General features: G+C 37.9%; 1 long non-coding RNA gene across 2 annotated transcripts; it reads left to right on the top strand.

The window, feature by feature from the left end:
- The first annotated feature begins 8,523 nt into the window (after positions 1-8,523).
- LOC118520730 (uncharacterized) lies at positions 8,524-84,109 on the top strand. Of its 2 annotated transcripts, XR_004909815.2 has the most exons (4): positions 8,524-9,096; positions 68,040-68,158; positions 73,419-73,553; positions 80,008-84,109. It is a non-coding gene; the product is annotated as an uncharacterized LOC118520730 (long non-coding RNA). The 2 variants fall into 2 exon arrangements; XR_004909814.2 differs by lacking the exon at positions 68,040-68,158.
- The last annotated feature ends 41,951 nt before the right edge of the window (positions 84,110-126,060 follow it).

Raw genomic sequence — 126,060 nt, 5'->3', positions numbered from 1 at the left:
AGAGGCAGAGATCAGAGTTCTGCTGCCACAAGCCAAGAACACCAAGAATCCCCCGCAACCGCTAGGAACTGGAAGAGGCAGAGAAGGATTCTTCCTAGAGCCTTCGGAGGAGGTCAGCTGCAACAACACCTTGATATCACACTACCCGATTTCAGGAGTCCTGGACTTCTGAACTCTGAGAGCATTCATTTCTGCTGTTTTAATCCGTCCAGTTTGTAATGACAGCTCTAGGAATCTAATACAACCACTTTAGAAAACTTGGGAAGTTTCTTATAACCTTAAACATATACACTTACCTTATGACCCAGAAATTCTACTCCTAGGTATTTACCCAAAAGAAATGAAAGCACACATAAAACACACAAACACACAAGTGCACACGCACGCGCGGGCGTACACACACACTTGGATAAGCATGTTCATATCAGCGTTGGTTATAACAGCCCAAACTAGAAACAAATCAAATGTCCAAGAAGGGAATGAATAAAAAATTGTCTTATACAGCCAAACACTATTCAGCAACAAAAAAGAATAAACTGCTGATATACTCTAAAGCATGGATGAACATCAAGAAACAAAATAAAAACAGCAAAAGAAGCCAGACACAAAAAAGAGTATGTGTGCTGTATGAGTCCATTTATATGAAGACCAAGGTCAAGTAAAAGGATTCTCAGGTAATAAAAATGGGATCGGGGAAGCAAGGGATTGACTTGAGAGGGCCTGAAGGAATGATTGCAGACATTGGGAATGTTCTGTGTCTTGATTTAGGTGGTGGAGACATTAGCAGATATATATTTGTCAAAACTCACTGGACTATTTACCTAAGTGGATGCACTTTATTAAACGTAAATTATTATCTCAATGAAATTGCTCATAAAGAAAGGTGAATCTTGGAGCATTTCACCATTTACAATATTTGCCTCAATCAAAATAGAAAAGAAAATCTTAGTTTGCTTTAATGAAAATCTTTATCCTTTTTTTTTGTTTTTGAAAACCACATTAATTATCTGCTTTCTAAACTTATTTTTAATTCTTAGCAAGTAGGTGATTTCCAAGTAATTTATTTTCGTTCTCTGTTTTTCCGGTCTACTTTGAATGTAGGCATCCATATGCCATGCACAGTCTCTGTAAGAGTCTACTTCTTTTGTATATGTTGTCAAAGCCTTAAGTCTCAATCTCCATCTCCTTAGTTGGGAGGATTCTAGTAACTCATCAGGACATATTTTACTCTGTTAGCTATATTGTTTAGGAAGAAGAGGTCACTTGCAAGGGCCAATCAAGTGCAAAATAAAAATACCTATATCTCAAACTAAGAATGCACAGCTTTAAATAGCATTCAAAATGTTTCTAGATTTTTTTTTTTTTAAGATGGTAGGAATTTACAGAATTTGGCTTGTCAGAGAACAAAGAACATACTAGCTTCAGGTGGGCAGTACCCAGTTCCGGTTTGACAGCTTCTTGGCGAGTATTATATGTATCAGGCGTGACTGGATGGAAAGGAGGACCTGAGGGGAAATACAGCAAAAGACTGGGGGCAGAAAGAAGAGAGGGAGGGACAGGGTAGGGCCCAGGGAATCCACACGAACAGGCTGCGTTTGTACTTACAGTGCAGCGCCAGCGCCATCATGTGGTTGTAGGTGGAACTTCAGAGGAAGAAAGCGTTCTTTCCCCACTCTTGTTTAAAGAATGGACTAATCGACCAAAATCGTCCAAAGGGCCTGAAAAACCTCGAGAAGGACATCACCCTATAATTCTTTTTCATCTAAAATCAGAAGGGATTCTTGGCCTTTCAGTTAGTATATGTGCTGCCGAAGCGAGCACGGCCTTTCAGTTAGTAATGCAGCTGGTATTGTGTTTGTTATTCAGGTAACTACGATTTGTCCTTTCTTTCTTGTAGTATTTATTGAATATATATTGAATAATGTGCCAGACACTATACAAAGCAGGAGAAAAGCAGGTATCATGGTCTAGTAAGAAAGACAGACCTATGAACAAAATATTAGCGCAATCTCATCAATACTCTAACGCAGCAATGAAAGAGCCCCTACCTACCACCATAGAAGACAAATGGGCACTTTTTTTTTTTTTTAAGATTTTATTTATTTATTTGACAGAGAGAGACACAGCGAGAGAGGGAACACAAGCAAGGGGAGTGGGAGAGGGAGAAGCAGGCTTCCTGCTGAGCAGGGAGCCCGATGTGGGACTCGATCCCAGAACGCTGGGATCATGACCTGAGCGGAAGGCAGATACTTAACGACTGAGCCCCCCAGGCGCCCCACAAATGGGCGCATTTAAAATTTGCCAGATGCCCTCACGCCCCTCCTTCTGACTTGGTGCTATGATACCATTGTTGCCTTGAAAGCCTGTGTTGATCCTATTGTATCACTCGCCATACCCTCTTTAAAATCTGGCCATAATTATTGATAATTCCAATAATTATTTACAGACAGCCTACTGTGTTTTAGGAGTGGTGTAAGAGCTGGGGGATACAGGTACAATGGGGAAAGACAGAAAATCTTTCTGCTTTCATTCAGCTTACGCTTGGGAAGTGAACCATCAAGACAAATGTGTCCTATATGTATATACACAAGCTATTTTCTTACTTTTTGCCCATTTAGGTTTGTTGTTTTTATTTTCTATTTCCCACCCGGGTAGTCCATTCCCCACTTATTCAATTGGAAACAATCACTCTGAACTATTTTAAGTTAGTTTGAGATTTTAAATCAGCATGGCCTCCGCAAGCGTTCTGGGAAATTTGCTTAACTTCCTGTTGCTCAGAACTCACTGGGGTTTCATGAGTGTGTTAGTCATGCAGTGGGAATTTGGGATGAGATTTCTAATCTTCGCTCTCTTAATGTTTCATTTGTCAGGCTTACCTCCCAACGCAATCTTTCATGGTCGTTTTTGGGTCCCGCATGTAATAAACGTGAATGATCTCAGAATTTTCTAATCAAAATAGCACAGACTAGGAAGTTGGCAGCAGCCTTGTGTCCACACCCAGCCCCCGGGCCTCAGCAGCCGCCCCTGTCAGGGGGAGGACTGTAGCCTCAGGCCTTCTGCCCCAACACTGGGGAGCCAGCGCAAGAAGGAGGGACTGTTCCAGTGACCTAAAATAAGAGACGATTTGAAGAACCAGACTGAGCTTACTACCAACTTGGAAAAAGATGTGATGTCAGTGAACGGCATATATTTATTAACAATTATTGGGGAAAAAAACTGATTTTATGATTATGCTTTCAAGGAGTTGAGACTCTTCACTCAATCATGAACGCATCTCATTCTGTGTCAGATTTATTCACTCAGGCCTTTGCTCCTGTATGTGCAGCCCAGTACAAATACCAAATAGTTGGTATTTAGAATGAGGTCATCTCCCCTACAAAGAAAATTTAGAAAGTGTTCCTACAATCCTGCTTGTGCTCAATCACTATAGACTTTATATTACGCGGGAGGCGCCAGGAAGCCCAGAGTTTCCCCTTCAGACTCAATTACTTTCCCCACCAAACTAATCAGCCCAGTGCCCCGTACTTGTAAGCATAGCTTAGGAAGATTCTGAAAAGATTCTGAAAATTAACTCAAATGTACCGAGATGTTTCTAAAACTAAAGCTAAATGGAGATTGTGAGCTATTTCATATAAAATAGAACTGTAAATTCTGTGTTGTGGCAACTTTCTTTTAGTTCCAGGTGTTTTACACATTAAACACCAAACCGTCGTTATGCTCATTGTGAATTTAAAGAAAAATATCTTTCCATTCATAGTACCATTTGAGAGGAAAGAAACAGAATCTTTGCAAAAACCAAAACCAAAAACTTGTGCTCAACAAAGAAAAACATCTTCTGCCTCACTTTCTCTCTGTTTCCATGGCCTGGTTGCAGTTGTTAAAAAATATAAGTCCACATACTTTTGTTACCAAAATTGAAATATTAAAAATTTCGTCTGTGTCTCTCTCACTCAAACCTGTAAAGACATAAATCTAATCTATACGTGCTTCCTTCCATGTAGAATACAAGTCGTGGTTCATCAGAATTTTAAACAGATGTTATTGGTCACTATTAGGACAGGCTTAATTAAAATAAATGAAATCCTCATTCAAAATACATGCTAAAAATATTACCATGCCTTGCAATTTTATTTTTAAGGCTTTTGCATTTAAGACATGTGAACCGACCATTTTCCCTTTGTGAAGAGAAACTGCTCTCATCTGAGCCTGCCTCTTCAGGGTATAAGCGGCTTCCCGAAAACCATCATCAGTTGAACCGGTGAAGCATCCTCACTGCGCAACGGAACAGGATGTACTGGCAAGATAATCCTTTCCTTTGTGAAGGGCCACTTTGAGAGATAGGCTGGATTAAGTAGCAGTTTACAACCAGCTTCATTAAATTGCATTAATGATCTTTGCAGTTTTAATGCAACCAGTAACTGGTGAACATTCTGATGTAAAATAAATAGGCATTTCTACTAAAACTGGTTAATAGTCTCATAGTCATATATTTTTGGAGAACTTCTGTCTCTAACATTTTCCTAACCCTAACCCTAATTGTGTCCAAGCTGAATCTGATGAAGAGCATCAATAATGTAAACAGTTCAGGTAGAATCTTCAGGAATAAAGTGACTTTTTTTTTTTTTCTGCTCAAGTCTATCCCAATTTAACAGTCTTGAACTGTCTTAAAAATTACTTCAAAATCTAGGTCAGGTCTATATGTTACTAAAGTGGCCTGATGATCAACTATTGCAAAGAAAATAACACTGTTTTGTACGTAAAGCAACGATACAGGGCACTGGTGCTTTACTATGACATTTTCCTCAGCTTGGATTTGAAAATCAAAATATAAAGTCCATAGCAATATGCATTATTTATTCATTCTCATGAAGAATAAGATGGTTTGTATAAAATTCTGAGAGTAGAAAAAGTTATTTGAAGATTATTGATCCAGTTCATTGCTTAAAAAAATCTCTCATCTGGGGCGCCTGGGTGCCTCAGTTGGTTAAGCTTCTGCCTTGGGCTCAGGTCATGATCCCAGGGTCCTGGGATCGAGTCCCGCATCAGGCTCCCTGCTCAGTAGGGAGGCTGCTTCTCTCTCTGCCTGCCACTCCCCCTGCTTGTGCTCTCTCTCTTTCTCTCTGACAAATAAACAAATAAAATCTTAAAAAAAAAGCGCCCCTCATCTATGTCATTTAAAAACAGTAACAGCAACAATTAACATAACTGTGGTCCTAGAAAACACTGTGTGCCAGATGCTGTTTTAAGAACTTCACTAACTTGTATACTAATTAGGATACTAATAAGTATCCTAACTCATGCAACCCTTGCAACGACGCTACGAGGTTGGTATTTATGATCACCGTTTTATAGAGGAGGACGCTAAGTCATAGAAAGGAGAAGAATCTTTCAGAGTCCCATGGAGAGTAGAGGGAGGACAGAGTCAGGGCAGGTACTCTTAATTAACATGTATGCTACCCTAATTCTCTCTACAATCTTTCTGTTTAGGCCAGAAATCTCCCTTCAACTTCAGATTGGGCTGCAGAACATATCTTCCTGAATAACCCACCAGAGAGTCAAGCTCAGCATATTCTATACTGAGTGCAGAATCTGCTTCCAGATAGCTGCTGCCTCCACCCTTACTTAAGTCGTGTAACCTATCTTCCCCGTATCAGTAAAGATTCCGTCGTGCTCCACTCTTGGCCACAAGCTTGGTTCCTCCCGGCTCCCCTACCCCACCTGTGAAACAGGGTTAGCCTCTCTCTCCTCTCCTGTTCCCACTGTTCCATCCTCTCTTGGGCACTACTTCCCTTTCACCTGGACTTTTGAAGTTGACCTTGAATGGCTCTTCCTATCTTCATTCTCTCTCTTCTCCAATTCATCCTACACACTAGCACCCAACGAAACCTACTAAAACATACTTCAAATCATTTCTACTAAGAAGACCCCGGTAGCTTGCCAATAAGATGAATGATAAATTCCTCAAGTTTCCACTCTGGGCCATATGTAGCATAACCTCAGCTTCATTTCAATCCTTTTTGCTGGTCCATCTTTCCATCTTTGCCCGTCTTTTGTTTGCTTGTAGAACATTATTTAATTTTCTTTTGCTATATCCACCAACTCGCTGCCTCTAACACACTCTGTACTGTCTCTCCCATGTTCCAGATGAGACTCCCACTTGTGTGGCAAAATCTTCTTTCCCAGTTTTCCATCTCTCCCTCTTAGTCTTCATTCCCGGTGCAGTTTCCTGGCTCCGGCGCTCTTGCTTAGGCTAGGATCGTAGTCTGCTGATGAGGCTCCCAAGTTCTATATCCTTCTTCAGTAAGCCCACCCGGCGTTCTCACTGTCAGGGTGACTATATCAAAACACGTCTACCTTGCAAATTTTCTGCTCAAAAATTAAAAGGGTTTCCTGTTTACTACACAACAGACTTCAAACAGGCTGCCATATGGCACAACTTCAGGGAGCCCCATTCAGGTTTTATTTTATTGGAGTCTTCAAACTTCTTGCTTTGGAATTAAGCAGTATATTGAGAACCAACAGTAGAACTGTTATTATATTACAATCTGCCCCCCTACTCCTCCACCTCCCACCTCCCCAGATACATACCACACCAAAAACATGACCTTTATGTTCAGGCATGCTATGGAAAGACTGAAATAGGTTCTCTTTAGGGTAAGACTTTCAAGCATCTTTAATATGCTTGTGTGCATTATGAATCTCCATGAAGAATCGTGATGGAAAAGGGTTTGTCTTTTCTTCCCCCTTCTCAAGCACTCTTAGAGATTTCCCAGGACACCGGAATTCTACAGCCTTGACCTGGGGAAATCCTGCCCTATACATTCTCTGCTCCAGTCCTTGTCACAGGTCAAATGCCACCTCAGAAGGTCTTCTCTGACTATCTTGGTTAAAGTTGCATCCCTCGCCTCTACCATCATCTTGTTTTATTTTCTTCACAACACTTAAACCGCAGTTGAGTGGGATGCTTATTGTTTATTCGTTTCTCTTTGTTTTTCCTCTAGGGTGTTAGATCCAGGAAAACTGGTCTCCCTATCTTGTTTGTTCCTTTCTCCACCCAGACAGGTGGCTGATACATTTAATACAGTTTGGCTATTTTTTTTTTTTAAGAATATATGTCCCCACCCAGAGCCTTGCTTGTCTCTCAACCTACAGAAATGAATTTAGGTGTATGTGATAAGGCTGAAATAAAAGTTTCCTCATCTCTGAAATTTTCTCTGGTGCCCTGACTCATCCCCCAAAGTAATTGCTCTTACTCTACTGAACTTCTATAATGTTAGTATCTGAGCAACTCAGTTTATTTTGAACAGTTAATAGTTTTTACATAGAAATGCTACCTTATCTCCCCCCCACCCCCCCACCCCGCCAACCATACTGTATTTGCCTTGTGGCCAGGATTGTTGCCATACTTTGAGTATTTTTGAGGATCTGGCAGACTGGGCTTCTCAGGAAGCAATAAATATCTACAACTTGATTAAATATGATACACATAGTAGATTCTGTTTGGGTGGAGATGCTATACATTCTTACCTTTAAAATTCTTTCTTACTCTCTGAGGAAGTAGCTGTAACTGGAAGGAGTGGGGTGAAAAGGTATAATGAAGCAATTAAGGGAAGAAGAGGGAAGTTTAGTATCAAATAATACAATGTGATTGAAAATCCTTGTCTCATGTTTACGTGGTTTAAATTCAACAGAAACAGCAAAGTCTGCCTGGTACCAGGGATCTTGGATTGAGTTGATACTTCCTGTAACAATTCAATATCCACGTGCATTTTTGTGTAAGTCACTTAAATGTTAATCCATCTTTAAAATCATCACAGCAATTCCATTTCTTCCTTTTATTTAGAAATGAGATGTACTTTGCTGAGACAAGTTCAAGTATTGGCTCTCCATCCAAATGATGTGGATTAGGAACATCTGGAGAACCTACCCTTGTTTTTTATTAATGGAAAGCTTGGAAGGCTTAGTGATTTATAACTTCTTTGTATTTTAACACACTGACTTTTTTTTCTTGGTAGAATTTTATTTCATTTGGAACATTTATGTGATCACGTAATATGCCACATGTGAAACTTTTCGTATGAAAAAAACCAATGTGTCTGCTCTATGTCAAATTTCATAGCTGGGAAAGGCGTGATTTGGAGCAGACTCCACCTGAATGCCTGGGCTTTCTGGAATGTTGTCAGGGTGCTAGTTTTAGCCCGTCTCAGAGACCATTCTATCTCAGCCTCTCCTGGGACCTGAAGATTAAATCCACCCACAGGTGGGTTCTGCAGAGCCTTAATGCTTTGAGGTACTCTGAAAAAAAAAAAAAGAAAGGTGTTGGATTATCAAATATATTTCAGGCATTGTGGAATTCTAAATCTCCTTTTTGGACAGTCACAAGGCTTATTAGCATGTGAAGGCTTTGAGAATTTTTAGAGCTCTACAAAATTGGATCTCTCCTGCTCCCTTTGCTTTCCTGACGTCATTTCCCACATCTCCCACATTTCTCACATCACTCTCCTGTCTCTGACCATACTGGCCTTCTTGTGATTCCTCAGACACACCACCAGCATTCTCTTTACATACTTTGTTTCCTCAGCCTGAAAGTCTCCCTCTCTCCTCCTGGATACCTGCAAGTGTCCGTCTTGCCTCCTTGAAGTCTTTTCTGAAATATCATCCTTTTAGTGAGGCCTTCCTTGATTACTTTATTTTAAACTTACAAACTATCCCTTCCTGGCACTCCCTATTGACCTTTCCAGCTTTATATTTCTCGATCACACTCATTGCCATAACCACAATAATGCTGCATTAACCAACAAACTCAAATCCTCATGGTATGCAACTATAAACATTTATCTAGTGTCAGATGTGTGGTGCTTATCTGGCACGTCCTGAATTTACTCTCTGGCTAACTGTGGGTCATTCTTGTAACTGTACTGATATGGACTAAGCTCGTTCACGTGTCTGTGGCTCTCCTGGATACTGGCTTACCTAGGAGGGCCCCAAGGAGTCGACTGTGGTGTCTTGACTCTGCTGCACGTGTCTCTCATCCTTCAGCAAGCTGGCAGAGGCTCTGTCTCCCGGCAGCCACAGAGGAGAGTCAGCAAGCTTTCGGTGAGTTTGAATCAATTTGCTAATGTCCTATTAGCCACTAGAGCAGGTCACATGGCCACGCACAGCATTCAGAGTGAGTGGTCTCTACAATGTTACACGGCAAAAGGTGTGGATACACGAAGAGGTGAACAATTTGGACCATTTTTGCGAACCATATATATTAGAGCTTCTACTTCAAATGTTTGTTTGTTTATTTCCCTCGACTAGAATATAAGTTCCATGAGGGCAGGGATTTTAATATCTATTTTGTTAACTACTTTATCTTTATTTTACTTTATCTAGAACTGTGCCCAGCACATAGGAGGTACTCAATAAATGTTTGTTGGATGAATAAATACATAAAAATAAACACATTAAACTTTAACTCAACATTTTCAAATGTATTTTTTAATTGGTCTCATTTTTAGGGGAAAGCCAAAGAGAATCTCATTTGGAATCAGACACTCTTCAGATATCTCATGCCTTCCTTACTGAGAATGTAAACTCCAGTAATTAATTTTAATTTTCAGTATTTATTTCACCTTCTTTCATTTATCTAACTAAAGCTTAATCAATGACTTAGATTATGTACTAGATGCTAATGGTAAGAGAGAGCAAGAATATAGTCCCAGCTTCTGAGAAGTCTCGGTTGAGTTGAACAAAACTATAAAGCAGAATTAAGCAATATGATATGCTCCATTATAATGTTATTAAAACAGTCCCTAAGAACACAAAGGAAGAAATGTTCAAATGTGCTATTAGATACTGGATAGAGACCCTACCTGTTTAAACTGATAAAGTCACTCTTCTAATACACTCTTCTAATATTTGCAACACTTCTGTTTATACCATTTAATCTCTTCACCCATCCCTACATTTACCCTCATCTTCTTTTCTTTCTGAATCCTACCCATCCTTCAAATCTGACCAGCCATGAAACATTCTCAGACCAAGTTTGCTTACAGACCCCCAGCCCCCGAATTTATCTGAATTCTCTAGCCTTTATTGTCTATATCATTATTAATGTGTAATGGTTAGAGACATCGATTCTACTACTTTAAAATAGACTATTTAACTCTCATATTGTTCACCTTTTCACTTCTGGATGTCTCATCTTCTCAAAGAGTTAATAACCATGTTGAGAGCAGAGATTTTTTTCTTTTCTGGAATTGCTGAAAAGAATACTTGCCATGATAGGTACTCAAATAATTAATTGGAAGGCTATACTGAAAACCAAAAATTTTAACCTTCATTCATCACCTAGTTATGGTCAGTTCTGAGAATGCATATGTGGGCTGTTGGCTGGCAGTGTAGAAAATGGTGTTTATGTACTCCCTTTATCTGTGTTGGCAACCAGTTTCTAATTTATATAAAGCTGCAAATACAGAGTAATCTTTTTAACAGGTTAAAAATAAACTGACACATTTTAAGAGGGCTTGGAAATGAATGAGAGAAAAATTTTAAAATTCCAACCTACAAATGTACAGAAAATAAAGAGATTTCTTGTTGGCAAAGAAATGTTAAAAAAAGGAATAAAGAGAAAGCAAAGATGTGTTACCTGCTGTTCTCTGGCTCCAGGGCAGAGCAGAGGCTCATTTATCTTTCAATTAGTTTTGCATTTCTACACACTTGCATATCCTATTCACCAGCCTAATAAAACTGTCCTCCAGGGGTAAATTCTGCTTCACATGGCACTTGACGTGAGGGAAACCCCCCACATAAACTACAAAAGTAACAGGTAATTTCACTTAGTTCAAGAAGAATCCACATCTTACATTTGTCTGGATGCCTTTGAAAAAGATAAAAAAGCAGCTCAACAAGTATTGTAATTATTTACTGAAAAAACTATGCTACAAGTCATAGAAATGATGATAAGAGAAAGGATAATATTAGTTTACTCAGACTTATAAGAATGAAATGACAATAATCAATTCAGATCCTATTAAAGTCTGTGTCTCACTCAATACCTTTCTGGGCAGATATAAGGCTAGGCCATTACTAACTCCTTTTCATTTAGTTCTACGAAGTTCAAGGAACTTCTGACTCCTCCTATTAAGGAGCAGACTACATAGCTGACGACTAAATGATTGCTTATTAGCCTCTTTCCTGCTTTAAATGAAGACATTCATTTGGAGGTCTCTGGAATTTGCATGGTGTGAGTCATTTATCTTTAGGTCTTATCCTTTTGCAGTGGACTGATTAAGGATGCCATCCACCTGCACAGTTGAGAAAACTGCTGATCGACTCAGAGAGATCTCTCAAAGGTCAGAATCTTGACCTGAAATGATTTCTTTGCTTCAAAGAACTGATGTCAGCTACAAACATAATCAAACACACATATATATGATAGAACACATATAATATTTTTTAAAAAGATGTTATTTTTGCCATATTCTGTCAAACTTGAGCCTCTTTCAGTCTCACATTTTCCCCTTCCTTTGTCTTGTATGTAGGTAAGGAAAAAGATTAAGCTATTTGATTACATTAAAACCAGTTTAGTCTTAACTAATGCAATATGACAAGACAAGAAAAGAAAAGGAAAGAAAAAGAAAGGTGTACAGTTTGAGAAAGATGTAAAATTGTCTTCATTCTCAGATGACATGGTCATCAATGTAAAAAATCTGGAAGAGGGGCGCCTGGTGGCTCAGTCTGTTAAGCACCCAACTCTTGGTTTCAGCTCAGGTCATGATCTCAGGGTTGTAAGATCAAGCCCCGTGTCAGGCTCCCTGCTGGGCGTGGAGCCTGCTTAAGATTCTCTCTCTTTTTCTCCCTCTGCCACTCCCCACCTCCCTCTCTAAATAAAAAAATAAATAAAAAAAAATCCAAAAGAACTGACAAAATAACCTCTTGAACTAACAAGCAATTATAACAAGGTTGCAAGATACAAGGGTAATGTGCAAAAGTGAATCACTTTCCTGTGTACTAGCAATGAACAAGTGGAATTTGAAAATAAAAACACAGTACCAGCCCAATAAATTTACATTAGTGTCCCCTCAAAATGAACTACTTAGGTTATAAACTGAACAAAATATTTAGGCATCTATATGAGGAAAAGTATAAAACTTTGATGAAAGATTAGAGAACAAAATAAATGAAGAGATATTCTGTTCTCATGGAGAGGAAGACTCAATATCATCAAGATGTCAGTTCTTCCAAATTTGATCTATAGATTAAATGCAATCCAAATCAAAATCCTAACAAGTTATTTTATAGATACTGACAAACTAATCTTAAAGTTTATATGGAGAGGTAAAAGACCCAGAATAGCCAACACCATATTGAAGGAGAAGAACACAGTTGGAGGACTGACCCTACCTGATTTTAAGATAAGTAAGTTAGAAAAGCTACAGTAATCAAGACAGCATGGTATTGGTATCTTTGATGAAGGAACAAAAGGAATACAATGGAGAAAAGATAATCTTTTCAACAAACGATCCTTTTAGAAACAGCTAGACAATCACATGAGAAAAATGAATCTAGATACAGATGTTACACTCTTCACAAAAATTAAATCAGAATTGTTCATGGACTTAGGAGTGTAAATGTAAAACCCAAAACTGCAAAACTTGTAGAAGATAATACAAAACTTAAATGACCTTGGGTGTGATGATAACTTTTTAGATACAGCACCAAAGATATGACACATGAAAGAAATAATTGATAAGCTGGACATCATTAAGATTAAAAACTTCTGACCTGTGAAAGTCTATGTTAAAAGAATGAGAAGATAAGCGACAGACTGGGAGAAAATATTTGTAAAAGGCACATCTGATAAAGGACCGTTATCCAAAATAGACAAAGAAGTTTTAAAACTCAACAATAAGAACACAAACAACCCAATTTAAAAAGGGCTGAAGACCTTAACAGACACCTCACCAAAGAAGACTTACAGATGGCAGATAAGCCTATGAGAAGATGCACCATCTATATCAGGGAAGTACGAATGAAAGCAACCACGAGATACCACTAAACACCTACTAGAACAGCCAAAATCTGGAACACTAACAACATGAAATGCTGGGGAGGACACGCAGCAACAGAACTTTTGTTCATTCTTGGTGGGAATGCAATGGAATACCCACTTTGGGAGATACTTTGGTGACTTCTTACAAAACTAAACATACTCTTACCATATGATACAGTGATTTCGTTCCTTGGTATTTACCCAAAGAGTTGAAAACTTATGTCCGTACAAAAACCTGCACATTGATGTTTATAGCAACTTTATTCTAATTGCCAAACATGGAAGCAGCTAAGACTTCAGTAGATGAATGGATAAATAAACTGTGGTACATGTAGACAATGAAATATTATCCAGTGCTAAAAGGAAATGAGCTATTATGTCGTGTCAGAAAAAGACACGGAGGACACTGAAATGCCTATTCCAAAGTGAAAGAATCCAATCTGAAAAGGCTCTAGACTGTATGATTTCAATTATATTCGATTACATATTCAATTATATCATATAGAGAGACGGTACAAAGATCAGCAGTTGCCAGGGGACAGGGAAGCATGAATCGTAGGATTTTTAGGGCTCTAAAAATATGTAGGATGCTATAATGATGAAGACATGTCATACATTTGTCCGGACGCATAGAATGTATAACACAAGACTGGACCCTAAGGTAAACTATGGACTTTGGCTGATTACGATGTGTCAATTGTAACAAAGGTACCACTCTGGTTAGGGATGTTGATAATGGGAGAAGCTATGGATGTCTGGGGGCAGGGAGTATATGGTATATCTCTGTACCTTAAATCCTCTCAATTTTGCTGTGAACCTATAACTACTCTAAAAAACCCCCAAACAAACCCGTCTTAAAAAAAAAAAACAAACCCAAAAGACAGTTCATTTTAAGAAACTGTAAATAAAACAAAGACCAGTATTAGAAAGACATGTTCAACATAAAGAGCTGACATGGGTGTGTAAGAAAAAGAATACTTTCCTCCCTTCTGAGGGCAAAAAACATGAGTTGGTAAAGTTCGAAATGCAAATTTTCAAGTGTTACGCCAGCTTTTACCTACCAAACTGACAAAGGCTCTTTTGTGGTTTTTGTTGTCATTGTTAAGGCTAAAACAGAATTTTCTTTTCTTTTTTTTTTTTTTAATATTTTATTTATTTATTTATTTGACAGAGAGAAAGTGAGAGCACAAGCCAGGAGACAGAGGGAGAAGCAGGTTCCTCGCTGAGCGGGGAGCCTGACATGGGACTCGATCCCAGGACTCTGGGATCATGACCTGAGCCGAAGGCAGCCGCTTAACCAACTGAGCCACTCAGGCGCCCCTAAAACAGAATTTTCAATGGTGACAAGAAACAGGGACTTTCATTTAGTGCTGGAACAATTGTAAATTGGACAGATTCTTGTGCCATGTTTTCATTACTTTCTGCAAAAACTTATTCTCAAACATTTAGAGATTTTAAGGACAGAGTGGAGGAGGACAAGTACAACTCAATGCTGTGGTCTTTCCCACCTTCTGTTGAGTGATAGGAAGTATCTAGTCAATGAAGACTGACAGAGAAGTTCATCTACCTCTTCTCTAATACAAAATTTAGATAATATGGAATTTCTTTTCCAGATGATTTTATCTTGTCAAGTGGCAAGGAGTTCCTCGAGGACACTCTAAAATCTTCCTGCCTCTGTGCTCTTGGTTCATCATACTTCCAAGTTTCTGGCATAAACCACTGACAGCAATTAAAAGAAAATATGTTTCAATAATTTGATAGGAACATTTGCATTTTATAGGAAGAAGACTCACACATGGTATATTTGACTTGGAATTTTTATAAACTCCTTTTAGTTTTTCACTAATACTACAGGGCAGAAACTGGCAACTTAAGAACCATTGGGTGACTGGCTAGTCAGAAAAACGGGGGACTCCTAGGGAGAGGGAATGTTCTCGTGGGACAGAGAGCTGTGTGGGTGTGGTGTGGACTATTAGAATATGCCAGCCTGATGTGAACTAACAGTGAGGCGGCCCTAATGACACTTGCCCAAAGGCACATTTTAAATGCCATGGATTATTATTCATTAAACATAAGATCTCCTCACAGCAATAATACCCAGCTCTGACAAGGAAGAAATTTAGGAACTTGGACTTTTCAGAACAGAAAAAAAGGATATCTGTTGCCTACTCCAGATTTTCTTTTCCTTAGAATTCTTAAACTATGATCTTTCGTTGTCTTGTTCTTATTCAGTCTTTGATGGTGAAATTTCTAAATCAGAGAGAAAGGTGAAAATCTTGTCAGGAAAAATTTCTCTCCTCAAAGAATTTATGGTGCTTTCCTCATAAAGTATATTTATAACTAACATATAAATGCCATAGTTTGATCTTAAGTACTATCTTTCCTGTGAGGATATGAATGTGCTTAATTAACAATAATTAAGCTTCATGTGACGTATATTTTATGCTCACTTGAGAGGTAGGCAAGCAGACATTAAAGTAAAGCAGACCTCAGCCTGGCCAGCGTCTAAACTAGATGGCAGATACTCTGCGCTGAGTGCCCAGGACCACTCACTCTCACACGGAGGAAGCTAACCAGGTTCCTTTAAATTAATGTCTTTACTTTCAGGGAGCAAAAGAATGTCCTGGGAAAATTTGACAGGAATTAAACAAAAAGGATAGAAGCATTTTAGGAAGAGGCTTATGAGTCTCTTGGGAAAACAAAGTTTTTAAAAGCTCAAGCCGTAAAATAGCAGACAAAAGCATGTGTTAAATATTAAGAGGAAATTCCGTAAACATTTTTCTGGTTCAATATCTGTGAGATTAACACCCTTCCATGTCCCGCCTACAGCCCTCTGAAAGGAGTGATGGGGCTGGGGGGGGGGGGGGGGCGGAGAAGAGGCACGATTCAGAGATATTTTCTTGAATATTCAGAAGAAAAAGGCTAGTCTGGAGTCTAGTATCTAATAATCTCTGCTTTGCTTAGGCATAAGAAAGCAATTTTTCCAAAAACCGCCTAGCTGATAAACCCACTCTTTGTTTCTTTTTAAAATTCATGATTAAAAATCTTCCTTCAATGACAGTCTATCAGGAATGCTGAAGTATTTTGGAATCTAAACGCTTCCAGCTGCTATCTTAATTTTAAAATATTTCTTCAAGGGGATTTCCAGCCTGTTGGCAGCGACCAAATAGAATTTCTGTTTTGTTTTTTTTTTCTTGTGTCTGTTTCTATGATTGGATTTCAAAGTGCATCATATGATTTACTTTGGCGTGACAAGAAAATGCATCATTTCGAAATTTATATAACTTCTCAATTACTCACTCAAAGTATATTTTTACATTGCAGTTGTTCAAGTGAGTGGAGAATGCTATGTTAAGTACAGTGTTCCCCTACCGAAGCTAGGAGATTATAATGAGAAGGAATACATTTTGTCAAAAGTTGTCATATGTGGAAATTTTTAACTGGGGTTAAAAATCATATGTCTTGGCCTAAGCCCAGAGGATCTCCAAGGTTTAATTCCTGTGGTGCCCAGCAAAGTGTGTCCAGAAAAAAAAAAATTCCCACATTTCTGGAAGTACTATGTAGAAACAAAGGAAAGGAATGTGATTCAATAAATTTCCTCTAATCGTGGTTCTAAAACTTTGATTAGCAAACCTGTAGACTGATGTTAGTATTACATACTGAAGATTAGAGAAGTGTCTATTGTATGTCTCTACCATATTAGAGGTACTAGTTGTATCTCTTCCCAGCCCCACTTCCTTAAGAGAGAATCTGCAAAATCCATAATTCTGAACTCTTCCTACTGGGCTAAGCTGCCTGCACAAGGAGTGAATACCAGACACAAAGAACAGGTTAGATAGTCTCTCTCATAAATTTTGGAGTAAGGCCATTGAGAGAATGAACAGATTGGTAATCTGTGGAGAACCAAGGTGGAACATTATGAGTCCCTATTATGAAGGCTGCCATTTTGGATTGGTTTTGATGATAAGCCAAGAAGTCAGTCCACAGAAGAGAAAATATCCCAGGAGAAGTAGAAATAAGAGAACTTGCAACCAGAGGGATAAAGAAACAGACAGATACTGCTCTCAAGATGTTCCTGAGTGTGTATTTTGTTCTAATGATGGTGCTCCAAGCTGGGCAAGACTTGGATATGTGGTAAGCTAATGAAGCTCCCAAAGATATGTCCATAACCAAATTCCTGGAACATGTAAATGCTACCTTATTTGGAAAAAGCATCTCTACAGATTTGATGAGAATCTTGAGATGAAGAGATCATTATGGATTATCTAAATGGGTCCTAAATGCCAACATAAACATACTTCGAAGAGAGTTGCAGGGGGAAATTAGACATACAGAGAAGGGAATTAAGCCATGTGCCCATGGAGGCCAAGATTGGAGTGATGTGGCTGTAAGTCAGGAATGCTGACAATCACAGAAGCAGGGAGCATCAAGGAACAAATTCTCTCCTAGAGCCTCCGCTGGAGGTGTGGCCCTGCTGACAGTTTGATTTTGTCTCTGAAACTCTTTCAGATGTCTGGCCTCTAGGACTTCGAGGGAGTAGATTTCTGATGGCTTAGATCACCAGGTTTGTGGTAATTTATTACAGTAGTTGTGGCAAATACACAGGGTTTTTCTTAGCATGAAATAAGATCTACTTTCTGTTTCTGGGTAGTTCAAAATCAATGAGATGAGGAAATCAAGTACCTAATCGACTAAAAAAAAAAAAATTCCTTAATAAAGGGGTTAGTTAACAAATGGCAAGAATTGACAGGAGAATGAACATATAATTTCTTCTAGTGTGTTCTAAGATGCTGTGGCAGAGATGACATTAGAACATTAGTTTGAACTAAGAATATTTTAAAATTTCAGGTGACAAAGCCCATTAGCACATGACTAATACATTATATCTTCCCCCCTCCTCAAATTAAAACTATTGTATGAAAAACAGAGATTGAAATTAGAGTGACCTATCCCTTAGAAAACTGCAGGCCTGTGAACAATGGTCAACATGTCCAGTGATAAAGGCGTTTCTGTCAAACCTCTGCAATGCTATAAGGCAGAGCAAATATTTTCCAAATTTACAGACCAGATCAAAAGTCAGATCTTTTCTTACAATTTTATTTTAGCCTTGTCCTCTTTTTTTCCACAAAGGTGTGAAAATGCATATTTGACATTATTAAACCTGAAAGTGACTTTTCCCACCCAATACATCTTTTGGATGATCTCAGTTTTTCCTGTGGCTCATCAATGGCTTCTTCTTTACAGGAAAGGAGACAAGGTTAAATATTCATTGAAAAGTAAAATCAAATGCAAATGACCACATTAGTGGAGAAGGGATGGTGTTCAAATTCATAATAAATTAAAATACATTATTTTCTAATCTCTGGGCTGAGATGTTCCTGTTTTGTTGGAATGTGGAGACTGGAGATTCTCTAAGAGGCAAGCTCACGGAGGCTACAGCCATAGAGCACTCGCTGCCTGCTACCTGCCAGGGCTGGTTTCTGCTCATATCTGTCAGCTGTATCCTTAAGCTGATCCTTTACAGAAAGGAATTTAGTAAGTAATATGCTTAGATTAAAAAGTGCCAACATAACATTACCCATGGAAATTCCCAATGATTCTGAGACAAGTTTGGATTGCATAAGATGAAACAATGCAAGACCAACTTCCTCAGAAACTGTACTACACAAGAAAAAATACCACCACTGCAAAATAAAGAAAATAAAGTATCTTAGTTCTGAGACATTCTAATGCTTACCAATATCCAGTTCTCTCTCCTTCCTGGGCATCAGGGAGACTACTCTTCCCAGATCCCATGCCATTAAGTGGGGCCATTGACTAGTCCTTATTCCTGAAATGTGAGCTGAAAAGCCTCTGTGTGATTTTCGATTTCTACTATTCTTGGAAAGGAGTTCTGAAACGACATTCTGATTGTGAGTTTCCATCAGCTGGAGAGATGTTGTGGAGTAGAGCAAAGTGTTCTTGCATTGAACATTCAGAATTAAAAAGAAATAAGTCTTTTTGTATTAAGATAGAGTTAATTTGTTGTTGTAGTACAACCTGCAATTTATGCTATCATACCGTCAACCAAATAAAAAAATAGACAAATAAAAATTTATGTTTAGAAAAAACTGGAGAGAACTTTACTTGACTTAAAGTAGTCTGACTTTGCATATACTTTCTCAGTTTTATATTTGATTATTTCCATATTACTTTGTGTAAACACACACACACAATTCTTTTATGAATGGATAAATTATACTTTAAAAAGTCATTATCTCCAAAATCCTACTGAGCATAAATTGAAGACATCTACCTTTAACTCAGAGATCTTCGTATTCTCTCTTCTAGTCCTGTTCCTAAATGTTTGCAAATAGAATAAACTCTAAAGGTAAGCTGGCTTTTATCCATGGCCAAAATTCAGATTTAATATTGGTGGCTTCCTCCAAATGGTTTGTTAAATAATTCCAGTCTTTCTTTGAAACATACATGATATTTCTGAGCATATTGGCACTCGTGTTGTTTTATTAGCTCTCAGTAATGTTTTATATGGGAATAGAGGAAATTGTTGAAACCAGTTATTGAGGTTTGTCTTGGCCCTCCCCTTAATCTTATTCTAAGTCATTGAAAATCCCTCTGGGTTCTCTGCTAAGGGACCTGGCATCACGTGTAGCTTTCCTAGTTGTCTAGAAGTAGCAATTTTACCTTGGAACTAAGAATAATCATTGGGCGCCTGGGTGGCTCACTTGGTTAAGTGTCCAACTCTTGATTTCAGCTCAGGTCATGATCTCAGGGATGTGGGATCGAGCCCCACATCTGGCTCTGTGCTCAGCACAGAGTTTGCTTTTTCCTCTCTCTCTGCCCCTCCCCTGCCCACTCTGTCTCTCTCTTTCTCAATCTCGAACTCTCACATAAATAAATAAAATCTTTTAAAGAAAGAATAATCAATCAGCATGGAAATGTTTGTTTGTACATCTGTGTAATGGTGAACCAATTCCATGCTTGTGCTCCCACCATAGTTGACAAACACTGTGTATTACTCCTCCATCCCCAACTTTTTATTTCCGCCTTTTTTAGGTCAAGAGAGTTAGTTACTTTAAAGAGTAAGCTTTAATTGTTAAAAATGTAAAATGCAGCATTTAGGTAGCCACTGTTAGTACCCCAAAACTGTAAAGACCCCATGAAAATTAATAAAAAGTGACACACTACCCAGTAGAAAAATAGGAAAAGGACATGAACAAGCAATTCACAAAAGGAGAAACAGGATGCTCATTATACATGTAAAAATGTGTTTAATTTGATTAGTAATCAGGAGAATGCGACAGAGAAGTACCATTTTGTAGCTATAAAATTAGACATGATTATAAAGTCTGATAATGTTTAACATGTGGAAAAAAGTGAATTCTAATACATTTTTACTGGAAGTGAACATTGATACAACCAATTTAAAGAATAATTTGGAATCATGTAGTGTTACGGCGTGAGTTGTGCCCACCCCCCAAAAAGATATGTTGAAGTCTTTATCCCCAGTACATTAGCATGTGACCTTATTGGGAAATAGGATCATTGCTGAGGTAATTAGTTAAATGATGTCACACTTGAAGAAGGTGGGCACCTCGTCCAACGTGACTGATGTCCTTATAAGACGACATCCATGTGAAGACACAGAGAGAATACCCTGTGAAAATGGAGGCAGAGATTAGAGTTGAACGGCTGTCACAAACCAAGGAATGTCTGGGGCTACCAGAAGCTGCAAGGGGCAAGAAATGTTGAGAGCATGGTCCCAAACAACACCTTGATTGTGGATTTCTAGCTTTCTGCAACCGTGAGACAATACATTTCTGTGACTTTCAACCCCCCAGTTTCACTTTGGTATGGCAGCCACAGGAAACTATTTATACACATCAAATAAAGCTGAACATGTGCCTTCTGATGATCCACAATTCTACTCACCCTAGAGAAATCCTCTCACATTCACACAAAGAAACTGGTGTTCAAACTGAGGTCTCCCTAAAGTATTCTAGGGACCTCAGTGATAGATGTTATGTGTAAGTAAAAGAAGGGGATGGGAAATGGTAAGCTAATGTGGTGTTTGGTTCCTCACTCTAGCTTCAACCAGAGTTATTTATTTTTTTGTCTGTTTAAGATTTCCCTTGAATAAAGGGTTCCATGACTAAAAATAGGCTTGAAAACAACTGGAATAAGAAAATATTCTTTTCTAAAACGATGGCATTTCCTTTATAAAGTCATTTGAGCTAATTTAAGACTTTTTATTTTTGTACCTGCTTTTTTGTGTTACTGTTTTTATCTATGTACCATATACATGATATTCTTATTTTAGTGAAGCCTTTTTCCCCTTCTGGTATTTTTACTCTTAAATAGATGTCATTTTATTCCTGACATTATTGGTAGGACTAATGTATCTGTTGTATTAATCAAGATTTTATTAGTCATATTTTTGGGAACTGTTTTAAACTATTTTATTAATAATTATAGTCAATTTAGGGGCACCTGGGTACCTCAGTTGGGTGGGTGTCTGACTTGATTTCAGCTCGGGTCATGATCTCAGGGTCATGAGACAGCTCCACGTCAGACTCTACACTTGGCACAGAGTCTGCTTGGGATTCTCCCTCTCCCTCTGCCCCTCCCCCCCCACTCTCTCTCTCAAATAAATAAATAGCAACAAATAATTATAGCCAATTTAGATCACATAAGGCTTAGATCTCTGTTTATTATTTATTTTTACATGTGGATATCCAATTGTTCCAACATGATTTGTGGAAAAGATTATCTTTTTCCACTGAATTACATATGTACCTTTGTTGAAAATCAAGTAAGGCATGGAGATAAAAAGTACTGCATAGGGAGTAGAGTCAATAATATTGTTAAGACATTGTGTGGTGACAGTGACTACATTTATCATGGTAAGCACTGAGTAGTGTATGGAACTGTTGAATCAATAGGTTGTACACCTGAAACTAATATCAGATTGTATTTCAATTATATTTGAATAATTTAAAAAACCAAAAAACATTATATGGCTTAAAAAGATAAGAAAAGCAGTTGACCATATATGAATGAGTCTGTTTCTGGGCTCTTTGTTCTGTTCCATCGATGTATTTGTCTATCTTTCGACCAATACCACACTCTTTGACTATTGTAGTTGTATCATAATCCTTGGCATCAGGTAGTACCTGACTTTGTTCTTCTTTCCAGGTTGTTTTGGCTCTTCTAGGGCCTTTGAATTTCCATGTGACTCAAAAAATAATCTGAAATGGATCATAGACCTAAATGTAAAACTTAGACCTATGAAACTTGTAAAATAAAACCCATGAGAAAATTTTTGTGACCTTAGAATTAGGTTAAGAATTTTTAGATAAGATACCAGAAACATGATTCCAAAAGAAAACATTAATAAATTAGATGTTATCAAATTAAGAACTTCTGCTCTTCCAAAAAGCCCTGGTAAGAGAATGAAAAGTCACACAAACAAGGAGAAAATAGTTGCAAATCATATATCTGTGAAGGACTTGAATTATAGAAAGAACTCTCAAAACTCAATAATAAGAAAACAATCTAATTAAAAAAATGGGAAAATGATTTGAAAAAATGCTTCATCGAAGAAGATGTATGAATGACAACCACATGAAAAGATATTTAATATTTTCAGGAAATGTAAATTAAAACAGCAAGGAGATACTAAATAGCACAGCAAGAATATAAAATGGTACAACTGCTTTGGAAAACAATGTGGCAATATCTTACAAAGTTACACGTACACTACCAGGTGATCCAGTCATTCGATTCCTAGGTGTTTATCCAAAGAGAAATAAAAGATATGTTTATACAATGACAAATGAACATGCAAATGTTTCATAGTGGATTTGTTTTTTTAAAGATTTTGTTTATTTATTTCAGAGAAAGAGAGCAAGAGAGCGGGGGAGGGGGAGGGGGAGGGAGAGGGAGAATTAGACTCCTTGCCAAGCTGGGAGCCCTACTTGGGGCTTGATCCCAGAACCTGGGGATCACAACCTGAGCTGAAGGCAGACGCTTAACCAACTGAGCCACCCAGGTGCCCCTATAGTGGATTTATTCATAAACCAGAAACAATCCAAATGCTATCAACAGGTGAACAGATAAACGAATGTGGTAGATCCATACGATGAAATACTATTCAACAATAAAAAGGAATGACCTACTGATCCTTGCACTAATGTGGATGGATTCTCTTCTAGCTTTTCTCTTGACAACACTTTTCCCTTCCCATGCTTCAGCAGAACTGCAGGTCTTTCATTTCCTCAACCATCATAATCTCCCTTCCATTTCTTTGTTTATGTTGTTGGGCTTTTTGTTTTGTTTTTTATTTGTTTATTTTTATTTTTAAATTTTTTTTTTTTTAGAAAGAGAAAGAGAGAGAGTGCCAGCATGGGGAGGGGCAGAGGGAGAGGGAGAGAGAGAATCCCCAGTAGGCTCCATGCTTAGCACTGAGGCCAAGGCGGGGCTCAATCTCACAACTCTGAGCCAAAATCAAGAGTCAGTCGCTTAACTGACTGAGACACCCAGGCACACCTTATGTTGTTGCTTTTATCTAGAACATACCACCTCCTTTTTAGTTAGATAAATTATACTTATCATTAAGGTTCCAGTTTATACTTTTGCTCCTCTGAGTACCTTCCCTTGACCATGAGAGTCATTGTTCTGTCCGTGTTCCTGTGCACTTCTCCTATCAGAATAGCACGTAGAGTACAACTTGGTCTAGAAGGTATAGATTTTGGTGTCAGGCAGACCTCTCTCAAAACCTTAAATCTGTGCTTTCTTAGCTGTGTGACTTGGAGTAAGTTATACGGCCGGGCTAAGCTGCAGTTTTCTTCAGTTGTAAAGTGACCCTACTGTTTTATGAAAATTAGAGGAGATAATACATAGAAAGTATTCAGTGTGGTGCATGGTTTTTTTAAGTATTCATGATAGCTGTTATTTTACTGAGTTTTTGTTTCTTTTTAAATTATCCTTCTCCACCATAACATGTCCTGTTAGACAAGAACTATCCTTCTTATTAATGGCAGTAAAAGGTTGGCAAATAACAGGTGCATGAGTAAAAGAATGACAACTCGAGCACTTAATTCCCCGTTAGGAAAAAGCTCTCCTTTTCTCCATAAGAAAAAAAGCAGCCATGGCAGTGTGCTCAGCTCCCAGACTACAGCTGACTGGCTCAGGGATTGGTCGCCACCCTAGCTGGGCCAATACATCTGTGCATTTTGATTTAACACTTTGGCTCAAGAGATAGTCGGTCTAATCTTTCTCTGTGAGGCTGTGTCTATAAAACGTAGACCTTGGGAGTTCTCAGTGACCTTATTTTTTGCTACATTGTGGGAAAAAAGCTTACATTGGAAAAAAATAAGAAAGCTGTGACAAGGGAAAAGAAGAAACAGCAGATGGGCGGGAGTGGGGCCCATGGGGGTAGCAGAGGTTGTGCAGTTAGGCAAGGAAAGACTAACGAGTAGTGAGATCAGGTAGTAAGTTTTGCTATTACTTACTTTCAGTCATTTTACCTCATGTTTGGTGGGGTCTGAGGACATTGGAGTTACTTGGGCATTGTCCCAACAACATATACAGAGATCGCTCTTAGACATGGAATTATAGTTTCTCAAGTCCTATACCAGCGTTACTCCTTGTTGACGAAAACAAATGCTACCAATCATGGATGTTCAACACTTTGGGTTTTCCCGATTTAAGCCCTAGTTCATACAAGTGCAAAAGGACTTTTCACGGCCCTGGGGTATTGACAGTCAGAGTTTTAACAACAGTGTCCACATCTCATAATCAAGTACATAAATATTCTTTTTTTGTGTGGTGTTTAAATACACTGTAGTTATGGGCAGAAGGCAAGATAAGCTCAAGATAAGGAAAATGTCCAACTCAAATATAGAGCATAATTGTCTTGGAAGACATAAAGCAAACATGTTTTTAATTCAAGGCTAGCAGGATTAAGGAAACTACAAACTAGTTAGGAAAATCCTAGGAAATTCAGACCTCTCTGATGGGAATCTGATTTAGCCAGTAGGCTGGGACACTGATGCTTTTTAGCCATAAGTTTTATGTATTTTGAAAACCTCCAGGCACCTAGCACAAACCTTTGAAGGTTCCCTTGTCCCCAGGCTTATCAACTCTTGCAAATAGATGCCTGAAGGCCATCATTCTAACCAGTAGGCAGTCAACCCAGCCTCTGCATCTCAAAGCCACTTGAGTTCAGCTGGGAACAACCTGCCATATTCAGAATAGAATGATAGGGCTTCTGAGAAGATCATTTCTGCTGTTATTCAGGATAAATTCACATATGTTGTTCTCAAAATACTCCTATAGGCACACATCCACTGAAAGATGTAGGTCGTGTCATGAAAAGTAGGATACATCATATATCAGGTGCTATTTTTTTTTGCTTTGGGGGAAATGTGGCATGAAGAAATTCAGAATAATAGGCTAGAATTACCATCTAAAAATTCTGACTCATTCACAAACATCCTCTCCTTTTTCTTTCCCTACCTTTTCCCCATGAACCTCTGCTTCTCTGTCTCTCTTACAGATGAAAGTCTGATGTTACAAATAATGACAGAAGTAAATGGGAACTCATTGTTAACAAGAGAGGTATAGAGTACAAATAGATCTTTATTTAGACAAATTCCTTTTTAAAGAAAAGAAAGTGCCAGATAAGTCTTGTGGATTCCTGTATTCAAGTTCCACCTTTAAGAATTTTTAAAAAAATTTTATTTATTTATTTGAGAGACAGAGAATGAGATAGAAAGCATGAGTGAGTGGGGAGAGGGAGAGGGAGAAGCAGACTCCCCAGTGAGCAGGGAGCCCGACACAAGGCTCAATCTCAGGACCCCAGGATTATGACCTGAGCCGAAGGCAGATGCTTAACCAACTGAGCCACCCTGGTGCCCTGAGTTCCACCTTTAGAATCCTTGATTGGTATCTCAATCTAGATCATAATTCAAATAAACTTAATAATATGAATACATAGTATGCTATGGAATGGGATTTTTCTGCTGTCTTAGAATTTCAGCTACATTTCAAATTTAGGATAATAGATGGTAACATGTCCATATTCTAGACTAGCTAGCTGCTGGATACATGCATCTGGGACTTATTAACAAGAACTGATCCAGTGACAATGATCTACCTCTAGAAATCTAAGAGGAGGGCTCCTTGAAAGGAATATTTAGGAGAAAAGAGAGCTTTGATTTTTCTCTTTCCCTTGAAAGGGTAGGGAATGGAAGAGGCTGGCTACCTGATCGCCATTCCCATTCAGGCCAAAATCAGGGAGACTGTAGGAGAATCAAATGGAGAAAATACAGGTGCCTGTAAAAAGTAGAATCTGACCCCTCTCTGCCCGATGGGAAAGAACGAGCTTGAGCCACTCATAGAACCTGACATGTATCTATAGGAATCTGGAAGAATGATTTAAATTGGTACCTGCTTTATCTAGAGAAGTGATAGCTGGCTGAAATAGATATATGTGAAGAGAGAGGAACTCAGAGTAAACTGTAGATCCACATTTGGTGTGGCAAAGATGCTGTGGGTGTTTGAGCCATCTAGAGGGTCCTGCCTACAGGTCTCTAGTTGTAAGTGGTCAGTGATGTACCCAAGCTGAGAAAATATTTGAAGAGGCCAGCCAATCGGTGCACCATCCATGAGCCCACCCAGGTGCCCCGTTCTCCAAGCAACAATGTTACAACCTTGGCCTATTCCCTTATTCCCCCATCCTCTGCCCTGATAAAAGCAGATGGAAAGTTAAGGTACAAACAGAACTTGGCCTTGAATGAAATTGGATCAGACTGGACATTTTAAGACCTGCATGTTGGGATAGTCATAAGGTATGAAGGGGCCACCCTTGAAGCTCTGAAGACAGGGATGAGAGAAAAATCAAGTTGTCTGCCAGTCCCAGACAAATATTGTTGCTGTTTATTTATGGCCGCTGAGTGTCATGGCAAAGCAAAACACCGAAATCCAGTTTAGGTTTGAAGACTGAGTTAACACTTTGACCTCAGAAATTAAGTGGTGATTAGACCATGATGTCTTTGCTATTTGAACTCACAGACAATAAAGCCACCTGTTCGCTCTGCATCCGCATCCTCTAGTGGTCAGTTCATATGGCGCTGCACACAAACACCCAGAGGAACAGCAGCCCGTCTGAGGACACGCAGAGCTGCCAGGCTTTATTTCCATCTGTTCTTAGATAAACATCTGTCCCATGTTTCTGGTAGGCTGGTTGGCGTGGCTTCTCTGTTTCCAGTTTGCCTCTCGTCCCGGTGACTAAACCTTTGGCATGTTTCACGCATGAGCCCTTAGAGTGTGTCTTAGAGTTATGCTCCCTTTTGTTTCTGCCCCAGGAACCAGTGCTGAGTGATTCATTCCCAGTTTCACACATGGTGCCTCTTTACAAATTGAACAATTGCACAGCCTTCCAGTCCGAGGTTGAAGAGAGCGGCAGTTCTCTGGCTGAGGCTGGAAAGACAGCAACAGCAGAAAGCGGACCGTGTTATTTCACTGCTGCCTCACACCTCATTTTTAAGACAGAAAAAAAAACAACGAAACCCCAAAAAACCCAAACCCAAATGCAACTCATCCTGTTGAATTATTTGTTCATTTTCTGTCTTGCTCCGTAAGGGTCCTATCCCATCATCTAGAAAGTAGATCTCGGTAAGCTTGCAGTGAATGAACACAGTCTCTTCATGGTAAACACAGTCATGCTCACACAATCACAGATATCATTCACTGAATACGTGTGAGCTGCCAGGCACTGGGCTATAAGACATTGCATGTAGGGCAGGACTACTTGATTCACACATTCACTCTTCAGTGCGGTGGGGGGTTACCTTAGACTCTCGTTTCACCTGAGAAAAGTGGGGCTTGGCAAGAGTAAGTAGTTTGCGTCTGATTACCTAGCAAGGAGGGGGAATCATTGGATGAACCCAGCTAAGTTTTTCCCACAGGTCATGCTGCTAATGCATTGTAAACCATGGCTTGTTTATTTGTCTTCCCTATTTAAAAAAGTTCCAAGAAGGCCAGCAATTGTAAGGAAAGACAAGTGGAAAATTCAAGCAATGGCATAGAATCTGGGACCATATAGTACAGGCCAGATAGATTCTTAATGATACAAACAAAGAAAATACCAATATCTTATTCCCAATTTCATTTCTTTTCTTTGTGATTTAATGAAACTGTCTCAGTCACAGTCTGCTCAAGGTGAATCAAAGATTTTGACTCTTGCTGACATGACTAAAGGTTACACATGCACCTTCTAAAGTGGCTGTGAAAGATTGTGCATATAATGACCTGATGTGCACTTGCAAGTTCTGTCCAAGTCATCAGAAAGTTTAATAATCAGATGGCAGCAGCACAGCAAGCAGCTATTGCAGTAGATTGTCGTAAGCTTAGGTATTTCTTGTTCTATGAAAACCAACCATTCGGTAAATTCTTATTTAATGCTTTCACAAAGAAAAGATACTATCTCAGACTTCAAGAAATGTGAAGCGTGTAGACAATAAAAGATAATCTTTAAACATGTGAAACAAATAGGGTGTACCCTTCACCTGTATGCCTATTCTGAGAAATGCTCACTGCCTTGGCTTAGGAAGCAAACACCTTGCAGATCAGTCCTATGGGAACGGCAGATTTCCCCAGTGTGAAGCACATTATGAGTACGAAACTGGAACTCTTGTGAAAACTGAAGTTATTTTAAGAAATGAAATATTACTTCCATGGAGCCCATTTAACCAATATCTTTTTTTTTTTTTTTTTTTTTAAAGATTTTATTTATTTATTTGAGAGAGAGAGAATGAGAGAGAGAGAGAACACATGAGAGGGGATAGGGTCAGAGGACGAAGCAGACTCCCTGCCAAGCAGTGAGCCCGATGTGGGACTCGATCCAGGGACTCCAGGATCATGACCTGAGCCGAAGGCAGTCGCTTAACCAACTGAGCCACCCAGGCGCCCCTAACCAATATCTTTTCATAAAACAATAGGTCTCTTTTTATATAAGTACTGTACTGAATAGGAAAATCTAAGGTATATTTAATCTTTGTTTTATTCCAGAACCATTCCCTGTGCTATTTTAAGACGGTTACTAAAAAAAAAAAAAAAAAAAAAGGCTGAATTTAATTTTATACCCTCTTTTTAAGCAAAAGATGGTCAAATGCAATTGAAAGACTTAAGCAAAGAAATTCCCAGTAAATTTAAAGCGAGGTAAACAGCTTCTGAAATGGATAAAACAAATGTACCTGGCAATTTTTTGGATACAAAACATTCTTCATGGTATCCTTAATTTATTTTACTCTTTCAGTTTTTTTTTTTTTAAAGTCTCTAGATGCAATGTTATAGGTTGGTGATAGATAAAAAATGTGTATTTCTATGGTATGGAAAATAAATAACTTTCTGGAAAGAAGAAAAAAAAAGTAATGCTGCTGCTGAAGTCTTTTGGACTGCTTTCTTTGATAAAGACTACCAATAATTTACTTCACTGCCTTTCCTTACTGGCTTTATAAAATTTATTTATTTATTTATTTATTTATTTATTTATTTATTTATTTGACAGAGAGAGAGAGATCACAAGTAGGCATACAAGCAGGCAGGCAGAGGGAGAGGGAGAAGCACACTCCTCAGTGAGCAAGGAGCCCAATGCAGAACTTGAACACAGGACCCTGGGATCATGACCTGAGCTGAAGGCAGATGCTTAACCAACTGAGCCACCCAGGCGCCCCTCATTACTGGCTTTTTAAAAAAATTTTTTTATTCTTATGTTAATCACCATACATCATTACATCAGTGTTCCATGATTCATTGTTTGTGCATAACACCCAGTGCTCCATGCAGAACATGCCCTCTTTAACACCCATCACCAGGCTAACCCATCCTCTCACCCCCCTCCCCTCTAGAACCCTCAGTTTGTTTTTCAGAGTCCATAGTCTCTCATGGTTCATCTCCCCCTCCGATTTCCCCCCCTTCATTCTTCCCCTCCTGCTATCTTCTTCTTCTTCTTTTTTTTTCTTAACATATATTGCATTATTTGTTTCAGAGGTACAGATCTGAGATTCAACAGTCTTGCAAAATTCACAGCACTCACCATAGCACATACCCTCCCGAGTGTCCATCACCCAGCCACCCCATCTCTCCCATCCACCCCCCACTCCAGCAACCCTCAGTTTGTTTCCTGAGATTAAGAATTCCTCATATCAGTGAGGTCATATGATACATGTCTTTCTCTGATTGACTTGTTTCACTCAGCATAATACCCTCCAGTTCCATCCACGTCATTGCAAATGGCAAGATCTCATTCCTTTTGATGGCTGCATAATATTCCATTGTATATATATACCACCTCTTCTTTATCCATTCATCTGTCGGTGGGCATCTTGGTTCTTTCCACAGTTTGGCTATTGTGGACATTGCTGCTATAAACATCAGGGTGCACGTACCCCTTCGGATCCCTACATTTCTATCTTTAGGGTAAATACCCAGTAGTGCAATTGCTGGATCGTATGGTAGCTCTATTTTCAACTTTTTGAGGGACCTCCATACTGTTTTCCAGAGTGGCTGCACCAGCTTGCATTCCCACCAACAGTGTAGGAGAGTACCCCTTTCTCCGCATCCCTGCCAACATCTGTCGTTTCCTGACTTGTTAATTTTAGCCATTCTGACTGGTGTGAGGTGGTATCTCATTGAGGTTTTGATTTGGATTTCCCTGATGCCAAGAGATGTTGAGCACTTTTTCATGTGTCTGTTGGCCATTTGGATGTCTTCTTTGGAAAAATGTTTGTTCATGTCTTCTGCCCATTTCTTGATTGGATTCTTTGTTCTTTGGGTGTTGAGTTTGATAAGTTCTTTATAGATTTTGGATACTAGCCCTTTATCTGATATGTCATTTGCAAATATCTTCTCCCATTGTGTTGGTTGTCTTTTGGTTTTGTTGACTGTTTCTTTTGCTGTGCAAAAGCTTTTTATCTTGATGAAGTCCCAAAAGTTCATTTTTGCCCTTGGTTCCCTTGCCTTTGGCGATGTTTCTAGGAAGAAGTTGCTGCAGCTGAGGTTGAAGAGGTGGTTGCCTGTGTTCTCCTTTAGGATGTTGATGGACTCCTGTCTCACATTTAGGTTTTTCAACCGTTTGGAGTCTATTGTTGTGTGTGGTATAAGGAAATGGTCCAGTTTCATTCTTCTGCATGTGGCTGTCCAATTTTCCCAACACCATTTGTTGAAGAAACTGTCTTTTTTCCATGGGACATTCTTTCCTGCTTTGTCGAAGATTAGTTGACCATAGAGTTGAGGGTCCATTTCTGGGCTCTCTCTTCTGTTCCATTGATCTATGTGTCTGTTTTTGTGCCAGTACCATACTGTCTTGATGATGACAGCTTTGTAAGAGAGCTTGAAGTCCGGAATTGTGATGCCGCCAGCTTTGCTTTTCTTTTTCAACATTCCTCTGGCTATTCAGGGTCTTTTCTGGTTCCATACAAATTTTAGGATTATTTGTTCCATTTCTTTGAAAAAAGTGGATGGTATTTTGATGGGGATTGCATTGAATGTGTAGATTGCTCTAGGTAGCATTGACATCTTCACAATATTTGTTCTTCCAATCCATGACCATGGAATGTTTTTCCATTTCTTTGTGTCTTCCTCCATTTCTTTCATGAGTATTTTATAGTTTTCTGAGTACAGATCCTTTGCCTCTTTGGTTAGATTTATTCCTAGGTATCTTATGGTTTTGGGTGCAATTGTAAATGGGATTTACTCCTTAATTTCTCGTTCTTCTGTCTGTTGTTGGTGTATATGAATGCCACTGATTTCTAGGCATTGATTTTATATCCTGCCACTTTACTGAATTCCTGTATGAGTTCTAGCAGTTTTGGAGTGGAGTCTTTTGGGTTTTCCACATAAAGTATCATATCATCTGCAAACAGTGAGAGTTTGACTTCTTCTTTGCCGATTTGGATGCCTTTTATTTCTTTTTGTTGTCTGATTGCTGTGGCTAGGACTTCTAATACTATGTTGAATAGCAGTGGTGATAGTGGACATCCCTGCCACATTCCTGACCTTAGGGGGAAAGCTCTCAGTTTTTCCCCATTGAGAATGATATTTGCTGTGGGTTTTTCATAGATGGCTTTATGATATTGAGGTATGTACCCTCTATGCCTATACTCTGAAGAGTTTTGATCAAGAAAGGATGCTGTACTTTGTCAAATGCTTTTTCTGCATCTATTGAGAGGATCATATGGTTCTTGTTCTTTCTTTTATTAATGTATTGTATCGCGTTGATTTGTTTGCGGATGTTGAACCAACCTTGCAGCCCAGGGATAAATCCCACTTGGTCGTGGTGAATAATCCTTTTAATGTACTGTTGCATCCTATTGGCTAGTATTTTGGTGAGAATTTTTGCATCCATGTTCATCAGGGATATTGGTCTGTAATTCTCCTTTTTGATGGCGTCTTTGTGTGGTTTGGGGATCAAGGTAATGGTGGCCTCATAAAACGAGTTTGGAAGATTTCCTTCCATTTCTATTTTTTGGAACATTTTCAGAAGAATAGGTATTAATTCTTCTTTAACTGTTTTGTAGAATTCCCCTGGGAAGCCACCCGGCCCTGGGCTCTTGTTTGTTGGGAGATTTTTGATGACTGCTTCAATTTCCTTAGTGGTTATAGGTCTGTTCAGGTTTTCTATTTCTTCCTGGTTCAGTTTTGGTAGTTGATACATCTAGGAATGCATCCATTTCTTCCAGGTTATCTAATTTGCTGGTATAGAGTTGCTCATAATATGCTCTTATAACTGTTTGTATTTCTTTGGTGTTGGTTTGTGATATCTCCCCTTTCATTCATGATTTTGTTGATTTGGGTCATTTCTCTTTTCTTTTGATAAGTCTGGCCAGGGGTTTATCAATCTTGTTAATTCTTTCAAAGAACCAGCTCCTAGTTTCGTTCATCTGTTCTACTGTTCTTTTGGTTTCTATTTCATTGATTTCTGCTCTGATCTTTATTATTTCTCTTCTCCTGCTGGGTTTAGGCTTTATTTGCTGTTCTTTCTCCAGGTCCTTTAGGTGTAGGGTTAGGTTGTGTACTTGAGACCTTTCTTGTTTCTTGAGAAAGGCTTGTATTGCTATATACTTTCCTCTTAGGACTGCCTTTGCTGCATCCCAAAGATTTTGAACAGTTGTGTTTCCATTTTCATTTGTTTCCATGAAGTTTTTTAATTCTTCTTTAATTTCCTGGTTGACCCATTCATTCTTTAGTAGGATGCTCTATAGCCTCCATGTATTTGAGTTCTTTCCGACTTTCCTCTTGTGATTGAGTTCTAGTTTCAAAGCATTGTGGTCTGAAAATAGGCAGGGAATGATTCCAATCTTTTGGTACCGGTTGAGACCTGATTTATGACCTAGGATGTGATCGATTCTGGAAAATGTTCTCCATGGGCACTAGAGAAGAATGTGTATTCCATTGCTTTGGGATGGAATATTTTGAATATGTCTGTGAAGTCCATTTGGTCCAGTGTGTCATTTAAAGTCTTTATTTCCTTGTTGATCTTTTGCTTAGATGACCTGTCCATTTCAGTGAGGGGGGTGTTAAAGTCCCCCACTATTATTGTATTGTTGTCAATGTGTTTCTTTGCCTTTGTTATTAATTGGCTTATATAATTGGCTGCTCCCATGTTAGGAGCATAGATATATACAATTGTTAGATCTTCTTGTTGGATGGACCCTTTAAGTAGGATATACTGTCCTTCCTCATCTCTTATTACAGTCTTTGGTTTAAAATCTAATTTGTCTGATATAAGGATTGCCACCCCAGCTTTCTTTTGGTGTCCATTAGCATGGTAAATGGTTTTCCACCCCCTCTCTTTCAATCTGGGGGTGTCTTTGGGTCTAAAATGAGTCTCTTGCAGACAGCATATATGGGTCTTGTTTTTTAATCCAATCTGATAGCCCATTTACATTCAGGGTAACTATTGAAAGATAGGAAATTAGTGCCATTGTATTGCCTGTAAGGTGACTGTTACTGTATATTGTCTGTGTTCCTTTCTGGTCTATGTTGCTTTTAGGCTCTCTCTTTGCTTAGAGGACCCCTTTCAATATTTCTTGTAGGGCTGGTTTCGTATTTGCAAATTCCTTTAGTTTTTGTTTGTCCTGGAAGCTTTTTATCTCTCCTTCAATTTTCAATGACAGCCTAGCTGGATATAGTATTCTTGGCTGCGTATTTTTCTCATGTAGTGCTCTGAATATATCCTGCCAGTCCTTTCTGGCCTGCCAGGTCTCTGTGCATATGTCTGTTGCCAATCTAATGTTTCTACCATTGTAGTTTACAGATCTCTTCTCCCAAGCTGCTTTCAGGATTTTCTCTTTGTCTCTGAGACTCATAAGTTTTACTATTAGATGCTGGGGTGTTGACTTATTTTTATTGATTTTGAGGGGGGTTCTCTCTGCTTCCTGGATTTTGATGCCTGTTTCCTTCCCCAAATTAGGGAAGTTCTCTGCTATAATTTGCTCCAATATACCTTCTGCCCCTCTCTCTTTCTTCTTCTTCTGGGATCCCAATTATTCTATGTTGTTTCATCTTATGGTATCGTTTATCTCTCAAATTCTGCCCTCGTGATCCAGTAGTTGTTTATCTCTCTTTTTCTCAGCTTCTTTATTTTCCATCATTTGGCCTTCTATATCACTGATTCTCTCTTCTGCCTCATTTATCCTAGCAGTTGACATCCCCCTTTTTGATTGCACCTCATTAATAGCCTTTTTGATTTCAACTTGGTTAGATTTAGTTGTTTTATTTCTCCAGAAAGTGTTTCTCTAATAACTTCCATGCTTTTTTCAAGCCCAGCTAGTATCTTTAAAGTCATGATTCTGAACTCTAGATCCGACATCATACTAATGTCCATGTGAGTAGCTCCCTGGCAGTCGGTACTACCTCTTGTTCTTTTTGTTGAGGTGATTTTTTCCATCTTGTCATTTTGTCCAGAGGAGAATAGATTAATGAGAGAACAAAATGCTAACAGGGTAACAATGTCCCCAGAAAATATACTCTAAACATATGATAAAAGACCTGAAGCCAGGGGAAAATAAAGGGAAAGAAAGAAAAAAGAAAAGAAAAAAAAAAGAAAAGGAGAAAGATAAAAACAAACAAATACAGAACAAAACAAAAAAAAACAGAATATGATTAAATATGATCAGGCTGGTGCATAGATCAGTGCCACACACTAGATTTTGGGCATATTTTGGTCTGTTAGAAGAAAGTGCTTCCCAAAATTTTACAGAAAGAAAAACCTATATATGTACAAAAATACGGGTTGATATGATGAAGGGATGGAATATGACTGTAAGGATGAAAATTATAAAAAATTTTATAATAGGAATTGATAAGAAGTTGTTTGAAAAAAGAAAGAAGAGGATTTAAAAAAAAAGAAAAAAAAGGGAGAGAATGTGATCAGGCAGGAGAGTAGAAAAAAATCATACACTAGAGATTTAGGTTATTTTTGATCTGTTAGAAGAAACTATCTCAAACTTTTAAAGAGAGAACAACTTATATATATATGCCAAAAATAAGGGTAACTACAATGAAAGTATAGAATATGACTCTAAAAATGAAAAATAAAAATGTTTTTTAAAAAATATTGATAAGATGTTGGTTGAAAAAGGGAAAAAGAAATATTCAAAAAAAAAAAGACAGTTAAAAAATAAAATTAACTATGAAAGACTAAAGAATCATGGTAAAAAAGCCATGAATTCTATGTGCAGTATTCCCCTAGCGCTGGAGTTCTGCCATTCTCATTGATCGGTAAACTTCATCTTGGCTGGCTGTCCTCGCTGATCTTCTGGGGGAGTGGCCTGTTGCTGTGGTCCCCAAATGTCTTTGCCGGAGGCAGAATTGTCCCGCCCTTGCCAGTCCGGGCTAAGTAATCTGCTCCGGTTTGCTTTCGGGAGCTTTTGTTCCCTGCAAGCTTTCTGTGCAGCTTTGGAGGATGAGAGTGAAAATGCCAGCCTCCCAATCTCCGCCCGGAGGAGCCAAGAACTCGGGGCCCCACTCCTCGGTGCACCCACAGAGAAAAGCAGTCAATCACTCCCGTCTCCCCGGTCTCCGGCCGCACCACGTGCTCACCCAGCCTGTGACCCAGCGTTTCTATCTCTGGCACCCGACCCCGTGTGGAGTCTCCAAACCCAGCAGATCCCTGCGGTGCGCTCCCGCGCCACTCCTCCCGGGGGAGGAAGGTGAGTCTCCCCGAATCTGCCGCTTGATGGGTCCCTGCTGGAGGAGCAGTGGCCCGACTGTGCCATGGATCACGGTTTATGACAACCCCGAGCTGAGAGCCCACGCCTTGGCTCCATCTCTGCAGCCAGCTTCCCTGCTCCCATACCTGGGAGCTCTGCCGCACTCAGGCACCCCCGGTCTTTCTGTGATCCTGAGGGTCCTGAGACCACACTCTCTCACGAGGGTTCCACGCCCCCTTAGCCACTGGAGCGACGTCCCTCAGCGGAGCCGACTTCTAAAAGTTCTGATTTTGTGCTCCGCGGCTCTATCACTTGCCAGAAGTGGCCGACGGAGGCCCCCTCCCCCGCCATCTATCCTCCCGAATATCGCCTCAGATTCACTTCTCTGCACGTCCTACCTTCCAGAAAGTGGTCGCTTTTCTGTTCAGAGAGTTGTTGCTATTCTTTTCTTCGATCTCCTGTTGAGTCTGTAGGTGTTCAGAATGGTTTGATCCCTATCCAGCTGAATTCCTGGGACCAGACGAAATCCAGGTCTCCTACTCCTCTGCCATCTTTCCTTACTGTCTTTTAAGCTTTCATCCTAAATCTGAAATCATATTCAGACTGTATCTGGAGAAAATGTCATGTATTGTTCAAAATTTTTTCACTTGATTAGACAAAACAGATAAATAACGACTAAGATATTTGCAGTCACCTGACGTAACTCAAAAATAGAAAGACAATAAAAAATTTCCACTCAAGCCAAAACTTCTTGTGCGAAGAAACCCTTTAAATGTGAGCTTAAATAAGGGTGAGGGAGTAGTACCTTCTTTACGTATAGTCAGTGCTCTGATAGCGAAAACCATCTTTCCAATAGAATAAAACAACTTAGGCTTTACTTTGGTTCCATAAACCCTGGTAACTGCGGATTTATTCTGCATACTTGTATTGTAAAATACAGGCTCACATTAGTTTTTATCTCTGCGATGGAACAACATTGGTAGAGTAACACAAGATCGCTGGGAATGCATTTGATACAGGTAATGACAGTGTCAGTCTGGTTTGCCTTCAAAGTACGACACATTAGTCATTAGACAATAAAACTGCTGACCATATTAAATGAGACAATCTTCGGAGACTACCATTCTTATACTTTTTACCTAGCCACCTAGTTTTCTGTACCCATCTCACTTCTCTGCTCAAAAATCACCACTTTCTCCTGACTCCACAATGAACTCCAAACCCTCCACTTCTCACTGAACCCTCCAGAATCTGGCTCCAACTTGCCTATTGTCTTAGCGTCGGTTCCTGTGTCAAATTGTATTTTCCAAATTGTCTGGAACAAGGTCTCACACCCCACGTGTTATTCTTACAGTAGGACATTGACATCCCCCCCCCATGGAGTTGTGGGGGTCTATCTCCCCTGCCCTGGAAACTAGGTGGCCCTTTGTGATGACTTCAGACCTTAGAGTGTAGTAGAAATGACTGTATGTGACTCCTGAGGTTAGATCATAAAAATGCCACGCACCTCTTTGTTCTCTTGGAATGTCCTAGTCATGCTGTGAGAAAGTCTAATGAGCCCATGTGGAGAGACCACATAGAAAGGCTATGTTTAGATGTTCTGGCGAAGAGCCCAGCCAATAGCCAAATTTACCAGATGTATGAGTGGTGACACCTCCAGATGATTTCACACTCCAGCTGTTGAATCACATCTAGCTTTCAAGTCTTCCCAGCTGAGGCCCCGGATACTGTGAAGAAGAGATAAATGGTTTCCAGTATGCCCCGTCCAAATTCCTGATCCACAGAATCTGTATGATAAGATGGTTGCTTTACACCACTGGGCTTTGGGATGGTTTGTTACATAGCAACAAAAACTGAAATAGTCTCTTTAATTGCAAGTAGCAGAACTATCGTTCAAACTAGTTCAATCCAAGGGGAGGAAATTCTTGTGAAAATACAAGTGCTTCTCATCATAAGGACTTGAAAACAGAAACTGAAAATTCATCAGGAACAAAGGCAAGCATTAATTCCATTTGTCTGTGGGTCAACCTATCCATCGGAGATCTCATGGTCTGTAATCTTTGTTCCTCTATAAATCTGATTTTTTTTCCTCCTAGCAGTCCAACTTTCTTTGCTTTTCAGTATACATGGTGATCTATACTTGGTGATCTATGTCACCTCAATTTTGACTGCAAGAGGAGACCGAGATTAGTATTTATCAGCCCAATTTTATATTTATGGGAAAGAGGTATTATCTCAAGTTTCCTCCAGTCAATTTTGTCAGTAGGTCAAATGCTGCCGTACTAGAGTCCGTCTCTATGGAGGGACAGTTAGAGAAGGAATAATCAAAGTCCTCTGAGAAGTAGAGCCTCAGGCAAGGATTATAGGACTAATATTTTTTTTGGAGATAACAAGCACAGGGTGGAGGAAATGTAGGGAAAAGAGGATATGAAGCTAATAAAGAGGCAAAGCAAGGTGAGTAATACCTTACCATGCTGTTACTATTTCATGGTAGACTGGAGAGAGACCAGGGGAGCCATGCAGCAGCTGTATCAGCCTGCACTGGCAACTTACCTAGAGAGATTCACCCTACAAGGAACAGACTTCCTCACATTTCAGGTTATCTCATTGGGCCCTCATTGGTCACTTAGGAAGCCTAAGGTCAATGGCCTTGGTGTCATATTTCATTTTAGACCACATATGGAAGGGCCACTTGAATGGGAAGGATGCTGACGAAGAGAGAGAGGAGGCAGCCAAGGGAATCTGAGAAGGTGTATAAAGTAGGCCAGATAATGGCTTTCTGAAGACATCCATGGCCAAAACCCTGAAACCTGTGGATATGTTATATTACATGGAAAAGAGACTTTGTGTGTGGAAATAAGGAGATTATCTTGGATCATCTGGGTTGACCCATTTTAATCACATGAGCTCTTAAAAGTAGAGAACTTTCTCTGGCTGTACGCACGGGAACATGGCAGAAGGAGGAATAGAGAAATTTGAAGTATGAGAAGGACTTGTCTGGCCATTGTTAGGGGGGCCACATGGAAGATACGAGAAGAAATGCAGGCATGCTCTAGGAGCAAAGACAGTCTTCTGTCTGGCAACCAGCAAGGAACGGGCACCTTAATCCTATTCCTGAAAGGAACTGAATTCAGCCAGCAACCTAAAACCTTGTAAATGGATTTATCCTCAGAGTCTGGAGGAAAGAACACAGCCTCAAGAATACCTGATTTTAGCCTTTGAGACTCTAAGCAGATGACCCAGTTGAGCCACACTGTATGTGAACTTCTGACCTACGAAACTAGCAGATAATAAATGGATGTTGTTTTAGGCCTCTAGATTTGTAGTCATTTCTTATAACAGCAATGGAAAAGGAATACAGTGCCTTAGGTTTAAATCTCCGTATAGGGCTCAGATACTCTAAGAGGTGTGTCATATCTACCTAACTTATTATCCTACCATTTTTCTGCCTGACTCCATTGCTGTAGTGTGGTCTCTCTGTTCCTTGTTCATCAGATAGAATATCTGCTGTTACATCTTGGTTCTTGATCCTTTGCCCACATTCTTCCACAAGCTTCGAAAGACCACCACATCTCATATCTTTCTACCTGAAGCCCGCTATGCCATTTGGTTGCACGTAAGTTTCAAAACCTATAAAGATTTTTTTTAAAAATATTTTATTTGAGAGAGAGAGAGAGAGCAAGAGAACACGAGCAGGGTGCAAATGAAGAAGCAGGCTCCCCGCTGAGCAGGGACCCCCAATATGGGGCTCAATCCCAGGACCCCAGGATGATGACCTGAGCCAAAGACAGACGCTTAACCGACTGAGCCACCCAGGCGCCCCTAAAAACTATATAGATTTTATACACTGCAGTCAAGTAATGAAAAAGATTGAATGGAGAGGGAGAAGCAGAGAAAAGACAATAAATCAAATCAGAGTTTGAATGTGAAAATTACCCAGGAACCCAGGTAAATCTGTTCTATACATTTTCATATTTATAATCATAAGTTTAACAGAGAGCAGTAAATTCAATGCACCAATTTCCCTTTTGTTTTGATATTGTTTCCTTTTCCTTTCATTGTTTCCTCTCTCCTACCTTCCCTTCCTCAAGAAAAGCTCACGGAAGTATAATATTAACTATCACGAGCTGACATGCCAACTCACTATGGGAAATTTTGACTAATGAAACTACCAGGTTACCGGATTTCTCCCTTTGTAGATACTTTTTTGGTATACATTTGAATAAATGCATGATAAATTGATAAGATTCAAAAAGTTTAGTTGACACCAATCATTACTGGGAGCATAAGAAACTCAGTAGAGTTTTCTAAAATGCTGCTTGCCTAGTGCCTTCTTGACTGTGTCTTGTTGAAAGTCCCTGAGGTAAATCACCTGCCCGCAAAGTATAAGAGAACAGCATACATGCCTGTGGGCCTCTCTTAATTCTCAGCTATTAGCTTAGTTGCTATTCTAGTTTAAACAGGCTTATACTTGGAAAGGCTCTGAGATTTGTGAAGAATGGTATTATATAATTCTAGAGCAGAGTCCATACTTAAATGATTCTTCCAAATTGTGTTCCTACATTTCTGAATGTTATCAAGCATCAAACTGTACCTTCCAGGAGTTCACAAAAAGTCAATTTGAATTGTTACCTGTCATTGTTCAGTTCTCCTCCTTTGACAAGGTTTGACTCTGCATTTCTTCAAAAGGTGATGATAATCGGAGGGAGCTCATAAATATCTCAGGCAGGACTCAGTGGATGGCATGGAAAGAAGGGTGTTCATGCATTAGAAAGCAACTTTATTTATATATTAGTTTGACACTGTTTCTGGAAATGGCAGAGCAAGTATGATGAAAGTTTTGTATTTTTTTTTTCAAAAATTCAAATCAGATCAGATTGGCAACAGAGGTAAAAAGTGACTCCTGCATCGCCTGGTAAGAAACATTTCTTAAACTTGTCACATAAAACATTCTGTTATGCTTCAGGCTGTTGAAAATAATTTCATGCACAGGGGCAAAGTCACCTGAGGCAATTTTGTTGTTCAGCAACAGCCTTAGGACAAATGCACAGCTCAGAGATGGAAAATTTGGGTTATCATGTAATTGTAATCATTACCCCAACTGAATGAGCGTGAGTCAGTAGAGTGGGAATGATAGTGGTGTGAATTAACCTACTTTCACCTTTTAATGACTGTTTTTTCCACGCGAAAGAACAGAGTATTTGTCATTGAGAAAATTTCAAATGTTCTTTAAAAAAGCACATTTATTTTTTAAAAAGTTGATCTGTTGTATATTTATTCCACAGGATTTTGAAATGTAAGTATTCTGTTACCAACATATTCGCTGAATCATCTAGGGGAGAGCCTGTCAAAGAATTTAAGGACTTCAAATGCATTTAGGCAGAAAGAGAAAAAAGCTGAAGTCACCTAGGCATTGGCATAAAGGGTTCTTGTGATATCTCCAAACCTAAGTATGTCCTTGAATGCTGACCTTGAGAAAGGAGGTGGAATTGAAGGCACAGAGGAGGCAGGAGACACAGACAAAAACAATTATGCTCTCTCTTTTGCCTCAGAGATTTTGCCTACCTATAGGGAAGTAGTGATTCTGACACTGAGACTTTTCTCCAGGTTTAGCTTCATTGAAATGGTCAGAATCAATAACTGGTTGTAGCAAGTTCAGAGTCAAATAGAAACAGGGAGAAGTTGGCTGAGCTGCTGCATTTCCCCAACTCTTTCTTCTGTTTGTATCAGCTACGGAATCCACTCACATATGGCCAGAAAATTTAAGATTGATAAGAGGAATGGAGACTCAGGGGTTTGTCATCCCAACTATTGCCTCGAGAACATTCACAGAATATTTATCAAAACCCATTAGCTGAATGATACTATACAAATTTGGTGCGAGGCCTTTACAAAGCATAAATTAAATGGACAGAAGGCAATACCAAAATTATTTTGCATTTTTGCATATTATTAAATGTGCATTATTTTGCCCAAAGATTAAAAACAATTAAGAAATTAATGAGAAAATTATACATATTTTTATAAATTGTGTTGCCATTTAACCTTGTAAGTAGCCCAGTTATTTAAATCAGTGTTGCTACCTGGCTTTAACAAGTACCAGACTTTACCATGCTGACAATTTTAATCAGTCAGACTAGGTCTTGAACTGTAACGTATGAAACTCGGTAAAAATACAGAGGGTTAATTAGACTATTACCAGGGGAAGTGTTAGCCAAGTTCAAGACTTTCCCTTACATGTGGGGCCATGGTGGGGCCTTATTTTTTCTCCTGGGTTCAGTGAAGAGACCAAAAAATGTAGGAGAAGGGTCAATGAGCTGAGAGAATTCATGGCGGCTTCTCCAGAAGAGATATGGGGGGGATTTTCTTCTGCTTTCCTCCAGTTATTCTGTTTATCACCACTATTCCATTAAGCCACAGGGTGCAGAATGTGTCTCAGAGCGTATAGAAAGCGGAAAATACCCAGGAACATTGTAGGCAACATGGAAACCTTGCCGGAGATTATCTAGACTTGGAACATGGAAGGCCCCATAAGCACCTTGGGTGACTCTGGGCAAAGAGAAAACCTCTGGGAACTAGCACATGAGTTTGCTTGGTAGGATATTCCATTACAGACAGTCTGCCAAGATAGCTTCTACTATAAACACAAGTTTTGTATACTCATGGGTATTATTTCTGTTAATAAGTAGAATATTGTAGCCATGAAGAAGACTCCGGCTGCCTACATTTGGATCCTTCCATGCTACTAATGAGCTGTATTTGGATAAATTACTTAATTTCTATGTGCCTTAGATTCTTCATTTAAAAATTGGGATAATATCATAGTGTTTTGAGGAGTCAAAAGGTTTTTACATATAAAACCTTTAGAACATTACCTGGTGAAGCACTGAACAAGTGCTTTATTATTATTTTATTTATTTATTTATTTAGAGCCAGTGCAGGGAGGGGAACAGGCAGAGGGTGAGAGAGAATCTCAAGCAGACTCCGCTCTGAGTGCAGAGCCTGACATGGGGCTCGATCTCCCGATCCTGAGCTCAGGACCTGGGCTGAAATCAAGAGTCAGAGGCTTAACTGGCTGAGCCACCCAGGTACCCCAAAAAGTGCCTTAATATTATTATTATTATTACTATAACATGCTTCTTTATGGGTTTTTATTTCACAGTAGCAGTAGTAACTTATTTTTAATCAACAGACAGCTTTCTGGGTCATTAGGAGGAATGAATCAATCCATTGGTAATATTCTGTGAATATTTCTGTGAAACTACCCAGAAAATTTATGGAGAGTCCTCTTATGCTGATATAGGCATTAGGCTACTTTTTCTATTCCAACCAACATATTTGTTGTTTCATTCTTGACTTTACAATTAGTTATGTAGAACAACATTATCTTGAGAAGTCATTCAGCATATTAAAAATCTGTAAACTTACATGATGGCTTTCTGTATTTATTTTATTTTATTTTATTTTGTTCCTGTACTTATTTTAATAGATGTTGGTTTCCAATTACTTTCTTTTGTCCAAGAATCTGACTGGAGGATTTTAATGAGTTTTAGATATTTGTTTTAATTACATGAGTATTTCATATTCCTCATAAAAATGAGAAAATATAAATAAGAGAAGAAACTGTTGCCCAGAATGTAACCAAATTATGGCCGCTGTTAACATCTTAGTGTTTGTTGTTTTTTAAGTATTGTTTCTCTGAATTCCCTCACATGCACACAATGCATTTTTCTCCCCAAATTGCATTTTATTTTACATATTATTATGTAAACTGATCATCTCACTTTGCAATACCTCATGAACTTAAATCCTTGCCTTTACAGATTTATAGAATCCCTTTGTCATATTCTATTTTGCGGATGTACCATAATCTTTTAAAACTACTGTCCTCTGTCAGTCAATCTGTTTTGAATGCTGCACATTATAAACAAAGTTGGGACAAACATGAAAAGAGATTAAAAAAAGAATATTTTATCAATGACCTCATGATGTCTGAGTTCAGAGAATGGATATAATGTACTTGAAGTATTTTCCATATGTGGATGAGTTAAATGACCCACTTAATATGTTATTAGTTAAAAACAAGGTTGTCAGAGACCTTTAAGCCATTTTAGAACATCTGATGAGATTGATAAAGGAAGGTTATGTTTATTAGTAATGACTTCTAAACATAAATTCTGATATGGAAAGTTCCTTTCCTTATTACAACTCAATTCTATGCTAAAAGTAGGGCGCACCAAAGAAGAAAAATGAAACACAAATAGATTCTAGGATTAAACAGACATTATATTACAAAATGTAATTAGATATATACTTGCTGGTTTTGACAATCACAGAAAATAGCTTGTGTGACCTGAATAAAATAGCAACTGTAAATAAATCTCTCTTGGGTGATCATTTCTTCAAGAATGTATAAAAGAAATGTATTTCATATACACTCAGAATTTTTAAAACTTTTTTGAAAATTCTTTTTCTTCTCTTTTTTGTCTTTTTGGTTCAGAAAAAATTTGCTCTTACTACTTTGGTTGATTTAGATACCTCCTCAGTGAGCACATTGATTTCAATATTTACTTCTTATGCTCATGGATCTTGGAGCTGGAAGGGGCCTCTAATGATTTCAGAGATTTTTTTAAAAGATTTTATTTATTTTTGAGTGAGAGAGAGAATGAGTGGGGGGTGGGAATGGACAGAGGGAGAGAGAGAAGCAGACTCCCTGCTGAGAGAGGAGCCTGACGACGATGTGGGGTTTCATCTCAGGACCCCGGGATCATGACCTGAGCTGAAGGCAGATGCTCAACCGACTGAGCCCCCTAGGTGCCCCTGATTCCAGAGTTTTAATTTATATTAAAGTCAGCAAAAAAAACAGGTAAGATATTTTCAAAAGAAAACAATACAGCAAAGATGCAAATGTTGGAGGTGTATTACAAGAGAACTGGAAATGAACCTTGGGAATTTTACAGGAATTTAAAGCACAGACTTCTTAAAGTTTGTTTTGCTAAAACCTTGAAGGAATCACACACATACCCCAAATTAGCCTGAGTGGAATTTATTTTGATCCAAGATAATATGAAAGAACAAAGCTAAGGAAGTTTACTTCTATGCTAAACTTTGTTTATTATTTCTCTCTGAGAACCTCATCAAGCAAGCTAGTGTCTCTTTGCTAACCTTGTACTCGATTTCCACAGTTTTTTTTTAAGCCCCTGCACATCCTGTAGTGACAATTTCCTTCGTTAACTCTTTTGGGAAAAGTACTGTAAGATAAATTACACTTGCTTCCTTGAGTTAACTAGACGTTTTGGAATCAGGATGCACCTGGTCCATCTTCAATGATAAGTTTTGACCAAGAAATTTCAGATACAACTGGAACAGTCAGCAACTTCTACTCATGTACAAATACAATACCTTTCGCTTGACAATCCCAATGATTCATAACCCTGACTGAACAGGGTTAAATATTGGTTTTCATTTTTTCTTTTTTTTTTCTTTTTATCAAGATACAACTTACATACAAAAACATCCATTTACAAATTTTGACAAATGTATACAGCTGTATAATGGCCACCACAATCAAGATTTGGAATCTTCATTACTCCAAAAGTTTTTCTCGTGCCCCTTTTCAGTCAGTCCCCTTCCTCCATTCCTGGCCGCTAGGAACCACTGATCCGTTTTCTGTTTCCAGAGTTGTGATGTTTTTAGACTGTCCTGGAGTGGAATTGTACAGTGTTGGTTTTTTGTGTCTAACTTTCCAAGCTTTCTAACTTAACCAGTAAGTATTTTATAAGCATTAACTTAAAATGCTGTCAAGAATCATCCATTTTGCTGCACAAACTACTTAGTTTGTTCCTTTTATTGCTGAATGGTATTCCACTTATGAATAAATCAAATTTATCCATTGGTGAATGGTTGAAAGACATTTGGGTTTACAGTTTGGGGCATTTAAGGCTTAAGATGCTACAGTGATTGACATACAGGCTGTTGTGTGGACATGTGCTTTCATTTCTTTTGGGTATATACCTGGCTAGTAAATGTATGTTTACCTTTATTTTATTTTATTTTTTAAGATTTTATTTATTTGAGAGAGAGAATGAGATAGAGAGAGGGAGCATGAGGGGGGGAGGGTCAGAGGGAGAAGCAGACCCCCCGCCGAGCAGGGAGCCCGATGTGGGACTCGATCCCAGGACTCCAGGATCATGACCTGAGCCGAAGGCAGTCGCTTAACCAACTGAGCCACCCAGGCGCCCCCTGTTTACCTTTATTTTAAAAATCCCAAACTGTTTCTCAAAATGACTGTGTCATTTTGCATGGCGATGAATGAGAATTTCAGTTTTTTCCACATCCTAACCAAAATTGGGTATGATCAGTCTTTTCATATTAGTAATTTTAGTGGTTGGGCAGTAGTCTCTCCTAGTGGTTTTAAAAATTTTGTTTTCCTAATAATAGCAGATGAGGATCATCTTTTATATCCTTATTTGCCATTCTCATATCTTCTTTGGGAAGTTTGTTGTCTTGTTGAATTTTAGAAGTTATTTATGCTTTTTTCTAGAAGTTTAATTTTAGGTCTTCCTTTTTGGTGTATGATCCACTTTGAGTGCTGGTCCCCCTCTTTAGGCAGTCAGAAAATGGAGCAGCGAATAATCTAAAAAAGCTGGTTTTCGGAGACATACATATAGACACAACTCTTTGGGAGAAGTCATGCTTGTTATTGCTTCATATGTAGGTTATAGCTCTTTTGCAAGAGGAATCTGTGTTAACACAGGCATGTACGATGCTGATCCCTGTAGCTTACAGGGGCCAGTTGTGCCGTTCTTCAAATGGTGTCCCACCTAATCAGTCCAATAGGTAACAGATAAGCATGATTTATTTTTCCCTAAATATCTGTTTGTTGTGTAACTGAATGGGACCTTATCTTCTCTTTTTAGGGGAATTTTATGATTACACAGATATAGGTGGCCTTGAAAAGAAATATTTGGGTTTGATTTCTAGAATAATTTACTGCTTTGGAATACATTTTTATTGCAAAAGTAAGAAACGAAGAAGAATTTTGTATATGGGAGGCGTCATACTCACTATTTTGCATGTTTATTTTAAGCATTTTTGTGTGTTCCTTTTTATGTTGCAATTGGCTGAAGTCCACAAGGATGACTTTCTATATTCAGCTTCTGCAGTGTTCAGATAATTTAAATGATCTGTTAGGAATTAGAGGATCAACGGTTTCTCCTTAAAAGGAAAAAAGATTGTGAAAGGATAGCTGCTGAACTTAATAGTCTCCAATTCAGAAATTAAGATGCAGTTGTTATTTGCAGGAAATCCCTGAGAAACTCTTTCATGATATCTAATCTATCTATTCATGAGCATAAACCAATGAATAGATTTTTCATGTGCTAAAGATAGGCAATCAGTTATCACCTAGAATAATTTGTAAACTGTGTCAGCTTTGAAATTTTTCCCCATTTGACTCTGTATGACATGATGTTAAATGTAATGCTTAATTATAGTAACCTTTTCATTAATTCATATTTGTACATTACATACTATGTTTAGGTAGATCTTGCAGTAATTCAAAATAAATCAGACATAAACTCTATATTCAATAGTTTATAATTCATTAAGGAAGAGGAACCCAAACAATTACAGGACAAGTTAGAAAGTTGTAAGTTGTATTTGAAATCACTGAGACAATTGTTACGGGCCTTTGAGGTATGAAAGATTAATTCCAGCTGGGAAAGTGAGGGAAGACTTCTGTATTCGAAGAATGGATGGGATTTGGATCTATGGAGATAATGGACAAAGGAATTCCAAACAAAGCAAAGAGCAGATTCCTGGCAGTTGTTAGAAGTGGCTTTGGAACCAGAAAGACTTATTCTCACATGCCCACATCTGAAATTAATGTCCTCAAGGATTAGTAATACCACTTAAACATATGGGCTTCCATTTATTGAGCAATTACTGTATCTGTGATGCTCTGTCAGTTCCTTTTCGCACGTGTGGTTTATCCATGCTCCCTATAAGGTCAGTACTCCCACTGGTGCACTGAGACCCACATTTACTTTCTGATTCAAATATTGCTCTTAAAATTGTCCCCAGACTCACCATCATTTTTTCTCTTCTGCTGCACTATTCCCATTAGCAAACATGGTACCATATCTCCCACGTTAAAGCAAACAACAGTAAACACTGGCAAAAAAAAAACACCTTTCTGTATCAGTTTGGTTTCACTGAACCTCCAAAATCAGTGGCTGAAAACAACAGCATGTTTTTAGCTCAGTTCTGTGGGTTGACAATTAAGGTTGGGCTCAGTTGGGTGGTTAAGCTCTTGACTGAGCTCATTCATGCATCATGGTTAACTGTCATTTGGCTAGGAGGCTCTGCATCTGAGGCTTGGTTGTCTGACCACTAGGTGACAGAGTGAGGTAACCAAGGAGATGGAGTGACTGGGACACATGTCTTCATCAAGCTCAGGCTTGCTAACATGGTGACTGGGCAGGATTTCAAGAGAAAGAGCAGAGTGTGCAAGGTGGCTTGATGCTCAGAATAACACCACTTCCACTATGTTCTCATGGCCAAACAAGTAACCTGGCCAGCTCACACTCTATCTCTTGATGAAAAGACCTGTAAAGTTACAATGCAAAGGGGATGTGGGTAGACAGAAGGGAATAATTACAGCCATTTTACTTTATATCACATTGTTGTTCCAGCTCCTATCCCTTTTCTCTGTTTCCCTTTTCAGAGCAAAACTCTAAAAAAAAAAAAAACGTTCTGAAGACTCACTTTCGTCCCTTCCTCGCCTTCATTCTTTTTTAATTAATTAATTAATTAATTAATTTATTTATTTAAAGATTTTATTTATTTATTTGACAGAGAGAGACCCAGAGAGAGGGGGAACACAAGCAGGGGGAGTGGGAGAGGGAGAAGCAGGCTTCCTGCCGAGCAGGGAGCCCAATGTGGGGCTCAATCCCAGGACCCTGGGATCATGACCTGAGCCGAAGACAGACACTTAATGACTGGGCCACCCCGGCGCTCCTCCTTTATTCTTTTTTTAAAGAATCAGAACTTTGGAGCACCTGGGAGGCTCAGTCAGTTAAGCGTTTGACTCTTGATTTCCACTCAGGTCGTGATCTGAGGGTCCTGAGATCTAGCCCCGTGTAGGACTCCTCAGTCAGCGGGGATTCTGCTTGGGATTTTCTCCCTCTCCCTTTACCCCTCTCCACCACAAGCTCTGTCTCGCTCTCTCTCAAATAAATAAATAAATCTTAAAAAATAAAAATTAAAAAAAATAAAGAATCAGAATTTTGTCCATAGAATTCCTCTGAAATTACTACTATAAAACATCACCATGATCTCTACATTGCCAAATTCAAAGGTCAATTTCCAGTTCTCTTCTAATCAGCCTGTTACTAGCATTTGATTCAATTGTTGTCCCCCATCCTTTTTGAAAAGATTTGCTCATTTGCCACCTGACATCCACCTCTGATGGCTCTTCATCTACTCCATTAGCCATTCCTTTTCAATTTCCTTTTCTCTTCCTTTTTTTTTTCTTCTAACTTTTAGACTTTGAAATACCTCAGGACCTATTTTCTGGAACTCCCCTGGGTTTTCACCTAGTCCTAAACAATTTTACCCAATCCCATGGCTTTAAAAACTGTATTTTCATCTCCTAAACACAAGTGTATATCTCCAGTCCAGATTTTTAGACCAATATCCAAACCTTGGATATACAACTACTTACTTTGATGTCTAATATGATTATCAAACTTAGTGTCCTCAACAGACTCTTGATCTCCCTCACAAATGCCCTACTCCTGCATTCTTTCCTATATTAGTAAATGGCACCATTATTTTCTAGTTGCTTCAGCCAAAGTTTTTTATATCAAAAACCTATTTTTCTCTCATCTTCACTTCCAGTAAGTCAGTAAATATGATGGCACTATTACTCAAAGAGATTCAAAATCCAACCACTACTCACCGTCCTTATAACTACTACCTTGGTCCTTGCTATTATATGGAACACTCTCTTGATTTCTGCTTTTGCTCTCCTCTCTTGTGTCTATTTTCCGTACAGGAGCCAGAGTAATCCTTTAAAACACATAAACTAGGATATGAGAAAGGGAACCCTTTTTTCTCAAAGCATTTCACTCAGAGTAAAATATAAAATTTCTAACGTAGTCTACAAAGTCCCACATGCTGAGTCTCCCATGACCTGTCTGACCTCATTTCCTAAAATTTTTCTCCTCACTCACTGTATCCCAGACATACTAGCCTAGTTGCCATTTCTTATACTCACCAAGTCTATACCTATCACAGGGCCTTTGCACCTGTTTCCACTGCCTGGGAAGTACTCCCTTGTATATTCATATGGCTAGTTCTATAACTTTCTTTAATGTTTTGCCCAAATATCACTTTTTCCTAGGATGCTGTCTTTGATCACTCTGTATACAATAGCTGCCAATCACTCTTCATTATCCTTATCTTATTTCAATTTTCTTCATTGTCACCACTTGACATAATGTTCATTTAGTCATTTTTGTTTTATAGTTTCCCTTCACTAGAATGTTCGCTCCATGAGAAGAAGAATTTTGATCATTCTGTTCACTACTGAATCCCTAAGGATTAGAACAGTTTGAAACATAGGTGCTCAATAGAACTTTGTTGAATCATTGAGTTGTAATAAACTACCTTATTTTAGTGTTCAGACCCACCTAATGAGGTGCATACTGAATTGCCACCTCCATTCATCTTGTAGGTAAAAATATTAAGGACCAAAAAAGCTAACTAAATGTTGGGAGTTGGCTTAACCACACCTGATTCTAGGTTTAATCTTAGCCACTACACTGCGTGTCTCCTGCTGACTGAGCAGTGCTGGAGAAACAAATGAGATAAAATGAAAGTGTTACCTAGCACAAAATCTGATGCAATCTAGGTGCTCCATCACTCTCCATTTCTTTACCTTTCCTCCAGGTTATTCTTTTTATTCTTATTTTGGTATTTCCCTTAAATACGTTATTTTATACATGCTTTTTATTGTACAGTGATTTAAATTATCTTTAGAAATAAGAATGTTTAAGAGTTATGAATTAAATTAACATTGGCTTATTTATAATAGAAGAATCCTCTTCTGTGAAATATACCCATAGTATGTACACAAGACTAGCCAAAGTTAGTTCTGGAACAAAGAGCCATATAACATGTCTGGTCATAAGACTGCATCCCAGACTTAGAAGAATCTTGTGATAATACAAAACTGATTAATATTGTGCTAGATATATAAAATACAATCGTAACTACATAAATAGAACAAAGTAGTAAAGAATCTAAAGTGATGTAAATCTCTGAATATGACATAAAGCATAAAGTCATTTTTAGAAGACCAGGTGGTGAGAACAAACTGAATAATTAACATAAAATAGGAAAAATTGGAAGCCAGCCGTGGAGTGCGTGGACAATAATATTTATAATAATAATGTTACTTAGTGCAGAATTCCACGTGTGAACGCCCCAGGGGTGAAAGACTAGTCACCAATCAGTGATGCTGAGGAGTAGGAAATCAGATGATGCTCTGTAGCACCCTCAACAACATAATGACATGCACAAGTGAGATTTTAGATAAGTTAATTAACCTAGTTTGCCAATTGCTGTAGAGAAGTGTTCTTGGGTTGAAAAGGGTGGAGTTTCATAAAGATGAATGACATATAAATGAAAAGGAAAGAAAGTCCTCCTTTGTTGTAACAAGTGTTACAACAAATTATATAGCTTCCCTCAGTAGGAAGAAATTTATTGGTTATTCTTTTGTCTGTGGGTACTGTGGAAAACCAAAGAATACATGCATAGATGAACATTTTTTTCTGGTCTTTTGTGGATACTAGAGGTTGCAGATAGAACTTACCATACATAGTTTCTCAGGTGTTGTTGTGGGTAGCATACTCTCAAAGTTCATTAACCCTTGGCTTCACTTCAATGGTATAAACCCTATGTTTCTGTCCAGGGCTGCTCTGTCCAGTGGGGTAGCCACTAGTCACATATAGCTACTGAGCACCCAAAACGTGACCTCTCTAGATGGTGATGTCCTGTAAGTGTGAAATATATAGTGGGTTCTGAATATTTTGGATGCAAACAAGAATGTAAAAATATCTTAATAACTTCTTATATTGATTACATATTGAGGTCATAATATATTGGACATAATGATCTAATATAATATTTTGATACATAATATGATATGGGATAATATATGATGTCATGTGATATACGGGGTTAATATGATAAAATATACAATTTAAGTCAATTTCACCTGTTTCTTTGTACTTTTTAAAAATGCAGTTACTAGAAAAATTTTTAATTACATACCTGGCTCACATTATATTTCTATTAAACTGCACTGATCTAGGGTCTGTTACTCAGTGTTCTCCTTGGACCAGTAGCATCAGCAACACCTGGGAGCTTCTTAGAAATGCAGAATGTCAGAGGGGCGGAGCAAGATGGCAGAGGAGTAGGAGACCGAAATTTTGTTTGGTCCCAGGAATTCAGCTAGATAGGGATCAAACCATTCTGAACACCTACGAACTCAACAGGAGATCGAAGAAAAGAATAGCAACAACTCTCTGAACAGAAAAGCGACCACTTTCTGGAAGGTAGGATGTGCAGAGAAGTGAATCCGAGGTGATATTCAGGAGGATAGATGGCGGGGGGGGGGGGGCCTCCGTCGGCCGCTTCTGGCAAATGATAGAGCCTCGGAGCACAAAATCGGAACTTTTAGAAGTCTGCTCCGCTGAGGGATGTTGCTCCAGGGGCTAAGCAGGGGTGGAACCCTCGTGGGAGAGTGTGGTCTCTGGACCCTTGGGGTCACAGAAAGACCGGGGGTGCCTGAGTGCGGCAGAGCTCCCGGGTATCGGAGCAGGGAAGCCGGCTGCAGAGTCGGAGCTGAGGAGTGGGCTCTCAGCTCGGGGTTGCCATAAACCATGTTCCGTGGCACAGTCAGGCCATTGATCCTCCAGCAGGGACCCAACAAGCGGCAGATCTGGGGAGACTCCCCTTCCTCCCCCAGGAGGAGTGGCGCGGGAGCGCACCCCAGGGATCTGCTGGGTTTGGAGACTCCACACGGGGTTGGGTGCCAGAGATAGAAACGCTCAGTCACAGGCCAGGTGAGCACGGAGTGCAGCCGGAGACCAGGGAGATGGGAATGACTGACTGCTTTTCTCTGGGGGCACACTGAGGAGTGGGACCCCGAGTTCTCAGCTCCTCCGGGGCAGAGATTGGGAGGCTGCCATTTTCACTCTCAGCCTCCAAAGCTGTACGGAAAGCTTGCAGGGAACAAAAGCCCCCGAGAGCAAACCCAAGCACATTACTTAGCCCGGACCAGCAAGGGCGGGGCAATTCCGCCTCCGTCAAAGACATTTGGGAACTATGGCAACAGGCCCCTCCCCCAGATGATCAGCGAGAATAGCCAGCCAAGACCAAATTTACCGATCAATGAGAACGGCAGAACTCCTGTCCTAGGGGAATACTGCACATAGAATTCATGGCTTTTTTACCATGATTCTTCAGTCTTTCAAAGTTAATTTTTTAAATTTTTTTAATTTTCTTTTTTCATTTTCATTTTTTTTGAATTTATTTTTTCCCTTTTTTCAACCAACATCTTATCAATCCCTTTTTAAAAAAATCATTTATTTTTCATTTTTAGAGTCATATTCTATCCCTTTGTAGTAGTTAACCTTATTTTTGGTATATATATATAAGTTGTTTTCTCTTTAAAATTTTGGGATTCAGTTTCTTCTAACAGACCAAAATACACCCTAAATCTCTAGTGTATGGCTTTGTTCTAGTCTCCTGCCTGATCACATTCTCTCCCCCCCCTTTTTAAAATTCCTCTTCTTTCTTTTTTCAACCAACTTCTTATCTTGTCAATTCCTTTTATAAAATTTTTTATAATTTTCATCTTTACAGTCATATTCCATCCCTTCATTGTATTCACCCTTAACTTTTTACATATATAAGCTTTTCTTTCTTTAAAATTTTGGGAGGCAGTCTCTTCAAACAGACTAAAATATGCCCAAAACCTAGTGTGTGGCACTGATCTATGCACCAGCCTGATCATATTTGATCATATTTTTTTTATCTTTTTCTTTTTCTTTTTTTCTTTCTTTCCCTTTCTTTTCCCCCAGTTTCAGGGTTCTTCTGATTTGTTTACTGTATATTTTTCTGGGGTTGTTGTTACCCTGTTAGCATTTTGTTCTATCATTAATCTATTCTTCTCTGGACAAAATGACAAGATGGAAAAAATCACCTCAGAAAAAAGAACAAGAGGCAGTACTGGCTGCCAGGGACCTAATCAATATGGACATTAGTAAGATGTCAGAACTAGAGTTCAGAATGACGATTATAAAGATACTAGCTGGGCTTGAAAAAAGCATGGAAGATATTAGAGAAACCCTTTCTGGAGATAAAAGAACTAAAATCTAAACAAGTCGAAATCAAAAAGGTTACTAATGAGGTGCAATAAAAAATGGAGGCTCTAACTGCTAGGAAAAATGAGGCAGAAGAGAGAATTAGTGATATAGAAGACCAAATGATGGAAAATAAAGAAGCTGAGAAAAAGAAATAAACAACTACTGGATCACGAGGGCAGAATTCGAGAGATACGTGATACCAAAAGATGAAACAATATTAGAATAATTGGGATCCCAGAAGAAGAAGGAGAGAGAGGGGCAGAAGGTATATTGGAGCAAATTATAGCAGAGAACTTCCCTAATCTGGGGAAGGAAACAGGCATCAAAATCCAGAAGGCACAGAGAACCCCTCTCAAAATCAATAAAAATAGGTCAACACCCCAACATCTAATAGTAAAACTTATGAGTCTCAGAGACAGAGAAAATCCTGAAAAGCAACTCAGGAAAAGAGATCTGTAACCTACATTGTTAGAAACATTAGATTGGCAACAGACCTATCCACAGAGACCTGGCAGGCCAGAAAGGACTGGCATGATATATTCACAGCACTGAATGAGAAAAATATGCAGCCAAGAATACTATATCCAGCTAGGCTGTCATTGAAAATAGAAGGAGAGATAAAAAGCTTCCAGGACAAACAAAAACTAAAGGAATTTGCAAACACGAAACCAGCCCTACAACAAATATTGAAAGGGGTCCTCTAAGCAAAGAGAGAGCCTAAAAGCAACATAGACCAGAAAGGAACACAGACAGTAACAGTCACCTTACAGGCAATACAATGGCACTGAATTCATATCTTTCAATAGTTACCCTGATTGTAAATGGGCTAAATGCCCCAATCAAAAGACACAGCCTATCAGATTGGATAAAAAAACAAGACCCATCAATATGCTCTCTGCAAGAGACTCATTTTAGAACCAAAGACACCCCCAGATTGAAAGACAGGGGGTGGAAAACCATTTACCATGCTAATGGACACCAAAAGAAAGCTGGGGTGGCAATCCTTATATCAGACAAATTAGATTTTAAACCAAAGACTGTAATAAGAGATGAGGAAGGACACTATATCATACTTAAAGGGTCTATCCAACAAGAAGATCTAACAATTGTAAATATCTATGCCCCTAACATGGTAGCAACCAATTATATAAGCCAATTAATAACAAAAGCAAAGAAACACATTGACAACAGTACAATAATAGTGGGGGACTTTAACACCCGCTTCACTGAAATGGACACGTCATCTAAGCAAGAGACAAGAAGGAAATAAAGACTTTAAATGACACACTGGACCCAATGGACTTCACAGATATATTCAGAACATTCCATCCTAAAGCAACAGAATACACATTTTTCTCTAGTGCCCATGGGGAACATTCTCCAGAATCGATCACATCCTAGGTCACAAATCAGGTCTCAACCAGTACCAAAAGATTGGGATCATTCCCTGCCTATTTTCAGACCACAATGCTTTGAAACTAGTACTCAATCACAAGAGGAAAGTCAGAAAGAACTCAAATACATGGAGGCTATAGAGCATCCTACTAAAGAATGAATGGGTCAACCAGGAAATTAAGAATTAAAACAATTCATGGAAACCAATGAAAATGAAAACACAACTGTTCAAAATGTTTGGGATGCAGCAAAGGCAGTCCTAAGAGGAAAGTATATAGCAATACCAGACTTTCTCAAGAAACAAGAAAGGTCTCAAGTACACAACCTAACCCTACACCTAAAGGAGCTGGAGAAAGAACAGCAAATAAAGCCTAAACCCAGCAGGAGAAGAGAAATAATAAAGATCAGAGCAAAAATCAATGAGATAGAAACCAAAAGAACAGTAGAACAGGTTAATGAAACAAGGAGCTGGTTCTTTGAAAGAATTAATAAGATTGATAAACCCCTGGCCAGACTTATCAAAAAGAAAAATGACCCAAATCAACAAAATCATGAATGAAAGAGGAGAGATCACAACCAACACCAAAGAAATACAAACAATTATAAGAACATATTATGAGCAACTCTATGCCAGCAAATTAGAAAACCTGGAAGAAATGGATGCATTCCTAGAGATGTATCAACTACCAAAACTGAACCAGGAAGAAATAGAAAACCTGAACAGACCTATAACCACTAAGGAAATTGAAGCAGTCATCAAAAATCTCCCAAAAAACAAAAGCCCAGGGCCAGATGGCTTCCCAGGGGAATTCTACCAAACATTTAAAGAAAAATTAATACCTATTCTTCTGAAACTGTTCCAAAAAATGGAAATGGAAGGAAAACTTCCAAACTCATTTTATGAGGCCACCATTACCTTGATCCCCAAACCAGACAAAGACCCCATCAAAAAGGAGAATTACAGACCAATATCCCTGATGAACATGGATGCAAAAATTCTCACCAAAATACTAGCCAATAGGATCCAACGCGTACATTAAAAGGATTATTCACCACGACCAGGTGGGATTTATCCCTGGGCTGCAAGGTTGGTTCAACATCCGCAAATCAATCGTGATACAATACATTAATAAAAGAAAGAACAAGAACCATATGATCCTCTCAATAGATGCAGAAAAAGCATTTGACAAAGTAGAGCATCCTTTCTTGATCAAAACTCTTCAGAGTATAGGCATAGAGGGTACATACCTCAATATCATAAAAGCCATCTATGAAAACCCCACAGCAAATATCATTCTAAATGGGGAAAAACTGAGAGCTTTCCCCCTAAGGTCAGGAACATGGCAGGGATGTCCACTATCACCACTGCTATTCAACATAGTATTAGAAGTCCTAGCCACAGCAATCAGACAATAAAAAGAAATAAAAGGCATCCAAATTGGCAAAGAAGAAGTCAAACTCTCACTGTTTGCAGATGATATGATACTTTATGTGGAAAACCCAAAAGACTCCACTCCAAAACTGCTAGAACTCATACAGGAATTCAGTAAAGTGGCAGGATATAAAATCAATGCATAGAAATCAGTGGCATTCGTATACACCAAGAACAAGACAGAAGAAAGAGAAATTAAGGAGTTGATCCCATTTACAGTTGCACACAAAACCATAAGATACCTAGGAATAAATCTAACCAAAGAGGCAAAGACTCTGTACTCAGAAAACTATAAAATACTCACGAAAGCACTTGAGGAAGACACAAAGAAATGGAAAAATGTTCCATGCTCATGGATTGGAAGAACAAATATTGTGAAGATGTCAATGCTACCTAGAGCAATCTACACATTCAATCCTATCCCCATCAGAATACCATCCACTTTTTCCAAAGAAATGGAACAAATAATCCTAAAATTTGTATGGAACCAGAAAAGACCCTGAATAGCCAGAGGAATGTTGAAAAAGAAAAGCAAAGCTGGTGGCATCACAATTCCGGACTTCCAGCTCTATTATAAAGCTGTCATCATCAAGACAGTATGGTACTGGCACAAAAACAGACACATAGATCAATGGAACAGAATAGAGAGCCCAGAAATGGACCCTCAACTCTATGGTCAACTAATCTTTGACAAAGCAGGAAAGAATGTCCAATGGAAAAAAGACAGTTTCTTCAACAAATGGTGTTGGGAAAATTGGACAGCCACATGCAGAAGAATGAAACTGGACCATTTCCTTACACCACACACAAAAATAGACTCAAGATGGTTGAAAGACCTAAATGTGGAACAGGAGTCCATCAAAATCCTAAAGGAGAACACAGGCAGCAACCTCTTTGACCTCAGCCACAGCAACTTCTTCCTAGAAACATCGCCAAAGGCAAGGGAACCAAGAGCAAAAATGAACTATTGGGACTTCATCACGATAAAAAGCTTTTGCACAGCAAAAGAAACAGTCAACAAAACCAAAAGACAACCGATACAATGGGAGAAGTTATTTGCAAACGATATATCAGATAAAGGGCTAGTATCCAAAATCTATAAAGAACTTATTAAACTCAACACCCAAAGAACAAATGATCCAATCAGGAAATGGGCAGAAGACATGAACAGACATTTTTCCAAAGAAGACATCCAAATGGCCAACAGACACATGAAAAACTGCTCAAAATCGCTCGGCATCAGGGAAATCCAAATCAAAACCTCAATGAGATACCACCTCACACCAGTCAGAATGGCTAAAATTAACAAACAGGAAACAACCCATGTTGGCGGGGATGCAGAGAAAGGGGAACCCTCCTACACTGTTGGTGGGAATGCAAACTGGTGCAGCCACTCTGGAAAACAGTATGGAGGTTCCTCAAAAAGTTGAAAATAGAACTGCCCTATGACTCAGCAATTGCACTACTGGGTATTTACCCCAAAGATACAAATGTAGTGATCCAAAGGTGTACATGCACCCCGATGTTTATAGCAGCAATGTCCACAATAGCCAAACTGTGGAAAGAGCCAAGATGTCCATCGTCAGATGAATGGATAAATAAGATGTGGTATATATACACAATGCAATATTATGTAGCCATCAAAAGGAATGAAATCTTTCCATTTGTATCAACGTGGATGGAACTGGAGGGTATTATGGTGAGCAAAATAAGTCAATCAGAGAAAGACATGTATCATATGATCTCACTGATATGAGGAATTCTTAATCTCAGGAACAAACTGAGGGTTGCTTGAGTGGTGGGGGGTGGGAGGGATGGGGTGTCTGGGTGATAGACATTGGGGAGGGTATGTGCTATGGTGAGCGCTGTGAATTCTGTAAGACTGTTGATTCACAGACCTGTACCTCTGAAACAAATAATACATTATATGTTAAAAAAAAAAAAAGAAGATAGTAGGAAGGGGAAAATGAAGGGGGGGCGGAATTGGAGGGGAGATGAACCATGATTGACCATGGACTGTGAGAAATAAACTGAGGGTTCTAGAGGGGAGGAGGGTGGGGGGATGGGTTAGCCTGGTGATGGGTATTAAAGAGGGTATGGGTGTTATACGCAAACAGTGAATTGTGGAACGCTACATCCAAAACTAATGATGCAATGTATGGTGTTTAACATAACACAATAAAATAAAAAAAAATTTTTAAAAATCTATTAGCATAAAAAAAGATCAGGGGGAAGATGAGACCAGAAAGAATTGAAAAATATAGAAGTAAAGAAATTATGTTCATTCAGTCATTTAAAGTAAGCCCTTCAGATATGGAATGATTCTTTGAATAAAAATTATATGAGAATAGATTAAAAAAAAAGAAAGAAATGCAGAATGTCAGTGCTTCTCACATCAGAATCCTCATTGTAAGAGGATTCCCCATGTAGTTCATATGCATATTAAGATTTAAGAGGCACTCGTCTAAGGGACACAAAAGATTGTGATAATTATGGAGATGGGAGTGTGGAATATAATGTACTCTCAGGATATATCCCAGGAGTGGTATTGTTACTTTTGATTTTTTTCTGGAGCTTGAAGCCCATACTATTTATCTAGCACTGTTCCAAATGCTTTAGATGTATTAGCTTATTTAATAAGGTACAATGGAGAAACCTTTTCAGAAAGCATACAGAAAAATTTATGTAAAAATTCACATAAATAGTGTAAATTTAAACTCTTTTTAAAGCTGTTGGTCATAGTTAAAACACTGAGTAAGACATATTATGTAGTGTGATACAAGTGACAAAATGATTAAGGGAAAGAAAGATGATTATTAGGTAAAAGATGGCAAGAAAGGGATGTATTTCTTAATAGCAGAATAAAAAGTCAAATGATACTCTTACAGAAGAGATTTCAAAATAACCAACCATTTCCTAGAATGTTCAGAAGGTGGCATTGGAAGTTCTACAAAGTAGCACAAATATGTCACTGGGTAAAACATGGGGATGACCTGCAATTATTTCATTGTCATTTCCCCCAGGTCATTATCGAACTGGAGCAAAAAGCACTGCAAAATAGAAATTAAAACGTTTAAATTTCCTTTTATAATTTTATTCTAAAGGCAAGTATAAAGCACATATCCTTTGAAAAAGAGAACCAGGTACTATAAAAATTCCAGAGGAGGGCAGCAAAGATAGAAGACAGTAGAATTAACTCAGGTGGAGAGAACATACTCTTATTTTATAAATTCCATGATTTTCATAAGAATAAGCATCTCTGTGGTGATCATGCATTAGCTTTAAATTAGTAATTGGTTCGCTAAAATAAAGAGAAATGAAAGCACACATAATTAATCTGGCTCTATTTTTGGTCTGTGTCTTTGATCCCTTTGAAAGGCCTGTAGTTGTTTGTACTTCTAAAGATTATTACAATACAGTTACCTCGGCTGAAAATTATACTATTTCAATTATCCTTTATTCAATAGATATTTATTACATTGCATTAGGTGGTAGGAATATGATACATAATTTCATTAAAAAAATAATGCCTGACTTCATAAAGTTCGTATGTGGTTAGTGAATTATTTGCTTTATCTATAAACTGAAATGGATCATTATACTCATGACGGCACTGTCATTGTTCACTTATCCCTTGATATAAGCATGGAATGAAGCTATGGCTGGCAAACTAGAACTTGGGTTTAACTCTGAGTATACTCATGCGAAAGCATGGTTATTTGGGACCCTTTTTTAATGATAAGAACATGAAAAGTTTAAGAGCAGGGTTTTATTGGGGCACATGGGTGGCACAGTTAAGCATCTGACTCTTGGTTTCAGCTCAGGTTGTGATCTCAGGGTCCTGTGATCGAGCCCCACCTCGGGCTCTATGCTCAGCGTGTAGTCTGCTTGAGATTTTCTCTCCCTTTCCCTCCAGCCCTCCTGCTTGTGCAAGCCCTCTCTCTCTCTAAAATAAATAAATAAATCTTTTTTTTAAAAAAGAACAGTGTTTTATTAAAGATTTAACTTTGGTTTTAATTTGCATCAGTGTCATTAGACAAGATTGGTTATGGTAAATAACAGACTAAATTAAAAACTTTGGTAAGACAGGCTGAATTTTATCTTGGTTCCCAATTCTTATCAGCAAGCTTGACATTCTGAGGCATGACAAAGCTTCTTTTGACCCTTAGGTTTGGGAACTTACAATGAATTAAAAGGTTACTTGGCTCCTACTGAAAATTTCAGACTAGAGCATGCGTTTTTTCCACTATGAATGAGTGTTGTTCAGGCAATGATATCTGTATATAGCGATCAAGCCATAGAAAACTATGGAAGAAAGCTATAAAATACTAGATGGTCATAAAGCCTGGAAAACACATTAATATAGTGTTATTCAACTCATTAGGTATCGTAATAGCAATTAACCTACATATGTGAATATATAATTATATATTCACCTATGTTTCCAGACTTTATAGCCACTCTGTATAATAGTTAAGATTTAATCATTCTCCATTTTTTATTTATTTATTTATTTTTTAAAGATTTTATTTATTTATTTGACAGAGAGAGAGATAGGGAGAGCAGGACACAAGCAGGGGGAGTGGGAGAGGGAGAAGTAGGCTTCCTGCCGAGCAGGGAGCCCGATGTGGGACTCGATCCCAAGACCCTGGGATCATGACCTGAGCTTCATGAAGGCAGATGCTTAATGACTGAGCCACCCAGGTGCCCAAATCATTCTCCATTTATCTGGCTATACTTCTTCCAGGTATGATTCTGTAGTCATACCCATCTCCCTTGCTCTGTACCACTCTCCCAAGTCCCTGACTTCTGGCTTCCTAATCTGTTCTCTATTTGTAAAACTCTGTCATTTCAAGAATACTATATTAATAGAATCATACAGTATGCAACTTTTGGAAATGGCCTTTTTTCCCCACATAGAATAATTCCCTGGAGATTAATTCAAATTATTACAGCTATCAGTAATGTACATAAGCCTTTTATCTTGACGAAGTCCCATTAGTTCATTTTTGCTTTTGTTTCCCTTGCCTCGGGAGATGTGTCTAGTAAGAAATTGCTACAGCCGAGGTCTAAGAGTTTTCTCCTCTAGGATTTTGATGGTTTCCTGTCTTATATTAGTTATTTCATCAATTTTGAGTTTATTTTTGTGTATGGTGTAAGAAAGTGGTGTAGTTTCATTCTTCTGCATGTTACTGTCCAGTTTTCCCAACACCATTTGTTAAAGAGACAGTCTTTTTTTCCTTTGGACATTCTTTCCTGTTTTGTTGAAGATTAGTTGACCATAGAGTTGTGGGTCCGTTTCTGGGCTCTCTATTCTGTTCCGTTGATCTATGTGTCTGTTTTTGTGCCAGTACCATACTTCCTTGATGATTACAGCTTTGTAATACAGTTTAAGGTCTGGGATTGTGATGCCTCCCACTTTGCTTTTCTATTTCAACCTTACTTTGGCTATTTGGGGTCTTTTCTGGTTCCATACAAATTTTAGGATTCTTTGATTTGTTCTGTGAAAAATGTTGGTCATTTTGATCAGGATTGCATTGAATGTATAGATCACTTTGGGTAGTATAAACATTTTAACAATATTTTTTCTTCTAATCCATGGGCATGGAATGTTTTTCCATTTCTTTGTGTCTTCTTCAATTTCATAAGCATTCTTAGCTCTCAACATACAGATCTTTTACCTCCTTGGTTAAGTTTATTCCTAGATATCTAATGGTTTTGGTGCAATGGTAACTGATTTCTCATTCTGCTGCTTCATTATTTCCAATTATTTCCTAATCTGAAAATAATAGATTTCTGTACATTGATTTTATATCCTGTGACTTTGTTGAAATCATGTATCAGTTCTAGCAATTTTTTGGTGGAATCTTTCAGATTTTCTACCTAGAGTATTATATTGTCTGCAGAGTGAAAGTTTGACTTCTTCCTTGTTGATTTGGAAGCCTTTTATTTCTTTTTGTTGTCTGATTGCTGTGGCTAGGACTTCTAGTACTATGTTGAACAACAGTGGTGAGAGTGGACATCCCTGTTGTATTCCCTATGTTAGGGGAAAAGCTCTCAATTTTTCCCCATTCAGGATGATATTAGCTGTGGGTCTTTCATATGTGGCCTTTATGATGTTGAGGTATGTTTCTTCTATCTATACTTTCTTGAGGGTTTTTATCAAGAAAGGATGCTGTAGTTTATCAAATGCTTTTTTTTTTTTTTTTTGCATCTATTGAGAGAATCATGTGGTTCTTATCCTTTCTTTTATTAACATGGCTTATCACATTGATTTGCAGATATTGAACCAATCCTGCAGCCCAGGAATAACTCCTATTTGATTGTGGTGAATAATTCTTTTAATGTACTGTTGAATTAGATTTGCTAGTATTTTTTTTATTTTATTATGTTATGCTAATCACCATACATTACATCATTAGTTTTTGATGTAAAGATTTGCTAGTATTTTGTTGAGAATTTTTGCATCCATGTTCATCAGGGATATTGTAATATAATCCTCCTTTTTGGTGGGGTCTTTGGTTTTGGAATCAAGGTAATGCTGGCCTCATAGAATGAGTTTGGAAGTTTTCCTTCCATTTCTATTTTTTGGAACACTTTCAGAAGGATAGGTATTAACTCTTCTTTAAGTGTGTGGTAGAATTCCCCTGGGAAGACATTTGGCCCTGGACTCTTGTTTGCTGGGAGATTTTTGATTAGTGATTCAATTTCTTTTCTGGTTATGGATGTGTTCAGATTTTCTATTTCTTCAGTTTTGGTAGTGTATTTCTTCCAGATTGCCCAATTTTTTGGCATATAGTTGCTCATAATACTCTCATAATTGTTTGTATTTCTGTGGTGTTGGTTGTGATCTCTCCTCTTTCATTCATGATTTTATTTATTTGGGTCCTTTCTCTTTTCCTTTTGATAAGTCTGGCTAGGGATTTATCAATTTTGTTAATTCTTTCAAAGAACCAGCTCCTCGTTTTGTTGAAACTGTTTTTTTTTTTATTTCTATATCATTTATTTCTGCTGTAATCTTTATTATTTCCCTTCTTTTGCTGGTTTTAGGTTTTACATGATGTTCTTTTTCCAACTCCTTTAGGTGTAAAGTTAGGTTGTGTATTTGAGACTTTTCTTGTTTCTTGAGGAAGCCCTATATGCTATACACTTCCCTTTTATGACCACCTTTCCTGCATCACAAAGATTCTGGACTGTTGTGTTTTCATTTTTATTTACATCCATGTATTTTTTAATTTCTTCTTTAATTTCCTGGTTAACCCACTCATTCTTAAGTAGGATGTTCTTTAACCTCCATGTATTTGTGGTTTTTCCAAATTTTTTTTCGAAAAAAATTTTGTGGTTGACTTCAAGTTTCCTAGTGTTGTGGTCTGAAAATATGCATGGTATGGTCTCAATCTTTTTTGTACTGGTTGAGGCCTGATTTGTGACCCAGTATGTGATCTATTCTGGAGAATGTCCCATGTGCACTCAAAAAGAATGTGCATTCTGTTGCTTTAGGATGAAATGTTCTGAATATATCTGTTAAGTCCATCTGGTCCAGTGTGTCATTCAAAGCCATTGTTTCACTGTTGATTTTCTGCTTAGATGATCTGTCCATTGCTTTAAGTGGGGTGTTAAAGTCCCCTACTATTATTGTATTTTTATCAATGAGTTTTTTAAAGTTTGTTATTAACTGATTTATATATTTGGCTGCTCCTAAGTTGAGGGCATAAATATTTACAATCGTTAGATCTTCTTGTTGGATAGACCCCTTTATTATGATATAGTGCCCTTCTTCATCTCTTATTACAGTCTTTGGTTTAAAATCTAATTTATCTGATATAAGTATGGCTACTCCAACTTTCTTTTGCTGGCCATTAGCATAATAAATTGTTCTCTGTCCCCTCCCTTTCAATCTGGAGGTGTCTTTTGGGTCTAAAGTGAGTCTCTCATAAACAGCATATCTATGGGTCTTTTTTTTTTTTTTTTTTTTTATCCATTCTGATACCCTATGTCTTTTGATTGGAGCATTTAGTCCATTTACATTCAGAGTAATTATTGATAGATATGAATTTAGTGTCATTGTATTAACTGTAAAGTAGCTGTTCCTGTAGATTGTCTCTGTTCCTTTCTAGTTTTTGTTGATTTCAGTCACTCTTTCCCACTCAACATGCCTTGCAGAGCTCGATTAGTGTTCATAAACTTCTTTAGTTCATCTTTGCTTGTCTTGGAAACTCTTTATCTCTCCTATTCTAAATGACAGACTTGCTGGATAAAGTATTCTTGGCTGCATATTTTTCCCATTTAGCACATTGACTATATCATGCCACTCTCTTCTGACCTGCTAAGTTTCTGTGGACAGATCTACTACTAACCTTTGTGTCTACCCTTGTAGGTTAAGGACATTTGTCCCTAGCTTCTTTTAGAATTCTCTTTTTATCTTTGTATTTTGCAAGTTTCACTGTGATATGTCTTGGTGTTGGCCTGTTTTTGTTGATTTTGAAGGGAGTTCTCTGTGCCTTTTGGACTTGAATGCCTATTTCCTTCCCCCTTAGGTAAGTTCTCAGCTATAATTTGTTCAAATAAACCTTCTGCTCCCTTTTCCCACTCCTCTTCTTCTGGGATTCCTATGATATGGATATTATTACACTTCATGGAATCGCTGAGTTCCCTAAGTCTACCTTCGTGATCTAATAGTTTTCTTTCCATCTTCTTTTCAGCTTCATTATGTTCCATAATTTTATTTTCTATATCACCTATTCATTTCTTTGATTCTTCCATCTTTGTTGTGATTACGTCCAGTTGGCTTTGCATCTCAGTTATAGCTTTTTTTATTTCAGCCTGACTAGTTATTATGTCGTTTATCTCTGCAGCAAGTGTTTCTCTGGTATCTTCTATGCTTCTTTCAAGTCTGGCTAGTATTCTTTTAACTGTTCTAATTTTGTTCAGATATATTGCTTGTATATGTTTTGAGAAAATCCCTGGCTATGATTTCTTCTTGATCTTTCTTTTGGGGAGAATTCCTCCATCTTGTCTTTTTGTATGTTTCCTGTTCCTGAGAATCACACTATATTAAGAAGGGGGTCATACACTTTCCAAGGCCTGGCACTTCAGGAAGTATTTCTGGTGTATGCTGTGCACTCTGCTGTTGTTTTTTGGCTGCTCTTTCTCACAGGTCAGTCCTCTGTAGAGTTCCTCCTTACTTGCAGTATGGAATGTTTGGACCTTTAACTAGGTGTGCTTTGATTTGTATTTAAAATAAGCCTGGGGAAAAAAAAAATCCTGATCCCAAAACAACAACAACAATAATAAATAGATAAAAAGATAAAAAAAAAAAAGAAATGAAAAAAACCAAATGGGCAATCAAAAAACTGTAAGTTGATCCCAAAGGGTGGGAAGAAGGAAAAAAAAAAAAAAAAGAAAAGAACAAAAGAAGCATGATCCAAAAAAAAGAGAAAAGGAAATGAAAACAAACAAACAAAAAAACTATAAGCCTGATTCCAAATAAAAAGAAAAGACAAAAAACAAAAAAGACAAAAAAAGAAAGAAAGCCTGGTCCTGTTTCCGCCAGAACTGAAGCTGACACATTGCAGCACTCTATGATCAGTAGACTTGGTGTATGCAGGATGCCTGTGCTGGTCTTCTGGGGGAAAGGCCCACTATGTTGCTCACGGTCAAAACTGTCCTAGTAACTATACACTTGCAGGGGGGGGGTGGGGGGGGGTTCGTGTAAGCGGCTCCAGCCTCCCCTGGGGGCGCTGTGTTGCTCACTGAAGTCCTGGTGCTGGTGGATGGGGGGAGGAAGATGGCCCTCACAGAAAAGTGAACAATCTCCCCCCCCTTTGTGTGCCAGATCTCTATCAGATCCCTAACCTTACCCTGTCTGTGTCCAGGGCGCTTGGTGAGCTCTGTGCCACAGTTCTCCCGCGTTTTATTTCTGGCACACAACTGGGATTCAAAACTCCAAATCTGAAAGGACCCAGCACGGCGTGGACCCACTCGCCTTCTCCAGAGGAGTCTTCCCCCGGTGTGTCTGGTGCTTTTTTTGTCCCAGAAAAACAGTCACATGCTTGTGCATGTGCCTGGAGTCTCTGGTGAAACAGAATGAAAAGCAGGGACCAAGTTATAAGCCCTCTGCAAGTGCTTCCGTCCCCTGCTGGTGAATGGCTGCTCGATGGTGCCTGCAGGGTCTTTTGTCCTTGGAGAAGCTATATACCCTCTTCTAAATGTACTCCAGGAAGGGGAACGTTCTCTCCCAGTATGACCAGAGGATCTGTACACCAGGCTGTCCGCTTCCAGGACTGCACCCTACTTCTCCCCAATAGCACATGCATAGCTTGACTCTGGCGAATGTTGTGAACCTCTAAAACCTCGGAATTTGAGCGTCACGTGCTGCTTGCAAAAACCTGCGACACTCAGTTCCCCTTAACTCCCTAGTCAGTGGTCCTAGGGAAGTGTTTTTTCTTTCACAAACCTGATACACCACTGTCTCTTCCCCTCTCTCTCTTTCTCTCCATTTTCTCCCTCTGCAGAAAGAACTCCCTGCGCCCTGCAGCACCGTGGTCTTTCTCGCCCCCGACTCACATCCATATGCCTCACACCTGCCACACTCTCTCCCTCCAGCTGTTAGATTGTTTCTCCCAATCCTCAGGTCAGTTTCCTATGTGTTCTAAATGATCTGACATTAATCCAGATGTATCTGAGGGAGGAGGCAAGCCCAGGGTCCCCCTACTACTCCTCCATCTTAACTCCAAGTATGCCATTATTTTTTTAAACCATTCACTCATTGAAGGACATCTGGGTTGTTCCAGTTTGGGTCTATTATATATAAAGTTGCTAAGAACATTCAGGTACAGATTTCTATGCAAACCTAAATGTTCATTTCTCTGGGATAAATGTCCAGGAGTGCAGTTCTTAGGTCATATGTTTAGTTTTATAAAAAATGACCAAACAATTTCCTGAGTGACTGTATCATTTTGCTTCCAACAAGCAATGCATAAATAATCCAGTTTTCCTACCTCTTTCCCAGCATGTGGTGTCATTACCATTTTTTATTTTAGCCATTCTAGGTATGTAGAGATATGTCACTGTGGTTTTAGTTTGCATTTCTGTAGTCCCTAATGATGTTGAGCAACTCTTCATATGCTTATTTGCCACATGTAGATCTTTTTTATTTATTTTTTAAAGATTTTATTTATTTATTTGACAGAGAGAGAGCGAGAGCAGGAACACAAGCATGGGGAGTGGGAGAGGGAGAAGCAGGCTTCCTGCTGAGCAGGGAGCCTGATGTAGGACTCGATCCCAGGACCCTGGGATCATGACCTGAGCCGAAGGCAGACGCTTAACGACTGAGCCACCCAGGCGCCCCTGTAGATCTTTTTTAGTGAAATGTCTCTTGATGTCTTTTGCCCATTTTCTCATTGGGTTGTATAATTTTTTTACTATCACGTTTTCAGAGTTCCATACATATTCTTCTGTGTATTCTAGTTCCTTATATATTCTTTATACAGTCTACTAATTCTTTGTCAGATATGTAGTTTGCAAATATTTTCTTCCACTTTGCAGTTTGTCTTTTCATCCTCTTAACAAGGTCTTTCATAGAACAAAAGTTTTTAATTTTGAAGATGGTCAATTCATCAATTTTTTAATAGATTGTGATATTGGTGTCAAATCTAAGAACCATTTACCTAACCTTAGATCCTGAAAATTTTATTCTATGTGTTTTCTACAAGTTTTGTAGTTCTATGTTCTATATTTAAGTCCGTGACCTTTGAGTTCATTTTTATATATGGTCATTTTTCTAAAAACACCTATGGATGTCTAATTGCACCAGACCACTAGTTGAGAGAGCTACTTTCCCTCCACTGAATTGCTTTTGTACCTTTTTCAAAAGTTAGTTGAACATATTTGTGGGGGTCTCTTTCTGGGTGCTGTATTCTCTCCCATTGATTTATGTATCTATTTGTCTGCCAATACTACTCTGCATCTATTTAATTTTGTTATCCAACCTTTATTTTTTTATATGTAGAAAATCTTATAAAGGCTAAAATTGAAGCAATTTCTGTCCTTATATTTATTTCTTTTAAATGTTGTTATCTGCCTGTTATCAGATTTATTTCACCATGAGTTATCTGTTTTTGTGTTCTGCTTTGTCTTACTCTTAGTTACTTATTCTTTCTTGGATGCTTTATTGTTTTTCTTTGTCTACTCATGATTCTGTTCAATTTCAATGATCAAGTCAAGGTTTTAGATCACAGTAGATCTGAGCATGGCTGTAGGGAGGAGGCCAGCATTGTACTAGCCAGCAAGTTGTTGGGCCTCTGATGACAGCTTTCTTTGCTCCCAGGTCTTCCTGGTTGTGTGTGTTTGACTTTTCTTGTATGCAGTGGTTGAGGGTATTTTAGCCTATCATCATGTCTTTCATACAGTTTTTCTAGGATAAGGGAAATTGGGTGGGCACACAACTGATAGATGTAGAGTCAAAATCTACTACTCTTTAAGGGAAGTTTATAAAATAAAAAATATTTAATATATATGTATATATATATATTTAATATATGTGTGTGTATATATATATATACACACACACACATACACCCTGTATGAGAGTTTAAACACTTAGAGCCCCAAACACTCAATGTACTCCCCCACTTCCCACTTTGTCTCAAGCTCTTTCCATAAGCCTAAAATAACCTTTACTCTTCTTTTTTACCCTTTGAAATCCTTTGTATCCTTTATGGCTAAGACCAAATGTCTCTCCTTCCACTATAGGTCATGGGAAAAAAAATTACAGATTTCTAACTGATCCACAAGTCAATCTTTCTCTGCATTCCTAGGTCACTTGCCTGGTCCTTTCATCATGGACTTAACTGGAAGATTTTAACTTTTTAGTGGAAGGGTCCTTGTGTTCTTCATCTATGTATCGTCAGTGTGCCTAATGGAATTTTCAATAAAAGAGCCTTGAACAAGTGAATAGAGAAACAAGGAAGACATCATCCTAATTCTTTAACCTGTGGTTTAGAGATCGCTTTTGTGAATGCCCATGCAGATGGCAGTTGCCTATTTTATCTGGCAATGTCAGAGGCAGGGCAGTGAAAGCAAATGTGCACCTTTAGGCAACGGGGTAAGAGGAACCCGAGATCACAAACTGTCACTGTCACTCACTGGCAATAGGATCCAGCAAGGCACTTCCCCTGTTTGAGCCTTAGTTTCCTCACATACCAAATGGGAATCATACATTCTACATGTCAGGCTTGTTGTGGGTGTTAGAGATAAATATACCAAACTCCTAGAAATGATAGTAATTATTATATTAAGGTTGATTATCTAAAGAGTAATGTGTTCTGAATAGTAGAATGTTCCTGTTAATTAAGAATTGTAAGTTTTCAAGAAACTAGAATAAAGACTCCTCATTTTCAAAGGATAAACTCTAGAGATACATTTGAATAAAGCAAATCCATTACTTTTTCAGGGAGGAATAAAAACACATTCTTTCAGGTTAAGCTGGTATCATCTGAGCTATACGTTGCAACCCATGATTGGTTGGTGAAATTAATTTAGTGGGTTAAGATTGGCATTAATATAACGTAATAGATTAGCACTTAATAGAAACCATTATAGTGCATTTCACTTTCTAATGGTAGCAATTGCTTTATGGCTAGTGTAATTAAATTATATACATATTCCCATGTGTGTTTTGGTTAGATAAATAAACTGTATTCCATATTGGGCATCTTGGTCAATATGTTTGCAGAACACTTATTTGCAGGGTATCAATATAGAAGTTAGTACTTACTAGGTGCTTTCTCCCAGAAGTATTCACTGGAGAAGAAAGGGTTAAGCAACACTGCCTGGTAAAGACATCAGCAGGTAGGGAGTGCCAGAAGCATCTGAAATCACGGGGTTTTCCAAGCCAAAAATACATTGTGCACAATTCAATATTTTTGATGATTCACTGGCCATTTATAAATTTTATGAACCACATAGTCATTATTATGATTATCAATTATTAGTACACAGCAGTGTTCTGGGAAGATCCAGTTAATAATGTGCTTTAGTTAATAAAAGACCGAAGAATTTCCTGTATATGGATGTAAGCCAGGTTAAAATAAAAAGATTATTCTTTTCCCATAGTTTATTGAGGGTGTGTTTCCATGTCCCTGAATACAGAGGGAGTGGTTAGTTAAAATGAGGATTTAATTCCTTTTTGCTTCAAAAAATTTGAAAATATCAGATAAAGAATACAAGGCCTGTCTTAGGCCAGAGGTTCTTAATTAGAGCCATGTTCAATTATAGTACATATTTTTTCTTTTGATATTTTTCTTGATTCAGTGAAAATTATTTTTTGAAAGAAATTATTTTTATATCGAATCATGCTGTGGAAGCAACTTTTTACACAAACAATCTTAGTGTGCAAAAAAAGCCACTGTATAATTTGGATACTTGTAATCATCATGTTATAATGTTACAATGTGTATAATAAATATTTTTCATAAGGATTAAATAAAATGTATCCTGACATTGAATTTGCAGACATCTGTTTTTGTTTCCATTTGATCAACTCAATTAGAAAGTGTTAAAAAGAGAAATACGAAAGAAACTCACATATTCTATCACCGAAAGCGCTGTTGTAGGGCACTATTCACATATAAGGTTCTTGACAATGGAAAGAAGAAGCCAATGAACCTGCTTGTATATGACATGTCTTTCCACCTTGAAAATATATAGACTTGTACACTCTTCTCTCTCTGAGAAGAATTTTCAACTTGAAATGCTTGAAATTTGAAAAAAAAAAACTGATTTGTTGCAACATTAAGGCTTTGTTTTGAATGCTGCTCAGAGCATTCCTTAATGAAGGAAGCCACAATCTGAAAGAACTTGATGAAGTAAAGGATGATTTGTATGAAGAAAAATATGAAGCAGTGCCTTGGTCAATCAGTGTCATCAACTTCAGAATTATTGACATTTCTTTTATAACTTAAAAGAAGGTCTTAGAAGACTTGGCAACAATTGAAAGAGATTGCTCTTGTCTCTGAATGAAGCTAGCTTCTGGTTTTCATCTGCTATATGCACAGTAATGTCATGAAGGACGAATTCCAATTTTTGTGCATCTCTTTGGGAATATTCAAAGGTCTTCAAAAGGTATCAAGTTTCTTTGCCAAGTGAAATTTTGTCTGGAGGAAACTCTAGACATTTTGTGTGTGATAATAGCACCTTAAGAGCTTGGCAGCCTTTGTTCCTCATGACTTTTGTGAAGAAAAAAGCTTCACTCACCATTGTGATTTAAAACTGTTCTATATCTGTGTACGTTGTAATAAATAATACTCCCAGCAATCCTGAAATAAGCCTTTTCTTTTTCCATCAAAGTTGCTGACAATGTGAGAACTGGGGTCACAAATCATCACCTTGTCAATAAATGGGACAAAATAAACAGTTCTTATCTAATTCACAGAAGTTTACTGACTTCTTATAGGTCATATCTTGATTTACTTCACAGACCTTTGGGCAGAAGTTTCAGCCTTTTTTAAATCCCACAAAATGCCTCTGAATAGGCACCTGGGTGGCTCAGTCAGTTAAGCAGCTGACTCTTGATTTCAGCTCAGGTCATGATCTGAGGGTTGTGGGATTGAGACCCAAGTCGGACCCCATGCTCAGTGGGGAGTCTGCTTGAGATGCTCTTTCTCCCTCTCCTTCTGCCCCTCCCCCCACTCCTGTGCGCTCTCTCTCTCAAATAAATAAATCTTTAAAAAATACCTCTGAATAATTTGACAGTAATTATTTCATTCATAACATGTCAAATGTAGAGATTTGGCCTCACAAATGCATTCATTATATATATATATATATATATATATATATATATATATATATGTATGTATTTAATTAATAAGAGATAAATTTCTTGTTCAAAGCCTCTTAAATCAGTGTCATGGATGTTGCTGAAACACTTGGGCCTCTTTGCCAAGCTGTCACTTCGTGGAAACATATTAGAGGGCTCTTCTTTGGGATCTCCAGGGCTTGAGAATATGCTTCCTGGCTGGCTCAGGGTGAGTATACCCTGTCAATTCCCTTGCCTATAGAAATCTGCAGACATCTGGAAACAGTAGCATACTTGAGATTCACTCTTACTGAGAAGACCACAGGTTCAAAATATGGATTTTCACTCCTTCGCTGACATTGTAACATGGAAGAGGCAAATGTAGTAAAAGAGTTCACTGAAAGGTCACCTTGCACGGCCATCTGTAGTGGCCTTAACCTCAGTAATTTGAAGCCAAGGGAAGTGAATTTACTTCAAATGGCCTTGTAGAAGTCTGAAGTCCCTTGCCTCAGCCTCCTTGCTTGATAAAGTGAACTGCAGGAGATCCACTGCCCTTTGCTCTTAGGTCTTTTTGTAGGTCTAGACACTGGGGACTTGTGGGCATCAACTTAAAAGACAAGATGAATAGAAAGTAAATGATTATATAAAAAGTAACATACAGGGCGCCTGGGTAGCTCAGTTGGTTAAGCGACTGCCTTCGGCTCAGGTCATGATCCTGGAGTCCCGGGATCGAGTCCCGCATCGGGCTCCCTGCTTGGCGGGGAGTCTGCTTCTCCCTCTGACCCTAACCCCTCTCATGTGCTCTCTCTCATTCTCTCTCTCTCAAATAAAGAAATATCTTAAAAAAAAAAAAAAATACACATTTCCATATAGCAGATCATGCCATACTTTGAACTTCCTGTTCAAGTTTTAAAATATCACCTCCCACCGACACGTTGTCAGTTTGTCAGATGCAGCCCGGCCCCCAGTAGCCACAGCACAGCTAATAACTACCCAAGAACCCAACGAATGAAACACTTCAGAAAACTTTGGTAAAAAAAAAAAGTGTGTGTGGTAAATTATATATGGAGGCTCAATTAAAGTGATGTTTTCAGAATCATCCTTTTCCCTTAAAAACAGGGACCAGACTTAAAAAAGGGAATTTTATGTACTTGAACTGAAAAACTGCTTTGACTCCTAGCTACAGCTCTCAAGCTTGAGGTATCTTGACATTTGGTAAAAATATAAATAAATAAATAAGTAAATAAATAAACTAATTAATTCTATGTAAAATAGCATACAAAACTTTCATAAACTTTATTATAGTTTTTGTTGTCTGATGTTAGAGATGCGTTGGAAGATGGATTGCCAACATGACCCCATTTGTCCACCCCTCCCTGCATCAGCCTATTTGCAGTTTAACTTGGCAATTCTGCCCACCCAAAAGTGAGATCGATTTCCACACCTCCTAATTCTAGGCAGACCTTATGACATCTTTAGTCTAAAGCATATGGCGGAGGTGATAGCTTGCCAGTTCTCAGTTGAGGCCCCAAAAGGACTTGCAAATTTCCACTCACTCTTTTGAACCCTTGTTTTTGCCATAAGAACAAACCTGGGCTAAGCTATTGGAGGACGACAGACCATGCGGAGGAGTCAAATCGCAGAGCTTAGGCCATCCTGGGGCACTAGGCCTCCAGCTAACCTATCACCTGCACGCAGATGCATGAACCAGCCCAGCTGAGATCAGCTGAGCCAAATCTAGGTCAGCAAAACTGCGTAGTTGGCTCAGAGACTCAGGAGAAATAATAAATGATTGGTGTTTTAAGTCACTAAGTTTTGGGGTGATTTGTTACTCAGCTATAGCTAAATGTTACAGAGGTATAAATAGATTGTACCTACTTTTAAAAAATAAGAGAGCTAGTAATAATAATAGATGCCATGTAAGGCATACTATCTGCAAGGCACTTTGTATATATTATTTTCTTAGCTCTCACACAGGATATTCTTTCTAACGTGCTACATTGCATCACCACAGTAACACATTTGAATTCTTAAGATGGATCAGAAATTTTTCTACGGGTATACACTTTTTAAAGAAAGAATGCTATCTAGTCATATCTATTAAATTTATCAAGAAACCTAAATATGTTGACAGATGTAAGGAAAATGCTCATTAAATGTTTGATCCATTTTGTACATCCTCTACAACTTTTTTCACCTTTTACAATATTTCCAATGGGCCCCATGGAATTGCTTCTCACTTCCTACACACATGCTTTTTACAAAAAGCAAGATAAAATCCCCAAAGAGAAAATGACTCTGGAAAACTTTTTACACACTTTACCAACCTTGAGAGACTCTTTGTAATTTCCTCTAACAAAATTTAGTTGTTTATTATATAAACACATAATAGCTCACATAGTGAATTGGATAGGAAATAATTTAGTACAGTTTTCTTGGATATACTAATGGATAACCATGAGCACCTTGAAGATGCCCCAATATAGAATGAATAGAGATACAATATTGGATAGAAATTAAACAGTAAGTTACATTTTCTGAAATCTTTGGGTAAATACTGCAAGTGGTATTTTGGAACATGAAGCAAATAGTCCAATCATTTATAGCAAGGAGAAGAAGATCTTAATTAAGTGTTCACTATTCTTGATAGCTGTCCCCTCAGCTTGTCCCCAAAATGTTTCCTTGGTTCATTATGATGAAGAGAAAACAAAAAATCTTTGAGCATGTTAGCAAGGGTTGGAGAAAAAGCGAAGAGAGAGGAGAGGAGAGATGGGATGAGAAACCAGGTGGGACAATTTTCTTAAAATGGCCTGCTAAGAAAAATGCTTGTCTTGACATAGGGGACTTAATGATGAATTAGAGAGTTCAAAGACAAAAAAGTATTCTTTCCCTCTATACGGCTAAATGTGGAGGACCAGGCTCTGCTTTAAGATGGATGTCAAACCAAAGTGCTGGATGATAGGGGTATCTAACAAGTCAAGTCTTATGTGCTTTAAGAGTATTTTCAGCAGGCTGAGATTGAGCTCTTGCCAACATGGAATTCACCCAGATTCAAGAGATAAATGTCCCAAATACTTGAGTTGTCTCTGAGGCCTGAAGGCAGCCAAACACATAATGCAGTGATTAGCAGCATTTCAGCCTGGGCAATCATAGTTTATTGGGGTGCGAGGGATTCCCCAGATTACATATATGTGTGTGTGTATTTATGTACATATGTACAAATGCCTTGGGAATGTAAATTTAGTTTTCTTTGTTGTTTCTTAAGCTTCTTGAATAACTTCCCTTCTTCCTCGTGAGGAAAAAAGACATTAGAATTTGAATACACTTTGTAACCACATCTGTGGAATTATAGAACCTGATCTATGTATGTGTTTTTTGGATTTGGATTTTGCTTTTGACTCCAGACTGCTCGAATGAATGGGATTCTGTCTGGGGTAACCAAATTCCACTTAATGCCAATGCTTTTGTAGTTCATTTAGGCAGATTCAGTTATTGGAATTATCTTACAGAAGGAACTAAACCAGCAGATTCAGGTCCAGACAGGTTGAATATCTTGTTCTGGAAATGGAAGTCTAAATTGGGGATTAGATCTCAACTTGATAGTTATTCCAGGTACTCTTCAGGGTTTTGAATCACATTGCTTCTGCAGAACATCATTCTGGAACAAGAAGAGTAAAAATATAGCCATCAAGTAGTAGTTATTTAACTGCTTCCATTTTAAATTCTCAAAGACCTCTGTAGGGAAAGCATGTATCAATCGAAAGAACAGAGGGTGTGAAAGTACACTTTGAGAAATGCTCCTAGAATTGGGTCCTTAGCTCTAGCGTGTACTGGCAGTCCTTCTTTAAAAAAAATGTAGACATTGTAGGCCCTATAAATTTTACCTGTAAAACATAATAACACCTACCTGTGGAGGTTTTGTAAAGATTAAATGAATTATGTCCAACAATCCCAAAATAGTGGCTTACATTTAATAAATAGATAATTCAAATTGTATTTATATTTTGTAAGTTTCTAATTCTAGTTGACATTGATTTCTACCCTTCACCTCTAAATCAACCAATAAACTACTGTTACAATTTCCCCACCTTTAACATTGGAATTTTATTTATTTTAGAGTTTTAAGGATTATTTTTATCTATGAAAATGCTATATATTATTTAGAATTCAGGCTAGGTTTCTCTAATAAGAAACATTGGCTTAAACAAGAGAGAGTTTTATTTATTTCATTTCTCTCTCCTGTGACAGTCCAGAAGAGCAGACTTGGTGGCTTAAGGGAATTGGGGAGGCAGGATCCACCCCTCACCCCTTGCAGGTCTGTTCTCCTGAGATGTTATCTTCAGCCAATAGTTGAGTTTGAGATGGCTTTCCACACATCTTTAATCCAACAATGACACATGGGAAAGAGAAAGGTGTGCTTATGTCTGTTTCTTTTAAAGACTACTTGTACATAACTTATGACAGACACACACACACGCACACACACACACACACACTCGCACTCATATCCTGTTTTCAAGATGATAGTTACATCAAAATGGGAAGGAGGCTGGGAAATGTGGACTGGGGCCTTTAGCCAAGAGATCATGTGTTTAGCTAAAATATCTACTACTATAGAAGGGGAAAATTACATGTGGTATATATGAGGGGTGGGAAGTGAGTAATTAGTCTCCACCAAAATGTATTTGTTCGGGGAGATGTGTGTTTATACATGGGATATATTCTAATTGCAAAAAGGACTTTAAGGGTAATACCTTAAAGGTAATAGAGTCTCATTTCTTCATGTCCTAAATATCCTTTACAATGGCACACTAAACCAACTGATCTGCAATAATTCACCACCAAATACAGTGGTCCCAACAGTGGATTTGAGAAGTTTTGGATCTATACACAGAACCATTTCAATTTTTACCTATTCAACATTCAGCTTATTTTTTCCCATTATTCTTTTATTCACCAATATTTATTGAGTTCCTAGATGCTGAGGATACTGTAATGAACCACACAGGCAGGAATCCCTGCCCTCACTCATGAAGCTTGCATTCCAGTGTGTGTAGAGGGAGATACGCAATACAACAATTAACAAAATACTTCATTGAGATTGTACAGATTGTGATAAATAACGTGGAAAAAAATAAAACAGAGAAGGGGAGGTTGCAGTTATAACTAGGGTGGCTAGGACAGGCCTCCCTGGGAAGCTGACATCTGAGCAAATGCAGAAAGGAAGCAAGGGAGTGAGCTGTGTGCACATCTACTGGAAGAATGCTCCAGGCAAAAGTTAATAGCAGCCCACAGACACCGTGGTGTGTGTGCTTGGTAGGACAGACAGCAAGGAGGTCAGTGTGTAATGGAGTGAGTAAGGCAGAGAGCAGAGAAGTCATGAAAAGCGAGATCATGTAGAGCCATGTAAGCCATAGTAAAATCTTTGGCTTTAGGTTGAGTTCAGTTTTGAGTAAAAGGGCCAAATGAGCTGACGTGTCCTTCTAAATGATGTCTGCCTGCTCTGTTGAGAATGGATTGAGAACAGACTGTAGGGGTGAGTGATAACATCAGCAAGGCCAGGTAAGAGGATACTGCCATAATGCAGGTGAGGATTACAGACAAGGGTGGTAGCCGTGAGTATGGGGAGAAGTGTTTGACTTTGGGATATATTCTGAAAATGAGCATTCAGATTTCACTGGTGGATATTTGTGAGTGATCAACAAGGGAGGGTGTATGTGGAGAACAGTTAAGTTTTAAGGACAGAGCATTGGGCCATTGCAACTGGGAAAGATGAGAGGGAACTCCTAGAGGAGATTAAAGACTAGGAGCCATTCCAGTTGGAGTAAAATCAGGGCAATGGGTGTTCTAAAAGTGAGGGGGGAATTAATTAATTAATTCATTAATTAAATTAAAAATATGTAAAAGTCAGGTAGAAAAGAGTTTCAAGGAAGAATGAATGACCATTACTGGCAGACAAGTAGCTTCTCAAATACTTGAATACAGCCCTGCTGACTCCAGCCTCCTCATCCTACACAGGCTGAAATCTGCCCTCTTTCTGGAAAAATAGCCAAAGTGACTCCACTGGAAATGCCATGGTTCCACGTGCATTTTCTCGAGAAATGTATAGACTTTAACATTATGTTACATAACACGGGAGTCAGTCTGTTTCAGTCCTTGTCATTCTCCAACTTCAAGATCTTTATCACATAAGTGATTTCCATTTGCCATTATTTTTCTCATTTTTATGAGTAGCTCAGTTTTTATTTTTAAAAGTATAATTGAACCCAACAGATAGTAAGAATGGTAAAGTTTATATATTTTGTAATATTTGCAAAAAAGCAGTATTATATATTGAATGTGTTCTCATTAAAATGTAGTATTAGTAATGCACTGGCTACATTTATAAGGGAAGTAGGGAAAACAGTACCATAATTTTCTCATCTCAAAGCTCATATCATTCTGAAGGGTTCACTGGCCTTCTCTAATTGAGAGTTCACAAGCGATGTAATTTCAAGAGATTTTTCTATTCTTGATTGGTAAAGATGAGTGGCTATGTCTAATTGGGAATTTGTTAATTAGGCATCTATTATATTTTTCTTAAACCTGAACAAATCTTGGATTTCACAGGTTTGATTTGAGCAATTAAGCAATATATCTGCAAATGTTATTAAGACCCTTACAGTCTGCCTTTCCTTTTTCAGCTGCAGATTACTCTTCAGTAAAATGTGGATGGCTTATCATGTCCATTTGGTGACACAATGGAATGCAATTTCATCGTGCAGAAAAATGGAACATGACACCTGCTTATTTTTTGCTTTATAGGGGGAGGTCATTATAGTAAGTTTAAATAAAAAATTGATAGAAGATAATTTGGATTCTATCTGAATGTCACACTCACCTATTACTCTCTTTGTTTAATTTCTTTTTTTTTTTTTTAATCTGGGAGAGCCACATATCTAAGTAAACCATGACATTTTTCACAGAGCAGACTAGCACAATTCTCTTAAACCTGAAATTTTCTCTTCTGTACAGACCCATCCCCTAGGTATTTGCTTCTACCTTTTTATGAAATGTTTTAATTGATTTTTAAATGTTTGCTCTCTTGCCTGTTTGTTCTGAACTTGGCTCTGTGTTCCACGCAAAGGCTACTTCATTTAAAGTGAATCAAAAGATGTATTGGCCTAGGGTGCTGTTTTCATGTTTCCTTTCTCTTGCAAGGTGTGGAATCATAGACTTATAAAAAGTTAAAAGTTAGAGTTGGGGTACCACATTTTAAAACCTAGCTTTGCTGCATTTTTTAGGAAAGTCCCACAAATTCTCTTGGTACTTTACTGGGACATGATTATTGACATACAAAAAGCTATACATATTTAATGCATACAACTTGATGTGTTTGAAGATAAGTATATAACCATGAAATTATCAATATACTCTATGCCGTAAACATGTACATTACCTCCAGAAGTTTCCTCCTACCCTTTATTGATGAAATTTATTTTTTCTGATAAGAACATTTAACATAATATCTACCCTCTTAGAAAGTTTTTAAGTTTTCAATACAGTATTGTTAACCATAGGCACTAGGCTGTAGAGTAAATGTCTAGGACTTATATATATAACTGAAAATTTGTACTCTCTTACTAATAATTTTTTGTTTTAACTATAAAATAGTTTTATAGCTATTTCATAATATTGTTGTGTGACTCTTCAGATAATGTACTTGAAAAGGCTTGTTCTTGTCCTCAGTATTACTAGGAAAAGCGTATAAACTTTTTTATTTTATTGCTCAAACATAATTAATCAGTGATAAGTGTGTGTGTGTGTGTGTGTGTTCTATATGTGAAACTTAAATATTTGGACTGGTTTTAAACATAGGTATTTGGTTTTATTTTCAATGCTATATTTCTTATAAGAGTATGCTTCGACTCTGAAAAATGCCAACTTTATGGTCAGCTCTGACCGAGAAATTCTTGCCATTAGCAATGAAAACTGTGAAATCTGACCGCCTCACCCCAAAATGAATTTGAGCAGACTTTTTTATTTGACTTAGCCCTCGTGGGTGCAGACGCATTGACATGGATTCCAAAATAGACAGCAATTTTACCCCATCTTGCACAGGCACACAGATTGATTCAGCATAAGCCACTCAGCTTTGCATAGTTTGTACCCAAATTCGTATATAGGTTCAATATTGCTTTAAAATTAGCTCTTGGTTTTGCTTTAAGTTCATGACCTTGGAGAACAAAAATTAAATGCATGAAATTGGCTTCAGTTTCAACTTGGAAGCCAAGTCTGTATTTATGTAAGTTCCCTATTTCCCTAGAAATAGTCTATTTGCTTTCTGACTGGAATAATTTGGTTGTGAAAACGGAGGAATTGCTACTGTGGAGAGAAAAAAAGGGTATTGTCTTTTAATAACACATATTAATATAACCTAGTTCTAATTTCAAGGCTTCTAATTCTGATTTTTAAGAACTAATGCAGGAGAAAACACACACCACAGTAGCAACAAACTAAAATCAACCTGTGAGGGGCCAAAACTAGGGAGCGTTCTGTTCATATATTTCTCTTGCAGACTGTAGGGTTATTATAATACATGGAAATATTTTATATGGATTCGATTATATTTCCCACATTAATAAAAAGTTGCTATTGCAACTTTAATACTGTAAATAAATCAGCTTATGAAATTTTATGAAATGTAAAGCAACTTTGTGGAGGCAGGAATGGGCCCTTTTAAATTATGTTACTGAAACCCTATAATGAAATAGCCATGCCTTGAAGAATACGAGGTAAATACTAATTGCAATTAAGTGTTCTCTGGGGAACAAGATCTGCAAAAGGATAAAAACCTGTGCCATGGAGCAATTATTGGAAGTTCTTTCTGCTGCTTTCTCAGCCTAATGCTTGTGGGTGAAACTTCTTGGGCCCTTGCTGGCTGAGGAGGGGCTGAAGTTTCTGGAATATGTATGCAGGTGTCTGATGGCTTTTTTTTTTTTAAAGATTTTATTTATTTATTTGAGAGAGAGAAAGAGAGTAAGTTGGGGGAGGAGCATAGGGAGAGGAACAAGCAGACTCCACACTGAGCACAGAGCCTGTTGTTGGGGGGGCTCGATCCCACGACCCTGAGATCATGACCTGAGCCAAAATCAAGAGTCAGAGGATGCTTAACCTCTTAAAAATGGTTTTTAATAAATCACTCATGTGTTTGATTATCAATGCATTCAGTCACACCAAGGGTAAATTTAGTGGCTTAGGATGAAAAAGACAGATAGTACAACATTCTATTTTGGAAGAAGGAACAATGAGACCCATATGCTTTCAATCTTGGGTGAAAACCAGCAGTTTACAAAGTAAACAAGTGTTTTGATTTAGTTTCCATCTCTTTTCTTATGCAAATTCCCTTGAAAAATGCTTTTTTATATTTTTATTATCTGCTGTCTGTCTTAGCTGACTGATATAAGATAGTTTATGATTCTGTTGGTGTCTACACAACAGTCCCAATCGATCTGAAATAAAAAGCCATAACTGCATAAAATATAACTGGTTTCATAGTAATGGCTCAGTAAAAGTACCTATCACAGTGCAAGCTCTTATTTACATTTATTTTATTAAATATTTAAGTTACAAAAGTAATAATCTGTCTTTTTTTCAAAAGCAAAAGAAATAAAAATATGTGTACTTGAAAAAAGATAATGCATGTTCCCTTCCCCCAATCGGATTTCTCCAGTATACACAATGCTTGCAACTTGCTTTGAGCTCTTCGGTCTCTATGATAATACAAATAAATAAATAAATAAATAAATAAATAACTCTTAAAAACCATATCATTTCTTTTTTTTTTTTACAAAAATATGGTCATGCAATATGCTTTATGTTACAACTTGATTTTTCATTGAATAATATGTTATGAATATTCCTCATTTTTTCTGTAGAATAATGCTCCATAATTTACTCAAGCTGACTTTTATTAGTGTACATTTATGGTTTTCTCTCTTTTCTATTCTTTTCCTTTCCTCTCCCTCCATTGATAATGTGCACATAAACATTCTTATACAAATATCCTTACATAGAACTGTATTTCATCAGATTTTTCTAAATGGGATTTCTCAGTCAGAGAAATTTTAAATTTTCGTATATTCTGACATGTTATTTTCATATGATACATTGCATTTTAGTCTTAGTTTTGTTTTGTTTTACATGACTGCTTCCTTTATTAGGCTGAGTTCCTAGAAGGTAGGCACTCTCCTACTTATGCAATTAGCAATAAATAATTTATTTTTGTTCCGAAAATTAAAGATTTGATTAGTCAGCCATATTAGGGTAACTATGTCTTTCCTTCCCTAGCCTCTTATAGTCCACTCAGTGCTAAACATCTTGCCTAGGACTTACGCCATCATTAATTCCCACCTTTTCTCAATATCAAAAACCCCTACAGTGTGTCACAGATCAGTAATTTGTTAAATGCTGCCCTTGAACCTTAGCTGATTATTTAGTATCTTAGCTATATTGGACTTCCATTTAAAAATAGATGACCAGCAGGGTGTCTGGGTGGCACAGTCGGTTAAGCCTCTGACTCTTGGTTTTGGCTCAGGTCCTGATCTCAGAGTCATAAGAGTTTTGCGTTGGGCTTGTGCTCAGCAGGGAGTCTGCCTCAGATTCTCTCTCCCTCTCCCTCTGCACTCTCCCATTCATGCACTCTCTCTCTCCTTCTCCAAAATAAATAAATAAATCTTTAAAAAAAATTAAAAAAATGAAATAGATGATCAGCAATTTGGGGTCATGAATCTAATATTTTATATATATGTGTATGTGTTTATAAATTATATACTGTATATATAATGTATACCTTATGATATATACTATGCATTATATACTATGTACATAACATATATGTGTATAATGTTACACTATAGTATATGCTGTGTGTGTGTGTGTGTATATACATATAATACTTTTATATGTTAATTATATGGGCTAAATTTATGTACTCTTTTTACTGTTGTGAATCTAAACTGACCACATTTTCTAAATGATCATTCTGTTCATTGTGTATTGGGGGAACAGTTAAAGGTATAAAACAGTGGATTTCAACCTTGGCTATACGTTGGAATTAATGGGAGCACTTTTGAAAATGCTTGGGCTCAATGTCCATTAACTGATGAATAGATAAAGAAGTTGTGGTGTGTGTATATATATATATATATATACACACACAATGGAATATTAGTCAGTCATAAAAAAAATGAAATCTTGCCATTTGCAATGACATGAGTGAAGCTAGATAGTATTACGCTAACAAAATAGTCAGAGAAAGACAAATACCATATCATTTCACTCAGCTGTGGAATTTAAGAAACAAAACAGATGAACATAGGGGAGAAAAAAAGAGAGAGGCAAACCATAAAACAAACTCTTAACTATAGAGAACAACTGAGGGTTGCTGGAGAGGATGTGGGTGGGGGATGGGTTGGATGGGTTAGATGGGTGATGGGTATAAAGGAGGGCACTTGTGATGAGCAATATAAGTGATGAATCACTAAATTCTTCACCAAAAACTAATGTTATGCTGTATGTTAACTAACTGGAATTTAAATAAAAACTTGGAGGAAAAAAAATGAAAATGCTTGAGCTCCAATTTCATCTGACTGAATTAGAGTTTGGAAGGGTAAACTGGAAGCCTAAGGCAATTGTGTTCTAAAATCTCACAAGGTAATTTTGATACTTTGTAAAGATTAAGGCCCACTGGTAAAAGAATAAGAGGGTTTTCTCTTCCTTAATTCTGCATTTTTTCTAGCTCCAATAAACAAATATGGGGACTTCTATCCAGATATAGATTCCTACTCCAAGCTATTGTAAATGAGATGAAAAATACAAACACAGATGGCCATACTGAAAGTTGAGGTTAGATGGAAACTGAGAACAAGATGCAAAGGAAAGAAATTTGACTGACACATGTGTAGGGAGGTGGAATTGAAGCAGGCTAGGGATGCTTTCTGTAGTGGGTTTATAGGGATCCTCCAAAACTCCTGTCCACCCAGAACCTGTAAATGTGACCTTATTTGGAAATAGCATCTCTGCAGATATAATCAAATGAAGATGAGGTCATACCGGATTGGCCTTAAACTCAATGACTGGTGTCCTTACAAGAGAGAGACAGAAAAATGGACATACACAGAAGGAAGAAAGCCAAGTGAAGATAAAAGCAGAAATTAGAGTGATACAGCTAAAAGCCATTGAATGTCAAAGATTGCTGGCAATCACCAGAAGCTAGACGAGACAAGGAATATTCTCCCCTAAAGACTTCAGAAAGCATGGCCCTGCTCATACCTTGATGTCAGATTTGTAGCCTCTAGAATTGTGAGAGAATAAATTCCTGTCATTTTAAGTCATCAAGTTTGTAGCAATTTCTTATGGCAGCTCTGGGAAACTAATATAGTTTCCTAATTTTTGTATGGGTCCCTAAGAGGAAATTTGTAGTTGCTTCCACATAGCTGCAGGCCATATTTAAAGGAGAAAACTTAGGCAGTTATATATGGGAGAATTTTTTTAATTTGGAAAGAACTGTTAGCTTGTTGAATTGTTTAATTCTAATAGATTTTAGTTAATTCCTTGGGGTTTTCTAGAGATGTAGCCAAAATATGTAGATGTTTACATACAATTTTATTTCTTCCTTTCAATAATTTATGCTTTTCAATTTTGTTACCATGGCTTGTTATTCAGATTATCAAAGCAACATTACCTACAAAAGACTTAGAGTATATATATCCATTCTATTTCTTATTTTATTAGGAATAACTCTAGTATTGAATCATATATATAATGTTAATTATTTCTTTTGAGTAAAGATTTTTTGATATTGAGGAAAATATTTCTATTCCAAAATTTTAGTAGCATTATTATTAGCAATAGATCTTGAATTTTGTGAATAGATTTTTGCATTTACATAAGCATAACTTTTTTAATTAAGCCTGTAAAATTGTGTTTCTCTTCTACTTTATATGGATTTTCTAATATTCATGGATATATGCCCTGGATATTATAGAATACATTTTATTTTATTTTCTTCTGTATGTATTTATAAGTGAGATCCTTCCATTTGTTTTTTGACAGATTATTATATTAGCATTTGCTTATAATGTAAAAGTTTTCCTTTATGTCCTTAATTTCTTCTCCTTTTATATTCAGATTTTTATTAATTCCTTGTTTTCATTCTTTTATATTAGATTTTCTAGATGTTCATGTATTATGTAAGTATTCTCCCCAGGCCCTGGGTTAATTTATTAATTCTACCTCTACTGCTTTACCATTAATTTATTCCTCTTTTTATCCCTTATTACTTCCTTTTTCATATTTTCTTAAGTTAAACTTTTGTCTTTTTTCTAAGTCTTTGTTTTTTGGTTGAAGTTAGAGAATAAAGTGACTTTTTAATCATTTTTATAGTAAAAATATTTGAGGACATAAATTTGTTTCTGACTATAGTAAAAAAATAACACAGGTTTGCAATGTAATATTCCTTTTGCTTATTTTCTAAATAATCTTTCTAAAAAATAAATAAATAAATAAATAAATAAATAAATGAATAAATAATCTTTCTGTGTTATCTCCTAAAGATTTCTTATGAGAATATTCAGTGTTTTACAAAAGACTTGTTATTTATTTATTTATTTACATATATTCCTAACTTCCATCTTTATTTGGTTGTGATATGACAATATGTCATTAATAAATTATTTGGAGATAAATTTTTTTTTTATTTTTTTAAAAGATTATTTATTTGACAGAGAGAGAGAAAGAGAGAGAGATCACAAGCAGGGGTGGGGACAGAGGGAGAGGGAGAAGCAGGCTCCCTGCTGAGCAGGAAGCCTGATGAGGGGCTTGATCCCAGGAGTCTGGGATCATGACCTGAGCCAAAGGCAGACATTTAACCGACTGAGGCACCCAGGTGCCCCTGGGGATAAATTTTTAAGTGTATATTTTTAGTATCTCACATAATCAGTATTTGTAGATGATCCATGAATATTTCAAAAGAAGGGATATTCCCTGCAAGGTAAACAATTTGATATCATTCCATTATTCAAATATCCTGATATTCTGTATATTTTACCCATAAGACTTATCATGGGCTGACTTATTTTACCCATAAGACTTATCATCTGCTGTTTCACTTGTGTTTCTGTTTATTTCCTCTTGCTTAAAGGTTCAATACTGCTATATCTACACTATTAATTCTGACTTTATCTATGTAAATCAGCACTTTTATCCTGGGATAAGCTTTTTGTTTTAGTTCTACCTTGATAATAATATGTCCATACATGCTTGAATATATTTATTCATCTGTTAATGCAAGGCCTTTCTGTTTTCTATTATGAGTGTTTCTCTTTATGCAGCAAATTATTGAATACTTTTTAAGCCAATCTCACTTATCCAGTGTCTGATTTTTGTCAACTTATGTTATGATTTATTTTATTGCTGTCACTTAAAAATTACTTAATATTTATCTTGTTAGAAAATGCTTTATCTGTGGGCGCTTGGGTGGCTCAGTTGGTTAAGCGACTGCCTTTGGCTCAGGTCATGATCCTGGAGTCCCGGGATCGAGTCCCGCATCGGGCTCCCTGCTCGGCAGGGAGTCTTCTTCTCCCTCTGACCTTCCTCCCTCTCATGCTCTCTGTCTCTCATTCTCTCTCTCTCAAATAAATAAATAAAATCTTAAAAAAAAAAAAAAGAAAATGCTTTATCTGCTTTTATCTCTTTCAGTGCTTTGGAAGGAATACATTTGGTCTAAATTATCAAAAATCTGCAGGACTCTAATAATTAAAATGTTACTTACTTATTTTCTTTAATAAAATATTAGGAATATGGTGTTTTTATTATTTTGACTCCAGATTGCTATTTAATTTTATGATATAAATTGCATCAATTTTTACATTGTTAATATTTTAATAGTTTTTTAAATGTTTATATTTTTAAATTATAGGCATAATAATATTATGAACTTAAGGTTTTAATGTGTAATTTTAACTTTTTCATATAATTTATTTATATCTGTATTCAGTTCTTACTACCAGCTCTTTGCTATCACAACTTCCCAATCTTCAGTGATTGATTAATTCTGGGTTTTTTTTTTTTTCCACTTTGATAAAAATACAGAAGTCACTTAGAATGGAATAAATACTTGGGTAGCATATCTGAGACTATCTTCTTATTCACATCTGAAATTATTATCTTGGCTGGGAATATAATACTTTTAGTATGGTCAATTTTTTTTTTTCAAATCCTCATGGGAATATGTTTTTGGTATCATTTTTTTTGGAAGTGAAAATGTAGTGTCTTTTTTAAAAATTATGAGTGAGTGATTTCAGGATGTATTCTTAATCCTCAAAATGTAAATTTTCATTAGATCATGTATTGGAATTAATCTCTGTTCATTTTTTTTCCCAATAGTGTGAGCCCCCTCAATTTATAGTTTGAAGTCTTTTTCTCAGAGTAGGAGTTTTCTTCATTAGGTTTGCATTGTTGCTTGTATCCTGGGGAGAATACCTGCTACTTGCAGATTGGTGTTTGTCTTTATCCATCTGTATTAACATCATTTGCCTCCTGAATATGCTCTGATCTGCCTCAATCTCCATTTGATATTTCCCTGTCCTAGCTCACTCACTGCTTTCAATACTGATTCTATTTCTGTTACTGTGATTTAGTTTTATTGCCCTCTTATTACTTTGATCCCCTTTTATTTAACACAATAACTATTTTAAATCTTGTTTGTATCTAAAGCAGATACTTGCTACCTTTCCTGAAAATCAGCGTATTTGGGGAAAGGGGTTTTCTTCTAAGCACTTAGCTCCCTTTCTCCTGCCCTGCTACTTTTTTTTAGGCCCCTGTTGATTTTTGAGCACCAAACCTTCTTTTCTAATTGTTTGAGGAAGACAGTTTTTGAGGATTTACATCAATTTACTCATAACTGGACTGCTGTCTCCTAGGCCTGGAGCTGGAGCTGGGCTGTTACATGGTCAACTTAGCAGAGTTCCTATGCAGCAAGTTTCCAGCAAATTCTGAGGCCCGCTTCTAGGTGCAATATTGAATATGTTCTCCAGACTATACAAGGAGCATCCTTCCCGTAAGTCCAGTGACTTACTTCAGTGGTCAGTGGCTTCTAAGGCTCTCAACACTTTGAAAAACAAGGCTACTTGGGAGGGAATTTTTGTTTCGCATTGGACTCTAAATTCCAAATCAGGCCCAATACAGTTCACACAGAGCTGAAAATCCAAATGGGAAGCTTTGCCAGGGTCTAAATGTCCAAAGACAGAGAGAGAGAGCTAAATGAAAATGATGGAGATCTCAGAAAAGAACTGACTCATAAACCTGATCCATAAGTTTCTCTCAATTTTGACCTTTTCCTATTTTTTCTCCCTCTATTGCTTAGAAAATTGGCTCAATTTTATTAAAACTTTACAAGGGTTTCTTGATACTCTTCCTGTCACTCTCTTCCTGAAGTTCTGGAGTCATAAATTTTTCCGTTTATAAAAATAATATATTTCTCAAAAATTGTTTCTCTTGGGGCACCTGGGTGGCTCAGTCATTAAACATCTGCCTTTGGCTCAGGTCATGGTCCCAGGGTCCTGGGATCGAGCCCCGCATTGGGCTCCCTGCTCCGTGGGAAGCCTGCTTCTCCCTCTCCCCTCCCCCTGCTTGTGTTCCCTCTCTCGCTGTCTCTCTCTCTCTGTCAAATAAATAAATAAAATCTTAAAAAAAAATTGTTTCTCCTGGATTGACTCATCCTTTTTCACTTAAAACAGAGTAAAGGAAGGACAGCATACCCAAAATGTGTTCTTTCATGAGGCTGTGTAGTGACAAGAATAATAAGCCCATTTATGAATAATTCCATTGATAGCCTATGCACACACATTTTTCTTAGAAATAATTTTTGGTTCTCTTTTGTTTTTGTTGTTAAACTCCTATCTGTTGAAAAGTTTAAACGCTGTTATTTGCATTGTGATGGTTTTATGGAGTCGATTTTCCTCACCTTGAAAAGGTGTTGGCCTTAGTAAAATGAACTGAGGTTGTGACTTCCGGGGGTAAAGCAAGGAAAGAGAATAGAGTGTCTGCTTGGTTCTCAGTCTCTTGAGACTCTTACTCTTGGGATGCAGCCTCTATGCTGTGAGGAAGCCCAGGTGACATGGAGGAGCCACGTGCAGGTGTTCAAGCAGACAGCCCCAGCAGAAGTCACAGCCAGCAGCCAGCATCAGTCACCAAAAAGGGAGTCCAGAGGACTTTAGTGTTGACATTGAATGACAGCAGCTGCATGGGAGACCCTGATGGAGGATTGCATAGCTGAGCTCAGTCCACAATTAGAGCTGCAAAAGATAAGAATGAATATCATTGTTGTTCTATGCCACTAAATTTGTATTGCTTGTTAAGCAGCTGGAGATAACTGGCACAGTAGGATATTCAAATTTTTATTAAACTCAATAACAGGAATCTGATTCCACTTAAGAAATGTTAAAAATCTAATAGGGTTAATTCTCTTCTGTCTTTTTTGAAGATTGGGGTAGTAGATCTACTTAATTTATGGACTGAGAATAAAAGCGACGATAGTAGGAAACAGGGAAGGGTAAAAGGCACAGAGACTAACTTGCTTGCACCAAAATGTATCTGACCTTTGCCTCAGGCTCAGCCCGAGCTTGCAGAGATCTAAGTGGAGGTCCAGGCATTGTTAAAAAAGGGGGTCATCATGGAGGAGGAGGAGCAAGATGGTGGAGGAGTAGGAGACCTAAATTTCGTCTGGTCCCAGGAATTCAGCTGGATAGGGATCAAACCATTCTGAACACCTACGAACTCAACAGGAGATCGAAGAAAAGAATAGCAGCAACTCTCTGAACAGAAAAGCAACTACCTAGAAGGTAGGACGTGCAGAGAAGTGAATGCGAGGCGCCAATCCGGAAGATAGAGGGCAGGGGGAGGGGGCCTCCGTAGGCCGCTACTCGCAAGTGATAGAGCCGCTGAGCACAAAATCGGAACTTTTAGAAGTCTGCTCCACTGAGGGACGTCACTCCAGTGGCTAAGCAGGGGGTGGAAGCCTCGTGGGACAGTGTGGTCTCAGGACTCTTGGGGTCGCAGAAAGACCGGGGGTGACTGAGTGCAGCAGAGCTCCCAGGTATTGGAGCGGGGAAGCTGGCTGCAGAGACGGAGCCGAGGTGCAGGTTCTCAGCTCGGGGTTGCCATAAACTGTGATCCGCGGCACAGTCGGGCCACTGCTCCTCCAGCAGGGACCCAACAAGTGGCAGATCCGGGGAGACTCCCCTTCCTCCCCTGGGAGGAGTGGAGCCAGAGTGCACCACAGGGATCTGCTGGGTTTGGAGACTCCACACGGATTCAGGTGCCAGAGATAGAAACACTCGGTCACAGGCCAGGTGAGCAGGGAGTGCGGCCAGAGACCGGGGAGATGGGAGTGATTGACTGCTTTTCTCTGGGGGCTCACTGTGGAGGGGGGCCCCGAGTTCTCGGCTCCTCTGGGAGGGAGATTGGGAGGCTGCCATTTTCACTCTTGTCCTCCAAAGCTGTACGGAAAGCTTGCAGGGAACAAAAGCTCCCCAGAGCAAACCCGAGCAGATTACTTAGCCCCACCCGGCAAGGATGGGGCAATTCAGCCTCCAGCAAAGACATTTGGGAACCACGGCAACAAGCCCCTCCCTCAGAAGATCAGCGAGAACAGCCAGCCAAGACCAAGTTTATTGATCAATGAGAATGGCAGAACTCCAGCGCTAGGGGAATACTGCACATAGAATTCATGGCTTTTCCCCCATGATTCTTTATTCTTTCAAAGTTAATTTTTTTAATTTTCTTTTTTTTCTTTTTCTTTTTTTTTTAATTTTTCTTTTTCCCTTTTTCACCCAACATCTTATCAATCCCCTTTTTAAAAATTTTTTATTTTCATTTTTAGAGTCATATTCTATCCCTTCATAGTAGTTAACCTTATTTTTGGTATATATATAAGTTGTTCTCTCTTTAAAATGTTGGGATACAGTTTCTTCTAACAGACCAAATATACCCTAAATCTCTAGTGTATGGCTTTGTTCGAGTCTCTTGCCTGATCACATTCTCTCCCTTTATTTTTTTTCTAATACCTCTTCGTTCTTTTTTTCCACCAACTTCTTATCTTATCAATACCTTTTATAAAATCTTTTATAATTTTCATCTTTACAGTCATATTCCATCCCTTCATCGTATTTATCCTTATCTTTTTACATATATAAGCTTTTCTTTCTTTAAAATTTTGGGAGGCACTTTCTTCTAACAGACCAAAATACACCCAAAATCTAGTGTGTGGCACTGATCTATTCATCAGCCTGATCATATATGATCATATTCTTATTTTTTTTCTTTTTTCTTTCTTTCCCTTTATTTTCCCCTGGTTTCAGGTCTCTTCTGTTTCATTTAGTGTATATTTTTCTGGGATTGTTGTTACCCTGTTAGCATTTTGTTCTTTCATTAATCTATTCTCTGGACAAAATGACAAGATGGAAAAAAATCACCTCAAAAAAAGAACAAGACGCAGTACTGACTGCCAGGGACCTAATCAATATGGACATTAGTAAGATGTCAGAACTAGAGGTCAGAATGACGATTATAAAGATACTAGCTGGGCTTGAAAAAAGCATGGAAGATAATAGAGAAACCCTTTCTGGAGAAACAAAAGAACTAAAATCTAATCAAGTCAAAATCAAAAAGGCTATTAATGAGGTACAATAAAAAATGGAGGCTCTAACTGCTAGGATAAATGAGGCAGAAGAGAGAACTGGTGATATAAAAAGACCAAGTGATGGAAAATAAAGAAGCTGAGAAAAAGAGAGATAAACAACTACTGGATCACGAGGGCAGAATTTGAGAGATAAATGATGCCATAAGATGAAACAATATTAGAATAATTGGGATCCCAGAAGAAAAAGAAAGAGAGAGAGGGGCAGAAGGTATATTGCAGCAAATTATAGCAGAGAACTTCCCTAATCTGGGGAAGGAAACAGGTATCAAAATCCAGAAGGCACAGAGAACCCCTCTCAAAATCACTAAAAATAGGTCAACACCCTGACATCTAATAGTAAAACTTATGAGTCTCAGAGACAAAGAGAAAATCCTGAAAGCAGCTCGGGAGAAGAGATCTGTAACCTACAATGTTAGAAACATTAGATTGGCAACAGACCTATCCACAGAGACCTGGCAGGCCAGAAAGGACTGCAATGATATATTCACAGCACTAAATGAGAAAAATATGCAGCCAAAAATACTATATCCAGCTAGGTTGTCACTGAAAATAGAAGGAGAGATATAAAGCTTCCAGGACAAACAAAACTAAAGAAACTTGCAAACATGAAACCAGCCCTACAAGAAATATTGAAAGGGGTCCTCTAAGCAAAGAGAGAGCCTAAAAGCAAATAGACCAGAAAGGAACACAGACAATATACAGTAACAGTCACCTTACAGGCAATACAATGGCACTAAATTCATATCTTTCAATAGTTACCCTGATTGTAAATGGGCTAAATGCCCCAATCAAAAGACACAGCCTATCAGATTGGATAAAAAAACAAGACCCATCAATATGCTGTCTGCAAGAGACTCATTTAAGATGCAAACACACCTCCAGATTGAAAGTGAGGGGGTGGAAAACCATTTATCATGCCACTGGACACCAAAAGAAAGCTGGGGTGGCAATCCTTATATCAGACAAATTAGATTTTAAACCAAAGACTGTAATAAGAGATGAGGAAGGACAGTATATCCTACTTAAAGGGTCTATCCAGCAAGAAGATCTAACAATTATAAATATCTATGCCCCTCACATGGGAGCAGCCAATTATATAAGCCAATTAATAACAAAAGCAAAGAAACACATCGACAACAATACATTAATAGTAGGGGACTTTAACACCCCCTCACTGAAATGGACAGATCATCTAAGCAAAAGATCAAAAAGGAAATAAAGGCTTTAAATGACACACTGGACCCAATGGACTTCACAGGTATATTCAGAGCATTCCGTCCCAAAGTAACAGAATACACATTCTTCTCTAGTGCCCATGGAACATTCTCCAGAATAGATCACATCCTAGGTCACAAATCACGTCTCAACCAGTACCAAAAGATTGGAATCATTCCCTGCATATTTTCAGACCACAATGCTTTGAAACTCGAACTCAATCACAAGAGAAAAGTCAGAAAGAACTCAACTACATGGAGGCTAAACAGCATCCAACCAAAGAATGAATGGGTCAACCAGGAAATTAAAGAAGAATTAACACAATTCATGGAAACCTATGAAAATGAAAACACAACTGTTCAAAATCTTTGGGATGTAGCAAAAGCAGTCCTAAGTAGAATGTATATGGCAATACAAGCCTTTCTCAAGAAACAAGAAAGGTCTCAAGTACACAACCTAACCCTACACCTAAAGGAGCTGGAGAAAGAACAGCAAATAAAGCCTAAACCCAGCAGGAGAAGAGAAATAATAAAGATTGGAGCAGAAATCAATGAAATAGAAACCAAAAGAACAGTAGAACAGATCAATGAAACTAGGAGCTCATTCTTTGAAAGAATTAACAAGATTGATCCACCCCTGGCCAGACTTATCAGAAAGAAAAGAGAAATGTCCCAAATAATTAAAATCATGAATGAAAGAGGAGCGATCACAACCAACACTGAAGAAATACAATTATAAGAACATATTATGAGCAACTATACGCCAGCAAATTAGATAATCTGGAAGAAATGGATGCATTCCTAGAGATATATCAACTACCAAAACTGAACCAGGAAGAAATAGAAAACCTGAACAGACCTATAACCACTAAGGAAATTGAAGCAGTCATCAAAAATCTCCCAAAAAACAAAAGCCAAGGGCCAGACGGCTTCCCAGGGGAATTCTACCAAACATTTAACAAAGAATTAATACCTATTCTTCTGAAACTGTTCCAAAAAATAGAAATGGAAGGAAATCTTCCAACTCATTTTATGAGGCCACCATTACCTTGATCCCCAAACCAGAAAAGGCCCCATCAAAAAGGAGAATTACAGACCAATATCCCTGATGAACATGGATGCAAAAATTCTCACCAAAATACTAGCCAATAGGATCCAACAGTACATTAAAAGGATTATTCACCACAACCAAGTGGGATTTATCCCTGGGCTGCAAGGTTGGTTCAACATCCACAAATCAATCAATGTGATACAATATGTTAATAAAAGAAAGAACAAGAACCATATGATCCTCTCAATAGATGCAGAAAAAGCATTTGACAAAGTACAGCATCCTTTCTTGATCAAAACTCTTCAGAGTATAGAGATAGAGGGTACATTCCTCAATATCATAAAGCCATCTATGAAAAACCCACAGCGAGTATCATTCTCACTGGGGAAAAACTGAGAGCTTTCCCCCTAAGGTCAGGAACACGGCAGGGATGTCCATTATCACCACTGCTATTCAATATAGTACTAGAAGTCCTATCCACAGCAATCAGACAACAAAAAGAAATCAAAGGCATCCAAATTGGCAAAGAAGTCAAACTCTCACTCCTTGCAGATGATATGATGCTTTATGTGGAAAACCTAAAAGACTCCACTCCAAAACTGCTAGAAATCATACAGGAATTCAGTAAAGTGGCAGGATATAAAATCAATGCACAGAAATCAGTGGCATTCCAATACACCAACAACATGACAGAAGAAAGAGAAATGAAGGAGTTGATCCCATTTACAATTGCACCCCAAACCATAAGATACCTAGGAATAAATCTAACCAAAGAGGCAAAGAATCTGTACCCAGAAAACTATAAAATACTCATGAAAGAAATTGAGGAAGACACAAAGAAATGGAAAAATGTTCCATGCTCATGGATTGGAAGAACAAATAATCCTATTTATTGTATGGAATGAGAAAAGACCCCAAATAGCCAGAGGAATGTTGAAAAAGAAAAACAAAGCTGGTGGCATCACAATTCCGGACTTCAAGCTCTATTACAAAGCTGTCATCATCAAGACAGTATGGTACTGGCACGAAAACTGACACATAGATCAATGGAACAGAATGGAGAGCCCAGAAGTGGACCCTCAACTCTATGGCCAACAAATTTTTGACAAAGCAGGAAAGGATTTCCAATGGAAAAAAGACAGTCTCTTCAACAAATGGTGTTGGGAAAATTGGACAGCCACATGCAGAAGAATGAAACTGGACCATCTCCTTACACCACACACAACAATAGACTCCAAATGGTTGAAAGACCTAAATGTGAGACAGGAGTCCAACAAAATCCTAAAGGAGAACACAGGCAGCAACCTCTTTGACCTCAGCCACAGCAACTTCTTCCTAGAAACATCACCAAAGGCAAGGGAAGCAAGGGCAAAAATGAACTATTGGGACTTCATCAAGATAAAAAGCTTTTGCACAGCAAAAGAAACAGTCAACAAAACCAAAAGACAACCGACAGAATGGGAGAAGATATTTGCAAATGACATATCAGATAAAGAGCTTGCATCCAATATCTGTAAAGAATTTATCAAACTCAGCACCCAAAGAACAAATGATCCAATCAAGAAATGGGCAGAAGACATGAACAGACATTTTTCCAAAGAAGACATCCAAATGGCCAACAGACACATGAAAATGTGCTCAACATCGCTCGGCATCAGGGAAATCCAAATCAAAACCTCAATGAGATACCACCTCACACCAGTCAGAATGGCTAAAATTAACAAGTCAGGAAATGGCAGATGTTGGCGGGGATGCAGAGAAAGGGGAACCCTCTTACACTGTTGGTGGGAATGCAAGCTGGTGCAGCCACTCTGGAAAACAGTATGGAGGTTCCTCAAAAAGTTGAAAATAGAGCTACCCTCTGACCCAGCAACTGCACTACTGGGTATTTACCCCAAAGATAAATATTAGGGATCCGAAGGGGTACTTGTACCCCGATGTTTATAGCAGCAATGTCCACAATAGCCAAACTATGGAAAGAGCCAAGATGTCTATCGACAGATGAATGGATAAAGAAGAGGTGGTATATATATACAATGGAATATTATACAGCCATCAAGAGGAATGACATCTTGCCATTTGCAATGACGTGGTTGGAACTGGAGGGTATTATGCTGAGCGAAATAAGTCAATCAGAGATATACATGTATCATATGATCTCACTGATATATGGAATTCTTAATATCAGGAAACAAACTGAGGGTTGCTGGAGTGATTGGGGGTGGGAGGCATGGGGTGTCTGGGTGATAGACATTGGGAAGGGTATGTGCTATGGTGAGCACTGTGAATTGTGTAAGATTATTGAATCACAGACCTGTACCTCTGAAACAAATAATACCTTATTTGTTAAAAAAAAAGAAGGAGACAGTAGGAAGGGTAAAATGAAGGGGGGGAAATTGGAGGGGGAGACGAACCATGAGAGACAATGGACTCTGAGAAACAAACTGAGGGTTCTAGAAGGGAGAGGTGGGGGTTTGGGTCAGCCTGGTGATGGGTATTAAAGAGGGCACATATTGAATGGAGTACTGGGTGTTATATACAAACAATGAATCATGGAACACTACATCAAAAACTAATGATGTAATGTATGGTGATTAACATAACATAAAATAAAAAAAGATTTTAAAAATAAATAAAAATGTGTGTATACATAATATAGTTTCATTTGAATCTTTTGCTGCTTCAAGACAAAATCTTTGGAATTAGATACTCTTTTGCATTGAGTCTTTTTCAAGCCTAATAAAAGACAGTACATTTCCTCACTTTGTGTTCAGGTCAGCTGCCTCATTTTGGTTCAGGCCAAGCTTAAAGGCCAACTCTATCATTTCAAATATTTTCAGTTGCAAGTCACAGAAAAGCAACTCAAATGGGCTTAAACAGTAAGAGCGGTTTTTCTGTTCATGTAACTTTAAAATCTAGAGGCAGACCCTATTTCCCACAAGGTTCTCAAGGGGGCTTCTGCTGTTGCTTTCCTCAGCCGTTTTCCCAGCTTGTTGCTGTGCTTCAGGCTCATCTTCCACCTGGCTTCCCTCATGACCTGAAAGTGGCTCCCAGCAGCTACCAAGGGCACATGCTGTCTCAAGTGCATCCCCAGCTATACAAAAAAGCAGCACTCCTGAGTTTCTCTCTGATTGGAACTCTGCAGATAATATAAACCCAAAAGTAATCACAGCATCAAAGAAGATAGTTTTACCCTGATAGAATCAACAAACAAATGCCATCTCAGAAGCTGAGCTCAGCAGCAAACCCCACTCAAATGGAATGGGGGTTTAATAATTGGAGATAGATGACATGGTCTTGAGGTAGAAAATCAATTTACACATCACTGCTTTTTTCACATCTTGAGCTTGGACCATAAAACCATTGATAGTAACAGACAAAGCCATTATTAGCTATTAGAACCAAGGGCAAATTACTTGACTTTCAATTCATTCATTCTTTTATACAACAGATTTTGCTGCAACCCTTAAGGAGACAGCCAATTAGCACCTAAGTCTTTGGGACACAAAGAACCCAGTAACTGGCTATGGTAGAATCTTGGCAATGGCGAGAGTGTGGCGAAAAACTAGAACTCACATCAGCATTTGCCCAGTGGTATCAAAACTTCCAGAACTCCTCCTATGAGAAGCATCAAAGCAATTTTACATTCCTTTACAATTTTACCCTTGAATCTGACCTGAATCATGTGGCTTCCATTGTAATTCAAGCATAGCTATGATGAGTTTACTCAGAACAAATTCTTAACCTATTTTATATACTTTCTGTGCATCCAAATAAATAGATCTTAAAGTATGTTACAAATCAGCTACCCCCTAATAGCATTTTCTCATTATAAAACAAATGACTATTAGAAATCAGGCTTCTTTTAATACCAAGTCGATGGGTGGTATTTCAATAAATGATTATTTCTATTTTCATACATTAACTGCTGGACAAAATAAAATAACATTCAAAATATGTATTTGTCTCAAGGGAAAATTGCAATTTATTTCCTGGCCTGCACACAATTTCCTACAGGTTTATGCTTCAGTGAATGGAGACAATAAATTAATGTTTGATTAATCATCACTTGCTAAAATGTCTGAATTTACTTTTCTAAACAAATCATTTTTCTAAAGTCTCAGCATCAATGACCCAGATCTTAATAAGTGATTTTCTTGATATCGTTGGAGATTTTTATATGAATTAAAACAAAGTAAAATAGAATTATTATTCATTGATCTTTAAAAAGAGAGAAATACAATTTAAAAAATTCATATTAAATTGGTCAATTTTTTAAAAGTTACTTCCTTTCCCATTAATTAATGAATTATTTGTCATTATTTGTCCTCAAAATGTCATCTGTATATACTGCTACTAGTACATCGTACTATATTCTGGGTGTTCTTTTAGTTTTTCTAACCACCAAGAAATAAAACTCTGGAAAATACTATCATATTTTCCACTAATTTTACATTCCATTTGCCCAATTCAGTATTCCAGATCAAAGTCTACTGCTGATTAAACAAATGGATATCAATATCTCTACCTACACATTTCTTTATAATTTTCAAATTTAAATTCCATTCCTAGAATAAAGATATTAACTATGGGATTTCTTTTTTCTTCACATCACCTGTTAAATGACATTTATGATGGAAATTTATGCTCATTTTTCTTTTACAACAGCTACTTTCTCATGGAATGGCAGCATATTGTAGAATATTCTAATATATGGCTGGCTATTTTATAGAACTTCATAATACATGAAGAGCTTTGGTAGATAATGAAAATTTTAATACTCCCTTTCTATTTATTTTTTCACTATTGTTTTGTAAGTATAAGTGTATCATTATGGCAAGGGGTGGCTAAGAGGAAGCTTTATTTGATTATAGTCAGTTTTGTACAATATTTGTAGCACAAATTTTGGCTGAAGAATGAAGTATGCTATCCATCCAAGTGTGAACTTGAACTTCTATTGTATTTCTGTTAATTGACATTTTCTTCTCAGTTTTTATAACTAAAACTGATCAGCATGGAGTTTTACAACATGTAAAATCATAGAGATAGACAAATTTATCAAAATATTTAAACAGTGTACTGATCCTATTCTCAGAGCTCTTTTTCTAATTAATTAGAGTGGGCTATCTTTTCATTTATTTCTTCTATTAACAATTTCCTTTTTGGCTTATAACTTTTTCTCTGGTTCATGAAATGACCTGACTTTGTAAAAGATTAACCTCATATTAAAAATATTTATTTTTATAGGAGTAAATAATATGATGTTTAAGAATCTCTTTTTTTTAGGACTTAAGCATCTAGGCACAAGCATGTCACTTGTGAAATCTATTCTTGTTTTCATAATATAAAATAGAGAAAATTTTTTTGTGTCATTTTTTTAATTCTCAATTTTTGAAAGAGCAATCTTCTGGTTGTACTTAATGTTTCCTGGAGTTATAGATAATATGAACTTATTTTCCAAAAACTAAAATTGGCCTTGCCTTGAGGCACTTCTGCTTAGTCTTATTGAGTGTTTATTTACATATGGATCTTTAAGACAGTCACCAATTTTTTTACAAGTGTCTGTCAGTTTGTCATCAGTTTTGTTTATTTTTAATATATGTAGCTCTAAGGTTACCTGGCAATAGAAGAGCTAAATGTGAAACTCAAGCCTACTTAGTAATTCCCAAACCACAGCTGGAAGCAACAGTACTTATGGAGAAGTGCCAATGGCTATCTTTTACTTCAAGCTTTAAAATCTCCTCTTGGATGGAGCCCCTCTTGAGAGCTTAATGCTGGTTCAATCTTAAGTGATCACTCCCACCTCAATAAAATCACCTTTGTTCTGTTATGTGTTGATGCCAGTGAACAATACTTAAAGGAACCTTATAAAAATGACTTTGTGGAACTCTGTTTCTACTGTTAGAACATTGCTGAAGCTATTCATTACATTTCATAGTCTTCTATGTGGTCCCATAAAAGAAATTTCTTTCTTTCTCAGTATCAAGTATGACTATTCATTTCCAGAGATACTGGTATGAAGGTGATTTGCTTTTATTAAATGAAAATTAATCTGTTAATTGAATATTTTGTAACCATTTAGTCAACAAATATTGAGCATTTACTAGGTGCTATGCACTGTCCCGGTGCTAGGGATATAGCAGTGAGCAGAATAAATGAAAACATTTCTGTCATCAACTATTTTTCATTCTCATAAGTATTCACTTATATCAGGGTTCTCCAAAGAAACAGAATATACACATGTATGTATTATATATATTTGTATATATCCCTATGACATACGTATATAATATATAAAAATGTATATCCTTTCATATATATGTGTATATATATGAAGTTATAATTTATATAAATACATATAAATTGGCTCATGTTATCATGGAAGCCAACAAGTCCCAAGATCTGAAGGGTTAGTTGGCAAGCTAGAGTCCCAAGAGAGCTGATGTTAGTTCTAGTATGAAGGCCAGCAGGCTAGAGATCCAGGAAGAATCTGTGTTCTAGTTTAAGTCTGCAGGCTGGAAAAAAGCTTGTGTCCCAATTTAAAGACCATCAGGCAGGAAGGATTTTCTCTTACTCAGGGGAAGGGGGAGGGTCAACGTTTTTGTTCTATTCAGGCCTTTAATTTACTGGGTGAGACCCATCCACATTATTAAGGGTGATCTTCTTTACTCAGTGTACTGATTTAAATGTTCTTCTCATCCAAAAACAGCCTTACGGAAATAGTCTGGCTGACACATAAAATTAGCCATCACAACACTTAGGAGTCAAAATCTATAACTTCTCAGACTGCTCTCTTGAGTTCCAGAGAGAACTCCTAAATCCATCTGCTTCCTAAACATATCCTCTTGGATGTTAGTTAATAGGCTTCAAAAACATAATAGAGTCAAAAGAAAACACCTGACTTCAAACTCTTGACTTCCAAAAAAAGGCCCTGCTCCTCTCAGTGCTCTTTTTCTCTGTAAATGGCACCACCACTACCCAGGGCCTCAGCTGCACTAGGAATGATTCCAACAGCTTTGGAATCATTCCTAGTGCATCTCTTTCTCAAAGTCCTTATTAAATGTGATTATTGTTATGGTAATACCCATCTTCTTAGAGTATTGCTTCCTCCAATGCATTCTTTATGGACAACAGAGCAAACTTAGGAAAAGAAGCAAATCTGATCATATTAACTCCACCCCCTCATTAACTAAATATTCTAATAGCTCCCTAAGCTGCAGAATAAAGTCCATTCTTCTTAGTGTAGCATAAAGGACCTTTCATGAAGCCTGTCTCTCCATCTAATCTCTCATCATAATGCACTCAAGCTATTTGTACCAGCCATCCAGCTATCCTAGGCTCTTTGTATTTCTCTGAATGGGTCAAGCTCTTCTGCTTCTTGGTCTTTACATATGAATTTCTCTCTTCTCAGTTTGCCCTTCCCCAAACATTGTTACTTCATCCATCTTTGTCTTTCAGAACCCACCCAAATACACTTCTTCCTAGAATCTTTCCTTGACTCCTGAGTCTGAGCTAGATACATAGCACTCAGTAGTACTTCCATTAGCACTTGTTATACTCTGAAAACAACCTGTTTACTTGCTTGTTTCCACCCTGGACTGCAAGTTTCTTATGAGCAGAAACTGTCTATCTATACTTCACACACAAATCCCCAAGAATAGAACTTGATACATATCAGATATCCAACTATTCTGAAAGGGAAAAAGGCAGGAACGGTGAGAGGAAAAAGGGAATTGTATCAATGTCATGGGTTGCTAAGTGTCAGGAGTTATAAAACTATATTGCAACTGAGAAAGCCATAATTTCCTAGGGTGAATATAACAGAAAGGATTCAAAGGAATGAATCGTGATATGAAGAATGCAAGGAAGTTCTCTTCATCCAGGCTATGAGGTTCCCTGCAATGAATCATATCCAACTAGCAGATGCAATTCTCCTGTACAGTGAAAGAATCAGTACCATTTTGTGAGTGGTGCTAATTCACTTCCCTGTTCCAATGGGACAAAACCTAATAGCATACCAAAATTCTAGGAAGAGCACAGTTAAAGGATGCAACCCATGGCTAGCCATGGACCTACTTTATGCCCAGTTGTTCCCCTACCAACCATCAGCCTAGAGGGAGACATGATACTATTTAGAGAAACAGTCAGTATTCCAAAACTTGCCTCACTCTTCATAATAAGGAAATCAATGAATCAATTGATGAAAATCACAATTTCTAAAAATGATTAAAAATAATTTTCCAGTACAAAAGTTCCAACTAATTATAAATGCCCCAATGGTATCCAGGAGTATCATTTGTATTCTACTTCTTTAATCATTTCTGATTAACCTTACTCTTTCTTAAGTACCACCATTGATGATAAAATGCAAATATTAGATCCTTTTATTAGTGTATTAGGTATCTATTGCTGTAAAAAAAAATTACCCCAAGCTTACAGCTTAAAACAACAAATATTTTTTTTTAACTTACTGTTTTTGTGCATTAAAAAAATTGGAAGTGGCTTACCTAAATGGTACTGGCTCAGCATCTCTCCTGAGTTTCCATGGCAACATGTTAGCTTGGGCTGCAATTATCTGAAGGCTTGACTGGGGACATAGGATCCGTTACTAAAATGGCTCACTTGCATGCTTTTGGCAGAAGGCCAAAAAGCAGTTCCTTGCTGGCTATTTGCAGGAGGCCTCAATTCCTTGTCACATAGACCTCTTCACTGGACTGCTCTAGGGTCCTTAAAATACTCCCTCAGAGTAAATGATGCAAGAGGAAGCAAAGTCTCTTTTATGACCTATTATAGAAAATGACATATAGTTATTTGGACTATATGCTATTCATTAGATGCAAGTCACTAAGGCCATTATACATGCAAGGGGGTTGCATTAAGCTTTACATTTTCAAAGGAGAAGCATCAAAGAATTTGTAGACATATTTTAAGACCAGCACATATGGATAATATTAAAACAATATTATTTTTTACTTAACATAAATGCACAGTATTTCAGCTTCATTAAGTATGCTATTAGAGTGAAACCATCAAATGATAACATGCATTCTATGAGAATACTTAGACTCCAAAAGGACATTTTGGAATAAACTTCTTTTTTTTTTTTTTTTTTTTAAAGATTTTTTATTTATTTATTTGAGAGAGAGAGAATGAGAGAGAGCAAGCACATGAGAGGGGGAGGGTCAGAGGGAGAAGCAGACTCCCTGCCGAGCAGGGAGCCCGATGCGGGACTCGATCCAGGGACTCCAGGATCATGACCTGAGCCGAAGGCAGTCGCTTAACCAACTGAGCCACCCAGGCGCCCTGGAATAAACTTCTTTATTAGTTCATTTATCTGCCTTTATTTGCAAGTGGTAAGGGGAAAAAACTGCACATCTGTTTCCTCTCCATCTTCAGAATACCGAAAGAGCGTTGGATCCATTCAATTCTCTATGCCTCTCTTTTACTTCCCAGAGTTTAAAATACCTGCCATGAGAAGACAAATCATTTGATGGTGAATACATAGACGACACAACAGATGAAGAGTTACCTGAATGAGACTTTCCAGTGGTAGCTGTGGTCAGAGGGAGGGAGGAGTATGTTCCTGGTGGAGAATTCTATCATTTCATCCCTCTTGCTCTCACTTTCTCACCCCCTTTCTCCTCTTCCCCCTCTCCTCCCTTTCCCTGGGAACCAAGATTTCAGTGGACATGCCCAACAGAAGTTTACAAGGCTAGCATTTCTGAGGCTGAGATTTCCGTTGCCCTCAGCCTCCACAAGTATTTTGGTCCTACAAATTAAGCCACTTGCTTGTTGGCCCAGGGGACATTTTTTTTCTTTTAACCATTTTTAAGCTCTCTGCAGGTCTGACTCCCGTTGAAACTCCAAACTTTGCCACACATAACAGCAACTGCACATGTTTTGCTTAAGACCTGTACTTTGTTGTTTCAGGTCCTTTCATCCCCCACAGTATCAAGGAGCTTAGTTTTGTGATAGTGTCTCCTCCAGACCCTCTTCAGAACATAACTGGCTAGCAGGTTTTCTAGCTTTACGTAGTATATCCACTCTAACATGTCAGATTTTCTAAGCCACTTGCTCTCTTCCTCCTTTATCTGCCATAGTTTCTGGTTTTTCAGTTTTAGTTAGTGTAAGTCTTTACTTGTACCCAGCATCCAATAACTTGGAGTCTACCAAGTTTATCCTAGCAGCATATTAGTTGTATCTCCCAGAATCCTTGTCAGGGCATTAAATCTCATATCATATGAAAGTGCCTCTATACTGATACAATCTCTGTAATCTAACTTTTTGTTTTCCTTGATCCAACATTCTTAAGATCCAGACTCATATATCTTCTGCTCTGGGACAGGTCACAGTCTTCTTTAACATGAGATACCTTTCCTCCCCTTGGGATGCCCATAATGTCCCTGCTCAAGTATTTTTTTGTGAGTTTACCTTCATTAATGGTCTGGTAGCCAGGAGTGGAGAGGACAGTAGGTCCTGAGGGGTTAGGGGTCTTGCAAGGCGGAGGCCTCTGCCTTCTCTTCAGATGAAGGAGGAGTATTAGTTTTAATCTGAGAGGACAGGGCTAGTTCTGTAGGTCTAGAGGATTCAGGGGAAGATGGGGATTTAAATTTTTCAATGTATCAATCCAGATGTCTCCATCCCAAATCTCAGGGCTCCCTTCATACCCAACAGTGGACCAGAACTTGACAGTGCAGACTTAAATTCTCAACCTACTTTATATCTCTTTTCCCTTTTAATTAATATCTGGGCCTGGCATTCAGCTTTTTCTACCTGGGTTGTGGAAGTTGAAAGAATATTTGTGCTGTCCAAGAGGTCCTCTAGCTTCCACACTCGGCCTTAAATTGGTGATTAATCACCCTCAGATATTCATTAACTTTTTCCAATGCTCGATTGCCTTTAGTAATATCCATTCATATTCATAATCCTTATAAATACTACTTACCCCAAACCTTTCAAGGTAAGCTATTTCACCTGCCATTGCATTCATTTTTTAAAATATTTTATTTATTTATTTGACAGAGAGAGAGAGAGAGAGAGAGAGAGAGAGAGAGAAAACAAGCAGGGGGAGCCCAATGTGGGACTCGATCCCAGGACCCTGGGATCATGACCTGAGCCGAGGCAGCCGCTTAACCAACTGAGCCACCCAGGCACCCCATTGCATTCATTTGTATACTTGTATCCCATCGCTTTTCAGCACTGATGAAAACTGAGCAATTGCTCGGGCACAGCACAGGTGATATGATTGTCACTTCTGGCCAACTAGTGGGCAATCTAGCTGCAGTGTGACTGTAGAATATGCTTCCTCAAACAACTTGTGGTGCAAATGTGTTAAGGCAATTTTCCCCAGGAAACTGACTGAAGCATAGATTTGCATGATGTAGATTCTTGGGAGTTCTTTTAGGAACCCGCTATCTGCAGGAACATGAGGGAAATAGAACTGAGTGAAGGGAGAGATTGACCTGCAAAGCTGTTGTAACAGAGACCTTATCCATTCCCTCAGGGAGCTCTGGAGCTGGAATAGACATTCTAAATCATCCTGAACTGAGGCAAAGGAGTTTAGTCTGTACCCCTATTCAACCAGTCAGTGACAAGGGGCCCAACCTTTGTTATGGGGGTTCTTTAGGTAGAGAAATCCTGAAGAAGGTCTCACATGTGAGCTGTCTTTAGCAATACGTGCAGCATCTGGGGAAATGAGAGCTCCTTGGAAGTAGGGGGAGGAGATAGATCTGGGTAGTCAACATCTTCATCCACTATACTATGTACTATACAGTTAAAGTACCATGAAGTTAAGAAGAGTTTTTTAAATGAAGGATTGTTTTTTAAATGAAGGATAACATGACATAGATGTAGAAAAAGTTTTTTAAATGTTTTTATTTTTTTTATTTTTTTTATTTTTAAAGATTTTATTTATTTTCTTGACAGAGACATAGCGAGAGCAGGAACACAAGCAGGGGGAGTGGGAGAGGGAGAAGCAGGCTTCCCGCAGAGCAGGGAGCCCGATGTGGGACTCGACCCCAAGACCCTGGGACCATGACCTGAGCCGAAGGCAGACGCTTAACGACTGAGCCACCCAGGCGCCCTTTAAATGTTTTTAAATGAAGGATAACATGGCATAGATGTAGAAAAGCATACATTTTTAATTTTTTAAAAAGTTTAAATGAAGGATAACATGGCATAGAGGTAGAAAAGCATACGTTTTTTATTTGTTTAGTGGGTTTTTGTTTTGTTTTTTGTTTTTTGTTTTTTTGTAATAGTGAATAGTTCATTTGGGATGGAATTAAAATGCAACAAAAAGGTATAAATGAAAGATGCCAGAGTATAGAGGGTATAAGTGGGAAACAAGTCAATTAGACCAAAGTGTGAAGGACTATGGTTAACAGAGGAAGGAATGTGGGTTCCATTTAGTAGTCAATAGGAATTTTTCTTTAGTTGAAGATGACATAAACATATTTCTGATATTGTCATCTTTAGTTTAATGATTGCTCAATTTCAGTTTTTAACACAGTTCGTATATTTTTAGATGTTTCCAATACTTTCACCTCCTCCATTTCCTTTTTCCTTGTACATTATATACATTGCATGCGTCCTTTAATAGCAGAAAAAAAACAAAACAAAACTGAGTGCCTGGTTGCCTTGTAAAAAAGGGATTTGCATAGAAACAGCCTACTAGGAACAGTATATTTGACAGTTTTGAACAAGCAATAACATGTGATGATTTTCATATTGTTCTTCAATTATCTGAGAAGTATAAAAACCATTACTTGAGTCATTAAAGTTTGAATGAACATTGGGGAATTCACTTCAGGCAGAAAATGTTTCTGTTGGAAGAATGCTGAAACAGTTGATCTCATAATTATGTAACTCCTCATTTCTATTTAGCAAAACTTTATTTAAATTAATATGACTTTTGCCTGTTTCTTTGGAATACCAACCTCTACAGACATTTGGTACCTACATAGTGTAATCTAATGGAGCACTTACTGAATGTCTTCTGACTCTGCTTTCAGTCCAGGATGTGCTGACATAACTTCCTATAATTCCATCTCTACTTTACTTTGGAACACCATGATAATCAGCAATTTCTAAAAACTGTTTTCTAAATGGTAAGAAAAGTGGAATTTCCACATTAAGTGCAAGAAAAGTAACAATGCCAGCAAGTTTACTTTCTCATGCTCTGTTTCTCATAACTCAAAAGCATTCTCAATAGCATGACCATAGTTGGAATATCTTGACAAATTACCTGCTTACTTTACATTTTTTAATAATAATGCCTTGCATGCCAGAACAAGGTTCTCAGGTTTGTCCCTCCCTACATTTATCCCTGGTGGAAGGCAATTTGTTAGCATACTAACATATCAGAGTTGTATTATGAGAAGCTTTCTGTATTGGTATATTAGCAAGACAATAATTTGTATTATAGCATTTCACTCTGAAGAATAAGGATACAACTTGCTAGTGAAATAGAGCTTGTACGATTTCAAAGAAAAGCCTACCAGATAGGTGGTGGGAGTAGGGAGTCTGTCAAGAACATAGACAAGTCTTTGATTGCAAAGCAGAAAGAAATAAATAGTAAGATATGTTTGCATGATCTTCTGGGCAGTGAAGAGTTCTCTTGGTCAACTACCAGGAAATTGAGGTCCTTTCTGGAAATGTTTTTCATTATATGGGCATAAAGGCAAAGTCACACTTCCAATTGTACAGTGGGTTGTTTTGTTTAGGGGGCTTTTTTTTTTTTTTTTTTTTGGTAATAGCAAATAGTTCATTTGTATAGTCCAATAGTTCATGCTGTATAGTCCATGAAGCACTTCCACACATCTATGTCATTTCACCATTATGATAACCCTATGGGATGGGAGAAGTAGGGTTGATTCCATTGTATAGAGATGGGAAAAAATTGAGCCATACTCTCTCTGATCTTGAGGGTTTAGTTATTTGATTGACCTAAGTTTTGGGTTGGCAGAAAAGACATATCTCTGAGTCTTTTCTGCTTCTATGTTGAGAAGTAACTCATTAAAGAGTGATTTGGTGTTTTTGATTATATCTCTCATTTCAACAACAGAGACACAAAAACTGAATCAAAATCCCCAACTTAAAATGAAAACCTCCACAGAGCACCACATACATACAGTTCTTACCAATTGTGACTCAATTCATAACTTGTATATGGAGCGTTTTTCAAAACAGCTGTCCAGGACTCATCAAAACTGTCAGTGTCATTAAAGGCTATGGAAGGAGGTGACTGTTTTGGATTAAAAGAAATATGGCAGAAAAAGGATTTGGAGAAAAAAGAGTGATGACAACCAAAGGCTACTGGGTTTTGGAACAAGTAGGAAAAAATTGTTGGGACACTTGAAGAAATTTGAATAAGGAATTTACATTTGATATTACTGTAGTAGTGTCAAATTGCCTGAGAGTGATAATAGTATGTAGAAGAATGCCTTTAGAAGATATATGTTGACGTTTAAGAGGTAAAGCATCACAACGTCTGTAAATTATTTCAATAAAAACTATATAGATATGTTCCATAGGTAGAGACATGCACGTGTGTGTTTGGGTGCCCATGAGTGTGTATATGGAGAAAAAAAGAAAGCAAATATGGCAAGAAGGTAACAAATGAATCTAGGTGAAGGATGATATACAGGTATTCTTTGTATTATTCTTTCAACTTCTCTGTTGGGTTAAAATCTTCCAACATAAAAGAGTATGATAAAATAGAAATAATACCCAATAAGATTTTTTTCTGAACTCTTAAAATAATTTGATTTGGTATATAGTAATTTTGTATAAAGTATTAGTAATACTTGGAAATTTGATAAAGATGCTACACACTGTGGGGGTTCTTTCTGAATTGGCAAAATTTTATGCCTTAGGATAGTCTCACTTTATGTTGTTATTTCTAGCATGAGTATTAAGCTTTTACTTTTGTAATGAAAAGTAGATAAACAGATGGAAACAAAGAAGAATGAGGGGGAAAAAAGAAAAAGGAGAAAAGAAGGAAAAGCATGTTTCCATATTTTCATTTATTACTTCTGTATCTAGCTAAATTTCAGCCATTTTTCAAGAACGATCTCCAACATAATTTACTACAAAAGGCCATAAATAAAGACCCATATCTTCTTCTCATTCCCCCTTTGTCTCTACCCTTGGGAACCTTTGTCATCTCATGATGTAGTCCATGTGATATTGGACATGAAGCAAAGTGATTAAAACTGTATTTCCACCTACTGTGGCTGGGGAAATTTTGAATGATGTAACCAGACATGTCGGGCTAGGTACTGGTGGTATTAGAGTACACCTCCTCTTCCAGCAATCCTGCTGCATCTTTTCACCTCCATGCATATGCCTAAAAGTTTCTGTTTTGTATGTGAGCAATGAAAGAAAAGGAAAGGCACAGAAAAAAGAAAAAAAAGAATGAGTAAAAGGCTCTGTTATCTGTTTCCTCTGCAGCCCTCTGGTCAGAGTATGTCAACTATTATTAAGTGCAGAAATGCATAAATTTTTGGAACATTTCAATAAAAGGTATTTGGGTCGTTAGGAACAAGGAGGGTACAAATGAGGAAGTAACACAGAAGGGATGAAGGACCTTTCTTGTATGTCTAGATAGAACCCAGGACCCTGCTGGCATCATGAAGAGAGTAAGTCAGGAACATGGAAAGACAGCACCATGACCTGAACACTGGTATTTTCATGATGGATGAGGCTTTTCCAAGTAACTTTACAGGTAAAGGACAGGGACTATTGGAAATTGGAGCTAAAGGGAAAGAAGAAGAAGACATGGCTATGTGACTGCAGCGAACAGAATGATCTATGGGCACATATGAGGGGTTCCTTGGTGGTCTCCTCTGCAGAGGCTCAGGCCTTATTTGGGGGCAGGCTAGCTATAAGACAAACCTTTATATTATAATGATAACACACAGCAAGCACTATGACCCTGTATAATGGCAGGACTTTATTTTTAACTCAGGTTCCCAACAGGAATTTACTCCACCCACCAAAATAATCAGCCAAGAATACAGAGAACAAACCCTGCTGGGGAAATGTCTCTGTGTGAGAGCTAAAACTTATGCACACAGAACTCTAATAAGGTTGGGAGGCCAGAGAACTGCAGCCACTGTGGACATTATTAACAAATTTAGGAAGCATTCATTATTCAACAGAACATAGTAAAAGGAAGAAAATCCTCCTGCACACATCACTGATAAAGGCTCCTTAAATAAAGAGTGTACTTAGGGGACAGTTGCAAAGTCAAAATGAAAGGATCTCCTGGGGTTTCAAAGAAGGTCTCAAGGCAAGATGCCAATATCCCAGAAGGGGCAGAGAAAGACAGAACACGCCAGAACATTACCAAAAGCCAGAAAATGAACTCTTCCTTGAAAAGCAATTTAAGATATGACTTAGGGGCTACCAAAAGATCCTCTACAATCAAACTGCCCGGTTTTGAATCCCAGCTCTGCCATCTTTTATCTTTGTGGCCTCAGAGAAGTTATTTAAGCTTTTAGTGCCTCAGTTTCCCCATTGAACAATTGATATAATAATAGAATCTGCCTCATTGTTTGTTGTAAGAATTAATGAGTTAATTTTTCTAAACCATGCCTGGCAGCACATAGTAAGACCAAATAAATGAGAGTTCTTATTACATATTAAATATTGTTGGTAACAAGTAAACAGAAGTCAAATCATCTCAAACATCACCCCTTTCTGGAGGAAGAAGAGCCTTAAATAATACATCTCCCGGTCTTCCCTATTCTTTCTTTTGTTTATTATCCCTGACAATTTATACAGAATTGTATATGATTTTTGTCATGATCATTGTCAAATAAAATCAAGAATTATTGTCCTAAGTGAGCCAATCCAGTTGAGTAGGACCATTTATGGAAATTTACCTTTGTGAAGTTTATTCCTGCCTGTTTGATTGATAAAATAACATTTAGGCACACCTCCACCACACACTTACCACACTCCTCACTAAACAGTGAACTCATTGAGTCCAGGGCAATGACCTTAGTCAAGAGCTGCATCTGTATTACCTGAACCAACATGATACCTGGCATTCAATAAAGGTACTGGTTTTACCTCCTGTCATACATCTACTCTTGTTATAGCAACAAATTTGGTATTATTATAAATTTCAACCAGTTGGAGCAGATCAGTGAAAGTGACTGTCCTAGGATACCAAGGACCAATTTTACAACTCTTCTCTTTGTCATAATTTGCCTTCAAAGCAGCTAAGTTCAGTGGTCTTGTTTCTATTGCTTTCCAGTTCAATACTGGCAAAAGTGATTAATTTTACCTGGTAATAAATAGATACAGCAATTTAGTAAGGCATCACACTACCAAAGGGACCGGCAGAGATGTGTTCTCTCACATCATCTAAAACTGGCATGCTACATCTGCCTAGGACCACTTTATATCTCAGTCCCAATGAGCTGAGTTCAGTATTTGTTAATGCCAAGAGTTGACTAATATCAGAGAGGTCTAATAGTAAATAGAATTACAATGAAACTGGAAAAGCGTAAAACTTTAAACTTTGACCTCTCTACCATTTTCTACCTAGTACCATTTATCTTCTGGTAGAATGGTTCCTCTAGCTCTGAATGGCCTTTGTTGTTCCTTGATTTCTCTGAAAGTTAAGTGATTTTCTCAAGATCATTCCACAACCCAATGGTGAACACAAAATCAAAGTCATTATTGTTAAACATTGAACAAGTTGTGAAGTATCACAGCACCGATATTCTAAAGGTCTGCATTTTCAATGAGCTATGTTTTTCTACATATGAGATACCAACTTTTAAAAGTTTTTACTTACTAGTTATTTTATATTGATGATCAGAGTTTAAATTATGATGAATTCTAAAATGCCTTTCCTTATATATCAACAGTAAGGAGGTATTTGTTTCCCTTTCTCTCATAATATATATTGAGCAAGCATGCCTCAAGATTTCTACTCTAGAAATTACTATAGAGAATAAACTGAGGGTTACTGGAGGGGAGATGAGCGGGGGGGGGGGGATGGGTTAAGTAGGCCCCAGGTATTAAGGAGGGCATTTTTTGTGATGAACACCAGGTATTGTATGTAAGTGATGAATCATTAAATTCTATACCTGAAACTAATATTATAATGTATGTTAACTCACTGAAACTTAAATAAAAACTTGGAGAAAAATAAAATAAAAGATTAAAAAAAAGAAATTATTAAGTACTCAGTTTGTTTCCATATCTTTGTCATAAACCAGTATGAAATGGCCTAGCAATTTGCTCAAATTAAAAAGTATTTACATATAGAAAAAATTACAAGAAAAATGTGAAGTGATTTATCAAGCTTGGTTCTCCATTTGCTAGGAATTGGTGTAGACTTGAGAAGTTCTCCTGTTCCCCACTTGGGTATTTTAGCTGAAGAGAACATTAAATTATATACCTAAATGTCTACAGTGTGTGGCAGTACATGGAAACTACCAGGGAGAAGGGGAATGCCATGACAGAATTCTGATAACCCCTTTTATTTATATTTATTTTATTTTATTATGTAACATTAATCACCATACATTACATCATTAGTTTTTGATGTAATGTTCCATGATTCATTGTTTGGGTGTGACACCCAGTGCTCCATTCAATACATGCCCTCTTTAATACACACCACCAGGCTAACACATCCCCCCACCCCCTCCCCTCTAGAACCCTCAGTTTGTTTTTCAGAGTCCATAGTCTCTCATGGTTCCTCTCCCCCTTAGACTTCCCCCCCTTCATTTTACCCTTCCTACTATCTTCTTTTTTTTAACATATAATGTATTATTTGTTTCAGAGGTACAGGTCTGTGATTCAACAGTCTTGCACAATTCACAGTGCTCACCATAGCACATACCCTCCCCAACGTCTATCACCCAGCCACCTCATCCCTCCCAATCCCCCACCACTCCAGCAGCCCTCAGTTTGTTTCCTGAGATTAAGAATTCCTCATATCAGTGAGATCATATGATACATGTCTTTCTCTGATTGACTTATTTCGCTCAGCATAATACCCTCCAGTTCCATCCACGTCGTTGCAAATGGCAAGATGTCATTCCTTTTGATGGCTGCATAATATTCCATTGTATATATATACCACCTCTTCTTTATCCATTCATCTGTCGGTGGGCATCTTGCTCTTTCCACAGTTTGGCTATTGTGGACATTGCTGCTATAAACATCGGGGTGCACATACCCCTTTGGATCACTACATTTGTATCTTTGGGGTAAATACCCAGTAGTGCAATTGCTGGGTCATAGCGCAGCTCTATTTTCAACTTTTTGAGGAACCTCCATAGAGTTTCCTGAGTGGCTGCACCAGCTTGCATTCCCACCAACAGTGTAAGAGGGTTCCCCTTTCTCTGCATCCCCACCAACATCTGTTGTTTCCTGACTTGTTAATTTTAGCTATTCTGACTGGTGTGATGTGGTATCTCATTGAGGTTTTGATGTGGATTTCCCTGATGCTGAGTGATGTTGAACACTTTTTCATGTGTCTGTTGGCCATTTGGATGTCTTCTTTGGAAAAATGTCTGTTGATGTCTTCTGCCCATTTCTTGATTGGATCATTTGTTCTTTGGGTGTTGAGTTTGAGAAGTTCTTTATAGATTTTGGATACTAGCCCTTTATCTGATAAGTCATTTGCAAATATCTTCTCCCATTCTGTCAGTTGTCTTTTGGTTTTGTTGACTGTTTCTTTTGATGTGCAAAAGTTTTTATCTTGATGAAGTCCCAATAGTTCATTTTTGCCCTTGCTTCCCTTGCCTTTGGTGATGTTTCTAGGAAGAAGTTGCTGTGGCTGAGGTCGAAGAGGTTGCTGCTGTGTTCTCCTTTAGGATGTTGATGGACTCCTGTCTCACATTTAGGTCTTTCAATCATTTGGAGTCTATTGTTGTGTGTGGTGTAAGGAAATGGTCCAGTTTCATTCTTCTGCATGTGGTTGTCCAATTTTCCCAACACCATTTGTTGAAGAGACTGTCTTTTTTCCATTGGAAATCCTTTCCTGTTTGTCAAAGATTTGTTGACCATAGAGTTGAGGGTTCATTTCTGGGCTCTCTATTCTGTTCCATTGATCTATGTGTCTGTTTTGGTGCCAGTACCATACTGTCTTGATGATGACAGCTTTGTAATAGAGCTGGAAGTCCGGAATTGTGATGTCAGTGGCTTTGCTTTTCTTTTTCAACATTCCTCTGGCTATTTGGGGTCTTTTCTCATTCCATACAAATTTTAGGATTATTTGTTCCATTTCTTTGAAAAAAGTGGATGGTATTTTGATGGGGATTGCATTAAATGTGTAGATTGCTCTAGGTAGCCCTGACATCTTCACAATATTTGTTCTTCCAATCCATGACCATGGAATATTTTTTCCATTTCTTTGTGTCTTCCTCAATTTCTTTCATGAGTATTTTATAGTTTTCTGAGTACAGAGTCTTTACCTCTTTGGTTAGATTTATTCCTAGGTATCTTATGGTTTGGGTGCAATTGTAAATGGGATTTACTCCTTAAGTTCTCTTTCTTTTGTCTTGTTGTTGGTGTATAGGGATGCCACTGATTTCTGTGCATTGATTTTATATCCTGCCACTTTACAGAATTCCTGTATGAGGTCTAGGAGTTTTGGGGTGGAGTCTTTGGGATTTTCCACATAAAGTATCATATCATCTGCAAAGAGTGAGAGTTTGACTTCTTCTTTGCCAATTTGGATGCCTTTTATTTCTCTTTGTTGTCTGACTGCTGTGGCTAGGACTTCTAATACTATGTTGAATAACAGTGGTGATAGTGGACATCACTGCCATATTCCTGACCTTAGGGGGAAAGATCTCTGTTTTTTCCCATTGACAATGATATTCACTGTGGGTTTTTCATAGATGGCTTTTATGATATTGAGGTATGTACCCTCTATCCCTACACATTGAAGAGTTTTAATCAAGAAAGGATGTTGGATAGACCCTTTAAGTATGATATAGTGTCTTTCCTCATCTCTTATTATATTGTTTGGTTTAAAATCTAATTTGCCTGATATAAGGATTGCCACCCCAGCTTTCTTTTGGTGTCCATTAGCATGGTAAATGGTTTTCCACCCCCTCACTTTCAATCTGGAGGTGTCTTCGCATCTTAAATGAGTCACCTACAGACAGCATATTGATGGGTCTTGTTTTTTTTATCCAATCTGATAGCCTGTGTCTTTTGATTGGAGCTTTTAGCCCATTTACAATCATGGTAACTATTGAAAGATATGAATTTAGTGCCATTGTATTGCCTGTAAGGTGACTATTACTGTGTATTGTCTGTGTTCCTTTCTGGTCTATGTTGCTTTTAGGCTCTCTCTTTGCTTATAGGACCCCTTTCAAGATTTCTTGTAGGGCTGGTTTTGTGTTTCCAAGTTCCTTTAGTTTTGTATGTCCTGGAAACTTTATATCTCTCCTATTTTCAGTGACAGCCTAGCTGGATATAGTATTTTTGGCTGCATATTTTTCTCATTTAGTGCTGTGAATATATCATGCCAGTCCTTTCTGGTCTACCAGGTCTCTGTGCATAGGTCTGTTGCCAATCTAATGTTTCTACCATTGTAGGTTACATATCTCTTCTCCCGAGCTGCTTTCAGGATTTTCTCTTTGTCTCTGAGACTCGTAAGTTTTACTATTAGATGTCAGGGTGTTGACCTATTTTTAGTGATTTTGAGGGGGTTCTCTGTGCCTCCTGGATTTTGATGCCTGTTTCCTTCCCCAAATTAGGGAAGTTCTCTGCTATAATTTGCTCCAATATACCTTCTGCCCCTCTCTCTTTCTTTTTCTTCTGGGATCCCAATTATTCTAATGTTGTTTCATCTTATGGTATCACTTATCTCTCGAATTCTGCCCTCATGATCCAGTAGTTGTTTATCTCTCTTTTTCTCAGCTTCTTTATTTTCCATCACTTGGTCTTTTTATATCACCAGTTCTCTCTTCTGCCTCATTTATCCTAGCAGTTAGAGCCTCCATTTTTTATTGCACCTCATTAATAGCCTTTTTGATTTTGACTTGGTTAGATTTTAGTTCTTTTATTTCTCCAGAAAGGGTTTCTCTATCATCTTCCATGCTTTTTTCAAGCCCAGCTAGTATCTTTATAATTGTCATTCTGAACTCTAGTTCTGACATCTTACTAATGTCCATATTGATTAGGTCCCTGGCAGTCGGTACTGCATCTTGTCTTTTTGTTGAGGTGATTTTCTCTGTCTTGTCATTTTGTACAGAGGAGAATAGATGAATGAGAGAACTAAATGCTAACAGGGTAACAACAATCCCAGAAAAATATACACTAAACAAATCAGAAGAGACCTGTCCCAGGGGAAAAGAACAGGAAAGAAAGAAAAAGGAAAAAAAAAAGAAAAATATTAAAAAAATAAAGAATATGATCAAATATGATCAGGCTGGTGAATAGATCAGTGCCACACACTAGATTTTGGGCATATTTTGGTGTGTTAGAAGAAACTGCCTCCCAAAATTTTAAAGAAAGAAAAGCTTATATATGTAAAAAGATAAGGGTAAATACAATGAAGGGATGGAATATGACTGTAAAGATGAAAATTATAAAAGATTTTATAAAGGAATTGATAAGAAGTTGGTTGAAAAAAGAAAGAAGAGGAATTAGAAAAAAAATAAAGGGAGAGAATGTGCTCAGGCAGGAAACTAGAACAAAGCCATACACTAGAGTTTTAGGGTATATTTTGGTCTGTTAGAAGAAACTGTATCCCAGAATTTTAAAGAGAGAACAACTTATATATATATACCAAAAATAAGGTTAACTACTATGAAGGGATAGAATATGACTCTAAAAATGAAAAATAAAAAATTTTTAAAAAAGGGGATTGATAAGATGTTGGGTGAAAAAGGGAAAAAAAAATTCAAAAAAAAAAAGAAGAAAAAGAAAATAAAAAAAATTAATTTTGAAAGACTAAAGAATCATGGTAAAGAAGCCATGGATTCTATGTGCATTATTCCCCTAGCGCTGGAGTTCTGCCATTCTCATTGATCAGTAAACTTGGTCTTGGCTGGCTGTTCTTGCTGATCTTCTGGGGCAGGGGCCTGTTGCCGTGGTTCCCAAATGTCTTTGCCAGAGGTGGAATTGCCCCGCCCTTGCCCGGTCCGGGCTAAGTAATCTGCTCGGGTTTGCTCTCGGGAGCTTTTGTTCCAAGCTTTCCATTCGACTTTGGGGGACGAGAGTGAAAATGGCGGCCTCCCAATCTCCACCCTGGAGAAGCCAAGAACTCGGGGCTCCACTCCTCAGTGAGCCCCCAGAGAAAAGCAGTCAGTCACTCCCGTCTCCCCGGTCTCCAGCCACACTCCATGCTCACCCGGCCTGTGACCGAGCATTTCTATCTCTGGCACCCGACCCCGTGGGGAGTCTCCAAACCCAGCAGATCCCTGCGGTGTGCTCCCGCGCCACTCCTGCCGGGGGAGGAAGGGGAGTCTCCCCGGATCTGCCGCTTGTTGGGTGCCTGCTGGAGGAGCAGGGGCCCGACTGTGCTGCGGATCACGGTCTATGGCAACCCCGATCTGAAAGCCCACTCCTCGGCTCCGTCTCTGCAGCCGGCTTCCCTGCTCCGATACCTGGGAGCTCTGCCGCACTCAGGCAACCCCAGTCTTTCTGTGACCCCGAGGGTCCTGAGACCACACTGTCCCACGAGGGTTCCACCCCCTGCTCAGCCACTGGAGCGATGTCCCTCAGCGGAGCAGACTTCTAAAAGTTCCGATTTTGTGCTCCACGGCTCTATCACTTGCCAGAAGCGGCCGATGGAGGCCTCCTCCCCTGCTGTCTATCTTCCTGACTTGGATTCACTTCCCCGCACGTCCTACCTTCCAGAAAGTGGTCGCTTTTCTGTTCAGAGAGTTGCTGCTATTCTTTTCTTCGATCTCTTGTTGAGTTCATAGGTATTCAGAATGTTTTGATCCCTATCCAGCTGAATTCCTGGTACCAGACGAAATTTAGGTCTCCTACTCCTCCGCCATCTTGCTCCCTTCCCCCCCCAATACACACATTTTTAAACTCCCTGATTTCACCAGAGATATTTGGAGCATACAATTCCATGCAATTGTATGCAATACAACATAGAACTAAATTAGAGAATTACAGATTCAGTGAGGATAAATGTAGGAATGTAATTTTTTATATCCTTTCATAAAGTGTCAGAAAGGCAACACATTTTGGCTTTACTTTTCCCAGAAGCCAGAAAGTAGAAAAGAAAACAGAATCACTTTCAAAATATATCATCCTCTAAAGAATCATAGCTAACAGGGAGTACCCACTCTGTATCAAAAGATTTTTATAGTTTAATATCATTTCATATTTTCAGTAATTGTGCAATGTAAGAATTACTTTTCCATTCATTTCACAAAGGAGGAAATAAAGTCATCAGCATATAAGATTTGAACCCAGGCTCTCTAACTGAGAAGAATCCACCCTTGACTATTGGGCTTTATTACCTCTATTCAATAAAAGAAAAATTGTTGCTTAGAAGACACATAGATTTACTGACCAGTGGGATAATGCTGTCATGAGTCCTCATAAAACATAGGCAGGACAACAGTGTCATCTTTCATTGATATCCATAAAGCATGTTATAAAGCAATTTTCTGAAGACTTTTTGTATTATTGAATGCGGCCAATGATGAAGCATAGTTCAAATAAAGGAAATTCTAGAATTCTCTGTTTGGGTTGCTCAAAGATAAAAGTCAAGACTAGATGATTCCATATTCTTTGGAAAAGCCTCCAGGAATAACGTTGCCCACTTCTGAGTTATTGAGGTTACTCAAGATAATTCAAGGTTATTCTCTTAGTTAAGAAAATGAAGTGAAGTAATCCTCCAGCACTAAGAGCAGGTGCTCAGGTTAGTACTCCTTCATGTAGAGACAAGACTTAGTATCAGTGGAATATCAGTATTCCTTAAAATTAAAGTGCTTAATCAGGACATGAACCAGAATGTTCAACTTCCTCATGGAGGTGGGTAAAGCAGGATTAAGGTGCGACATGGATTTCTCTAAGCAGCAGTCTGTATCACACTGTGGGGGCACAAGATACTTGTACAAGACAACGAATCCCAAGATAAAACCTACGTTGCTGTCTGTGCTCAGAAAGATTCCCTAAGAAGTCTGCAGCAGCACAAATACTGTAAATGGAGAGAAAGGTGGAATTAAAACATAAATACCACATACACAGTTGGGATTTGGAGAAAAAAGTGAAACTAACAAATATTCTGAACCAGTACAAACTTTACAAGACAGGTGAATTTTTTAATTTACCTGCAAACATGCTTTAAACTTTGACTTAAAGTTTCGAAGATATGCTTTTCTCCCTAAAATCGAATGGCTATTGCACTGAAATGCAAGTATATGGACATTTCTAAAGGCAGAGATTGCTGAAATCTAGCTCTCACTATTACAAGATTAAAAAAGACAAAAAATAAAGAAGAGCCACACAAATATTTGAACATTTTCAAAGCGCACCGTTTCAAAGTGTCATGGTACTGTTGAGGATGCAATATCTGGTACGGAATGCCCTCCGACAATAATTTAGTGATTCTACAAATTAGCAATAACAAAAGGTATTCTATGGCAAGGCTTTCTGTATAAGTTCCATTTGAGGTTGATTCTGAGAAATGCTTAATATTTTTGCTGCTGAAATGGAGCAAGGGGAGAGCATCTTAGATGAGAGAAAAAGCATATCACATTGTTGTAATTAGCTACTTCCTTGTTTGAAAGTGCACTAAAATATTTGAACAAGAATTTTGATTACCTTGCTCTTTGCTGCAGCTCCAGCAGGGAACACAATACTTGGTACTTAATAAATGAATATTGGCTGAATGAACAAAGGACCGTGTAAAGAGGAAATTGTGAAGCAAAGTCAGAGCATAATGAGTTATTCAGTTAACTCAAGGGCAATCTACACACACCAGAGTGGTGAGGGATCAGACTTGAAAGAGAAGTTAACTTGACCTTCTGTATGGTCTTAAATGCTAGCCAAAATTGTTAATAATGGTATGATTACTTCTAGATAAATTATATGTGACCAAAGGTAAACACTGATAAAGTAACTTTGGTTTGATAGTTTTACAAAGCACTGTAAGACATCAAATTTTTAGAATTGTTGAATTTACCTTTTTTTTCCCAACCATCTGCTGTGACTATAAATCTAAAGTTAGCAATAACATCAAAACACCTGGACAACCAATAATCATGTCAAGAAAAGAAAATAAATAAAAGAAGTCATCAAAGTTAGACAATATGAACAGACTGCTACAAATCCATTAATCAGAACCCCTAAAAATTTAGTGATCTAGGCTTATTTACAAGCATAATTGAACCACTCATAAATCTCATTCAAACTTGAATTTACAACCTCATTTTTGGTTGAGCATGGGACTGAAATGAATTACCATTAGAATTCTTCCAAGAAATTAGAATGTAAATAATGATTTTTTTTTTTGGAAAAATAACTCAAAATTGTGGTCAATTTTGACCTCTGGTTCAATCCAAGGTTTGTTAGGAATAACCACTTAAACTCTTAATACAGATAACAAGATGATTAGGATATTTCATTTTTAAAAATTAATTCAGCATTACATAGTCTATTCTGTGACAATAAAATGAATTCAGGATAACTATTCTCTCTTAATTCTGGGACTCAAAGGCCCTTGGAAAAGTCAGACAGAACAACGGATGTACTGTGATGGCCTACTGTGTTTGACAACATAAGTCATATACAGTTTGACAAGCAATAATTTATTCTGAGACTCAAGACTTCATGGGAATCCTGGAAAGAGAATTACCACTATTTCTCAGATAACTCTTATCCTGAATGATCACAGGTTCTTTCCAGTTGATTATTTCAATAGAACTATTCTGTTTATATGATAACCATACAGATCTCTGCTTTTGATATTATGACAAGTAGAAGATAAATTCTGACTTTGATAGGATATTTAGCTAGCACCAGCTTTTACCATTCAAATCTAATGACTGTGGTATCACATACATTTTTATTAATTTAATGTCACTGCTCTTTCTTTCCATTTATCTCTCTTTTCCTCAACTGCATTTGTACTGTATTAACTTCATTACATTAATCATTTTACTATTAATACAATCATTTTTTATTAGTAAAATAAGCTCTTTTTAACAGTGGGGGCCAAAAATGTCAGGTTTATTGTCATAATCGATTTCTACTATGGGCATTGCTTGGCAATGTGATCGGTTTCACCACACTTTCTCTTTAGAGACCCTTACCACCAAAGAAATGCCAAGAGCTACAAGAAACCATTATGATGCCTCTCACCTAGCTTCTGCTGCATCACACAACTGAAGGGTTTTTTGTCAAGATCACCAATGACCTCCTTGTCATTAGCTTCATAATTCCACAGGACATTTCCCACTTAATCATCTCATTTTTCATTTATCATTTGTAGGCCAAAATAAATCACATGTAAGTTAAAAAGATAAACATTTAAAAGTCAATTCTGTTAAAATGAGAAAAGATATTTGAATATCAAGTCTCTGGAGAGATGATAATGTGATAAATTTAGAAGAAATTAGAGAGGACGAAATGGACAGATTTAATGGCATAAATAACATATTTTAATAATATTAATCAGTTAACTTATGCTCTATCTTATTAAGACTATATGAAGTGACTGTTAAAGATTATTTAGAAATCTCTAAGCTTATGTTAAGTTTTTAGGTATTGACTTTGAACTATGTACCTGAATTATACTTGAGTGAAAAAATATTTCAGAGTAATGAGTTTAGGTAGTAAAATCTAACTTCTGAAAAGAAAAAAAATAGAAACAAAAAAATGCTCTCTCCATATTTTAAAATTGGTGAAAAAATATACATATAAAATAAAACAAGGAATAGGATGTATATTTAACCAACATCCAAGGTTTATATAAAAATAAATACCACAGAGTCTCTTTTAGTCTGTCCTGGCTACTATAATAAAGATAACCTGGGTGGCTCAGATGGGTAAGCATCTGACTCAGTCTCAGCTCAGGTCTTGATCTTGGGGTCATGAGTTCGAGCTCTGCCTTTAGCTACATGCTGGATGGAGCCTACCTAAAAAAAAAAAAAAGAAAGAAAAGAAAAAAATACCATAAACTAAGTGGCTTATAAACAACAAACATTTATTTTTCACAGTCCTGGAGGCTGGGAAGTCCAAGATCATGGGGTCTGGTGAGGTAAGGGCCCCAATTCCTCATTGACAGTTATCTTCTCACTATTACCTCACAAGGTAGAATGGTTAGGGGGCCCCCGTGGCATCTTTTTTAGGGGCACTAATCCCATTCATGAGAATTAATAATCACTTCCCAACCCCCCACCTCCTAATGCCATCACCTTGGGGGTTAGGATTTCATCATAGGAATTTTGGGGGGACACAAACTTTCAGAGCATAACAGAATCCTTTACATTTACCATTAAGTATTGGTAGTATAATTGCTTTCTTTGGGTAGGCCACCACTTGGGCTTTAAGTGTCTATCAGTCAATGTAATAAGGAAAACCTGGACAGTTACCCAGTTTCTAGTTTTTGTCAGTCAAAAGCGTATTGACTACTCCCATGAAGCACACATGTTCCTGCCAAGACCAGAAAGGAATTTTCCCTGAGGGTTCACCCTGAAGGGGACACCCTGTAATGAACAATGCTCTCAATAATTTCCTTCAACTGGGGCTCCTCACCCACTGACTCGGTCGAGGGTCTGACTCTTGGTTTTGGCTTGGGTCATGATCTCAGGGTAATGGGATCAAGCCCCACGTTGGGCTCCACACTCACTGGGGAGTCTGCTTGAGATTTCCCCCTCTCCTTCTCTCCCTGCTCCTCCTCCCCCAAATAATAAAATAATAATAAAATAATAATAATAATAATAATAATAATTCCCTTTCACCTGGTATAGCTATGAGTCTCACAGGTCTGTTCTTGTAAGGCTGCTTAATGCAGGCCAAGGAGCCCTCCTATAAATTGGTAAGAAAATATAGTATAAATATATTTAGCCATATTTTCTTCTCTAGAGAGTTTTGAAGCTCCAAGATCTAAATTAAATCTTTCCTTACAATTACTATTTTCTTTATAACGTCCCTGTAATTAAAGTACATTTTTTTTAGTTTAAGTACATTATGTACAAAACCACTAAATAAAATCTAAGAGGCAACATTAAAGTAAATTTTAAAGAAGAGCTTCATTTAAATCAGTAATAGGTAGATTAGAAATCTGTAAAAAGTAGATTAGGAAGATTGTAAAACAGTGTGTCTGGCATAAGTCCTTGAGAATTAGGATTTAAAGTAAAATAATATAAAATCTACATTGTCTTCTAGAATATTCCTATTATGTTCTCTGCCACAAGTATATTTCAAAAGAAGGGGCAATCTAAAATTTGTTATGCCCTCAATAGGTACCTGGAAACTTATACATACTATTTATTTTTATTTCTTTCAGTAACACTATAAACTAAGTATCAGCCTTATTTTAAAAGATGGCAAATACAAGCCCTAGTTTCATCTCAGTGACATGAGTAATAAGTGGCAAGGCTGGTTCACATAGTCTGAGACTACAAAATTTGTGCTCTTTCCAATATACCAAGCAGCCTGTTAATAATTTTACCCATGCTGTTCTCAGAGCACCCTATTTTTTGTGACTCAGAGCACTAGTCACCTACCTGCCATTTTTTTTTTTTTTAAAGATTTTATTTATTTATTTGACAGAGAGAGACACAGCGAGAGAGGGAACACAAGCAGGGGGAGTGGGAGAGGGAGAAGCAGGCTTCCCGCGGAGCAGGGACCCCAATGTGGGGCTCGATCCCAGGACCCTGGGATCATGACCTGAGCCGAAGGCAGACACTTAAGGACTGAGCCACCCAGGCGCCCCATGCCTACCATTTTTTACAAGATTTGATCTAAATTAATCCATGACTGAAAGTATGTGCCTATGTTTGAGAAAAACAAGATTTTTCTTCAAAACAGAGCAAGTTAACTTCACTGATACATTTATACTTATTCAAAAGAATTTATTACATAATATATGCATTTTATTTTATTAATTATATATTATATTATAAATATTATATTATATTATATAACTGTTCTTGTGTTTGGCAAATAGCCATGGGAGATAGAGACAATGTCTCTCTCCAGAGCAGAGAAGCAAGCTTAATTTCTAGCTTTGCTCAGCTGGGGAGGAGCCCTCTAGTTACAAGAATGTCTAATTATTGCTCTGCTTGGGCCTGGAGTTCCTCCTTGAACTAACTTTCCTCCCACCCACAAAGTCTACATGTAATCCCAGTTACTGTTCTGTGATAAGACCCCTGACTGTCCTGTGTTCCCGCACTTCAGGTTACCCTATCTCCATCAAGACAGCTCTGCTTTCTACTGGGCCTGCTTTATGTAGAGAGTCTGCCTGCCTTTCACTTTATTCCTGTGACAAAGTCACTGAAACACATACCTCATTCTCTTTGGGAGTTTACTTTTTGGAGGAGTCTGTTCCTTCTGTGTCAGGTACTGGGGTATGCTTATTAGAAAGGGCCACTGTTAACCTCATTCACTGGGCGGAGTGGCTCTTCACTCTGGTGTAGGAGGGTTTTGATCCGCACCTGTGACTCAGTGCTTTCATGATCTGGGGGAAAGAGCACTCTCTTTCTTCAGTTGGATCTAAGTTATTGTCCTGGATCTTCCCTGTGGCCTGAAACTTAGGAATCCAGGGTTCCTG

Source organism: Halichoerus grypus, chromosome 14 (assembly GCF_964656455.1).
Source record: "Halichoerus grypus chromosome 14, mHalGry1.hap1.1, whole genome shotgun sequence".
Lineage (NCBI taxonomy): Eukaryota > Metazoa > Chordata > Mammalia > Carnivora > Phocidae > Halichoerus > Halichoerus grypus.
The sequence above is the reverse complement of the archived record's forward strand: the minus strand, read 5'-3'. Positions and strand labels throughout refer to the sequence as shown.